General features: G+C 45.4%; 1 protein-coding gene across 2 annotated transcripts; it reads right to left on the minus strand.

Moving 5' to 3' along the window:
- Positions 1 to 12,322: 12,322 nt before the first annotated feature.
- suclg2 (succinate-CoA ligase GDP-forming subunit beta) lies at positions 12,323 to 77,045 on the minus strand. 2 transcript variants are annotated; one of them, XM_084705082.1, is made up of 11 exons: positions 76,906 to 77,045; positions 63,681 to 63,822; positions 49,210 to 49,309; positions 47,888 to 47,978; positions 46,270 to 46,422; positions 44,675 to 44,764; positions 43,553 to 43,649; positions 41,940 to 42,101; positions 40,107 to 40,249; positions 18,048 to 18,168; positions 12,323 to 13,367 (listed from the first exon to the last, which is right to left on the minus strand). In XM_084705082.1, exons 1-11 carry the CDS (start codon positions 76,987 to 76,989, stop codon positions 13,255 to 13,257), a joined length of 1,296 nt encoding a protein of 431 aa, XP_084561208.1. In that variant the 5' UTR covers positions 76,990 to 77,045; the 3' UTR covers positions 12,323 to 13,254. The 2 variants fall into 2 exon arrangements, 1 of the variants encoding a protein (XP_084561208.1); XR_014766582.1 differs by lacking the exon at positions 12,323 to 13,367 and adding an exon at positions 21,354 to 21,570 and having other exon boundaries at positions 18,089 to 18,168.
- Positions 77,046 to 104,093: the final 27,048 nt, after the last annotated feature.

The raw sequence follows: 104,093 nt of genomic DNA on the forward strand, positions 1-104,093 counted from the left end.
TCCACAAAGAGAAACAAATCACTCCACGATAGCAACTCAGCTGGAACTTTGAGGGAAAAAACAAATGCCTTAAAGAAATCCATTTTCCGTGTGTGTCCGCCCTCACCTGCTCCCCTCTGGCCTGAGACAGGCGTCCAAGCAGCCATCCATCAGCCGGGACAGCCTGAGCCCTTCACACCCCTTCAAATCAGCCAGACATTTACCCATGCTCCCCTGTGGGTGGGCGGTAATTGCCCAGCGCCACTTTGAGCTGCCAGGCAGGCTTCCATGGGACGGGGGGAGAGGAGGGGGAGGAGGGGGAGGAGGGAGAGGAGGGGGAGGAGGGGGAGGACCATCGGGAGGAAAGACCGGCAGGACTGGCACAGGCCGTGTGGCACGGCAAATCTGATGACTCTTCGAAAAGCGATGCCTCTAATTTCATCATTAAGGCCTCGTCTCGTGTCTTTTGGCTGGTGGTTGCCCAATAACCCGCCGCACGGTGATGCCAGCGCCCCTCGCCGCCATGCTGACAGCCAATCTGCTGCCTCAGCAGCCTGGCGCCCGCCCTGCGAGAGCGAGCGAGCGCTCCCTCCACCCTGCCGGCACACAGGGCTCCACACGCTTCCCCCACACTGGTGGAGGGGCTCAGGATGAGTGGCTAATTGAACAGGCAGAGCACCAAGCCTGCATGGCGTCCATCTGAGGCCCTCCCCTACAGGGCTGATGCAGTAACATCACCCTTCCACCGGGACCTCATGCTCTCCACAGCCACTTTCATTTCATATGCGGATACTGAGGAATCCTTCTGTTCTCGACTGAAGTATCTGTTTCATTACCCTCTTGTAAGGAGAATATACAAGGTTGTAAAACAAATATTAAACACTGTAAAGTGGCCTACTGTGCATGTGTGTGTTACGTCACAGTAGTTCGTTATGAGTGTATCGTGTTCACAATCACAAGCTCTTGCAGTTTAATAGATCCACTGCTGAAATCAGTTCCTTACGATGTAGCTTCTGTCCAACTGTGACAGTGGGCAGTTCTGTAAGCTGGAGACCTACCAGCCACTGGGCAGAGGCCCAATTCAGATGTCTGCCTGACGATTGGGCCTGTCAGGATGTCAGGTCTGGGGAAATCAGAGGCAAGCTGAGGACTTTTCTCCCAGTCATCAATCACCTGCCTGTAGCTGCCGTGCAAGCCAATCCGCCCGGGTGAGGCCGGAGAATTCATCAGACAGGACATCGTCTGACACAGAGAAAAATGAGCTCACCGCTATAGACGTCAGGCCAGATTGGAGCCCAATGTCACTGAGTTAGTCAACACAAAGGGCTCACAGTATGAGGGGGACATGATTAGATTAAAATGCATCCAAATCTCCGTGTGAATTTCTTGGTGGAGTGAAAGGATTTTAGTGTAAGGCACAGTACATGAAATATAGGCTATTACAGTGACATCATACTAAAAAACCTCGCTTTCTACCATCTTTCTATTTCTATCTTTCTAGCTGTCTGTCTTGCTCTTGCTCTCTCTCTCTCTCTCTCTCTCTCTCTCTCTCTCTCTCTCTCTCACACACACACACACACACACACATCTCTTCCATAGAGACAGGTACATTCTGAAGGGGAGAGTCATCAGGCTGAGAATGATTAATGCTCTGTATGGTCTATCCTGGCATCTGTAGCACATCTGCCCGTAGGGAGCAGACACATGGAGCTCCCGCTTCAGGGATTAAGCTGCCCTTGGCCCCCTCCTGGGGGATCCACATGGGGGACCTTCATCCTGCCCCTCCTACCCTGCAAACCCCCAGGGCTAACAAGTCCAGGCCCACCTTGGAGAGCGGATTAGGCTGGGTTGATATTTATGATGTGGAAATGGCCTGATATTTATTCAAGGCACACAGTATTGGGAACGATTCATCACGACTCCTTGCTCCCCCTCCCCTATCTCACAATACACCCCACAAAAAATCACTGAGCTGATTTTTATGGTAGCCACAACAACGCACTATGCAAAGACCTCAAGAATCTAAAACACACGTTATTTATTAAGCACACAATAGGACTGGGCGATTTATATTAAAAAAATATATATCTCGATATTGTAAGATATTTAATATATATCTCAATATGTTTGCATTTAAATAATAAAAAAACATTTTTTTATTTGAGAAAACAACAAAAACAATTTAGATAGAACAGCTATTGTTAAAAAGTACAAAATGTGTAGTGCACATTTTAAGCAGTTGCCATAACATGGTACTTGAACTTGACAAAAATGGACCTCACATGGAACGATTCATGCAGAGGTCCTTATGTGACAGGACAAAAAGACAGCATTTTCAAATTGTAAATGGTCAAAATTATTACGATATTATCGCCAATATTCAATATATATCGCCCAGCCGTAGCACACAGTTTAATATAAATAACCTACATGCTGTGCATTACCCATCAAAGAGAATGAGATCCCTGTGTGTTATAGAGTAGAAGAGCCCCTATATTAAAGATGAATGCTGAAGCAGTACCCATCCAAACTATGGACGGCATAATTACACAAACACGCATCAAATCAAACCTCAAGATCACATGGAATATACAATTAATACATAAATATATATATATATATGTATAAAAAATAAAGTATATAACTACTTCTCTAATACCACAAATGCATAGAGAAATACACAAACACACAAACACACACACACACAAACAAACACACACACACACACACACTCACACACACACACACTAGATCCCTGCCTCAGGTCCATGGCCGGAGAGGCAGAGTGAAGGCTGAGAGTATGACAGTGGATCAATAGGAGTGTTTGTGGTGGTCTCCCTGAGGCCCAGAAGACTGTATGAAAGCCAGTACTTCTGGCTAAAGGTCCTCTCAGAACATCCCCTCTGTGTTTACTCCAGAGCCAAGGTTAAACCTAGCACAAAGACCGCCTGCTTTTTCCAGGCACCACACTTTCACAGGGAGTACCAGAATGTGTGTGTGTGTGTGTGGTACGTTTGAGTCCACATGGGTGTGGTGTAAGCTTCCCCTGTGTATGTGTGTGTATGTGTGTGGGAGAGTTTGTTTCTTATTCCTAAACAGCATTAGGATATCAGGATTGGTCCTGAAATGTCAGTAATACACCAGTGAAACGCAAACCATGCACAAGCAAACCATGGTCATTTGTCCTTAGGATTAGAGCTCTCTAACATCTGCTAATGGTATTTTGTAAATCTATTATGATAATATTTAAACTATGGTGCAATAATAGTTATTAATTTTACAACAAACTAATGTCAGGGCAGTAAATAAAGAGAAGTGGTTATTTGGCCTCATAGTAATTATCTTCTTTATAACTTCGGTGAGTCACTGAAATATACTTGCCTCCTTAATTATTGTGTTTATTAGCATCGGATATCTCTGCGGAAGCAATTACATTTTACAGCAGGGCCCCATTGCTGTAAAACGTTAATGGCTAGGTACAATATTCCTTGTTTGTGGTGAGGGAGTGCAGGATATATGAGCTTGATATTTTGGTCCTTCTCTGGCTAGCACGATAGAGTAACACCTTTGAAAACATCAGGTTATTTGGTTGTCTTACGGTCTAGTTGTGGATTTGGAGGAAGCTAACCAGGCTGGTATATTAAAGAGCCATCTCATACGACTGTCAGTGTCTGTCGGCATTCCTTCACTCCCTGGTCGGGCCTGCAACATAGTGAGCTGAGCTCTGACAGGCCGTCATCGCCACGGTAGCTGATGGAATACTAATTAGCATGGGATGACTTGAATTATTCATTATTCTTAATTAGGGAGATATTTCCCATCAGGGTTTTCACTGTCACAGAGGACCAGGCTCCACACTCACCACACATCCAGTAGCACACGTGACACATGTAGGCGCATGTGAGGCGCACACAAACACAAACCATTCCGTTTACGGACGCACACAAACATATACACAAACAGTCATCAGTTTTATACGTATGCAAAACTTTATTTCCATTGTAAATGAGGAATGACTTCAGGCATCAAACTTTTATAGGGCGACTGATAAAACATTCCCAAGACATGGTCCAGCACTTCCAGGTTCACCACCCCCCTAATGTACCAGCCAATTACAGCATGCCACAGGTGTCTGAACTAGCATGGTGGCAGCATGGCCATAGCTAGTGGAGTGTGTTATCACTCCCCATCTCCATTCTTCTCCGTTAGTTAGTGCTCTGTGCTAGCACAGCACTACCCATCTGTTCAGAGTTAGCTGGACAATTAGGTACTCAATGTACCATATTTGTTAAAGTAATTGGAAAGTAATTAATAACCTGAAATTCAATAATGTGAAGAGCCATTCTAATTCCACAAGTCATTTAGAGTAAATGGTAGAGGATGTTGTCGTGTGTGTTTGACGTAGATAGGCCTGTCTCTCTCTCCCTCTCGATATCTGACAGTGTATTTTGCTCTTTCCTTTCCCCACTCTCACTCTCTCTCTCTCTCTCTCTCTCTCTCTCTCTCTCTCTCTCTCTCTCTCTCTCTCCCTCTCTCTCTCTCCCTCCAGCACGTTGCACCTCTTGGGCTCTGGTCTCACACTGGAGAAGTATAAACAGCACCTCCAAAAACTCCATCAGTGCATGTTACATGACTAAACCCAGCAGAGTGCTTATTGGTGGAACAGCACCAGTTTGAGTGCAGCACTGCGGCACAGCCTGTGTCATGCACATGGAGGATGAAGGCCAAACAGGAGCCGAAGGATTATACAGACATTAAACCTGCTTCTAATTACGCTGTTCAGAGATTGTTTTTTATAAATATTTTATTAAATGTCATCTGTTGCGCTGAGGTGCAAGTGGTGGGTGGGGAGAGGGGAAACACACACACATACACACACACACACACACACACACACACATACACACACGGGCACCTAAGAGAATGTATCAGCAGCTGCAGAACGAGACTCCTCGGTGTAGTTAGGTGCACAGCTGAGTCGTTCATGGAGTGTTTCAGTCAGCTGAAGGACGTGTCAAGGGCAACACATGCAGGTGGGCTGGCAGGAGGGGCTCACAGGAGAACCTCACCGCTCCACCAACATAGCAAATTGACAGCTGTTTCGTTAGTTGAGTGACCGGTTTAAAAGTTCATATTGTCTTCTCAAACTCTGTTGAACTGGAAAGAATGACGGACACAGTATTGGGATTGTTGAAGGAGCATGTTGTTAATCTACAGTACAGTGCAAATATTGTTCTTTTATGATCTATCAATGCCAAATTAAAGAGATGAGCATGTTCAGTCGTTCAGAATACGCCTTCCAGGTACCATGGTCAAGAAGGAGTAGAAGGTAAATGACGCAACAGATGAGCGAAGCCTAGTTCAGGCATGGCACTCTGGCAGCGCGCGTCATCTCACTCATCAACTACACCTGTGTTACTTCAACCCCATAGGTCCATGTCCAATAAGGCGGCAAGACCAATGCAGCACGGACACACGTACCCTCTCCCCTGGTTGTTCTATGATCCTGTGCTGCTGCCGCCCTCCACCATCCCCATCTCCCCCATGCTGTCTGTATGTTACTGTCCATCAGGTCTAGACTCTATTTGCTCCCTGCCTCATACTGTATGTATGTTGCTCGCTAATGCTAGACGCAGGGAAAACTTCCTCTAGATGAATCCACTGCACCAAGGTCAAACCTATTTCCATGTCTATGGTAATCAATAATTGGTTGAATCAATACACGAGTGTCTTGACTGAACTCGATAAGAACAAAGTGTGAAATGAGAACGTCACTCTGCATGTACAGGAGTCCTGAGTAGTACTCAGACACTGTTCTCACTAACAACCATATAGTAATAAGATATGAATACGGTGTGTGTAATATAAACTCACATGAAATGTCTCCTGGCCTCATTGTCAAAAGGCCCCCGAGGGGGACATCTGAATCGGTGTGAAATACTAATCCTTATTGATCCAGGTAAAGCAATCGACAGGCTGGATGAGATAAACATACGTACCTTATTAAAAGCAATGGCCCTGTGGCGCTGGGGAGGCCACAAGTCCTGGAGGTAGTCGTCTTCAGGTAACTCTAGTTCTTAACAAGAGGAAGTGAGGGGGTTGATGGGAGTTTGTTTTCACTGACCTCATGTCAGTAGTGTGGCTCAATAACATGGTTGGTAGAGGATACACACACACACACATGTTTGACACAGTGTGGCTGAGACACGAGAGCCTGACCTTGAGGAGAAACACTGCTCATTAAAGAGGAAAGTTGCTGTGAAAGCAGTCCGAATGAAAACCATCCACGACCCTGAGACGTTCTGGTCAACATGAAAGGACTGTATCAAATGTGAAAAAACAAGAAGAGCAAGACGATGATGTCTCTCCATAAACTAGAGTGAGAACTGCATTAGGTTGCATAATTTAAGGTTAATGAGGAAACAACCCTGGATGATATCACAGCCACAGTCTACAGCCAGAGCTGCCAGGAAGCCTTCATTAAAAAGGAATCAGACTTTTTAATGATTTGTAACATCATTAAAGTTTCAAGAAATGAATACATCCCAACTCCGTAGTGGTGCACAGTTCTCAGACTTATTGAATGCCATGCAGCCAGTCAAACAACTGATATGCAACTATTAGCCCATCTGTTAATATGAGACACATAAACCTGGATGTATCTAAACTCTTACTATGCTGAAATCACTGCGACCCTGAGTAAGCCGTCATGTGACCCTGAGCAAGCCGTCATGTGACCCTGAGCAAGCCGTCATGTGACCCCGAGCAAGCCGTCATGTGACCCCGAGCAAGCCATCATGTGACCCCGAGCAAGCCGTCATGTGACCCCGAGCAAGCCGTCATGTGACCCTGAGCCTAACACTGTGACAGGGCCTGAAGTATCACAGCAGAGATATCACTGTAAACATCACTGTGTATCCCAAGTGAACACATATCACACATCAGGTATACTTACAAAGTGTAAGTACAATCATACTTACATAAGGTATGTTCAAGTTTCCGTAAATAAGTGAAGATACAAAATCAGGTCTTTTTGAGAACATTTCCAATTAGAAATACACATGTAATGAAAATGTATTAAGCGCTCATTTATTACATTTAAAAATGATTTAAAAACACTCTTTTTACACATGGGATATCACTGTGCATATCACTGCAGTTAAGTTTAAACATGTTTGGACCTCTGAGGGCAGCATATATTACTTGCAGAGTCTTGAATCGTGTGTTTAGGCATGCGCTTGTGTGTGTGTGTGTGTACTGTATGTATGTGTGCATGTGAGAAAGCTTGTCTCTAGCTGATTGGTCCAGGGCTCCTGGGTGTACTGTGAAGCACACAGTGGTAATTGGACAGAGGGACATGGCGTCCTCGGCCTTGCTGCGTCTCACCACGGCAACACCTCGTCTAATCACACCTCCATTTGCATAGAGGGCCACGGAATCAGCCTCAATAAGGCCGCTCCGCTCTGAGAGATGAGTTTTTAATCTCTGGGAGGAGATGAGTTTCTGACCCGCACCTATTTGTTTTCATAGTCTGGGCTTTTTTCCCGTGGTACAAAGGACCTGCGGATAAATGTGCAGAGGCAGGCAGGCAGCCTAGCTCCCAGGGGACTGTCATTGTGAATTCATTAATATCCCAATATCTGACATGGCGGAGAAAATGGCTCCCGTAGAAAAAAGGGTTTCTTGTCACTGCGAATGAGGCTTTCTTAACAGGCAATCAGAGCTCTGACAGACATGTCAGTAAGACAGGAGTACAGGTGGGGCCTGGATCTCCACGAAAGACCGGGGAGTTATTCCTCCCCCATTGCCCTCTACTGACCCATGTAATGGAGAATTTTACTACTGGAAGTGTTTGAACTAACCAGTGAATATAAGTAATGGCCACAGCAAGGAGAAGAGGCCAGACTGCTCCCACTGTGCTCTGACTACTTTTATTATGATGCCACTCTCTGACTGTCCTGATGCTAACAAACACATTCTGGGACCTAAATCCTGTATTTGGTGGTATATAAATGGGACAAAACCAACTGAATCCCAAAATACTATGCTGTGTTATCGAAAAATTCGTTTTTTTTAGTTATTGTATCATTTTCCTGCAATCAGGGCCTCAGAAATGGCAAAAGTCATGCTATTACACATATTTCAGACTTTTTGAGGTGCTTTTCCTGCCGTTCCTCTCAATGAGTGTGTTAAGGATTTTTATGGAGTTCACTCATTGCTTGTTCAGAAATGAACAAACACAAACAGATGAGATGCAGTAGTTGCACCGTACTGATTGAAATCTAACCAATCAGCACACTCTCCAAATTAATAAACACCATTATAATTTCCTCGTCTAAATACAAACATCTGGAACATATTTTCGCAACACAAACATCTCAGGATGTCCTGCAGTTCAAAACAAATACACAGACACACTTTATTGTCTTGCGCACACACTAAACAGAAACACATCTAGGCTGTGATCACAGAGAACGCCTGCAATATCAAGCAAGCAGCATCAGGCCAGATCTCCACAAAAGCCAGGATGCCAAACTCCATCACCTTGTGGAGCGAGGGTATGTGCGTCTGTGAGTGTGTAGCCTTCATCTCCTCATTACTGCCCTGCTTTATCATGTCGCCAAAATCAGCAGTGGCAGCCCACTTTTCCAGGCACTGCGCACACACACTCCTGACGCTGCACGCCGCAGTCAAACTCATTTGACGCCAAATAGTTCTTGACACACACAGGCTTCCTATATTCACCCTGAGTTTGAGGTTGGAGACGGAAAAGAGCCTGTTAAAGCTATTAACTACCAAAGTCACCTTAACACCGGTTTAACCTCCTCCAGGCTCACTACACTATTTACAAGTCATTCCATGTTGGACGTGATTGACATCTGTCTGCTTTCATTTATTATCTTAATACTTCCTAACTAAACAGGTGTACTTAGCTATTACGTTTAGGCCAAATTCTTTCTGAAACTAAATGCAGACATTTTGCTGGATGAAAGCAACACAACACATTGTCAAAGTTGACGGTTAACATTGTCTTGTATTCCTGCTTTGTTTTATCATCATAACAGTACATCCCTTCTAAGCCTTTAGTTTCCTTTGCCAGGTGGCACACAGGGGTGCATTGTGGGACTGTGGAGTGCCGGAGCGTGTCCTAGACACACCTGCTGAGAACTCCACCAGGAAGCTCTGCCGCCTAATTACCCAGCAATCTGAAACAGCATTATGTTGCTTCTGCCTCTGTTTTAATTAGGAAGGCTTTTCAGAGGTCACACCAAATGAGCTTTTAATTAGTGTCAGGTTATCAGTAGATTCCTCCGTTATTGAAGCCTGCTCTCTCGATACCTCTTTGTAGATAATTGGATCAGAGACAGCTCACAAACACACATACAAATCACTGTCAAAAGTTTGCAGAGGAGAAAGTTTATCAAACAAAGGGGAACCAACAATTGTTTGAAAAGGCTGCATGGTTGAATGGTGGGGTGCATTCAGTTCAGACTTCTGCTTTCTCTATCTCTCATTTTTAATTAATAACGGACCATTAAACGCTCATTGACAGTGTGTGACAACTGTTAATACACACAGCTTTGTGTGAAAAGGTACAGTGGACTGAAAGAGAGAGAGAAAAAGAGACATGGAAGAAGAAAATACTATTTGTATTCTGTAGTTTTCTATTATTTTGAGTTTGTTTTTTTCTTTTTTTTTCTGTTCGGTGGGTGGGAAACATGCAGACTTCATAGTTATTGTCTGGTGGTAATGTTATTTGTTTTTTTGTGTGTATATTTTGGATTTACAAAATCTGAAGGATGTTCTACTGTGTGTTCACAATGTTCTGTGGTTTCTCAGTAGAGTAATATATGTTATATACATACATACATGTATACATTGTATATATATATCAAAGTGTACTTTTCTCAACATATGTATTTTAAAGCAGTAATTTAATTTAATTGTTTGTAAAAAGGTGAAAGGGAAAAAAACAGTTATCAGGGAAAAAAAGATTCAAGCAGACAGTCTCATCACAACTTTTAAATCTGCCTCTTCTCAAATCAGTTTTTTGTTAAAAAGGCAGAGGAGGTAATTTAGATCGATTTTTAAGACATTCAATTGCAGAAACACTTCAAGGAGAGGGAAATTGATTTTTCTGCCCATCTGTGATCCAAGGCCAGCGTTTAAACTTGAGCACCAGCCGGTGAGACAAACACACAATCACCAGTCTCAGAACTCCCTCTCTCCCCTGGTGTTAGAACTCAGTCTTAAACCGCTTGTTGTTTTCTGACCATGAAAACTGTCAAAGCCGATTCTATATGGTTTGATTTAGAAGAAAGACGATTAGAGTGCAGGAGTGAAAGGGACTGTTTGTGGAGTGTTTTGGGGCTATACTGTAGGTGCACTAAAGTGTTTGGCCTTGTAATGAGACAATGGGTTAGGAAGTGAAGGACAGGACACAGCCATGAGGAATGTTTGAAGGGACTCACAACATCCAACAGACACACAATAAAGGCAAACACGACATCAACAAAAATAAATAAATAGGACACACACACCAGTCGACACCTTTGCCTTCTTGCAAATCCATTCATCTTGTCAGTAGGCAAGACAACAGAAAATTGTTAATACTGAACAGGTCTTATCCCCTACAGAAGAGGTACAATAGCTGTAGGCAATCAAAAATGTTATTGCTTTTTTATGAACTAATATATTAGCAGTTGTTTCCACCAAATTACTCAATAAATAACCAATGGTTCCTGAGAGGCCAGCTTGACCCTACTGTCTAAAGAATGGGTTTCACAAACGCTGGGCCTCAGCTCCATGTTAAACACAAAAGGCAGCTTCATAAAGTGGCAATTACCGCTTTGACATCAATTCTGAGGGATATAAAAAAATAAATAAAAAAAAATACTGCAAAGCTTTTAGAAACTGAAATGGGACAATTACAGAGACAAATAAAGCGAGTCAAAGGGAGGAATGCACTCCTGGCATAATAATTCAGCTTAATTAAAGAGAGAAACTATGGTAATATCCTCTGTAACAGCTTAGCTGCTTATCTAGTGCAGGGTCTCCAGGAGAGGTGCTCACCAAGTTAAAAGCAGAGGGTAAATGATGGAAGCCAGTGGGTGACCTCCACTGCTTTTCTCCTCATCTATATTTATATGACAGAGCGCCACTAATTTTGGCGAGTAAATCAGCGCACACCTTTCCCACTGACCTCCAGCTCAGTTCTGAATTAAACAATGTCAACGCCAAAGGCCACTTTAACAACCTTAAATTCCACCGTCCAATCCATCAGTGAGGGTATTTCTGACACACCGGAGGAAGAGCATGAAATAAGGCAATTATTGAACCATCCAGCCCATTTGCACGGCTTGGGCTGTCGGCTGGACGTGGGAGAACTTCCACTGTTTGTTGCCAGATGACACCTAGTTGTGAGGACCCAGAGCTTCCTATGCCAGGTGGAGGTCAATTACTGCCTGTGACGGCCAAAACACACCATATATTCCTAAATCTAAAGCCAGATGTTGGGCCTTCCTGATTGGTCTGAAAAATGAATAGAAATGAATCACATAGGACACCCAGCATATATTCACAAGCACAGGGTCTTTTTGTCGTCAACAGGTGTATTGTAGCTCCAGGGCAGTTGATCCATAATATATGCCGTGTCTCAGTGTATCTGCAGAGTAAGTAGTAAATCAGCTTGGGCAATGCAAGTGTGACTGTACATGTGTGTGTGTGTGTGTGTGTGTTTTGTAAAAGTGGCAGTTGATCCAATGGGTCTGGGTGTCCTGTCAGATCCCCTGACAGATAATCTATCAGAGTCAGCCAGTCTGACAGGGATATATTTCAGTGAGATCTCCCTCCCTGACACACACGCCGACTGGCTCCATGAAGGACAGTCCCATTGCTGACCATCTCTCTTGTGACCACACTCCAGGGCTTTATTAAAGGAGTACAGACCTTAACTAAGGCTGTGGGAGGTGTTCACTCATGACGTTGTACATGATGAGGTTTGCTGCTGTATAATCAGGATTATCTATTAAAGCACTTTGAGCTGCAATTCTTGTATGAAAAGTGCTATATAAATAAAGTCTTCCTTACTTACTATCTCTGGCCTGGCTGACAGCCTTTCTCACAAACTTCTGAAAACTTGACTTAAAGGCCAGAGCTTTGAGGACAGATAAGTGCAGAGTGCTTGCTTTCCCCCTCTCACATGATTTATTTTGCAAATGAACTCAACCTCAAAAGAACTGATAGCCTGATTACTTTTTTCTTTCCTTCCTCCTTTACTGATATGCTAGGCACATAAAACAGGGGAAGCTGCAGATAAACAAAAGATCAATCAAAGTCAAGATTCCTGAAAGTCATTTATTTCTCTCTCAAATTATAAACACACACACACACACAGTTAACCAGCAACATCTCAACTGGCAATATACAATCATGATTATAAAAATAGTAATTACAACGACATTTGATAAATGAAGTGTTGGCTAGTTCACCTGTCAACCATTTTTTTTTTTTCATTGAGTAGGCACAGTGTTTATCAAAGTTATATCCTGCTAAATCAACTTTTACTGCAGCACAATCAAATATGGAATTACAAAATAAGAGTGCAATACTGTAAGATTGCCCACTTCATACATCTGGTTTCAAATATAATAATGATAGACATCGAGTGAATAAGATAATTCCAACTGCCGTACAAACAACATGCAATTAAGGCATTGGCTTTATGGCAAACCCTAGAAGTTTCTCCTGAAGCACCAATAACCTATTGACACTGATAACAAACAACATAGAAAACCAGAAGAGATAAGCAAGGCCTTCTGCTCTTTGAGAGTTCTTCCAGGTTGGCTGTCAGGAGACATGTTTGACAAACCGTCCTTTACAGAAATCACAGTGATGGCACACAAAAGGCATCTGCGACATGTGAATAGGATATTTCCTTCCTTTACAAGTATGATTTTTACTTAAATTCTTTGCCTTGTAAAAATGGAATGTACAGTTTAAGTCGGTTGACTTGATTTCCAAAGCTGAGGCCAACACTACAACAACACTGAAACACAACATGAAGACCTGACATGGACGAGGAGGAAGCACCAGGAATGATATCGCTGAATCCTCTTGAATCACCAGAGGTTGATATCAGGGCTAGGGGGCTTCGGGGGGGGGGGGGGGGGGCTAAGCCAGGAGAGGAGAGGAGGGCTGGGTGGGTCTGGGTGATGCTGGGGTGGGGGAGTGGGGCTGGACTGAACGTAGGAGTCTTGGTGTTGAGGTGATCCTCTACTTCCTGATGCTGGCCACAGCTTTTTTGGCCGCGTCATCCAGGTCACTGGCAGACGTGATGGGCAGTCCACTCTCTGACAAGATCCTTTTGGCCTCCTGTACATTGGTTCCTGGTTCACACACACGCACATCAAACATGAGCAACAAAGACCATCAATGACACTGAATCATATATGTCTTCAACTTCCTGTGTTCTGCGTAAAAGAAGCACTGACCATGGCCAACTTGGCACGACATGGCCAAGCCACTGCTGCTATTCTAGTCAGAGCTTTGAGAGCTGCAGGTGTGGAACATGGGCAGAGGTGGAGCAGGTTGGAAGGATGAGGCTCCCCTGCTGCAGCAGGCTCACAGAAAGGCATCTGTTAGGGGGATGAGAGCCCCCTACAGCTGGAACCAAGCAGACACTCAGGGCCCAAAGGTTCTAGTCAGCCATAAAGGGTGATGTACACCAAGCAAACACGTATCACTGATATTCAAGTTTGTGAGGTGAAGTAGAGTGAAAAACAAAGAGGCGAGAGAGAGAGAGAGAGAGAGAGAGAGAGAGAGAGAGAGAGAGAGAGAGAGAGAGAGAGAGAGAGAGAGAGAGAGAGAGAGAGAGAGAGAGAGAGAGAGAGAGAGAGAGAGAGAGAGAGAGAGAGAGAGAGAGAGAGAGAGAGAGAGAGAGAGAGAGAGAGAGAGAGAGAGAGAGAGAGAGAGAGAGAGAGAGAGAGAGAGAGAGAGAGAGAGAGAGAGAGAGAGAGAGAGAGAGAGAGAGAGAGAGAGAGAGAGAGAGAGAGAGAGAGAGAGAGAGAGAGAGAGAGAGAGAGAGAGAGAGAGAGAGAGAGGAGCACTCTGAAATAAGGGAAACAAACAAAAAAACACTGCTTAAACATAACAGAGCACAGCTGTCTGAGTGGTGTTCACTGATTCAGGAATATCACAGGTGAGGAAATGACCGCAGGGACGAGGCAATTTACATAACGCAGGCGTCCCCTTTTGAATCATATCTACAGTGTGTGTGTTGTGTGATGAGTTGAATCCCAGTGTTGTGGGTAGCATCCATATGCTGCAACCCTCTCACTCCTTTACCAAAGGTGTCAGTGGGGTGTGTGCATGTGTGTGTGCATATGTGTGCGTGTGTGTGTGTGTGTGTGTGCCTGGGCTCAGGTCTCCTGGCTGGCGTGTAATTAAGACAAGACATGTGAAATCTCAGGAGTCCTGAATGTTCTAATCAATAGCAGCTTCACGAGGCATTCTATTACTGCCGCCACTTAGCTCCTAATATTTCATCGCTTCTGTCCAGTGAGATAAGTCATTCTAAACACATTGCTGGGGCTGCTGCACCAAACAATCAATTGCATAATCTAATTACAGTAAAATAAGCCGATGGTTAGGTGCACGTGTGGAAGCCAGGTATCAAGAGTCATTTCCTAATCAAACAGCACTGCTGTCCTCGTCCCAATCTATAATCTCAAAGGGCATCGTTTCCCACTCAGACAAAAGAGGAGAACTCTCTGCTCGATACAATGACCTATCAATCTGATCTGGACGGACACATCCCAGATCTCCTGCTCCTCGGCAGTGGCCAGCTCTGTCTGCAGGAATGAACAACTCCCTCTCCAGTGTGCTCTGTAGCCATCTCACTGTGGAGATAACAGCGCTCTTACCGAGGCGGCTGTGAAAAACATAGAAAGCTACGAGGCAAAAACCCCAGATCAATAATCCATAAAGCACTGCAGGACAAATGACCGGCGTAAACACTTTCTAAGAACCCCCTCCACATGAATATTAATGGCATGTGCATGGTGAGTGAACAGAACAGAAGAGTGTGTGCGCGTGTGGTTTATTGTGGAACAGGGTGTTTCTGTTGACGGCGTTCCCCGGTGAGGTGAGCGCTGGACTGGTGTGAGGAGCAGGTACCAGAGGCTGCTAGTCCACCTGCAGCCACTAGGTGCTGCCAGAGACCTACTCTCAGCCCCGACGACAGAAAGCACGGCCCCAAAGAACGGTGTCTTCATGGCCGCACGACACTCACAACGAGAACACATCCTCCTCCCCATGTCTTTACTGGGATGGACTCCTCCGTCCTGGTCCTGATGGTTATGACTGGCTGGGGGCCACATCCTCTAACCTTAGTGTCTGGACGGGGGGCCACATCCTCTAACCTTAGTGTCTGAACGGGGGGACATATCCTCTAACCTTAGTGTCTGGACGGGGGGCCACATCCTCAAACCTTAGTGTCTGGACGGGGGGCCACATCCTCTAACCTTAGTGTCTGGACGGGGGGACATATCCTCTAACCTTAGTGTCTGGATAGGGGGGCACATCCTCTAACCTTAGTGTCTGGACGGCTGGTCACACCCTCTAACCTTAGTGTCTGGACGGGGGGCCACATCCTCTAACCTTAGTGTCTGGACGGGGGGACATATCCTCTAACCTTAGAGTCTGGACTGGGGGTCACATCCTCAAACCTTAGTGTCTGGACGGGGGGTCACATCCTCAAACCTTTGTGTCTGGCACGGGGGGACACATCCTCTAACCTTAGAGTCTGGACGGGGGGCCCCTGAGTCCAGCAGGGGAAGTGCCCAGCAGGGGGAGCCGAGCGAGACCCTGGAGGGGAGGAGCTGCTGTGGAAACCAGAGACGCAAGCCCTCCCTGAGCCTCCATCTGCTTATGATAATGTCTCTAAATCAGGCAGGGCCCTGGGGGGCCGTGGATGATGGGGGTGGGGGCGGGGCTACTGCACCCTGGTACGGGACCTCCTGGAGGAGGGACCTGCCATCAGACACACTCCACATCTACAATTCTAATGACTTCATTGGTGTGCATGTTTAAGCTGTGTGAAAATGTGTGTGACGGTGACGGGAGAGAAAGACAGATGCAAAGAGAAGTTTCTGAGCACAAACATGGTAGGAGTAATTTGTGTGTGTGTGTGTACGTTGTGTGTGTGGGGTACATTGTGTGTGTGGTGTACGTTGTGTGTGTGGTGTACGTTGTGTGTGTGTGTGGCTGGAGAGTGAAGGCCTACTGAAGAGTGTGTGTGTGTGTGTACATTATGAGTGTGTATGCGTGGTGTACGTTGTGTGTGTGGGGTACGTTGTGTGTGTAGTATACATTGTGTGTGTGTGTGTGGCTGGAGAGTGAAGGCCTACTGAAGAGTGTGTGTGTGTGTGTGTGTGTACATTATGAGTGTGTATGCGTGGTGTACGTTGTGTGTGTGGGGTACGTTGTGTTTGTGTTATACATTGTGTGTGTGTGTGTGGCTGGAGAGTGAAGGCCTACTGAAGCAGCATTTTGCTCTATTAGGGTTGTAATGACTCTGTCAATGCCATGTGCTTGCTAGTGTGTGCGATATGTGCCTGTGCATCCAACACGTGTGTGTGTGGGCAGGTGTGTGGGCAGGTGTGTGTAGAGATGGCTCTATTTAAGCTGTAATGATTCTGTCAGGACTGAGGGAACCATCTCTACCACTCTCTCAAGGACTCACGTCCTCTTTTAATTACATTGGAAAAGCAACTACACCCCCCACAAGCCCCACACCCGCCTGCGAGGAAGCTGCAAACAGACTGGCTTCTGAGACAGACCATGGTGGAATGACTGTAAATCAATATGAATGGCTTTAGGGGAATATAATCACCTTATCACTGTACCCTGCGGGGTGTTTAAAGACACTCAGCACACACACTCTTTCTTAAAGTGGCCAAGAGGGGCAGCAGTTCCTCAGTCATCTGCAGTTTGCTGCAGAACACATTCTCGTAACAACTGTGTGTGACTGGAAGAGTGAGTGTTTGAGTGGCAACACTTACTGTACTTCCACATCTACTGTGCGGCATTTAAGGCGGTCCAGTTTCCCTACATTTACGGTGTCATCGTCCCTCAGCCACAAACCTGAGGTCCTGCAGGGTGGAGAATTCCCTGAGCAGTCCCCCAGCCCCCTGTGTATGGACAAGCAAGCCCAAAGAAATTCACAGAAAAGGAGCTGCCAATTAAAAGTGTCAGGGCTAATCCCGGTCGAGCCTGTGAAAGAGTGCTGGGCCATTCTGGAGGCCCGTGGTCAGGCTGGCTGGCGCCGCTGATTGATCCAGACTAATCCCTCAGAGGGCGGCCCCAGAGGTAATGACCACAGCTAAAGCGTGGATAAGACGAGACCAGGACACACAGCCACAGCCAGCCCCGTGGCTGCTCGGTCCTTCTGGGCACTGCCTACAGGACATGGAAGCAGGAAACTGTCTAATGTTCGTATGTAAAAAAAAAAAAAAAAAAAAAAAAAAAAAGAGGGATGTTCCATGGTCCAGATTCCAGGTGTTTCGGAGCGTTCTGGCCCCCTGCTGGGGAGGTTATTTTTAAGAGCCGATACATTCACCTGTCCGTACTGCATCTGTGACCTTGATAACGTCACCGGTGGCTGAATGCACATTTTCTCCTCCTGCACCGTGTCCTAGAAACGGGGCGGCTACCTGACCTAAAAAGCGTGGGGGTGCGTGGGGAGGGAGGAAGGGGCTGAGGGCTAATGGAGAGAGTCTCTCCTGCTTCCTCAGGACACGCCACTCAGCTGTTTCCTGCCAATTATCCTAATGACCAGCTGGCCCCCGCCACCGCGCCCAGGAGTCACCCTGCCGCCCGGCCCCGCACGCCAACAGCGCCTCATTAGCATACGCAGGTGAGAGGGGACGCAATCGGCCAGGAGCCCGCCTGAACGCCTGCACTAACAAACTCTCCCGGCAGAACGTGACGAGGGATGCCTTAGCTTTCTCTCGCCACCAGGGGGAGAAACTTGGAGCGGCTCACAGGGTCAAGCGTGCCGTACCCACCTTCCAGCCTGACCACAAGCGGGACCTTGAGCTCCAGCTCTCGGCAGGCCTTGGTGATGCCGTTGGCGATGATGGCACAGTTGACGATGCCCCCGAAGATGTTCACCAGGATGGCCTCCACCTGGCGGGGGTGAGAGAGGACAGGAGAGGTCAGGAGAGGTAAGGAGGGGACAGGAGAGGTCAGGAGGGGACAGGAGAGGACAGGAGAGGTCAGGAGGGGACAGGAGAGGTCAGGAGAGGTCAGGAGGGGACAGGAGAGGTCAGGAGAGGTCAGGAGGGGACAGGAGAGGACAGGAGAGGTCAGGAGAGGTCAGGAGGGGACAGGAGAGGTCAGGAGAGGTAAGGAGGGGACAGGAGAGGTCAGGAGAGGACAGGAGAGGTCAGGACAGGACGGGAGAGGACAGGAGGGGACAGGAGAGGTCAGGAGAGGTCAGGAGAGGTAAGGAGGGGACAGGAGAGGTCAGGAGGGGACAGGAGAGGTCAGGAGGGGACAGGAGAGGTCAGGAGAGGTCAGGAGAGGTAAGGAGGGGACAGGAGAGGTCAGGAGGGGACAGGAGAGGTCAGGAGGGGACAGGAGAGGTCAGGAGAGGACAGGAGAGGTCAGGAGAGGACAGGAGAGGTCAGGAGGGGACAGGAGAGGTCAGGAGAGGACAGGAGAGGTCAGGACAGGACGGGAGAGGACAGGAGGGGACAGGAGAGGTCAGGAGAGGTCAGGAGAGGTAAGGAGGGGACAGGAGAGGTCAGGAGGGGACAGGAGAGGTCAGGAAGGGACAGGAGAGGTCAGGAGAGGACAGGAGAGGTCAGGACAGGACGGGAGAGGACAGGAGGGGACAGGAGAGGTCAGGAGAGGTCAGGAGAGGTAAGGAGGGGACAGGAGAGGTCAGGAGGGGACAGGAGAGGTCAGGAGAGGTCAGGAGAGGTCAGGAGAGGACAGGAGAGGTCAGGAGAGGTCAGGAGAGGTCAGGAGGGGACAGGAGAGGTCAGGACAGGACGGGAGAGGTCAGGAGGGGACAGGAGAGGTCAGGAGAGGTCAGGAGGGGACAGGAGAGGACAGGACAGGAAAGGAGAGGTCGGGAGAGGTCAGGAGGGGACAGGAGAGGTCAGGACAGGACAGGAGGGGACAGGAGAGGTCAGGAGGGGACAGGAGAGGTCAGGACAGGACAGGAGAGGTCAGGAGAGGTCAGGAGGGGACAGGAGAGGTCAGGAGAGGTCAGGAGGGGACAGGAGAGGACAGGACAGGTCAGGACAGCAGGGGACAGGAGAGTGTCCACCTATGCAGTCAGAGAGTTAGAGCCAGGATACTGTACAGTGGCTAATTCAGGTCTACAAGTTGCTTAAAAAAATAACAAATAAAAAACAGAATAACTACATAGGGAAGGTTCTGGTGGCTTAGCCGCGAGCCAGTCAGTGTGTGATAGGGCCAGGGTGATTCGTCAAACACAGAGTAATTACCCTGGGCACTGCTGTGGAAAGTTGAGTGAGAGCAGACAGGATTAATCCTACTTGTTTGTTTATAATCTCTGCTAATCTGCTGGCGCCACTGTGGATGAACTGTATGTGTGTGTGTGTGTGTGTGTACCAATAGAATGTGGTAATGATGTTTACACACTCAGAGGATGGGCTTAGAGAAACACTGCGTATCTCTGTCCATCTGATCTTGATCATGTTTAATTCAACCTAATGCAATGAATGTAATGCAGTTGAAATGTTCCAATGACAAGTCAGTTATTGAGTTCTCTCGAGAAGTGTCAATTTGGCTTCAAATTGAACACCGTATTGCTAATTTAAATTTGGTACCGCGTGTCCTTGTGATGGGACGATGTAATCGATAGGCTACATTCTGTGCCTGTGTGTGTGTCTGTCCGACTGTGACCGTCAGCCATATTAATGTGGAGCAGCTGTCAGTCTCAGAGGAGACACAGTGCTCAGGTGGCCGTGCACTTCATCACTGTCATGTGTGACTGATGCCACACAATTAGAACTCCCTGCAAACCCACGGCAGCCAGTACCTACAGACACACACACACAGCGCTTCTCCCGCTCAGGCAGTGTGTTCCTGACAGCCACACACACACACACACACACACAAGATGATGTACAGGCAGGATGGGCGGGCGGAGGGAAGAGAGAGAGGATAGGCACCAGGTGAGATGTCACCCAGGCTCGTAGTCCTCCCTGTTTGGCATGGTCTTGTTGGGAGAGGAGCCTGCGAGGTGTGATCTCCAGCAGGACCAGAGGAGGTCTTCCTTAAGGAGGGGGTGTGAAACCCTGCTGGCACCCATGGCCCCCCGCAGACACATGACCCTTCCCCACACAGACTCAGCCTCCAACTCCACCCAATTACGAGTGTGACAAACTGAGAAAATCCCAGAGACAGGAGGGAGGAAAAGGAGATGAAGAAGAGGAGAGAAAAGGGGCGAAGAGAGATGAACGGAGACCAGAGGAGAGAAGCGTGGGGTGATAGAAGAGAGGATAGGAAAGACAGACATCTTTCAATCCTGCAAGTACCTCTGAACACAGCCTTTCCACTGAGCTCTTAGGGTATTCCAAAGCCCTGTAGTGTTGGTACGGTGACCTACCTGACAGCTTCACACCTACCAGCGCAGGAACCAGTACCATAGTGATCTTTACGGTCCAATTACAGCTGGAAGCTGAGAGCCCACCCAACACAAACGTGAGACATTCAATTGGAGGAGAGTGTCAACATCTGCTCATGAACAAGATATACCGACAGGCAGACAGATTCAAAACAGCGTGAGTCTGCCCAGTGATTAGATCTAAGGCAAACCAGTTGATGGACAGACATGCTGGAGACCCTCCACTGGGGGGCAGTAGAGATTTAGAGGCTAGGTTCACAGCAGCACACAAAAGCCCTTTTCTGCCCCTATCAGCAGCACATTTTTCAATCCTGTCTCTATAGAGAGCCCCAATATTTGTTCCATTCATGCGTCTCCTATTGACATCCATGTTTATTAATGATACATAAGTCATGATTTATGTATGCTTGCGCCCAAGCAAACGCAGTTTAAAGAGATATGGATGAGCCAGAGCTGGTTTCACTTCAGTGGAGTTTTGTATTATTCTTAAGAGCTTTTAAGGTTTCAGGGGATTGCACAAATGTTAGACGCATGCAGGCAAAGTCAGTTCAAGCTACTTTTTCCCCACCAGTTGAAATTCAGAGCTCAGGTTACATTTACACTAGTAGTAGGAAAAATGGTTACCAGTTGTAGCAATAAACTACGCTCATGGAAAATGTAGACATTGAACAAATGTGGACATTGAGTGAATAACAGTCATGCTACTAACCCGGGTCTGTGATTACATGTGAGGTGCTATAAACAAAACCACCGATAAGGAGGACCCAGAGGTAGTACTCGGTGGTCTTCCCCTCCTTCCAGTATGTCATGCTTTTGTGTGTTTGTCACAGCTGGGCTCCATGTTGGTGGTGTAAATGGCTGGAAGGCTAAACCTTCGTCTGTTCCTCAGACAAGCCTCTCTGGCTCTGAGTCTTCACGTGTGTCTTCTGAGAGCCAGGGAAGAACAGGAGGTAGAGTCAGGGTCAACCCTGGGCTCAATGTCTGCTCCAATGCATCCAGAGCCAAAGTTCAGCTCAATCTTTAGACAGTTGATTTAATCTATAACTGTCTCAAAATCACATCAAGATCAATCGCAGTGCACGGTGAAACATGTTTTTCCTCAAAACGCTCAATGAGATGTGGTTCAAAATGTTGCCTGTTGTGAACAGAGTGCCTTTTTGAACATACTTATATTTTGAGGCAGGATAAATGTTTGAAAGAGCTGTACCATCTATTGGAGCGGAACAGAAAGGCATAAAGTTTAATGTACTAAGGGCCTTTGAAAATCATTGTGTGTTTTGGCGTGTAAGGAATCGCAGAGTTATACCTGGCCCCTCGTGAATGATTCAAATTTCACATAATAGGATCATAGCAGTCATTGCTTCGAAACCCTGTCAAGCGTCTTTCCCGTCAAACTCAAAGAGGGCCTTCACTGGAGAAAGGCTTTTCTGCCTCCATTATCCACCCCACTAACTGCATTTAAGACACAATGAAATGTAGCCCAGACCATTCCCTATGCAGACATTCACTGGCCCTATCCCCAAAGGATTTTTCCTGCATCTCATTCAACATGTTACCTCGTGCTTTCCAGCAGTGAGGACACATTATTATTACTGTGTGAACACTGACGACCAGGTCAGACGACAATAAATGAACAAGTTACAGCTGAAACGGCCATCTATAAAAACAGATCACCTGTATTAGGCTAGCTCAACGTACATGATTACGTTTAGAAACCCAAATGTTCCACAAGATTTGACCACCTTTAGAGGAAGTGATTTCCACACCATTATCAAAACCCAGGAGGAATCACATTGTTTTTCCTCTCCATCCTGCCAGGCTCCCTGTGGCGCGTCCGATTTATCACCCGTGCACACATTTAGCGTAGCGCTTCATGCTAGTAACGTACACGGTACCTCTGTTGACCAGTGCTTAATCTGTCTGTGGAAAGGCATCTCCTCCTTTGTTGGCGGCTAGCAGATTGTGTGGAAATGGGTGTCTCTCGGCGGCCTATTAGGGCCATTGTTGTGCTTTATCAGGAGGAGGCAGGCTGTCAACGCCTGTCCTGGTTGGACTTGTTTACTCCTACCGCCTCCACAAGGCCCAGCTATCCAGTCCCCACAACCCTGCCCCAGGACCAAAAGGTTAACACGCAGCGTTTCCAAACCCAGACAGGTCTTCTGGCACTAATCATCCATCTTAGATGAGCAGTTTGCTAAACAGAGGCTCCATCTCTGGTACCTGCCTTCACTTCACGTCCCTTCATATGAATCGATGTGAACTCCTGACTGGAGATGGCTAAGAGATTAGCTGGAAGATTTAGCAAGATCCCTGAAGGAGATGAACTTCTCAACACTGCAGACTGCTCGCAGGGCTCGAAATTGGTCCCGTATGATCCGGGACATTTGGTGCGAGTGCAAATTATCGCTATGGTGCGACCTGTTTCTTTACCAAACGCTCGTTAATTAGCCTACAGCACAGTGCCTGCTGTGAGCTGATACAGTGACCGGTCCACCCCCGTTCTGTACAACGGAACTTCATGTTCACGGTTCTAAACTTTAATGCAGATTTTAGATTGACAGGTAATATTAGCCAATCAATCCTTGTCACTGCGCTCCATTATCACGTGACAGGGAGCTAACTCGCGTGCAAAATCTGAAGAGCTGAAAAGACAACATGACATTTTCGGTGGGGGCTCTTACATTTTTGTTGGTGCTTCCAAGTAAAAGGAGTTCATTTCAAGCCCTGCCTCCTCAAGAGTGAACAGAAAAGGAAAGGGCAGAGAAGAAGAAAGTGAGCTGTGGCTAAGGCTCACTCGTTCTGAATACATGGAAGACCGCTTGAGATAAACAGTAATAACGTCTCCAGTCACAAACGTGCTCTGTGGAGAACACTCCAGGTCTGACTTCATGGAAAACCCTCAGAGCACCAACACAGTTTCACGTTTTCCTAGAACCTTTAGAAAGTTGTGAAACTTAAAATTGTATAAGCTTAGAAGGTCAGGGAATGGATAATACGAGTATGGGTAGACATAGGCTACGTGAGAAACCAAGGGAGAGAGTCAGAAAGGCTTTGAGAGAGGAAAGGAGAGGACAGAGAGAGGTGGCGACACACTCCCTGACTGCTATTGAAGACTGGGATTGGGCCTGGTGTAGAGGGATAAGAGGGAAATAATTATCCAGCCTGTTGAAGCATGACAGCTCCTTCGCGGCCAAAGTAAAAGGAGATGAAGCAGTGTGTCAAAGACGTCGAGTCACAAACACAGACCCATCTTGACACCGCCATCTGGAGTTTCACTTCATGTTAAGGAACCTTCCAGACCTGACGGCTGTCTGTCAGCCTGATCGATGTGGCGGGGGTGGGTGGGAGACACAATCCAAAGAACGATAGTCTGATGGCTAACACTGTCCTTCAACGACAGATGGCAATGGAAAAAAATTGGTAGCTATTCTATAGTAGAAAAGTAAAGACTTATGTTAGTCATCAGATGGAAAATATATCAAATTTCTATAATAGCTTAATGCTGCTCTACCAAGTAACATGATTCACCCATATCCTCAGAAGATAATTATAGCGAATCAATGCCAATTCGATAACAACAAAGCTGTTGTTTTGTCCTGCTTCGAGTTTCCACAGTGACCTTCCACAGCCATTGTCCCTCCGCCCACATGGACACCTTTGGCCTCCCAAGCTCTAACTAGGGTTCTCGCATCCCTAAAAGGACCTGACGACGTAACCGTGACGACCGTCTTGTTCCCTGAGTTCTTCAGGTCTCCCGGCCACATAAACGGCCAAGAGGCTGGTCAGTGTGCAGCTAGAACATGCACGCCTCTCTCTCCCGGAAGAAGAATAGAAACCAATCATGAAAAGAGATGGTTTTGCTGCCAGCGAGGAGAGGTGCAGGCGTCGAGGGAGGGGGAGGGGGGGGGAGGACAATGTCCCTATGAATTGATACTGGAGAGGGTCGTTTGTGCCTCAAGGCCTGCCTCTCTTGTGAGCGAGTGACGGGGTCGTGCTCTGTGACAGCTGCCTGGCGATGTTCCTCCCAGTCCATCGCCGCCGTGTCCTTTCACTCGGAGACCGGCGTTCCATTTTCCCCACATCACACCCTTATATCGACAACACAAAAGCATGGCAGGAGATTGCATTTTCCAAGACCACCCACACAGACACACACTTAAACAGGTAAGTTGAAAAACATACTAGAATTGTGGAAACACAGCCTCCAGTACACTCAAATGCACCCATACATAGAACACCAAAAGAGTTGAGGAATGCGAGGTATGCAAAATAACTTTTCATCCTAAGCATCAAGACAATTTCTCCAATTTGTTTGTCAGAACAAAATGGCACACGGCAATATCTGCATAAGCTGAAAGCAAACAACAAATAATACCTGCACAACACAAAGGCCTCAAACATCAGAACGCAGCATGTGTGGGGGGGGATCTGAAACGTTTCAAAAAAAGAAATTGCTTCAGGAGAAACAAATTGGTTCACAGGTGAATGGTAGACTTGTATGGCCCCATCTCACCCATCATGGTGAGACATCCACTCTTTCACACATACACATGAAATCACAACGCCCCCCAGGCCAAGTTGTTAATATTCTTACTACACCACGAACCCCATCAGCAGTCAACAGCATGCACAACGTGTGTGTGTGTGTTTGTGAGTGTTTGAGTCAGAGTGTAGGTAACCAACAGAAGGCCCATAGGGGCCACTAGAGTTTTGAGACTTTGGAACAGGCTGTGTAGTGCACTTTGTTGCAGACTGTGAAGAGCACTTCACCTCTCCCTTTGTCATGGAGATGGTGCTAGCACGGTGTGCTGGCTGGAGGCTTTGTTGTTTGAGTTTGAAGTGGCTATTAGAGCTCAGAGGCGGTGGAAGATACTGTATCTGATAGAACCTCCTGCCTGACTAGCAATCGCCAGGCTTTACATCCCAAGGCTGGGAATCAGACGGAAGTACAGTATAATAACTAATCCTAAAGTCCAGCTCAGAATCACATCTGTGTTGACTCATTATGGGAACAGCACATTCATGCTAGAGGGCCTCAGTACAAAGGAAGAGATGACAGTTATAAAACTGTGTGACCAAGAGACAAAGAGAGACACAGAGAAAGAGAGACAGAGAGAAGAATGGAGAGACAGAGAGAAGGAGAGAGAGAGAAGAAGAGAGAGTCAGAGAGAGTCAGAGAGAGACAGAGAAGAAGAGAGACAAAGAGAAGAAGAGAGAGACAGAGAGAAGAAGAGAGAGACAGAGAAAAAGAGTGTGTGTTCCTGTCACGGACGGAACCACTGGTGTAGCAATAAATAAAGGCCCCTAAAGAATGTAACATCTGTCCCATTTGATCTAAGCTTCGCCATGATGCATTTACTTCAGTCAGCTTTGTGTGGAGGACCTAGCGGAAGGTCGAACAGCAGCAACACCTCACTGACAAACAAACAGAGACCCACCAGGACCTGACAGGGGTTGTGTAAAACAGAGGGCTAGAACTAGGAGTGGGGAGTTGACTGCAGCTATACACAGTGTGCCTCTCCTGATGCTATCAAGAGTGTGCCGTCAGGTGTCAGTCAGGGAGGTAGATCTCATCTCCTTCTGCTCTCCTTGGGTTCTGGTGCATGCTCGCACGCACGCTGCCAGGATAACTGTACATTACAGTTGACAATGGCAGACCGTGTAGCGCTGAGATATTATTCATCCCAGGAGGGTTGTGCGTCACCACTGACAGGCAGACATAAATATTCCTCAACCCCTTCACCAAGGGTTAATGGTTGTCCATCAGTGAGGGATGAGGCAGGACCAACAGAGACAGGCAGGGCCAGAAGAGCCCACGGACGAGCACAGCACTGCACTTCTCACAGGGATATGAGGGGAGAGTGGAAGGATTGCTCACACACACACACACACACACACACACACACACACACGCACACGCACACACCTCATTGGGAAGGAACAAAAAAAGAACACAGGCTACTCAAAGAGGAAAAAATAAAAAAGGAACATTTCTCCCCATAGCCAATCTCAGCCAGTAAACTCTTGTGGTGCTCTGCCTAGTTGTGCTCTGCTCCAAGCAATAATTTCTTTATTAAATTGAAGAAATGCATAACGGTAGGGAATGGCATACATAATCACCTCAGAGACATAGCACAACAAACCGGCAGCTGAATATAAAAGACCCAACATTTCGACTTTGTTCATAATGCAACATGGCCAATCAACATTAATTTATTCTAATGTATTCACACAGAAGGTCAATTATCCAAATGATTCCAGTTCAGATTGCACCTGATCTTGGAAGCCAATGAGCCATCTAAAGGGCAGCTGGTTTTGCAAGGCAAATCTTCTTTTGTCACCCCTGTTTGCATAAACGCACCCTTAGTCTTTAGTAAAGTGTATATTGCTAATGGCTAAACAACTGGGTGTTTTAGCCTGCTTTGGGTCAGACTGGACCGACACGACGACAGGAACTTAAGAAAAATCATTCAAGGCCAAATGAAGCACACAGAATCTGCAAGTAACATACACAAACAACTAAATATCAGCCTGTAATTTTCACCTCCCAAAAGACGATTTCACACAAACAGGAAGTACAGACTTTTACTGCTCTCTGACTGCAGGCGTTCTAATCAGTGAACACCATTCTAAATGTATAAATGCTTGTGTTACGTGCATTTATTTATGTATTTATATATAGTGTGATATCACTTTGGATAAATACACAAGAACTTGACACTACACCACCATCATGAGAGACAGGCAGAGTGTGAAGCAATCCTACACAACGGCCTAGAATCCTAAAATAGTGCGAGACACCTGAGAGACACCTGAGAGACACCTGAGAGTCACCTGAGAGTGACCTGAGAGACACCTGAGAGTGACCTGAGAGACACCTGAGAGACACTTGAGAGACACCTGAGAGACACCTGAGAGACACCTGAGAGTGACCTGAGAGACACCTGAGAGACACCTGAGAGACACCTGAGAGACACCTGAGAGTGACCTGAGAGTGACCTGAGACACCTGAGAGACACCTGAGACACCTGAGAGACACCCGAGAGACACCTGAGAGACACCTGAGAGTGACCTGAGAGACACCTGAGAGTGACCTGAGAGACACCTGAGAGACACCTGAGAGACACCTGAGACACCTGAGACACCTGAGAGACACCTGAGACACCTGAGAGACACCTGAGAGTGACCTGAGAGTGACCTGAGAGACACCTGAGAGTGACCTGAGAGACACCTGAGAGACACCTGAGAGACACCTGAGAGACACCTGAGACACCTGAGAGACACCTGAGAGTGACCTGAGAGACACCTGAGAGACACCTGAGAGACACCTGAGAGACACCTGAGAGACACCTGAGAGACACCTGAGAGACACCTGAGAGACACCTGAGAGTCACCTGAGACACCTGAGACACCTGAGAGACACCTGAGAGACACCTGAGACACCTGAGAGACACCTGAGAGTGACCTGAGAGACACCTGAGAGACACCTGAGAGACACCTGAGAGACACCTGAGAGTCACCTGAGACACCTGAGACACCTGAGAGACACCTGAGAGTGACCTGAGAGACACCTGAGACACCTGAGACACTTGAGAGACACCTGAGAGTGACCTGAGAGACACCTGAGAGACACCTGAGAGACACCTGAGAGACACCCGAGAGTCACCTGAGACACCTGAGAGACACCCGAGAGACACCTGAGAGTGACCTGAGAGTGACCTGAGAGTGACCTGAGAGACACCTGAGAGACACCTGAGAGACACCTGAGAGACACCTGAGAGTGACCTGAGAGTCACCTGAGAGACACCTGAGAGTGACCTGAGAGTGACCTGAGAGTGACCTGAGAGACACCTGAGAGACACCTGAGAGTGACCTGAGAGACACCTGAGAGACACCTGAGAGTCACCTGAGAGACACCTGAGAGACACCTGAGAGTGACCTGAGAGTGACCTGAGAGACACCTGAGAGACACCTGAGAGTGACCTGAGAGACACCTGAGAGTCCCACTGGTCCCCCACAGGCAGCAGCAGAGCAGGAGCCAGGACCTCAGCAGCAGTTTCCCTGGCTCTGTTGAGTGTCACGAGAGGCAATTTAGGCTGTGTGAAATAACCCCTGAAAGCTTTAATCTTGATAGATGGGGGGGGGGGTATTTTGATATGGCATGTTCCCCTTTGCCACGCCCTGCTCTAAATATAGAGGCCCTTTATATATGCCACTAATTGGTTATTTATCCTTATGAATGACTGAATCGCAGCAGTTATTGAAAGGCGATGACTACTTCTATCCTCGACTCGGCTCTGGCTAAATGAGTAATTTAAAAATTGATAGAATAGACATATTGCACTCCCTCTCCCTCCCCTGCTCACCCGGTTCTGTGGGTCTGGGGAGCGGGCGTTAAATGGACAGAAACCAACAAACTAGGGCAAAACAGATGGGCGCAATCAGTGTCTAATTTCCAAAAAGCCAAGCACGGATACATACACTGATTGAATGTTTTAGACTTTTTTTTTCTCCTCGCTAACACAGCCACTCCCCCTCCCTCCCTCCCTCCCTCCCTCCCTCCCTCCCTCCCTCCCTCCCTCCCTCCCTCCCTCCCTCCCTCCCTCCCTCCCTCCCTCCCTCCCTCCCTCCCTCCCTCCCTCCCTCCCTCCCTCCCTCCCTCCCTCCCTCCCTCCCTCCCTCCCTCCCTCCCTCCCTCCCTCCCTCCCTCCCTCCCTCCCTCCCTCCCTCCCTCCCTCCCTCATCAGTCGTAGTATGTCATCTTCCCTTGTCGAGGGTGCATGTGTCATCACATGGAGACAAAAAAGGCTGAGTGGACCTGTACAGATGAGGCTGATCTTTATAAAGCCCCTGAGCTCTTTATTTCTAGGGAGGATGACCAATTGCTCACAAGGTTGACATTTAGACCTCCATGCTTTGATGCAGCTCTGGGGAACTGTGCAGCATATCAATCAGCCATTAAGGGTTTGCTCAGGTATTAGAAGGATCAGAGGAACCAATAAAGCCCAGAGGGGAGAGCGGGAGGCAGGGAAGATCTGCCGTCCTCCAGGGCCTCATTTCCAGCCTGGTGGGGGCCTGGAGGGTTGCTAGGGGCCACATTAATGAACACCATATCCACCTCGACCAGAGACGGCTAACGTTTTCCCTAACTCCATGCAACGTCCTCTCTGCTTCTGTTTGGCTATGTTGCTCCCACAGCGTCAGCTGCAGCTGTGTAAGCACCCCCACCCACCCATCCACCCCCACCAACCGCCACCCACCCACCCACCCACCCCCACCAACCCCAGTCCTTCAAAACATTCAAAACTCAGTTTTGCTAGGCTAAACACATGGACCCCACCTCCATTATTCTACAACTCACTCTCCTTTACAGCACTCCGATGTGGACCGCTACGAATGAAGTGGGAAAGTGTGTGTTTATGTGTGTGTTTACAGTACTACGTTTGTGTGCACATGAGTGTGTGTGTGTGTGTGTTGGGGGTGGGAAGTGTGGTAGGGGAGTTGGCAAATGGAAGCTTTTCCCACCCAAAGATGAGCTCCAGTGATTACAACTTGAGACAGTTTTCTAATTATTCTGTCAAACATCAATCCTCTGGGCTGGAGCAGGTCGTCCTGGTGGCTGATGGACAGTGTAATCACTACTGGGCTTCAAATGGAGCACTTCCTCCCTCCCTCCGCCTGGCAGACAGGGTAGTGACAGAAAGTCTGAAAAATGAAAAATGTGAAAAGCACCTATGAACGGATCTAGTCAGGCCTGTGCTGGGCTGGAGGGCAGAGATGCCAACACTGAAATAACTCTCTGTTCACTGTGTTTCATCCAGGGTTGGCTAAATAGGGAGATGGAGGGGGGAGAGGGGGGAGAGAGAGGAGGAGGATGGAGAGAAAGGGGATGGATCGAGGGAGAGTGGATAAGGCATAAATCCCAGACACTAGCTGCATCCAGATCTTCTTAAAGAAAGATTAACAAGTTCATTATTTGCAAGTGCTTATTACACATCCGATAGCTTATAGATTTTGGGGTGATTTAAATGTGTTCCACACCAGTCGGGTTGGACCCTAAATCAAGCGATCTCTTCAGTGGAGGATGTGGACGTTCATTCAACAGCCAATAGAAAAGACTGTTTAAATAAGGCTAGCTGGACACACATGAGCCTGCTGTCCTGATGTGAGCAGGTGATAGGCCAGGCAGCTATCTCCTGGTCACTGCTGCTATCATCTGATCAGAACAGACCAGATGCTGGTGAGGTGAGAGGATATGTAGTGTTCCTCCTCTCCACATGGAAGATAAAAGGCACCAACAGTATATTTACTTGTGGGGAAGGGCATGTGACACTAGATAAGATAGTATATTACTGTCTGACAGCTTGCAGATAGAAACCAGGGTGGAACAAAATGCATTATCAATAATATCTCATGTGTATAACAAGTGTCAGAGCAGCAATGAAAGACTCGTGCAGGGAACACGAAAGGTTTGTGTTTAAATATTGAAATTTGTACAGTACTGGCTACATAGATGAACTGAAACTTTTGCACACAAAAAATAAATAACATCAATTTACTGAACTTTCCTCAGTTGCAAGACATGTATCACAGCAGTGCACATGAACACTAAACAGTATTATGGCTCCACCAACATTCACTCCCCCACATTTATTTTCTCTCCCGGGCAAGCTGCTCTGGTAGAAATAATGCAATAACAGCAGCACATGCTCTGTGTTTTCGAACTCGACCCTGACCAGGGAAATGCGAGACGGACCGTTTCTACCGGAGATGTGATGAGGCGAACATTTCATGTGGCCCTCGTCGTCTTTCTATTACCACGGTAAAGAGGTGGAGGGATCAGACAAGAGGCTCCTATCAAATCAGGCCTAGAAAAGCCAATTACAGTGACAATAATCTCTCTGAACCGCCGCCAGCCCGTCTCAGAATACATAGCTGCAGATCCCTCAGCAGGGGAGACAAGAGGAGGAGAGATACAGGTAACGGGGAGAGATACCCTGCATGGAGATACGGCAAGCCTTAGCAAACAACCTCTTTCTCATGTGGAATGAGCCTTATTTCGAGGTTTTGGCACGATCGTTTAATACCAGTTGTGAACCGATTTCCTTTTCAGCTGCAGGTCCTGAAACTGTTCTGGCCGGTATTCAGCTAGCTGGTTAGTCCAAGTTCCAGAGAGCATGTTGCCGAACACTGATAAGTGGATTGGTCAGGGAAGAGCCGTTTCCAAGCAGGCCCCGGGGTCTCGGTTACAACAGTGCTGGGCCCAGATGTGCTTCTCCATTGGAGAGATCTTCTCCTCTGAGCCGGGCCCCTGCAGAAGACAAACCTGACGTGACACTGAGGAGCGACCAGGCAGGGAGGGCCACCTCCTCTCTCATCAGACAGGCATTAGCTCATCACAGTAATTACAGCATGGACCCTGCCCGCAGACGTAGGGGTTGAGGACCGAGTCTGGGTGCCTCTGTCCTGACGTCACGCCCAGAACCAGAGGCCCTGCTAGGGGCAGTGTGGGATCTAGATGACAAATGATAGTGCGAGTGTTGTATGTCATGTCCAACACAAACAGCCTCACCACCAAAGGACTGAGAATACTAACTGACATTAGCATGGAGGGGGAGAGTACACACACACACACACACACACACACACACACACACACACACACACACACACACACACACACACACACACACACACACACACACACACACACACACACACACACACACACACACACACACACACACACACACACACACACACACACACACACACACACACACACACACACACACACACACACACACACACACACACACACACCATCTTCTGCTCACCTTGGTAGTGTCGGGTAAATTAGCTTCCATGTTTTCCTCAATCTTTCCAACAAAGGGATGCCCGCTTATTGAATTACCAGAGTCCCCATTCGTCTCCCGTGGATAGTGTGCCTAGGGATGACTCATATAGCGGCTAATGATAAACAGCATCCACCGATTCCCCCTTAGAAGAAAATCTCTCAAGGCTTTAGAGACACAGTTCCAGTAGGCTTTAATGATTAGCAGTACATGCAAAAGCTACTTGTGCATGGCTCCGTGTCGCAATGAACCTGGGCTTCTATCATGATGACGTTGGCATCGACTGCCACCGTGGGTGGACACACAGACGGAGCTATCCGTGGCCCTGCAGCCATCCACAAAAAAACATGACCTACAGGAGAGTGGAGGCAGAGCTAGGCTATGCCTCATAGAGCCGGCGCTGATCTCATCAACTCCGCCCCAGTGTCTGGGTGGCCTCAGATGAGCCCCCAGCATGTGTACATGGGAAGCAGAACGCGTGAAATGAGAGGCGTTCAGCAACCCCACCATCAGCTCCATGTTTCACAACACGCAACGCCCAGAGCCCCTCCTCCTCCTCCTCACGCCTCTTACTGACGAACAGGCCGGGGGAGGGGCATGACGGGATGGAGGGCACGGCTGGGTGAACCCCTGATGCCTGTCCAGATGGAGGAAATCTTCTTCCATTAAATTGAGCTGTGTTGTGAAGGGGCATGAATCTCTCGGGCATGGCACAGCCAGAAGTTGACCAGAGTAGCGGTCCTTTCACCCAGGGGCTGTTTGCTCTCACCATGCCAGGGCTACTGGTCTCTCACCATGCCAGGGCTCCTAGTCTCTCACCATGCCAGGACTACTGGTCTCACCATGCCAGGGCTCCTGGTCTCTCACCATGCCAGGGCTACTGGTCTTCTTTTCCACTTAAACGTTTTTAAGAACCAGAAAAACATCACCTTTCCCTGAGCACCATGTAGGTTAGGGAGAAACGACCCCACAGTCTCAAGCAGTACAGGAAAACAGATGGCACTTTTGTTTCCTCTGGACGAGTGACCACTGCCTGAACTCCTGAAGGTCAGTCAAGCAGAGGCCGCTGCCTTTGAAGGGCTTCTGTGGCTGCTGTAAAGGGCCCTGCGCAGGCTTGGCTTGGCAATGACGGAACGCTTCTCACTGCAATATGTGTGAGGAGGGCTCAATTAGCTCCAGATCCAATCCCAGTTCCTCTATTGATCTCCCTTCGATGAGAAATGGCAGACAGGAGACTGTTCAATCAGACCCTCCCAGGGGAGGGGGAGAGGAGACGGGGGGGGGGGGGCAGGGGGGCAGGGGGGATGAATGGTGTTAAGACCAGGTGAATACATTACCAATCCATACTAATACATACATGAGTGTTAAGTAATAGCTCGTCTATTGATGGTCTTGGTGAGTAAGACAAGGGCCAAGAGGTCATGTGATGAGAGCCACAGGGATCAGACAGAGGGGCAGACGCCTGGCCCCAGAAGGAAACATCAATATGACACATGGTCAGGTCCACTGAGGAGAGAGGGGCCCGGACCATTCTACACCTCTTCAAATTAACCTTCAACAGACTCCGGGGAAAATGTATGTAGGCTGACAATTCATTTCTCATTCTGGATAGCTTTTTTGGCATGGTGCGTGCACGTGTGAAATGTTGGCTATGGATGGTTGTTCATACTGTATGTCCCCTGTCCAGGAGAGTGTGTGTCTGTCCAGGAGAGTGTGTGTCTGTCCAGGAGAGTGTGTGTCTGTCCAGGAGGATGTGTGTCTGTCCAGGAGGATGTGTGTCTGTCCAGGAGGGTGTGTGTCTGTCCAGGAGGATGTGTGTCTGTCCAGGAGAGTGTGTCTGTCCAGCAGTGTGTGTGTCTGTCCAGGAGGATGTGTGTCTGTCCAGGAGAGTGTGTGTCTGTCCAGGAGAGTGTGTGTCTGTCCAGGAGAGTGTGTGTCTGTCCAGGAGGATGTGTGTCTGTCCAGGAGAGTGTGTGTCTGTCCAGGAGGATGTGTGTCTGTCCAGGAGGATGTGTGTCTGTCCAGGAGGGTGTGTGTCTGTCCAGGAGAGTGTGTGTCTGTCCAGGAGAGTGTGTCTGTCCAGCAGTGTGTGTGTCTGTCCAGGAGGATGTGTGTCTGTCCAGGAGAGTGTGTGTCTGTCCAGGAGAGTGTGTCTGTCCAGGAGAGTGTGTGTCTGTCCAGGAGGATGTGTGTCTGTCCAGGAGAGTGTGTCTGTCCAGGAGTGTGTGTGTCTGTCCAGGAGGATGTGTGTCTGTCCAGGAGAGTGTGTGTCTGTCCAGGAGAGTGTGTGTCTGTCCAGGAGGATGTGTGTCTGTCCAGGAGAGTGTGTGTCTGTCCAGGAGAGTGTGTGTCTGTCCAGGAGGATGTGTGTCTGTCCAGGAGAGTGTGTCTGTCCAGGAGAGTGTGTGTCTGTCCAGGAGAGTGTGTGTCTGTCCAGGAGAGTGTGTGTCTGTCCAGGAGGATGTGTGTCTGTCCAGGAGGATGTGTGTCTGTCCAGGAGAGAGCTGGTTCCCCTGCTGTGCAGAAAGCCTCTGCTGGCATCTCAGCCTCATGAGTTGGACCTGATCCAGATTCAGACTCAGTTCAAGACAGAAATGAGAAAAGTTTGTGTGTGTCTGATAGGGGAGAGGACGGGAGGGGAAAGAGAAAAAGAGCGAGAAAACCAGAACAAACCCCTCCTGCTGCAGCATGTTGCTAAGGGCTACAGTAAGCAGCCGCCTGTCAGAGGAACATATTGTGACTGCTTAAGACATGCTCAGTTTCAAGCTCCATTCTCTAAAACTTGCTCAAGGATATGTTAAACAATGTGACAAAATTGCCAGCGTCTACTTAGTGTTTGTAAACCTGTCTGTCATTCAGTAGTGTAATTATGCATCCCGCTAGTGCAAACAGTAAGCAAATACCAAGTTATATTTAGTGTCATACAAAAACGGGAATTATTTTTTTCTTACAGTTTAGTACTATTTTTCATCTCGTGAAAACATTCTGGTCCAACTAATTAGAGTCAAGCAGCAATATGAGCAGACAAACATTCCACAATTCCTATGAAATAATCTCCAGCTACAGAGGACTGTTGAATGGCTCGCAAAACCTGACGCTAACTTTGCACCAGATCCTCTCCCTGCTTCCACATTAGCTTGTAAAACCACTTTTATATTCTGTTCTCAACTACTGCTCTGCTTCCATTAGACTGCTGGCTTTAAAATCTCAGCACACATGTGCCACGCGCACTTTTTAATTTTCATGATACATGTCAAGGCCTTGCGTGAGGGCAGTGCAGCTTGAAAAAAAAACTAAAAAACGCTCTGGCAGTAAAAATGGCCATAATGGCTGCAATGATCTCTTAGGCATTGGAGTGGAACAGTCACCACAATATCTGGCAATCTGAGCCTGGCTTTATCTTTGCTGTGTAGGAATATGCTGCAGTGCAAGCAAATCCTCTGACAGGACTATTCTGTACCAAGGGCCTTGGTCTTATAATGAGAAACACACACACCAGACCAGGGTGCAAATGAGGTACCAACAATCCCCAAGAGCCACAGTATGAGAATCCATCTGAACTTATCCAAAGACAAACACGAGTGTTAGCACAGGCAGTCCTCACAGCTGCCATTACCGTGTTCCTTCTCCTTCTCCGCCTGTCCTCTGGTTCCCGGTCCCACTGCGCTGGTCTCAGGTGCCAGTTCCTCAAGCGCCCACCCTCTTTAATACCCAGCTTAATACAGGGCGCTGAGGGGGATGAACTCCATTAAGGCGCAAGATCCAGGCTCTGGGCTCGCTGGCTTGCGTTGCTTTTGTTTACGACGCTGGGGACAGGCAGCTACCTCGACGGGGGGCGGCAGGGGAGGGACTTTCATTCCAGCAGCGAGCCAAGGTGTGACGTTACAGGCGCCTTGATGATCACAGGTCGTTTGAGTCCCTTGGGGACCAGGCCCTCGAGACCTCGGTATGAGGTTATGGGTGTTTGTTTTATGTGAATGGGTTTCATATTTGTGTGTACTGCTTGTGTGTGTGTGTGTGTATAAGAGCATGTGTGTTCACACATATATACCCCAGTGTTGAGAGGTGCGTGATTGCTTTCAGACGTGCGATGGCGGAGGCGAGGATGAAAACAGCTCCAAGGACACGCAGGAAACACGGCCGCGGGGCCCGGCCCCTCCGAGCGGCCGACGAGACGAGACGATCCGTCCGTCACCGCCAATCACCTTCCACCGTCCCCGAGTCCACCGACCGGTCACAATGTGGCCTGTCCCTGGGCAGCGACTCGGCATGTCTAAACAGGCAGCGGTGACATTCGCCATGGGCTCAGACATCTCCATATGCCAACAACAGGCTGAGTGGCTGGACCCCGCTCCTGAGGGACTGGGTGGATGAGGCGTGAAGCTAAAGGGGAGCTCCTCTCCTTGGCCTTAACAGGATTTTGGAGATCAAAGTCACAGGGAAGGGAAGTGTGAGAGCTGGCATGCACTGAGCTGTATCTATCCGTCCATGGTAGGTAGTGGACAATAACACCTTTCATCAGTACTCAGAGGTAATGGAGGTGATTTGGTGGGGGGAGCGTGGCAGGCCTGGGAGAGGGAGGGAGGGTTCCTGTAATGCTACCAGCAAGGTGCTCTCACTTTGCCCACAAGACACACACATTTGCTGGATGTGTATGGAAGGTGAGGATGGATGTTTTGAGTAGATGTTTATGCCTTCCGAGGAGCTACTGTCCAGTGCACACACGTGCCTTGATCATACAGGCCAGGGGGGGAAGCATGAGCAGAGAGAGAGAGATGGTAAACGACTACCTTGCAAAATATCTGATCAATCTCAGTGTTCAAACAGCTGAGTAAGCCTATGCTACTGTGCCCATCTTCTTTAGGATCACAACTATAGTTCAGACAGCAATTACTGCCCATGTTTCTTATAATTCCAGGCTTACTTTACCTTGTGTTACTGTGACCCTTCAGTCATTGTGACCCCCATACGTGTTGCGACAACTTTACCTCATACAAAAATAAAGTGAAGCATTCAATTTGTTTTTGTATGGGGTAAAGTTGTCGCAGCACAACGATAGGTTGTTGTGAACCTTCGGGTCATTGTGACCAGAAGGCAGCACAAGGGTTTTAAACAACACTTTTTTACAGTGTTGCTAATCAGATAAACATGTCCCTGGTGCCATTTCCACGCAGACACACAAACACAGTCGTCACAGGCTGAGCCTCGCAGCACTGCACTTTCTAAGAAATGTCCATGATTCACCTGGAAAATACAGCCTTCGGTACCAAATGTATGAACAAATAAGGCACTACCTCCATCCACCATTTCCTCTGAGGCTTAAGTAGAAGGCAATTTGGTTGTTGGTTTGAGCACAGCCTTGCACTCACAGGTTATATGGGGTAAACAAAAAGAGAAATAATACAACTATTCTGTCAAAGTTAGCTGTCATTTTTGTGACCATGAAAAGGCAGGTTAGTACATTTTAGCATGTCAACAAAGCCTGCAATCCTGCCGAATTGCCCAAGGATACTGTAGAATGTGTGTGTGTGTGTGTGTGTGGGGGGGGGGGGGGTGGGGGGGGGGGGATTCATGGTTTAAAATATCAGAAGTTATGCTCCGTCTTATACTGAATGGCAGTCACTGTACATAAAGGGTTCAACATGTTTTTCTCCCTCCCACTGTCCTTTGCTTTCCTTTTCATCATTTTCCTTTCATGCTTTTCATCTTCCTTGTGCCAATTTCATGTGCCTTTTTCTATTTCATCTTCTATCTTCTGTCTACCCAACCAATTTACCTAATGAATGCTGCTCTCCAATTCTACATGTTAAGGTGGGGACAAGGTAACAAAACAGGAGGAAAACGTAACAGCGAAAGAGAGGGAGAAAGACAAAATACTGGACAGAAACTAAGAATTTCAAGGGAGAAACTCAATCTTGTTGATAATTTGTCGTAACTTTCTGAGTGCTTAGTATGGTATGACAGCAATCAATTTGAGCATAACTATTCATAATTAACCATCCAAGTATTTCATATATATTATGTCCAGCACTTATGCTTGTTTGCTCCTAAACCAAAGCTAGCATAAACTAAAACCCATTAAATCTTTCGGTTTAAAAAAAAAGTTTTAGAATTCATAAAAACCAGCCAATGCAAATGAGCGACATTTTAGCCAATAAACTAATAATTAACATTCCCCTCACAGACGTGGGGAGTCTCTAGATCCCTGTATGAAATGCAAATGATGGTACACAGCAGTTTAATGTCAACCCCCCCCTACTCCTACCAATCATGTAGGTCTCCCCATCCCTTCCCCCACTGCTAGAGGGGGAGAGGAACAGGTATGCTGCATCCAGCCCTGCTTTCTGCACCAGAGCCAGAGCACACTGAGCCTCATTCTCCAGAGCAAGAAATCATCCAGGTAGTTCCAGCTAATGCAGCCTTTAAAAACGGTTCCCTTTACATCTCTATTAGAACCCTGTTAAACATAATGGACGGATTTTATTGAATAAGTCGGCCACTAAGAGATGAGGAATATTTACGTCACGCTTGTTTACAGGTCACCGTGACAATGTCGAGTGGAGAAACTGGAGTGCTAGACTTCAAACTTTTTTAACTGTATCCCTTTCAGGGGTTTCCTTACTGCTTCCTTAAGGAGGTTAAACACATCTGGAAGAAACTTTTTTAACTGTATCCCTTTCAGGGGTTTCCTTACTGCTTCCTTAAGGAGGTTAAACACATCTGGAAGAAACTGTGACTCATCCCACTGAATTATCTGGTCAACACACTGCTAATCATCATTATGACCAGGAAAACAGGTCCTTTGATATATCTGTGTCACACCCTCCCTGACTTTGATGGAGGTTGTCATTAGCCCGTACATACGACAGTCTCCATCCACACATGGGATTCAAATTCACCCCTTTCTATACATAATACATAAAACCACAAATACTGCCAGAAAGAATGTAATCATGTAACTCCTTGGATATGGAAGTGGCAGTGGAGGGGGAATTAGCTGTGTGTTTGTCAGCATGTAAGCAGCACTGCAGCACCGTCACCAGCTTCAGAGTGTTTACAGTTGAGTCACTGCCAGTCTGATCACACAACTCCACACTTGTAAAAAGACCCAAAGTGCCACATCCTGTGACGCTCCAGGACTTTAAATACACCAGGGGACGAGAACTAACGAGTGTGTGTGTGTGTGTGTGTGTGTGTGCGCACACATGGGGGAGACCGACTGCGGATACAAGTCATTAAAAGGGTGATTTCATTGTGGTTGCTGAGCTGCGATTCATCATGCCCCTGTCAATAAGAAGACTGCGTATAATCATATTCTTCAAGACCCCATGTCTCTGTGCAACAAGACTGGATCCTACAGCTACCGGTCTAATGAGTGCTGGCACTGAGACTGTCGCAGAGAGATTCTTAAGCTTTGACATGAATCTGTGTAAGGATAACGAGACCAGAGATGCTTTCGAGATTTCAGGGAATGTGTGTACATTGTGTAACTGCTAGAGTAGTGTCTGATTACGACTAATACTTGACTGTTATTCAATAAAACGATCCTTTTCTGTCGAGCCGAAAGAGGCCGTTCTGGGGTTGCGTTCAGTTCTGTGCTGAGGTACCTTGGGGTCTGCTGTGAGCAGTTTGAAGGCCTGGTACACCTGGTTCTCCTTGACGCCCCCTCCCAGGTCCAGGAAGTTTGCTGGCTTCCCTCCATGGAGGTCGATGATGTCACAAGTGGCCATGGCCAGGCCGGCCCCATTCACTATATTAATGGGGGAAAGGTCAGGCACAGTCAGAAAACCAGGAAGCTTCCCCCAACACAGTGACTTCATTACAAGTTTCTCTCTCTCATCCCAGAGTTTGATGACAATTAATGATTGTGGTGCTCCACTAATGGTTTCCTGCCTGTGTAATAATGAAGCTGGATTTTCCCATTAGAATCCAAATTGAAACAGAAATCCCTAAAAGAAAAGACTTGAGATAAAAAAAAATCATATATATATAGTTAGTCTGGAGTTAATTAAAATGAACATTACCAGTATCAAGGGAAAAAAATACATCTAATATAAAAGTGCACACAGTCAAATCAATGAGTAAATTATCTTCTAAGGAAGGAACAAACATCCCAAAGCGTGGAGGATTTACAGCTTTAAGAGGCACACGCCGCGCTAAACGCCTCCAAATCATCTTATCTGGATATTTAACACTTGGAAGTTGAGCAGCATGGGAAAATATAATTATGAATGCATTCCTGACTTCAGAAAGGGAATGCTGATTAAAGAAAGTCTCTGGTAGCTGTTCATCTGATCAACCAGTACAGCGATAGCGACTGTTACCCCGCTGTGTGCTGAGGCAGCCAAAATATTGAGCTTGTTTTCCTGCAGCCAACGCGCCTCCCTCTACACGCCTTACCTCGTTTGGCGTGGCGGAGCTGAGGGTGGGTTCTGGCAAGTTACCCACCAGAAGTCTCAATAAAAGGAAACACACTTTATCAGCTGTCACTTCAATGGGTCACAAAGCTTCGACTGAAGCTGAGCCGTTGTTGTGAGAGGAGGAGTGGGTCTGGGAGGACTGGGTCTGAGAGGAGTGGGTCTGGGAGGACTGGGTCTGAGAGGAGTGGGTCTGGGAGGACTGGGTCTGGGAAGACTGGGTCTGGGAGGACTGGGTTTGGGAGGACTGGGTCTAGGAGGACTGGGTCTGGGAGGACTGGGTCTGGGAGGACTGGGTCTGGGAGGACTGGGTGTGGGAGGACTGGGTCTGGGAGGACTGGGTCTGAGAGGACTGGGTGTGGGAGGACTGGGTGTGGGAGGACTGGGTCTGAGAGGACTGGGTGTGGGAGGACTGGGTGTGGGAGGACTGGGTGTGGGAGGACTGGGTCTGGGAAGACTGGGTCTGGGAGGACTGGGTGTGGGAGGACTGGGTGTGGGAGGACTGGGTCTGAGAGGAGTGGGTCTGGGAGGACTGGGTCTGGGAGGACTGGGTCTGAGAAGACTGGGTCTGAGAGGACTGGGTGTGGGAGGACTGGGTGTGGGAGGACTGGGTGTGGGAGGACTGGGTGTGGGAGGTTCTAGAGTGGTAGTGTCCTCTAGCTTCACCAGGCGACAGGGTAGCTAGTTTAGTGTAGCAGGTTCCCCTGCTTCTCACTGTAAAGCTGTGATTTATGACGAGAGGGGGTTTTAATGAGAATGCTAACAATCCAGCTCACTGGAGACTTTTTTGGCGGATTATGACTAATTAGAAAGCATTGGTTACGGCTTCACTCCTCCTGGAGCAGTTAGAAAGCTGGTTGGAATTTGTCCTGGACAGAAGCCCAGTCTGCCTTAGTTTGACAAAGTTAGGATTTTGTCAACATTGCAGTTATCCTATTACTGGAGGTAAACACTTGAGCCCAACTTCAGCGAGGGTGTGCTAACATGATGTAGATTCTTTCCATTACTACATGCACCACTGACCAAAGCAGGCAATGTTTCCATCCAGTCCAATGTATTTAAGGTCCCACTTGGCTGCTTCCGTCTCAGTGGGGTCGCTCTCCGACATGTCATCCATCGCAAAGACGGCTTTCTGACGGAACTCTGCATTGTCGTCAAAGTTGATCTTGGCATCGAAACACACCACTGGAGGAGAGGAAGAGGAGAGAGAGATGGAGTGAGGAGCGGAGAGAGGAGAGAGAAAGAGCAAGCACAAGAACGATGCAGAAAGAGGAAAGAGAAGACAGGGCGAGAGAAAGTGAACAAGAGGAGACATGAGAACTTTAAAAGGGATATGGCAATGGAAAGTAATTAACATCTCTAACACCTTAAATAAATGAAATGAAGGATGTAACCTCACCCTATTAGTCTTAATTCTTTCAACGTTTGGAATATTGATGCTCATGTATATGTATTGGACTATGCCTCAGAGGCAGAAGCTGCTATGCATAATGGACACATCCTTTGCTCTGCACAAGTGCATGCGTTTCAAAGAGACTAATCAGAGCACTACCTGCACAGCAAGTTAAGTGCATCAGTATTTACTTTGGTATTTACTGAGATCACTCTACATTAACTACATGTCCTATGAAAGCGGTCACAAACGCCAATGCCAGGCTGCTTAAATCCTTCAACTAATATTCTCTGAAAAAGACCTGTAAGGAAGACATACAAAAAGAAAGCTACAGGCAACTAATTAATCCAATATTTGGCCTTATAATGTATCTTATCACAAAGTCGGTACAGTTTCCAAGAATAAATGACAGCGAGAAGAATAACCACAATGTCAAATATGTTAATTCACCTGTTTCCCTGTGATCCTCAGACTATGTGATGCTGGTCCCACTGTGTGTGTGTGTGTGTGTGTGTGTGTGTGTGTGTGTTTGTATGCTAGTCTCACCATGGCCATGTCTCACCCATGACAAGGAAACATGCATTCCTCACTACAGATCTCTCAAATGGCTTCCTCATTAATATTCATAAGCAATTATCAGACTACAAAAAACTTTCTTCTCTTGTCAATCTTTCGTAAACCAAACCAAGAGCCAGAGTTTGTACATCAAACAAGCTGTGTTCTTGTCCGGGAGGCAATTTCATCTCACAACACCAGACAACACAGAATGAATTCCATGAAATCAAAACTACAGTTTAAAAGACCGTTTCAAAATTTGCTTTCAGGATTTAGGTTCACCAGCCAAAGTAAGGGACAGTAAAACAAGTATATTTAAATAGTTCTCCATTTTGTTTACATTTAGTCATTTAGCAGACGCTCTTATCCAGAGCGACTTACAGTTAGATTCCCCCCAAGCAAGTAGGGTGAAGTGCCCTGCCCGAGGACACAACGTCATTTGGCACGGCCGGGAATCAAACCAGCAACTTTCTGATTACTAACCCGATTCCCTAATCACTCAGCCACCTGACTCCCCTATATTGTGTTCAAATATGAGGGGGCATGATTAGGGGGCCCTTTTTGATGGAAGAACATGTAAGCATTACCCATACTGAACACACGCACACAAAAGAAAGACAAACACACACGCAAGCAAACATTGTATTCTCTACAATGGAATTATCAAAAGAGCAGAGAGCAACAGTACCTTGTCCCTCTGGAGTCTCTCCAAGAGGATTGACTTCAACTTGAGTCGCGTCGACTTTCAGGAAGAGATCATAGAGCCTCTTAATCTGATCTGCTGCCTGTGAGATCCACAGAGGGCAGCCATTATCAGACAATACAGCTCTGAGCAGCCGGCCAGCCACTCAGATGAGTTCTTACACTAAATAAAACATGGCAAATTACACAGACAGAATGTGTGCACAGGTGTTGGAATAAAATAATCGAATAAAAATTCGGGAAAATGTGTCCAAACTTTTGACTGGTACTGTATATATGTATGCACAAGACGCTCAGATGTTATGTATCATTATACAGGAAGACAGACAGTTGTTTTTTTTTTTTTTCTAGATGAATGTTTTGAAAATACGCATTACATCTAAACACAACTTCTTTTTTTTTTTTTTTTGTGCCATATATTACAAATATAGATGACTTATCAAAGCAGGCATGGTGCCTTTCTGTCTAGGTCAGAGCGGCAGGGCTAATAGAAACCCCTCTTTTAAAAGAACAAGGTCACTTAATTGATTGGTTTTTTTTGCCTGCAACCAAGCCACTTGTTTTATAATACAATTCGTCTGACAGAAAACATTACACAAACTGCTCCTCACAAAGAATCCACACTCAGGCACTTTTTGTAATCTTCAGGTCTGAAAAAATACTCAGAGGGAAACCTTTCAGCAAATCTTTATCCTTTCCTCCAGGCTGTTTAAATGTCCAATCAATATCCGGGAAGGCTCACATTCCAGGCAAAGTATGTTTCGTTTCAGTTTTCAAAAGAACATTCATTAAGTTGATTTATACTTTTTCCGCGTGTTAACATTCGGAACTAATAAAATGATTTATGGTCTCTGCTCATGGAGAGGAATTCTAATTAAAGATATGATGCTACCAGACAATCGTCTCTAAAGTTGACCCTAAAATCTGATAAAAATCAAAATTGCAAAATGAAGTGTGTGTTTGTCTATGCCGTGTCCCCGACCTAGTTAACTAGTCGGTACAGCCCCAGACAGCCGGCTGTGGAGGGCCCATCCAGACTGGTCTGGGTTGTGTCTGCAGTGCTGCTCCTCTGCCCTGCACATCTGACAACTTCTCAAGGCCCCATTACCTGGCGCTCCAGAGGTCCTTTGAAACCCAAATTGCCAGCCATGCGCAGCGCCTGGTCATCTCGAACTCCCTCCCAAATATCTATGGCTTCCTGTGATTGGAGAGAAGTGAAAACAGGAGACTTTAACGCCAGACGGTAATGTGACAAAGTGGAGGTTCATTAAATCACCATCGCTGAGATTAAGAAGTGGCATGCTGCCAGACGCACGGCTATGAGAGGGAGAGAAGGGGAGAGAGATATAAAGCAGAGACAGATCCTAACCAAGTAGAGACTCAGTGACCACCATCTGGCAATTGAAACAGGACGTCACAAAAAATCATGGCAACCAAAAGAAAACAGAATATGTGGTCACTATTCGACAGGTGAGGTTGAGACAGAGATGCAATTCTTCCTACAATGTGAAACATTCAGTGATATAAGAAATGGTTACTGTAACAAATTCCACTCTGTAATCTCAGATTTCAAAGGTCTTAGTGACCTCTCAAAGGTAAAAATCCTCCTAGGAGAAGGAGACAGGGCAGGCCTTGCTGCCCAGTATGTATCAGTGTGCCATAACCTGAGACAGTGAGTGACCTAGACACACAATGCACACAAACAAAGCACACAAACAACATATACCGTGTGTGTGACTGACGTGTATGTGTATATATATATGCATATATAATAACCAATCTTAAGGTTATGTTAAAGTTTCCTTTAATCTTTCAACTGAATTTGCCATGTTTGGTTGATATTGTATTATCTGCTAACATTAATAGTATACCGACGTCCATAGCAATGATATGAATATTGTTTCTGTGTTCTGTGGTTCCGCCGTTGCTTTGGCAATATGAACATTTGTTTCTTAATGCCAATAAAGCCAATTGAATTGAATTGAATTGAGAACTGAAACTGTCCTTCTAATAACGATCCCTCAAGTAAAAAAAAACCTCTCCCTCTTTCCTTATCTCCATCATAAGAGCACCAGAAGGACCTAACGGCCACTCGGGTGATTCGGTGTTGCCACACTGACAGATGTGTCTGTGTAGAATGAGTCTGGTGGGAGCTGTAGGACTATACAGAAAATGAGATAAACAAGGATCAAATGATGTGTAAACACCTATCAACTACCATCAGGAAATAGAGGGCCATGTGCAGCTCCAACATCTGTAGTCACAAGTGACTAAATCACCAGCCAGTTACTGGGCAGGATCCTCCAGTATGCTACTGTGCACAATTGATGGAGCAGCCACCGGTGAGTGGAGAGAAACATCTGTACCGTTTAATAATGGAATAACATCTGCAAACAGCAGACAGGGAGATTGTGAGCAGCCCAAAGTTTGGAGAAGTAGATGCAGGCTGAGACAGAGACCGCATTCCTAATGTTCTGGATCCTGCACTACACCGCAGACATTGACCCGTGAGCAGCACAAACTGTGCAAGCTCGGACTGCCTTAGTGTGTGTGAGTGTGTAGTGTGTAGTGTGTGTGTAATGTGTGTGTGTAGTGTGTATATAATTTAGACGCAGGTTTTACTACGGCCCCTCTTACCATAATAAGAGTCATAACAAAATGCATACATGGAAGTCGCTTATATATAAGGAGCTTGGCGCAAACCTTGAAGATGAGCTCAGGAGTGGTGGCAGCCACCTCCTCGATGTCCACGCCTCCCTGAGGACTGCCCACCATGACGGGCCCGTTACAGGCGCGGTCCATCAGGATGGCGAAGTAGGTCTCTCTGCTGATGTCCAAAGCCTCCGCCACCATCACCTGGAACAGCACAGACCCAATCAGAGTGGACCAACACCTTCGCTCCCCTGACGACCAGCCACAGACCTCAACACTGACAGGAATGTACTGCATTACAACCCACAGAATAACTTGACTGTTCTACTCTACAGCTAGAATTAGCACTGGGGATGAAGCGATGCGTGCGGAGCCAGCAGGGTGAATGTGTCTTAAACCCGTCTCTCATTCCTTTTCGATCCATACAACTGTCCTCCCTGGCAGCCGACAGCGTAGCTGCTATGACAGAACTCAGGGAGGAAGGCTTCAGTACGACAGGAAGACAGCTCACCTGGGGGGTTCTCGTCTAGGAGAACAGAACTTGACAATATATTCAAGCTGCTGCAGAGTGGCTGGCTCCTGTTCACTCTCTACCATCACCATTGACATCACTCTGCTCTTCTCACCTCAGACCAGACCTGGTCTCACTGTCATGTGCTGTGTTCAGGTGTGAAAGTTGTGTGCATGTCTGGAAGTCTAACCATATCACTGAGTCAATCAAGTTAGAGAAGACAATAGGTCTTCATAGGTTGAAGTTTCAATTGGTTATGATGCATGTCTTCCAAACAATCACACTTTTTCGTGTCATTTTGTGTTTATTTTTATCTTGTAAACTACATTTTGTGTGTGTATGTTTGTGCTTTCCCCTGAGTGACTACGTTTTGATCATACAGCTGTGAACTTCCTTTTCCAGGAGCGCTTAAAAAAAAAAAAGAAGGCAAATATGACATTCATTTGATTCTTTCCCTAAACTTTGTGGCTGTCTGGCAGGAACGAAAGCAAGCGTTAATGGGGAGCTCAAGGCAATATATCACTAAGAGGGAAAGAGAGGGAGGGCAGATAGAGAGGAAGAAGGAAACAGTGAAAGAAAGATACACAAGCCACAGGCCAACATGGCTTCATTACCTGGAAATGAGTTTTGTCGGAATGTGTTTTTTTTTTTTTTTTTTTTTTTTGGAGGGGTCTGCCGTGTGAGTGAAAGAAATATTCCATCTTAACAATGACACACAAATAGTTGTTTACTAACACTTTGGACTAAACACCCTGACAAAACTAATATTTTTTACAATGAAAATGAATAAAACTAAGATAAAGGGAGCCTTCATAAATGAAGTCGCATACCACCCAGCACAGAAATAAGACTACACATAACCTATTGCAAAAATACTGTTTAACGGAACTACAATACACGATTAAAATGACCTTGAAATAAGACAAAAAGGCTAAACAGATCTGCTGGGAATCAGGTGGCTGAGCAGTTAGGGAATCGGGCTAGTAATCAAAGGTTGCCAGTTTGATTCCCGGCTGTGCAAAATGATATTGTGTCCTTGGGCAAGGCACTTCACCCTATTTGCCTCGGAGGGGAATGTCCCTGTACTTACTGTAAGTCGCTCTGGATAAGAGCGTCTGCTAAATGACTAAATGTAAATGTAAACTAGAGGTGACTCACCGTTTTCACCTTCACTCCTTCTTTTGGTGTCTGCTTGGTTGTCAGACTAAAGCCAAGCATCTTATTGGCCAGCTCACCCACCACTAAAGGACTACAGGAGAGAGGGGATTGGTTCAGTCCAATACATTCTTATAAAGCATCTGTAAACAGAGACTATGCACAGTGGGGAAGAGAAAAAATTAGAATATCATCACAAATTGTGTGGGAAGGTACAAAGAGATTCATTATTTCCAGCTTTTGTAACCATTTTCGTTTAAATAAAAAGGTGCTTCAGCACATTTCTTGCCAGGTTCTAACATTCAGACAAAGGAGTTGTTTGGTGCAAATCGTCAATGTCTGCACTTCTCTTTGAATGAGTCTGCCCTTCTTTCCAAAGTTAAAAGCATTAACGTCTCTTCATCCTCCTCTCATCTCGCTCTCCTTTTAACAGAATACAAATGAAGCCTTGGGTTGTGTTACTCCCGTGATAGATGAGAGGAGGATGAACTGTGTGCACATGTCACTGTCTGGGGAGGCCAAACTTCTGACATCTCACTTTCACCAAGTTACCCGTTATTCCGAATATTCCAAAGTAGGGTGACAATGATGCATGTCGTGGCTGTTTGTCCTAAATCAAGTACAAACCTTTCTGTTGCTCTCTCTTTTGTAAAGTAGATTTGACACAATATATCTTGGTGGATCTTACTAACTAATGTACTTTCTCAATATACCTAGTGTCAGTACAGGGATAAGCCTTTATAGGTGGTAAGAATTGGATTGGTTAAATTAAACGAGGCGCTAACTAACATAAATGCTGCAAAACTGACAGCAGACTTCACCTTACAAACCATGCATCAAATAGAATGGACTCCCCTTCAGTAATAATGCAACATTTCAGAGTGTTTAAACTAGATGAGCTACATTAGGAAAGCAAGGAGCATCCCAAGAGAAAACAGAATTGACCAAAAAAGGTACACTACGCTTCCGATTGTAGAAAAAGATAAATATAATAAAAAGTTATTAAGCCCTTAAGTGTACTCTTTTTTTGGACAATCGTCTCAAGCAAGTATCCATATTCTTGCACTTTGATTTGGAGAGATGAGGTTGCTCCATCTCGTCTTTCAATTAAAGCGGGCAATATAGTTGTTCACTGTTAAAACGTGTTTCACGTAAAAAAAACAACTAAATTATCCTCCTTTTTTTGTTCAGGATAAGACAAGTCTGCCATCTAGTCATTTTATCTGCAGCTCCAGCTGAAGAGGGGGAAAGCATAGTCATCTGCCTCAGACGCCATTTCCTGGTCCCAGCCCTGTGACAGCCAACCACGAACCAGGGATACTCACTCTTTAGTCAAGTGCACTCCACCTTTAAGGCCACTATCGAACAGGCCCTTCCCTCGCCCCCCTGCCAGTATCTGGGCCTTGAGAACTATCTCCTTTGCTTCTGAAAGAGAGACAGGGAAAGAGAAGGATAAGTGCAAGAGAGGACAGAATAGCATGTAGTTGGGGGTAGACAGCCAGGTTAAGGGAGAGCATCGAGAGCTCTCCAATCAGAACGTCACATCATCATGGAGGCCTATTCTGTTCCCCAGCGTCCGGCTGAGAGCAGTGTGCTCTCTGAAACCTTGGATCCCCGTCGTGGCCCTTAGGTAAAGTGGTGGGAAGGCCAAGTAACAGGAGGACAGGATGAACATCCGGCTCTTCACAGTAGCATCTTAAATTATACAGCGATCATACCACAGGATGGTTGCAATGTGAATCATGCCTCATCCTCCCCATCTGTCACAAACACAAGGACGTGCGCCTGATGAGCCCATGTAGACAACGTCAACAAAGGGACGTCCATCCTGTCCTCCTTCCCACACCACCGCTCAGACAGGAGGAGAGAACAGCCTCCGCTCAGACAGGAGGAGAGAACAGCCTCCGCTCAGACAGGAGGAGAGAACAGCCTCCGCTCAGACAGGAGAACAGCCTCCGCTCAGACAGGAGGAGAGAACAGCCTCCGCTCAGACAGGAGGAGAGAACAGCCTCCGCTCAGACAGGAGGAGAGAACAGCCTCCGCTCAGACAGGAGGAGAGAACAGCCTCCGCTCAGACAGGAGAAAACAACTCAAATGCAGCGTCAGGGGCACTGGGCAGGGGTCGGAAGTACGTTCCAAATATTTTTATTCAGATGGGGAATTCAACCATTCACAATCGAGGGGTATTTTGATGTGTACAGATGGGGATGTGTGTGTGTGTGTGTAGTGTGTGTGTTGTGAAGGACATTCGTAGGGATTCCTCTGAAGACGTGTGGAAAGACATCTCGACCTTGAGACTGAGAGGAGATCAGACTGGTGTGTCTAGACATGAGGTTGCTAGACATGGTTAAAGCTCTAGACCCCAGCTGGCTGATGATACGAGTAGTGGAACCCAAAGAAAATAGGTTCTGACAAGGTGGCAGAGATTAAACTAATAGTGTATTCTTAAGGGCGAGCACAGCTTTGTCTGGAGAAAAGGATAGAGGAGGATAAAGAAAGAGAGTGAAGGGAGAGGGTAAAGAGGAGAGAGAATGAGAGGGCAGAGCCATAAATGAATAAATATGTTAATACAAAAAAAAACTGCTATTGCACAAAATTAAAAATGAGTTCAAAGCAAGATGAAGTAGAGTGTCCTGTGGGCATGTGCGTGAGGGAGGGGGGGGACAGAACTGAACAGAGGAAATTACTTCCGTTAAAGAACTGGTTGAGGAAGGTGGGGAGTGCTGAAGAAGGGGCAGTGGCAGATGCAGTCATGCGAGGTGTGATGCCAGCCAGGGATAGCTGAGACACTGGGGATAGGGCAGTAGATGAAGAGGAGGCAGACAGGAGGAGGTACAGGGAGGTTACATTAGGAGATGTAGGGAGGGACCGATAAGGAAGACTATGGACTGACATAGGGAGGCCTACACTTGTAGCTGGCAGAAGCTATTGTTCATTCCAGGGTATCAGGCAGAAGCATGCACAGCATAGTCTTGAACACACACTAGACACACTGGCTGCAGGGACTGCACTCCAACAGCCCTTGAGAGGAGGGATGCAGCCCAGTCTTCATAATGCATGGCTAATGGATAGGTATACATTCCTATTGCACGACAATGGTGATCAAGTAGGCCTAACCAGAGCTGATAACACACTCAAAATGCAAATACTTAACCCAGATTTATGACAGCGGGGAACTAATACCTTGACAGACTTAGGTTCCTGAACATAGGCTGGAACATATTAGGCACATTTATCAGCATAGGGAGATAAGCCTAAGCCTGTTCACGAATGAACAGTTATCCAATAAAAGCACTCTCTTGGAAAATAGCCTGTAATTATACACACACACCTGACCTTTGCCATAGCATAGCTTCTTAGAAAATATTTTTTCCTTTATTTCCATCTCTCCACTCGTAGGCCAGTCATCCACAGAGATCTTACAACAGATAATGATGCATGGTAATGCGTAGACTCCGAGTTCACAGGAGCGAGCGAGCGAGCGGAGCTGATAGACAACAGTGTTGCTTGGGGTATGACACACACCCCCACACACAGAGGGTCTGGTCACTAATGAGGGAGACAGCACCAGGGGCCTCATGTATAAACGTTGCGTACGCACAAAAAGCTTGCGTACGCTGGTTTTCACACACATCTCGTGATGTATAAAGATTCACTTCTAGTGAAAATGTATGGGACGTCACGGAAACTTTTGAGCAGACGTGAGAATGTGCGGACTGTCCGTAAAAGTCTTGTCTGGCTCTGTAACGTGGCAAATTTGAACTGAAAAGTGCAGAATCTCACCAAATATTACAGAATAAAATTTCCTCTTCTAAGTTTATGACGTTCACCATTCAAAAAACTTAAAAATAAAAGTTTGATCATTAATGTGGATGATCACATCAAAATGCCAAAACGGGAAATGCTATATAGCCTTCTGTTTAATCCGCCACCGCTTAACGTCTGCTAAACTTGAGGATGTCAAACAAACAACAAAATCACTCAGGAAATGCATGTCACGCTAACCCTATAGCTGCCATGCTGTTACGATGCGCCACCACTCATTTCTTCATTTAAAGTTTTACATAATTTCTTCTTAATTTCTGCCATGGTCCGGTTCACTGAACCCACAGCCTCTATGGCCCTATAATAATTATATTTGTATTTGTAATGCACTTTACATTTAGCAAAATCTCAAAGTGATTTTGCGTTAAAAACAAGAAAGGGCGCAAATAGGGACAGTTTTCCACACCGCCGACTTTCTTTTGTCGCCAATACCTGATGACAGGCCGCCAAACAGGACACGTTTTCTCGCCTCCACACTAGGTTGTCAGAACCTCGATCTCACAGTCACCGTATTTCTTCGAATAAACGCAGCGGAGTTTAACGTTCACTTTTGGTGCGGCGTTTATTTGAGGGCTGCGTTTATTTGAAGAAATGCGGTAATTCAGACAAAGAAATGACCTCAGGAGTGCATTTACAGTCCATCTGCATATACATTTATGGGAGGAGGCAAAGCGGGGTCAGTGGCTCGTTCACGTGCGGTCAATCTCACGTTGATTATGATCTATAAAGGAAATGTGCGCAGGACCTGGCGTACGACCGGTTTTATACATATGAATATTTCTGTGCGTTGGTACTTTTCGAGTTTTGGCCATACGCCATCTTCTGGTATGAAAGCTGCACAATCCTTCATACATGAGGCTCCAGGAGTGGTAGGAGGACTTTGTACCCAGGCACCGCTCCATGTAAGGGAGAGCTTCCTACATGAAATGAGGTGAGTCTTCAGCGCGAGTACCTCCCTGGAGGACATGCCTTCAACCGCCTTGGAAACTGATAACTAAAAGATATTTCTTAGATTTAAAAGGAGGCAGGGAGGTGCAACTGATATTGTTTTAGAAGCCTGACAACAATTTGATACAAACAGTGAGATATGGTTATGGAAAGCAAAGCATGGTCTATGGTTGAGTTCCCAAGCAACCGGATAGCGTTTGATGTTTTGTGTGCTGAGCAGCCGGTAGCATTGACAGTTCTCACTGTCACTTGTGGAGCATTGACGCAGTGTTGAAAGTTACCAGTGTTCGATTTGAGGAGATAAAAAGTGATATAGTGCTCACAACGGGTACTCCAAACTTAAAGGAGATCCGAGGTACCATGTTGTTGACCATCCTCCATTGCATTTTGACAGCTCTCTACCAGAGCTAGTCGGTGACTTGTAAACTAGTACAAGAACCTGCTTAAAGGGAGCATGCATACAGTATATTAGCCTCACAGAACACTCCTACTGAAGGGGAAATGGGGTTGTTATTGCATAACCAGCTATCCATATCCATTTATAACTAAATCATGCCTTTGTGAAAAGGCAAGATGAGAATTTATTTTTCTCCATTTCTGTTCGTACTAGGGGACACAGGGGAGGAAATGAACATTGTACAACATCTTCCATCGCATCAACTGTAATGTGAGTAACATGGCCATCCCCGGGCTAACTCATTTCCCCTTAATGAGCCCAAATGAACTGGAAGCGTATTTACCAATGACGGCAGTCAGCATCACAGCTGTTACTTCTGCCTCAGTCTCTCCCTCTGTCCCCTTTCCAAACCTTCCTCCTCCTCCTCCATGTCATCGTCTGTCCCCCTTTCTAAACAGTCCTCCTCCTCTCCTCCTCCTCATGGACAGCCGCCGCCCAGGGCTCAATGGCAGCAGTGCTAGCGTTCGTCAGAGATCTAATGATGGGAAAGGTTCTGCATGGAGCGCCATGGAAGATCGAGGCTCTCTTTCTGCACGGAAAAACCTGACCAGGCCCGACTCCCGGTGGGCCTGATGTAATTCAAGTAATGTGGCGGCTAAACGTGGCAAACTAAACGGCTCTCGGGAGGCAGAAAACAAACACAGAGCTGCTGTGGAAAAGGGGAAGGTAGCCTGGTCCTCTGAGTGCTGTGAAACGCAGATGGAAGATAAAGGACTTTCTAAAACCCATGCATCGGTGTTCATCTTTAAAAGCTCTCAGCGGATGCTGTGGAGGATGACACAGAACGGGGAATGAACGGGAAGCACCAGAAGGCCTTAAAACATGTGGGGATTGATGTACACAGAGAAACAACGGGTTCATTGTTAGAAGGGTCGGCTTAGTTAGAACAAACCCTAGAACTTGGCTGCATATTAATGACATTACAACTCACATCATAGCATGTAGATGATGTCAATTGAGCCCCTATCTGTCCATCCAATAGACTAAATGAATAAAAAGCCTGTAGGCTATATTGCATGAATTAAGCTTGGAGAGGTTAGTCAGCTCATCTCAGTACGCAATTGGACCAGGTCTGGCCTTCTGCTTACCTCCACACTAATCTGTTGCCACTAGGTGCTGGGTTAGGTTCTGGAGAGACACACAACCCTGTCAAAAAGAACGGCAAGGCGACATATCGCATTACCCAACTGTCATTTACAAATGAAAATGTATTAACCCATCTTACAGTGTTTGATAATGTGAAAATAAGGTAAAACCGTAATGCCTGTAAAAGGTACTGCAATTCATGTAACAAAATGTGTAATGGCCTAATCTTTACTAGTCATCCATTCTACTCTGGTCATAGTCTTAATGCCTGACACAAACAAACAAACAAAAAACATTCAACCATTTGCTGTCACTTCTCTGTGCAGGTTGTAGGCTTGTTATAATGAAGTAGAGAACATGACATACTGTACTGTGTGCAGGAACACAGGTCACCAACTCTCTCAGCCACTGGAGCCCCTGGACATTCCAGAACTTCTAATGATAAACATATACCAAGGAACAGACCTGGCCCAAAACGCGTCTGACTCGTTTCATCTTGACGGCTGAGCTCTCCCTCGCTGTGTTCTACCCACCTCCTCTGTGTGTCTTCAGCCTGTCTTTGTGGCCGGGCCTAATGATGTTGCCTTTGTGAAGCTCGGTTGGGGGTTGGGGGGAGGGGGTTGACCACTGTGTCACATCCGTCGACCCGTCACGGTCCGCATGACAGTTGATTCCTCGTTAGACAGGCATGTCGACCTGGAGCCAGACACAGGCCCACTAATGACATCCTGGGTCACCGGGGCTGAGACTGCCAGAGGGCCCTGCCCTGCCAGGGTCAGCGGTCACCTGTTTACTCCAGGCAGAGGGTCATGATAATGGCGCAGCTCTGGGAGGGATGGATGGTCATCTAAGTAAATATGGTTTATTTTTCCATAACAATTTTTTAATCTCTAAAGGGCACCGTTATTGAACAATGGTAGGACTTCTGGGAGATTCACATTACAAAAGCAACTGAATGGAGGATTTTTATCTGATTGATTTTAAATACTAAGCCTACACTGAATTCCATACAACAAAACATCTTTGTCCAAAACATGTGTACATCCATGCCATGCACGAGGAAGCACCAATGAGCAACGGCATACCCTGGATGTGTACAAGCCTCCCTAACACACTGGAGGAACGACGTGATGTTTACTGGAGGGCTTCATTTCCTTTCAACCATTTGACCTACTGTACACAAGAGTGTCCTAGTGTCTCCAAGCATTTTCTATTCCAGTGAAGTTTGAGGATCACAATACACATTATTCCAAGCAGCCTATTAGCGTGCTGATACAATGGCGAATAGTGGAGTCATAATACCGCGTATCACCCCACAACATGAATAGGTTAAGCAGTGTAATGAGGAGGTGGAAATACTATAAGCTGCTTAGAGAAATCAGCTCTTTGAGAGACAGTCTTTCGCCACGAAAGCCTATTTACAGCTGTTCAGACTCATTTTAGCATCAGCTTTCCTCATTCTGGTGTGACCCAAGAAGCTCAACTATGATGGCGGCAAACTGAAGGCTTAGAGAGAGCGAAAGCGGCAAGTGAGAGTGAGAACGAGAGAGAGAGCGAGAGAGGATGCCTAGCATTGCTAGACAAAAATACAGCTAGAGAGATCCAGTCATGTTGCCCGTGTTTGTATGCATACCCAGAGACACCGCTATCCAAAAGATGCATGCCAGTGTGAGATAACTCTGCATATTTATTCCTGTGGCCATCATACCCCATCCTGTCTGTGTTAATGACCTTGTGCTTAAATGAGTCCCTTTCCGGCCCCGTCCTCAGTTTGTTCTCCCCGGGAGCATGTCTTCTTGGCAGGTAACGGTGCCAAGAAAACTCCTCACACCATCCGTCTTTCTGTGTGACAGGTCGGTCCTCTGGGGGGCCAGAGTCAGCCTGCCCATCACCCAGAGGCATGCTGGGAGAAGGGCAGCGTGGCAGAGATACCTGCCGCTCTCCACACAAACTGGCTGCTCTCATTTATTCACCTTCTGTCTGATGGAGACGCAAAAAAAAAAGGGACACTGATATACTCTGTATGATAGAGAGACATAGACAGGTAAGGAGACGGAGAGAGAGAGGACGGGACGGGACAGGGGGGGGGGGGGTGTTGGGGATAAACCTCTGTAGGACACTGATGGTTCCAGTAAGGCATCCCTAAACATGTCAACAACAACACCACGGTTCTAAGGGACAGAACACGTTTTTTACTTGTTCTAGGTCATTATAGAGAGACAGAAGGAGTTCCTCAACTTCCATGTCACATTCTTACTGACAAAATATAACAATATCTGTCAACGTAGTAAAGGAATCCCACACGCACACATTTCCCCGCGCAGGAAAGTCCCATCAGAGTCTCAGGACAGTTGGTACGTTGGGTGCACGCTGTCTGTGACCCAAAACCAAGACTGTCACTGTATACCCTGAGGAGAGAGTACTTTGCCAGCTGTCAACATCCATGTCAATCAAAACACCCCTCTCACTCTCCCACCTGCCTGCACGCCTGCCTTACTCCCTCCTTTGCTCTCCCTCCTTTTCTCTCCCTCTCTCTCTTGGTTTCCATCAATTTTTCTTGGAGCAATAAACATCTCAGAAGTTTCTCAACTTGTTTAGACAGAACTGGATGCACACAGAAGTTCAGGAATATCTCAACTGTTCTGTTATACAAGTCCCCCAGGATAGCCAATTATGTAGGCAAAAACATCACATGGCTCCAACATCAGAGTGTATTTTCTTCTAAAGACATTGAGACAAACCAAACAATTCAATAGAAATGATCTGTATACAGAATTGCCCTTTTGTCAGTCATGTTCTACACAGAAAAATGCAGAGGACATGGGGAAAGTATCCTTGAAGATCAAGGATCCATTTAATTTCCGCCATTGTGACAGCAGCTGGTGCACCGCCCCACTCCTGCCTACTCCCAGCAACTATGAGAGGCAGCCTTTGCTCCAGCTGAGCCCCACATGGCTTCAGGAGCTCCTCTTATCCCCTCCGCATCTCTGGCTCAGGCAGACGAGGAGTGGTCCTGAGTGAGCCAACACTCGGGCGGCTCTCAGAGCTAACTGCCACTGTCAGCACTTCTCAGAGGCGGCCTTGGCTTGTTTTCTGGATGGGGAGATGAAAGTGGGCTTATCAACGCTTGAAGTGTTGAGAAGCATGAGGCAGTGTTGGCGGAGAGAGGGTACCTCGGGAGGAGGGTGGCGTTGGAAGGAGAACTTGGCCCACCCTGAAGAGCGAGAGGCAGGTCTTCCTGCCCTCGTTTTCAAACTTATCCTGAATCGGACGGTTGAAAAACTGTTCTGACACTTCAGTCAACATGGCGGCTTCGCGGTGCTAGAAATGCACGCAAGATGGGCTCAACTACTTCAGTTCTTCCTCTGTGTTTCTAGTGTTGTAGGAAACGATCCAGGCATGGTTCCTAATCAGCATGTGTTATACCCAGGAGAAGGCCCCAATAGAAGAGATACAGAATGGGGCTGGGCCTCACTGGGCGCATCAGGCCAGATGTTGGGACTTAAAAACAAGGACAAAATGCACTGCAGAGAGAACGAGATGAAACACTGTATTCCTCCTTACAAATTTACTACTCAATGGAGCATAGAATAGCTCTAATAAAAACATGCAATTTTGCGCCAACATTACCCAAATAATGGTGCCATATCTTCTGGCTGAACAAGTGCTGCAACGACAAAGCAGTGGACAAAAAGTGTGAATGACGGTAAAGTGCCACCCGCGATATCAATACCATCCAGACGTCAGCAGACTGAAATTACATTTTGATTTGTGAGGTCCCTGAAACTCAACTCACACTCCACTGAATGGATTTACACAATCATTTGAGAGACATTCCAATTGTTCTACCACAGAAACAACAAGTCAGAGCTGGTAATTAGGCTCTGTTATGATCCATAAAGTCACAGATTTTTGTATTAGCGGTGGGATGTTGTTTTGCCTTTCCCTCAAACACATGCTATTAAGATTCAGAGGCCTGGGTGTGTTTGGTTACTGTAGCTGGCCGCAGCTGCAAGCTTTATGAAAGATTGTGCGTGTTAGGCCAAACAAAAACATAGATACACAAACACACAAGCTGGGAACAAATGGAATATTCATTGGCAAACAGAAAATGAAGACAAACACACTGGCAAACACATCGGGACTCACACAAACATACACAGTTGGACTGCCAAGTTAAGCCTAACAGCACATGCTCTACTGTCGCTGAAAACGGGAGAAGTTATCAGATCCGAAAGTCTTTTATCTCTCCACAGAGCAAACAAGAGGGACCAACCAGCTGACAGCAGACAACATCTACATGGCAGCTAGATGCCTTCAAAAGACTTTGCCTTCCTCCACGAAGGAGAAGTGATTTCAAAACAAGGGTGTAAATAAATATACAATGCAGGGAGAGCATGGTGGTGGTTTGTACAGACGTGTTGAACATGGACCAACAGGGATGTGATTACGCGAGAGTCACGCATGACTGAGGAGGGTCTGTGAGTGCAGGGTGGCATGGAAGTTGTGGTGGTGCTAGAGGGACGTGACAGATGGTGCAGGCTCCACAGAGTGGTGGGTCGAAAGAGAAGCATATGGTCCACTCCAGCTGATGTCACACGGCAGCCCCAGCCTGGCCCAGGGTGGAAACCAAACTCTACGCCCAATCAGCCAACCAGCCTACCAGCCAGCCAACCCGCATTTTGTTTTGCACCATACCACAGACTCTTCCAAGAAATATTATCACTGCCCCCAAGGCACTAGGATCCCAACAAACCATTCGTCATCTTTAATAGTTACCAAGATGGCTCAGTAATATTGACTGATGCATTGTGCATCCAAGGTTCAAACACTACCTTAAAAATAGGTACTTGAAGGTATTTCAAGACAGGCAAGCTGAATCATCAACCTCAGAAAATAGACAGGCTTCCAGAAAACTGGGAACTAACCCGAGGTTAGTCAGAACCGTTTCATTCTTTAAACATGGAAGTTGTATCAGTATAAAAACAGAGGAACGGTGTATCTGGACCTAGCCAATCATGTAAGGACTGATGCAAACCTCGCTGTGTAACTTCCTGAATCTTTCCCCTTAAGTAGGAACACAAGATGTTTCGTGCCACGTGACGACAGAAGTGTCAAGTAACCACACCAGACAACTGGATCACCACATCAATGGCTGAGTGGGTTGAAGTATGTACACACACTATACCTGCCTCATCAAAGAATTGAGCTAATGTCAAGCCGCCTTTCTCGTAGGCTACACACAGAAAAATCGCACTGAGCACCCTTCTAATAAGCACACATGAGATTTACCTGTCATGCATAAACTTAAGTGTGTTTACACTGCATATTCATAGACCTGCAAAAATGAATTAATAGATTCCTATCTCTGTTAATTTTACCCCTCTGCCTGTTTAGAATAATCAAGAAAGTGAAACTGTTAGGAGTAGTGGGGAGCGGTGAGACGAAAGACAGAGAAAGATAAGTACATTGACAGAAAGAGAGACAGAGAGAGAGAGTGAAAGCAGAAAGACGGAGAGAAAGCAAGAGAGAGATGCAGAGACGGTGCTGGAGAGCTCTTACAGGTGTCAGGATCTAGAGTGGAAGGAATGACGTTAGTGGAGACAGATGGCTGTATTCTGATATAATCTGGGGCGTTCCTGACAGAACAGGATGTGTGGGGAATCCTACCAGAAATCCAGACCCTAGACCTTTTGATAAAGACCAAACTACGTAGACCCTATGCACATGGCAGACAAAGGACAATACAATCTATCAATGAGGAGTCACCCCACACCTCACATACACATCGTATTTATGATGAATACAGATGTAGATAAAATGTCAAGAATTATTTATGCAGTGCTGAATTAAGATGTATAGTTTATGCTGTGTTCACACCGAAAGTGAAGCAAATTATTCGTACGAATGAAGAAATGTTTTGCTTGCTTGATTGCGTTGATTTATGTTTATTTGCGCGAATTGCTAGGAGCCAACAGTTTTATTTTCATTGTTAACCCAGGGCTCGCAACTAACTTTTTCCCCCTCACTGCCTCAGGACAGTCCCAAAGTGCAAAATTAACTGTCCCAAACTGTACTTGACCTGTCCCAAAATTTAAATTCTTGTGTTTTTGCATTGACATTCTGACATGGGTCCAAGTTATTTCCAAAACTCTAAGTAATCCAGACAGTCGTGGGGCTCAAATCAATGCAGGAATTTCAATGTGAATACATACACAATAGAATACACAATTTTCCAGGTTGATTCATGATGGGGCTAACACAATTCTTGGTGTGGCTGTCGTCAAAAAGTTTACAGGTTTGAAAAAAAAAAAAAACTTTCTTACGGTTGAAAATATGTGAGATTATTCTTCAAAAATAGGTTTGCATCATTAATGAGTACTTGATGATGACTCTACTATACTCTATTGTGCTCTGCTCTGCTTCTACACTTTTTTTAGGATTCTCAGACCTCCTCTCCCCTCTCCATTCACTGTGTTTTTTTTTTAATATTGTTATGGTCTATTGTCTTGCAGTCGTCCCTAAGTCTGTGTTGAACTGTCCCACACATCTGTTTATCGTCACCAGGACAACGGGACGCCCTGCGTCAACCATGTCCGAAATGACTACCATAAACAAATACAAAGTAGTGTCGTTTGACAGAGGATGTCCACAGACAACTACAATAATCTTGCCCTCTATTTCTTCTAAAACGTCAGTGACATCTGTTCATTGATCAACTTAAGCAACACAGTGTCACACACACATTTTTCGCTCGAGTTGAAAACGTACAATTGCGCAAATTTGTGTGTTTGCATTGATTGATCGTCGTGCAAATAATTTTCTTTGCGTTCGGTGTGAAGACAGCATTAGGCTGCACTTCTCCCAACAATGAAACCGAGCTGGAATTTGTGATTGGTGTTAAAAGTAATACTGTATGTTGGTGTGCGTAAACATACATGTCTCATTCATTAAACAATGTGGTGGAGATATAAATCACACCATGTTCTACTTCAATCTCTGGTTTGTTGATCATTGCTCTGGGGACAGGAGCCAAGCAGCCCATGAGGTGTCTAAACTAGGCGTCTAGTTTTATTTACAATTCTGAAGGAAAATCCATCAAGATTTACTCAATGACGCATCTGTCAACAGGGTGGAGATATATAAAGTGGCCTGTTTAATCACATGCTCATTGGCTGTCAGAAACAGATGTGTGTGTGTGTGTGTGTGTGTGTAGATCAAGAAAAGGAGGTATACAAACAAATCTATATTTATTGCGTGACGTACGATCATATCTAAAAAATGGCAAGATATCAAATCCTGCACAGCTTTTGAATATAGCCTGTTGGAAAACACATTTCCATTTGCGGGAAATGATAGCTCAGCCTTCCATAGAGTGGCACTGTATATCATTATCGATAAGGCATTTCGTCTATTGAAGCTGCCAAAAGATGACACTCTTTCATATTCATATGACGACATGAGCCAAACAGGCTTTCAAATGACAAACATCACCAGGTGATGCATTGCTTATGCTGAATGAGGTGCCATATTTACCACACCATGAAGACCCTTCTGTCTGATTCATTGAGACGGTTAACAGAATCTGTGAAAGTTTGCACTGTATTTTCCCAATCAGGAGGTTTCTCCTGAATGACTTGAAGCCACTCAAACTCTAAATGGCAAAACAGCGAGTTAAAGCCTCGAAAGACATGAGGCTTAAAAGGTTTGAGAGAAAGAGAGACACGGAGACAGAAAGAGTGAGACACACTGTCAGTGGGACAGTAAGAGTTACATACTCTGGTTCAGCAGGGGGTGTTGGGAAGCCTCTGTTCTCCCTGCACACACAGACAGGTGTCACTGGGTCATTAGCTCGGCGCAGGCGAAAAGCTGTCTGTCCGTCACACACACAAACAAACAGGCCTTTTAAGCGCCTGGCACTCAACACTCCCTGTATGGGGGCCATTAAGTGGCTCCACTTTATATGAGAGATTGGCTAGTTAGGAATCGGCCATCTGTGATGATATTACTCTCTACCGCAGTTGAATCTAGCAAAAAAAACAAAAGGCCGTGGGATTGATTGAAGCCAGTTGATGCTTCAGATAAAAAAAAGCCCCTCAAAGTTACTTCTCCCGAGTGTTAATGGTCTAATCAATCAGGCTCTACTTGGAGACTCTGCTCAGCTGTGCTGGTGTGTAGAATGAACCTGTAGAACCCCCAGCACCAATTGAGCTGTCAGCTTCACTGCTTCATGGTTAACTGAGCCCAGCAGAGGAAGTATGTGTGCGAACGTGTGTGTGTGTGTGTGGAAGGGACGGAGGGATCGCAGTGGTATATCAGCATCACACATAAATCCATTTGAGTCCCGCTTGGTCACCTCCACCCCCCTGTGGAGCGGCAGCAGCCCTGGTTCTCTCCAGAGGCGTTCCTGACGAAGCGCTTATCCTCAGCCAGCCTGCCCCTCTCCCTGCCCCACTCCTGCCTCTCTCCTGCCCCACTCCCTGCCCCACTCCCGCCCCTCTGCTGCCTCTCTGCTGCCTCTCTGCTGCCTCTCTCCTGCCCCTACAGGGAGCTACAGGGCAACTCGGTGTTGGCTCCGGATGACATCTTAAAAGCGACAATCCTTTTCTCCCTCTCTCTCTCTCTCTCTCGCCCCATCTCTCTACGGCATTACTGTACAGAGAGAGCCAAACACAGGCATAGACAAATAAGGCATAATCAGGGCCTCTCGCTATCATACTGAGCAATCACTAGTTTCATATTGAGCAATCAGCAGTACAGAACTTTGCCACACACAGATATTTCCACAACAGGACAGCAAGTCCCGTTTTGTGAACTTGTGCGGATAAGCGGATATAAGAGCAACCACAGGCTGAGGGTAGAGGGGGGGGTCTGTGGAGGACTGGAAGTGGGGCCTGAGCCGTGGCCAGCCTTCTGTCACAAGCAGGACTGTCACCGAGCGATCCTCCTCAGTTTATCTTGGCCAGCATCAGGGCCTGGGCACCAAGTGCATCACCCAGCCAGCAGCCCCTCCCTCAGAGCCCAGCATCTCATTGGGCAACAAGATGGATTCCACCAGGCAGAGTTGGTTGTTGTGAGAGCACTGAATAAAATATAAGGCTGAGGTACGAGTTGGTACACGAGGATCACTGTGTGTGTGTGTGTACTGCGTACGTGCACGCACGAGCATGGCTACAATTACATCACAGGGGGAAACAGAAGCAGAGAGGGAAAGTGAAATGGAAAGAGTGTGAAACATAGTCATGTGGTTGAGTGGAGTAATGAGAAATGAGACAGGCATGGTCACAAGACCCCCCCCCCAAACAAACCATATAAACACTTGATTACACTTGATAACATTTCAGCCAGGATTAGGCCCAGCCACAGCTGTTATGTGGGGGTGGAGCATTGCTACGATCACAAAACTGGGGACAGCAAATGAGCTATAAACATTGACATATATCTACTGAGCGCGCTCACATGGCGGTGTCCGGTACTCACCCAGCCTCTTGGCAGCCTCCAGGGCCTCGGAGGCTGTGTCTGCCACGTAGAAGCGCTGGACAGTCACCCCGCTCTCCTGCATCAGCTTCTTGCTCTGGTACTCCTGCAGGTTGAGCCATCGTCTGGAGCTCAGCCTCGCACACTGGAGGGGGGGGGGGGGAATAGGTTATACAAAGACCAAAGAAGAAGAAAAAATAAAAGAACTTGTTCCTAAAGAATTTGGGGACAAAGAAATGCATGTGGTAGGACCAGGACCTAAATAAAAGCTGTCAGGACAGCTCTATTTCAGCTTGTCGTTCTCCAGCTTCATTTCCTCTCCCTCGTTCTCTCCTCCACACTTTGCTTCGGCAGTAATGAGCTCCAGTCAGACAGGCCTACAGCAGGCTGCTTTAAAGCCGTTTGCTCAGTCAGCGGACACAGTGGCTGTCAGCTCCAGCTGTTGCCACTATTAAAAAGACATTTGGTTTTAATGTGCAGTGCCTGTGTTAAGGTTAGACTCTCCCTGTGCAGTCAGGTGGGCCTATTACCTCCAGTGTGAGCGTTCACAGTGCATACTGACATCGTTAAGGAAAACAAAGCCATCACCATAAAGGAAGCAGGGAATGCAAAGTAAATAGCAGGGTTCAAGGTTGGTTTTCCCCTCAGCTATCGCTCGAGATGAAGGAAAAAAAAAAGAAGTGGGTCTGTGTTGAGCTCATCTGTCCAAAGATTAGAAAGCCTTTGAGGTGGAATACTGAAACACTGATGTAGGAGCACAATGCCGATCCAGACAGGGGAACAGTCTGAACAGGAATTAATACAAAATAATTAGGCCAACAGTCCTCATGTATTCTCATCTCCTGGGGTGCTGTCCTTCTTAATTGTGTCTCACTTCAATAGGCTGGAGATTTCTTGGCTGGACTGTTACTCTGTGTCTCGGTGACGTGTCCTCATAAGAAGATTAAGTCAGCTTCAGTGCTGTACAACATATAGCGGGGTGAGTCTGTGTAAACAATCGGTTTTCTTACGACTTAAAAAGGTAAGTTGTGTCAATTAAAAGACGTTCTAGTTACTTACGACAACACCACATAAAAGTGCTTGTGTGACACCAGCAACTTTAATCCCACTCAGATCCCCTCCCCCCCTCCACTCCCCCCCCCCCCCCCTCCACTCCCCCCCCCCCTCCCCTCACCATGAATAATGAAGGCAAACGTCTTCAAGTGCAACTAAGACTGAGGAGCTGTTCCAACAAGTCCTGTTGCAGACGTCCCCTTTTTAAATATGAATGTTGACATGAGAAGGGGGGCTAGGGGAAGGGAGGGAGGGCAGATAGGGAGCTTCAGTCTGACTTGGGGGTGCCAGGGTCTTGACAAGGCCACAACGTGCTTTTCAAACGAAGCAGGGAGGCTCTCCATCATTCATGAGGAGGAGAGAAGAGAGGGAGGATGAGGAAATGTAGCGCAGCTCATTGTCATCAAGGACTGGGAACTCTGACCCTGTTTAACCCCCCCCGGCTCTGAGGAGAGGCCAACATATAAAAAACCTTCCTAATAAATGCATGCGTGGCAGTTATCCATGAATGAGTAATAATCAGTGATATGGTGTGCCTACATCCAGGCCAATCCTCCATTGGTGTAGTCCTTCTTAGAAGGAAATATTCCTCGTAATCCAGAATGCTTGCGCGTCTCTGATGGTTCAACACACAGTGGGATGCATTGAGTGGTAATCCACTCATGTTGAAAACAGTCTGTCAGCCTGTTTAGCATGCTTTCCCCATAACAGGCACCTCTAACTCACTCAGCACTAGAGACTTCATTAGAACCTAAATGCCCTGCTTTCTCAGAAAGGGGAGACACTGCTTGTACAGATCGGACCCCTCTTTCTCTCTCTCTCTCTTGCACTAGTGAATACAGTCATGAAGGCCATCAGTGAGTCATGTTGTTTGGCCTGAGTTTGGCCTACGGATAGACCATGTTTTGATGAACATGTTCAGTTTTCGGAGGTTTCCCAGCGCATGACTGGAGCTTTCCTAAACAGCGTCCCACGCCAGGCAACGTTTAGAACCTGCATGTCTCTTGGGAGTCTGGAGGAGTTCAATGGCAGGGCAGAAATTAAAATAGCCCCACATTAAGCATTTAAAATGAATTTCTTCAGCATGGCTTCCACTGAAATAGCGTCTGCTCTCCTCCTGAGCACAGTATTAAGACGTTCAAGCTATTCAGAGGAAAAGACAAAGAGACTTGACCTCGTTGTGAGTTGGGCAAGAAACACAAAAAACCTGAATTTCCCATTGAGGATTGTAAATTGGTGTGTTGAGGGTGAGGGGGCATTCTCCCTTTCAGAGGAGTGCTCCTGGGTCCTAATGTCCACCTGGTGCAGATGGCTTCTACCAGACGAGGGGTCATTCTATGGGTTGAGCTGTGTGTCTGTGTGTGTGTCCGTGTGTGTGTGTTTGTGTGTCTGTGTGTGTGTGATTGACAGTTATTGTGTGTGTGCATCATTCTCTTCTCCTTGAACTGCACCACAGACTATCCTCCCCTCCCTCCTTCCTGAACCCACTTGTCCACTTCACTTTAGCGGAACATATCCTACAGCTCCAAGGCCAGCAGGAACAAGTTCCCCTGTTCTGTGTGCCTATTGGACCAGCCAGGGGTTATCTCTGGGCTACTCTGCAAGTCCCTGTTCACTCTACGCCTCAATCACCTTGTAGACTGAACACTGCTGGTTGTGTTGTGAGGGGAGGTGAGGTGAGGTGAGGGGAGGGGAGGGGAGGGGAGGGGAGGGGAGGGGAGGGGAGGGGAGGGCAGGGGAGGGGAGGGGAGGGCAGGGGAGGGGAGGGGAGGGGAGGTGAGGGGAGGGCAGGGGAGCCCCATGATGTGGCACTTGACTGACAGGTAGAATGCCACCAGCCCAGGCCACAAGAAAGGGTCCGACCCCACCTTTTTCAAAGGCAATCCTGAAACACTACCACCACCAATGTCGAGATATTTGGGCTAAATGGAGCATTCTTTGGAAAGCAATTAGTCAGTCCCTGGTGCAGGGCAGTGAGTCCACATGAATCAGAACTGACAGCACTGCCTCGGTGTGGGAGAAACGGGAAGTTAACGCTCCTTAACGTTGAAGCACCAGACTGGATTCCACAGCCGCACCTACTAAACAGTTGGAGAAGAGGTGGCAGGTTACACTTAGTTCAGGCCCATCAAAAATTGCTATTCTGTCAAAGAGCATGCAGAAGGATGGAAAGGGGAGGAGAGATAAGAAAAAGCTGGGAAAATAACAGCTTCTGAATGTGAAATTGGGCTACAGGCCTTCCTTCAGGCACTGACAGTTACCTTGGGCCAAACCATAGAGGAGTAAGACACCCACAGCACTTTAGAACACAGTGCAGAGACCCGGATACAGCACTTCCAACTGTCACACACTCCCAGATAGCATTTGGATTAGCCTGCCTTTTCACCACGGGACCACTGCTCAGCCGGCCTTTTGTATCACTGCGGCCACATGCAGACAGGTATGGTTAAAGGCACTCTGCTTGCACTAAGCTGAAAATACATTCTGGGCTTACTGAAGTGACAGTGAAGTCTCATGCACTGTTAGACTAAAACAGGCCGTCACAGGCAGCACATCTCTATTTGGCATAGCAACGCTGGTTTTCCTATAGCCCTATGTCATAAGTTTGTCTTCTTTTGACATTGTCACAATGCAATTGAGTTGAACGAAGACAGCAGACGGATGTGAATGCAGGAGGTTGTGGTTTTAATGGATGTCCATCGGCAAAAACAAGACAGCCAACAAACTTAGGTGTTCTTAGAAAAGAACAAAAAAACGGACACAAATCACGCTTGTATCCAGTGGAGCTCTAAGAGACAATCCTGATGCCCTACATATTATGAAACATAAAAACGTGACAATACCCGACAAATGACAAACACAAACTCACACCTTAAATACATAAACAGAATTGGCTCCAGCCGAGGACTAAACACGTGCGCGTTGTTACGCATCCCTCGCTCCCGGAGACGGAGGTGATCGAGGAACCCTAATATTTGGAGATAGAGAGCGTTGTGGCCTATATCTCCCAGTAGGCGTAACAGACATTCAAAACAGATGCAGATTGTTCACACTATAGACCAACTGCATAAGATATTGACGATTTTCATGCTCATCTCAGCTCACAAATGCAAGTCGAGACTTTGACAAGACAATGCAAAAGGCAGCATGGATGCAGAGCATCACCTGCATGATGGAGACATTCATCTTATATTTATTTGGGGAATAAAAATAACCTGCGAGCTTGTCCTCGCGCCAAAATCTCTTAAGAAAGCATACAGAGTCCCAGGATGGTAGCTAGCGGTAGTCGGCCTTGGTAGTGCTGAAGTTGTGTAAGTCATAAGTTCTGTGAGGCAGTGGCAGCGGAGGGATATGCTGCAGGCGTGCCCCAGGAGACAGTAGTAAGTGGTGGCAGGCAGGCAGGCAGCTGCTGTCCCCTGGGACTTTCACTCTACAGTAATTATCTTCATCAGCGCTCAGGAGGCAACCTAGCCAGAAACGTTAAATACCAGTCTGCAGCCGGCTTGCTGCCATACACAGGATCCTCACACAGGGACAGCCATAAACACACACAGGCAATTCAGGGAGGGGAGGGAGGGAGGGAGGGAGGGAGGGAGGGAGGGAGGGAGGGAGGGAGGGAGGGAGGGAGGGAGGGAGGGAGGGAGGGAGGGAGGGAGGGAGGGAGGGAGGGAGGGAGGGAGGGAGGGAGGGAGGGAGGGAGGGAGGGAGGGAGGGAGGGAGGGAGGGAGGGAGGGAGGGAGGGAGGGAGGGAGGGAGGGAGGGAGGGAGGGAGGGAGGGAGGGAGGGGAGGGAGGACTGAGCTAGATTCTTCATTAAGTGGCGTGACAAAAGGGAGAGCACGGGGAGCAGGTCTCATTCATTCTGAGAATGTTCCTCTGCGGCAGAGTCATAAAACATAAAAGGCAATAACTCTGCTCCTGGAAATTACAACTGGAAGACTTAACCTCTGAGGATATGCATCAGTGAACCCATCTCCCCTCTCACTACAGAACTTTGAAATGAGCTTCATTACAAATGAGAACACACAACAACAACACACATTTAATGACGATTTGTGCACCCAAACCGGGCTGCCAAGTCCAGGCATATCACTGGACTAGAGAAGGAAACCCCCTGGTCTTCAGCCTTGCCACACAACCAGACAGGATCCTCCGTGTGGGGCAGTCCCCATCACAAACCCCCACAGTGAGGTTTGATTAGAATTCAATTCTAAATGTTTAGTGGAAGGTTTTAGCATTCAGTCTTGTGTATCTGTAAAGATGTTGTCACTGGGTTCCAGATAGGGTGTGAAGATGCTGAAGCATTTCATAATTCCTGTTTTCATGGGAGTGAGCTGAATGATTTGAATGTCAAGTTTGTCATCACAGAATGTTAAGAGTGTGTAATGGCAAACACCTTTTTTATTTTTTACTTTAAAAACAAGGCTGCATCACCTGGGCCACTAATACACTTTTCTCATCCAATTGACAAAGCTTGTTGGGTTTAAGAAGGGCCTTCATCATCAACAAGCCCAATGTTGAGGAAAGCATAGATGGGGAAGGGGGGCCTCTCTCTCTTTCATCCGTCTGTGAATAGCTCCCTCTCTCCATGCTCTGAATCAATGCACTGGACGAACAGCTTTTTCCCTCAGAAAAAAGACAGTCAGAGAATCACCACGGATTTTACGAACGGTTAGGCCCAATCCCAATGTCCACCCTCACAGACTTGACTTATAAGCAGTACCAGTCCTACCACATTTTGTGCCTTAGGCAAGATTCATTACTAGCACCCCCCTAGGTTAGGGCTAAGCCTGTTTACTACATCTGGCTCCGCCCCTGCCTACCACCACAAACAATCTAATTCTGTGGGAAACAGTATAAATTACATTAATCTAGGAAACGTCTATTTTAGCGTCAACTACTCAGTATTTTAACAAAAGCTAGCCTCTTCAGTCATGTTCTTACCTTCAAAAGTGACTCAAAAAAGTAGTCGTAGTCAACTATTGTTGAAGCAGTTGAAAGCGCTGAGTAAGGCTCGTCTTTTCGCATGGCCCATACGGCCACAGAACGCTCAGAGTGTCGTACACAAAGACATGGAGAGGACAGTCAGTGCTGTGGCAGCAGCTACATCACATTGCACCGTCAGTGTCACTGATGCACCGGGTGAAGAACGCTCCCCCCGCCCCCATCTCTTAGATTTCTCTCCTCCATATGGCTTTCAGCAAAGTCAGGGTAAAAAGCACCATCAGGTCTACTCTCAAGAGGCTCAGACTAGAGCTTACCATGCGCAGTATGTTTCTGTTTTGGAGAAATAGGGTCACACAATGTCAATGAGTAGTCCAAGTGTTTGCCTACTGACACACCCAGATGGAAGTGCAGTACAAAGTGACCATCAGAAAAAGACCCACCTTTTCACAGTTTGTCCCTTTCAAGGTTTATGGAGTCAAATTATAGTCTGGAGGAGCTTGATTTATTATTAAAAGGAAGGCTCAATGTCAGAATGTCCCCCGTTTTATTTAACTCTGATAGGCTTCTCTGATTCCCAGGGACGTTTATTAGAGTCATAAGCCTTCATTTACTGAACAAGCTTACAAAGCAGCCCATCACCTTCACCGATCGGCCTTAGAACTTTAGGGCATTGCTGCTTTGCTACTCAGGCAGTGACATTAGCACAAAACAAAGGATTGACACAGCAAGAAAGTTGTGTTCAGCTCGCAGAAAGACAGAAGCTACTGCCATGGTCTGGAGTGCTACCACTAATCAACAAACAGCCTAGTAAGCATCTTATCAGGAGTCAGGTGGCTGAGCAGTGAGGGAATCGGGCTAGTAATCAGAAGGTTGCCAGTTCGATTCCCGGCTATGCCAAATGACGTTGTGTCCTTGGGCAAGGCACTTCACCCTACTTGCCTCGGGGGGAATGTCCCTGTTCTTACTGTAAGTCACTCTGGATAAGAGCGTCTGCTAAATGACTAAATGTAAATGTATCAATGTCAAATAATGATACCCCTACATAAAGCCTGATACCCCTACATAAAGCCTGATACCCCTACATAAAGCCATGGTTTGATTGAGGAAAGGTCATTCCTAATAAACCTATGGAGGATAGAGCTTACAGTTACACTGACCTATTTAACACCGAGCATTGATAGATGAAGTAAAGGAACCATGCAAAACGGCAGAGGAGGAAAATCAATACCCCGTAGAAGACCGAGACAGAGGCCAACTTCATCGCTCATTCACCCCTCACATGCAGAATTGATTCGTCAGTCATAGCAAATAACATGAAAATACAGATGCTCTCCAACAACAGGGAAACTCCCTGTAAACAGGCGTAGAACTCGGCCTTGCTTTGGGAGGAGGAAGAGAAGCTTATTGGACAACAATCAATGTATTTTGTTAAAAAGTAGTATTTTGAAAAGATACTCTACTCTCTCAATATCTCCAGTGACTTTTCGATTGGGAATGATGCTAAAAGCTAGGCAAGTTGTGCAGTGATTCTCCACATAGCCTAGAAGGAGCACATTCAGTCATTTTATATATTTACCAAACACCTTTACAGATAAATTGTCTGTAGGTCTGAACTTAACCCCAATTACATAAAAACCCATCAGCTTCCAGAGAAGTCTGAATAGCTCTTAATAGTGTATCGTCCCCATGTGTCTCACAGGGTTAAAATCCTCATTACTAGTCATAGCCAGGCCCTAACCCCTTTGAAATGACTCCACCTAATTAGCACCGACGAACAGCCTCAGAGTTAATTAAGCGGGTTGCTCCTTAAGGGGTATTATCAAATGTTTAAGAAATTAACACATTGCCAGTTCACCGATTGTACCTAATTGATTTGTTCCCATTCAGGTTCTGAACTCATGCCTCTTTCTCCCTCCATTTAGCTAACCATCCGGGCAGAGTTTAAAGAGGACCTTAATCCGTGTCCACTTAGTCCTACACAAGCTGAGCCAGAATCATAGACTGGCACACTCGGAGATAAAAATCACTGCCGTCCTGACTGCAGTAAAATGTTTTCCACTAATGAGGAGGCCGTTTGCTACTTGGTCTTGACTCATAAAGATAGGCTGCATTGTAATTAGACAGCTGCTGCATAGTTAGCAGTGATAGAGGTGACACACACACTTAAGGATATGGGAAGCAAAAAGGCAGAATTGATTTAAATTTGCAACACAAACAGGCCAATGTGAATCATCTGTAAATCTCCACAGGCATATAACATCCAAAGTAGCACTAGTATGCACCATGAAACATTTAGGTTGTAATGAAAATTAAAGTTCCAGTAATTCTGGACAAAACCAGACATTCTGCTTCTTTCAATTAATGAAGTATTTGGAAGTTGTTAACAGAACTTGCGTTCAACACTTCTTCACATGTCTGATACCCTTATGCGCCTCCTTCATCTGAACGGTTTCATCTGATGGCTTCATTTAAAACTTTAAGTTCAATTTGCTAATGGCACTTGCCCAGTATGGCGTATCTCCTTCTCTAGCTGTCGACTGCCTTTCTGACTGTAACCCATGGTCATAGCCAGGACCCACATCATGACCTGGTGGGCCAAACCAACCAAATCAAGGCAGGTGGACCACCACACAAAACTCACACCACACAAACTAACCCAGCCAAACAAGAGTCCGCAAACACAATCGCCATGCACTGAAAGAAATTACAACCCTACAGGCAGTCCGTGTATTTGGATATTTCCATATTTCTTGAGGACGGATTGCCACCGAGTGATGAATTAACTCACTTCTTGCACCTCCCATCCAATAAATGAAAGGCCCGACCCTCACCACATTTCTGGTTGGTTATGAGCAGAAGCCAAGGTCATGCCTGAGCTCTTTCCATGACAGAGGGGGAAGCTAAGAGGCTCCATTAGAGCATGGAGGAGGGAGGGGTGACGTCTGCCTGTGGGTGCATGGCTGTGGTCAACTTAAAGGGGAGGCAGGAGCAGTGGAGCATGGAACAAGGATTAAGATCACTGTGATTCGCATCGTCGGCAAGTCTTCGGCTGGGTGGGGCCTAATCTCAAGCAGACAGGCTTACGAGAAAAACAAACCCTGGCTGAGGCACTGACAGATAGTACCTTAGCAATTAGCATAGCTAATAGGAAACAATCGTAGGAATCCCCATATACAGGTGCCAAGTCTAGAAGAAAGATAACAGTTGGAGGAGACGAGGTGAGGTGAGAAGGCTCATTGCTAAACACATATGATGGTAGTCCTAATCTCCAACGAGCTAAATTCCAGAACTAAATAGCATTTTTACCTTTCTCTTTTAACTCAACACATTTCGAATCAGCCATTTATTTGAGTAATTGCAGCATAACTCAATACTTCACACATCAGAAAAATGAACAGGATTGCCAAGGTTGATGTCACTGCTTCTGCACTTTCGAAGCTGCCAAATATTCCAAATGATTATAGCCGGTCTAAATGATTGAAAAACGGCTAAACATCTCTTACGAGCTACAGAAATGACTATTAACCTTGGCGAAACGATATTCAAATCCAGTTAGGAGCTAACTTGGTCTACTGTATCCCTTGCGGGGAGGAAATGGAAATGTGTTCTTGCTGTAGACAGATGGGGATGCTGCCCGCCGTTTGAAGTTCCAGCAGCAGTTGTCGCAGCGCGCAGGCCCTCCACCCCCTCAGTAAAATATTCAGGACAGAGTCTCATTGAGCAGACCTCCGTTCCCGTTCACCCCCCCCCCTCCACAACGCAGGGCTGCAGCACTATGGGGCCACAGAGCTGTGACACCTTCAAAAACGCAGCAAACATTCACAAATTCAGTACCGTGTGAGACGAAAAACAGCCCTGAGGATTATCTCGCTGTGCAGGCAAGAACTCTACAGATTTGACTTTAGGAAGAAATAAAGCAGCACATTCCATTATATGATGCACCTCATACAGCATTCAGTTTCCATCTGGAATATTTGTCACGTTGCTATTGACAAAATCGTAGTAAAAGTAATACCCTGTTGAGCAAACCTGTGACAATAGGTGTCTGTCAACCAAACTAGGCTATGATAATGTGCCACAGACAAATAATATAGTCCTAACTGTCTGAAGCAGCCACATCCACAAATACGGGAGGGCGGGCGGTATCAGAAGAAGCACATGCTTTGTCCAGAGAAGATACCATTTTAACGATTTGAGGTTTTGTAACAGTTCACACCTTGGGCAAAGCGGTGGCGTAAAAGTCAAGGCGTTCGGTCACTGAGTAAGGCAATGAATTGTTTGGAGCACTGGCAGACAGCCAGGTTTCTGCAGATTGCACTGAGGATGGTATGTAGATGAAACCCATAAGCAGACATAAAACATACGGTAATTCAAAAGAAAGAGCAGTGCTAAGTTACAACACTAAACTTGCAAAAATTCAACGCTACACCATGTGTTTTATATCAAGAAGTGAACCCTTAGGCTGACCAAAAGGCTACTTCTGTAACACTTTAATCTCATATGCATCCATCATCTTTAGATACAAATGTCAACAACAAAACTCCAGAGAAGATATTTTAAATAAAGATGTGTGCTGCCTAATATAACTTGGCACTGTGTGCTTTCTCATTATCTGAACTCTCTAAAAGCTAGTCCCTAGCAACTACAGTCTCATTATACCATCCAGATGAAAAAATGTGCTTTGTAAGCACTCTGGACTAACTACTATACTAGGGGGTCTATGCAGACCGCAGGTGATTGTGTTACGCAAGGGATCATAGTGCAACCCATTAATTATGTAGAATTTTAAAAACTTGCTTAGTGGGCGGTCCTTATTTGAGAACTGATTCTGAGAAGTAACACGGCAAGTTTTTTTTTTTAAGTAAGTTGTTACAACCAGCATACCTGTCAACATTGGAGTACCAAAATCCGGGAGATGCGGCTTGCTGATAAGACATTAAATTCCTCCGTCCATGTAGCCTACTGTCAGGGACGGACTGGGAGTAAAAAATAGGCCCTGGACTTTGATCCAGACCGGCCCACCAGAACCGGTCCCGTATACGCCACCACAGCGAGCGCCCTGCTAATGCATGCAACTTCTGTGCCTGATGCTAGTTATAGGGACTTCAACGCTTAATGCGAGCGCGAGCGAATTTTTTGTGGCTGATTTGAGCGAAAAAGTTTTTGAGGCTTTATGTAAAACAAACAAACATAGCCGCCTTTTGAATTGGTAAAACATTGTCCAGTGAAGGTAATTACGTTTACGTTTCTTGGCCTGGTTTTCCATCTTTATATTGTCTCTACTAGCTACCTTTCTATATGTCTGTGTAACTGTTGTGTGCATAGACGTTCATTTGGAATAGACCAACTGTCCTGGGGGAAAGGGGGGCCGGCCAACCGTGTTGCTGGCCAACCGTGTCGCTCAATCTTCTGACGAAATTTGTATTAGTTGTAAAAAAATATATAAGGCTAGCGACTTATAAGGCAACCAGAAGTGCTTCGGCCCATTGGGAATTCTCCAGGTGCTCCCAATGGTCAGTCCGCGACTGTGTAGCCTACTGTTAATTTGCAGCTATATATATATATATATGTATGTATGTATGTATGTATGTATGTATGTATGTATGTATGTATGTATGTATGTATGTATATATATGTATATATATGTATATATATGTATATATATATGTGTGTATATATATATATATATATGTGTATATATATATGTGTATATATATGTATATGTATATATATATATATATATATATATATATATGTTTCATACAAGATCTGGCAACTGGACAACATTGAAATAATATATTGATGTGAATATTTATATAATGAGGTTTGGCCATACAAATTACGGGAGTTTCACGGGAGAAATTACAAAACGGGAAGGGGGCGGGAGATGGGTGTGAAATACGGGAGACTCCCGGCGAAAACGGGAGTGTTGACAGGTATGACAACCAGGAACATTTAACTTTTGCCTAAACTGTGCAGATCATTTTGCACAAGAACAATACCACACAGTAGTCTCACAAACTAAAGTCCAACCACACACAGATATTTTGTATCCCTTCAAAACAAGGTATATGTTTTGACTATCAACAGATAGCCAGCCCTTGATTCTATTGATATTTTCTGCTGCCAATGATTTATTTAGTCAGTTCAACAACATCAAGTAGTACTGCCGGAATGTTTGCCATGTTGTATAAGTGAAATTGTAGTCTATGATTATAAAAAATATGTTTCTTTAGAGAAATTAACTTGAAAACCTTTCAATGCAACTGAATAATAAAAAAAAATGCTATAAAATAGTGCATGGGAGGATAGTTTCAGCTGCTGCAGTGAGCTTGTGACCTTTACTCAGTTGTTCAGTGAGTTGGGTTTCGTCCTCGGGGCCATTATCAGCAAGCTAAAATCCAACTACTCAGTTGGGTTCAAGGGTTTCATGTCTGCATGTAACAGGAAAAAGTATATGATTTACCTACTTGAATAACATTTTAACATTGGATCTCCCTTGCTTGTCACTAAGTATGTCAGTGAACCTTCATTTTTTTTTAAGACAACAGAGGTTGTCCTAAAAACAGCGGAGGAAATTATAGCCAAACTTCACTATTGGCCTTGCCAAGACTTTTGAGCCTCTGCAACCCATTGTCCTTGACACGATTAACACAATATCTAGAGATGGAAACGCAAGGCAGAACAAGGCCAAAGTCCATAGCTTCCAGATTTCTGTGCAAAGGTATCTATCTACCAATCATGCAAAGAAGCACTGAGTACAGTCATTTTCAACTGTCACCACACTATACAGCACTGACTGGTGGTAGTTTACTAGCTGAAGCAGCACTCTAGTTAGACTCACAGATTGCATAGACAGAAATCAGTCAATCCAATAGATTACAAATAAACTTTAAGTAAGCAGCTAGCAAGGTAGCTACAATACTTTTGTACTCAGCTCGCTAAACTTGACCAAGAGGACAATATTAATGGATATTGTATTACAACGCTAGCATAAAAACAAACAAGACAACGGTACAGTATGGGTGTTCACGAATTGTAACTGTTAGCTAACGTCCACGTTAGACATAGTTGCGTCACAGTTTTAACTTTGATATGTAACTAAGTGTCAAACGAAAGCAGATGGTGCTAGTTAGCTAGCTTGCTACAATGACAGCCAACGCAAACCAAATAAACAAGCACATGTGACATGCGAATCGAAACATGTATATTTAAAAAATAAGTTGTACCTTAAATTTGTCAAATAGTCTGTGTTTGGAGGATGTTTCACGCAGTGCTCTCACTACAGCCTGGGATGCCATGGATGCTGCCATATTAATACCGACGAAAGCAGTGGAGAAACATGTGCTATCAATTCAAAGAGCTCATAGGTCGGCTAACGGAAGTGGGTGTTTTGATGGAATTGCTCACATCCTGTAACAGTTTTTGCTCCCGTTCCAGGCGTGTTCCAGGTGTATACCACACAATAAAACGTTTTTATTGTTTACGGACCTAGCGGTGGCAAATAACTCCCCACAGAGTATGAGGATTTCGCTAAAGACACTTTTTCTCAATGTAGGCTAAATAAATACAAATACAAAATTATGATGTAGGCTAAAATTACAAATATGATATTACTGTAGATCAAACTTTGATCATTGCCATCATTTTGATGGTCAAAAGTAATTTTTATCAGCAGCCATGCGACAGAAAAACCTGGAGTTTGAGTATTGGTAAATTAAACATCTGCTCACATTTATCCAACTCAATCCCCACAGTGACCTTGTGAGGCAGACAGACACTGATCAGTAGATGTAAGGAGTCTGGGGGTATGAGTGAATGCGTAGGATGTGTGAACTTGACTGAATAGACAAATAACCCACTCACACAGTTCTCCAGAGCCCTCATTACACATGGCATCTTTAAAGGGCAAAGAGGGCAAAGTGATCATAAAGATCAGTGATTATGACACACTGAGAGGGAGAGAAGTGAGACACTCGCACTAGAAATCATCAGTATCAGCAGATGATGCAGGAAGAGCAAAGGTGGGAGGAGGGAATGATAAAAGTACAAGATAAATGTGTTTTCTGCAACCCTGTTTCGGTCAAATAAACAAATCTGCTGAATTGAAATCTATTCTGCATTTGACGTGTCAGTTTGCACCATTCTACAGTGGCAAACAAGGAAGAGTTTGCCTCATGTTTATTTAATGTTTATGCTCTCTTTGTGAGGCAGAGCTTTGATAGTCAGTGATCCATTATACCAAATTAAATCTTTTTGGGTGTAAGACTTTTTCTACCACTTAATGATGTTATGAGTCACACTAAAGTAAAGATGACAGTCTGACAATATTTGAGACCATCAACAAATGGTGCTTAATGTATTATAATGCCTTTGCTTTGGCATATTGTTGTGATAAATTGGGATCTTAACTCATGGAAATTCAACAGACGATCCCAACTAGAGTGATTGACAGGTGATTCACTTGAACATTTCAGGCTTTAGGTTTTTACTTTTCACTCGGTTGGACCTGCCTGTCAGAATACCAATGCCCCTGACTGATGCAATTCAACATTTCTCATTTAGATGTTGTTCTCTCCTACAGAACAAGTCTGTGTTTCGTCCCTGGAGGGCAAAACGACATGCTTCTCCTGACATGCTATGTTACTCACATGATGAAAATACTTTCTCATTAACAAACTAACAGTTTCCATCTATATCCTACCAGGTCAATGCTTGTTATCAGTCAGAGCTGTGAAGTTTGTGAAAACGATCGGAAATTCTGTAACTTGTGCTGTCACTTGTACCAATGTTCAAGTGACATGTACAGTCAATTTGACTCTCTAATGGAATATCCAATTTAGAATAATGTGGTACTTTTTATACTGGAACCTATATGTACTATTATAATGTTGTACGTATAAGGACACATTTCACAATTACTGTATCAAAAGAAAATAAAGCAAGAAGAAAGTTACCAGTGACCGTGGAAATGAAAGAGTGCAAGGAAAAAGGGAAAATGGAATAGGGTATAGGGTTGGAGAGCATATGGGCAGTGGCCACAGAGGAACTAAATTGATGTATGTCAACTATAGTAAACCTGTCAGCTATATTGAAGAGCATACAAGGCCATGTTTCCATTCAGTTCCTTAGGAGCACACACTTCAACAAGTTACAGTTGGTGTACAGTTAACAGCTTTTCTCACCATGTCTTTTGAGAGCATGCTACAAACTCCTACTTTCCCTGTTCCACCTGTGTTCCTTCCAACAGCGAGAGAGTGATAATGATGTTGCACATCCCACCTCTCCCACTCCTCATGTTCCTTCCCATGAGGAGAGTGTGAATGTGGGGGCAGCTGAAGTGCTTTGTGGTTTCCCTCAATAATCCATAGTCAGTTTCCACTCTGCAAGCTTTAAGCACTGAGAGTGCTGCAGACTGTGAGCCACAGCTCCCAGAGGACAGAGCGGTGTGCTCTCACCCCTCCCTCACACTTACGGACCAGTGGGGGGCTTCACTAACAACCCACAGGGCTCGCTGCGTGGGGTTGACACTCGGGGCCTGCCCAGTGGAGTCCGCTGTCTCTCCCTTTATCTCGCTCTTAGTTTCTCTCTCTCTCTCTCTCTCTCTCTCGTCTCGTTCTCTTTCTCTCTCTCTCTCTCTCTCTCTCTCTCTCTCTCTCTCTCTCTCTCTCTCTCTCTCTCTCTCTCTCTCTCTCTCTCACTCATCCCTATATCTATCACTTTTTAAACTTGTTCTCTCTTACTGTCAATTTGATATGTCTGTTAACCCCATTTTCTGACCCCAGGTTAAAAAAAGAGTTTCTAAAACTGGTTGTTCCCATCCTTGATTGTGATTGGCTATATCGGGTTCCATGCCATTGTAAAATCCAGCATAACCTCACAGGTTGTCCTCATAACATTCTTTAACATTCCATATTACTGCGCATCGAATATTTCAAATTGAAAAAGACGGCAAAGATGTCCATCTGGCTGTTGCGTGGCAACGATTTATGTAGGAACTATACTTTGTAGTAGCGGAAGAATGACGGTTTATTATTAAACTATTTTGTTTCTAATTATTTTTATTGATGAAACCATATCAAATATTTGTAGGAACAGTTTTAGAAAAGCAATAATTATTGCTTTTCTAAAACTAAACGTAAACCGTGGTTTACGCTGATTTTAGAACAGGTAAGGGGGTTTTTGGTACTCCGCTTTGCGTCGTGCCTTACAACTCCCCTTACCTGTTCTAAAATCAGCGTAAACCACGGCCTCTTGGGGCTTATTGCTTAAACATAATCTTGGGTCCCCCATTTTGCACTCAATGATACATTGACAACCTAACTCATTACCTCAGCAAGGTTCAAGAAAGAGAGAAAGGGCCTACCAAAAATCCTCTTTGCTCCTTTCTGCGGCTGGACACTATGAACCCCTCTGATCATGGCCCCTCTGCTTGTACAAAGCCTGTCTTTCCAGGGAAAGAGACTCTGCTCTCGAACTCTCACTCACCCAGTCTACAGGAAAGCGCTCAGTCTCCTCTCACTCGATGCAAATAGGTACATTTTATTTGATTAATTCCACACTCCTGTGCCCATTCTCTGTCTCTGTGAAGAAGAGAAAAGATTCAGCTTGCCAGTTGCTCTCAGTGACTTGGCTGTGCCATGATGCTTTCATGAATATATGTATATGCTCTCCAAGCACTTCATAAGAGTTTCAAAATGGCTGCCAGAGTTGTTATGGAGCTGTTAAAGCTACAGTTTCACACTATGTTTTATAATGTGTTTGCTTACAGATTTATGTGGCATTAGGCAGCCAGAGGAAAGCCTTGTTTTCTGTCCGCCTGAATACCAAATGAGTCAGGAAGACGAGGAATTAATGCACTTAACTGCTGAGTCAACAGGCAGAGAATCTAGAAGCTTAGTCACAGGGAAAGTAAACCTGCTGCCTGAAGGAAAAATTAAAATGGGAGAGCGATACCATTAAGACCTGTGATAAAGATCAGAACAGCAAAGCACATGGTCATCCTGCTTAGCACATATTCTGATATTCTATGACAGAAGGCATACATAATTAGTCAACGTTTTTTAGGAATACTTTCTAGTGATCACAATGTCACAGTCATGCATGTGTATGCGCTCCAGCCCTCCTCATTAGCTCCCAACTGTGGGACCAGTTCCCCAAAGATTATGTCAAACGTTGAATTCCTTCTTTAACATTATTGTACCTATTGTCACTATTGTGCTTAGAACAGGAAGAACATGCATTGGTAAAATGTGGGAGCGCTTTGTGAACTTCTGAGGGAAGGGTGAATCAATACCGCAGTGGTGCGTGCATGTCCCAGAGATGTGCTTCCCAGACCCTCATGGCTCCCACAGCTCCATACTCTTTCAGCTGGGACCCCTCTGTTCACCTGTAGAATAGGATCATTTCCATGGATGGAGACTCTCGTAGTCACAGTTCTTTGTGTAAGTTGAAATCTGGCTTTGCTTAGTAATACCCTTGAATAGAGTAGGGTCAAAAATAGGGCAGACAAAAGAGTGAATAAATAAAGATGTCATTTTGGGCATTGTTGGATAGATTAGCTATGGAGGTGGATGCTAACAAGTGGGCAATACTGGAACCATTTCCTGACTGCTGCCAAAACCTTAGAAGCAGACTGATGTTGAAATGGAGTTTATGTGACAGTAGATGTGCCAAGTGTGCTTTCTTGTCACTAGCAAAAACACCTGACAAAACCAACATTACAAGTATAAATGTGACATCTGAAGTGTTGCTTCAAGAGTTGGCTCCAGTATACCACACACGTTGATACAGCATGGCCTACTGCGGTGTGGAGCATGACATTCATGAACCAATGCCAAGCATGATACCTTGACACACAAACATTTACACACACACACACACACACACACACACACACACACACACACACACACACACACTGCTGTGCAAACAAGCACACAGAGACACACACCAGGCCAACCGAGGCAGAGAAACTGCTTAGAAGTGCATGTGAGAAAGTCAGAAAGCCAAATTCTCTCTCAAGCTTCTCAGTGCATGCTGTGCCACCTTCATCACCAAAGGGGGACCCGGTCATACTTAAGACTCTTAGCCGCTCCTCCTCTGCTTTTCATTCCCTCACAAACCTGCAGCACACCAGCTTCAGTCCTGCCTGTGACCTCAGCAGAGCAGCAGGATCTCTCTTATCCCTTTCTCTCGGCTGGGAATAACACCACATGTACCAGGAGCCACCAAAGAAGAGAAGGGGGAGAGAGAGAGAACGCAAGAGAAAGAAAGAGAGAGAGAGTGTGACAGGTTGGCTTCTGTGCTAAGTGACAAAATGATAAACATGATACCGGCACGTCAAACTTGAAGCAAATGCTTTTTACTTGTCGTACCATCTGGATTATCGCGATCCATGTTGCATCCATCCCGCAATGTAAAATGCAGACGGTTTACTATATAATTAAAATACATATAAGGAAATGTCAACATATCAAAGCAGTTAGGAGGGTGCTATGGGGGATATTGGTGTACTTAACCATGCTAATGCCTACCAAGATCCCAGTGGTGGTGGTGGTGATGTGCAGTCCTGTGATCCTGCAGGACTCAGCTCCTTAGAGAGCAAGCAGACACACTTTATTCAAGGGGGAGACTTCAAGTGGGACATTGAATGCAAAGTCATTTGTGACATGACGACCTCTGATATTTCTCAGCACATTTCTCAGTGTGTCATTTCTTTGATTCCACTTTGGCTGCCGTTCCTGGCTGAGGAATATTTGGGAAATACACCAGCCAGTTTGAAACAAAGCAGAAGAATGTGCGCACTGATCATTACGAGAAAAAAGCTGTTTCCCTGTAATAACTCTGATATTCCTATTTGTAATTAAGCTAGTAAACAAGGTCCGGTTTCCTAAAAAACATCACAGTTGAAGGACTTTGACAGCTGAGAATGTCCCCCTCATAGCTACTGTCTACGTTAAGAATCCCCTGAGACATAACCTTTACACCTCAATAGCAGATGCAGGAACAGTAGGCAACACATTGTACGGTGAGGGAAATAAAGAGTTATTGGTGGGCCGATTAACCTTGTTTGCCAGTGTTGTGTAGAGGCACCTCCTCCACTATCTTAAGCCCACATCACTTGGGGAACCTCGGGGGACACTCTACTAATTAACCTTGTGGAGACACACTCTGTAGCAGGAGACTGGGGGAGAATATTAAGGAGCCCTTCACAAGGCCATTAGCAAGAAGATTAACACATCCAACTTTCAAGTGGCTTTTTGACACAAAACCAATATTTGCCTGAACTGGCTCTAGTCCTGGATGCGGAGGCGGCAGAATTCTAAGCGACATGCGTGTTTCCCCTCTGAAACCTCACCCATCTTACAAGCTCTGTCCTGGCAGATCCATTAGAAGGATGTATGGTGTTTATTGAATATCTGTATAGGGACTCTGTATTACAAAGATATATGGTGTTTATTGAGAATCTGCAGAGAAATTGAAACCCTTTGCACACTTGTTTTGGCAGGTGCTGTTTTATAGCAAGGTGGATAAGGTGGATGGTGCCCCTGTGCTCTTTCTTCATGTTCAAGAATAAATAACCTGGAAGTTTACATAGTAAGACAATCAACTGTCCTGTGGTACTGAAGACTGTCATGTCAAACATGGTATGAACAGAGATTCATTCAGCAATGAGCTAGTCAGGGAACTTGGATAATTGATACTATAAGCATTGTAAAATACTGTTCAGGTTGAAAAGATGTCTATTGAATCAGAGAAAGGTGTAGGAAAACAGGCAAACAAACTCAAATTGCACGGTCTCGATCTCTGCTTTGAAAATGTTCAGACTACTTTGTGTCTGTCGCCTTTTCACTAGTTTTTATCCACTCATCAGAGTCTGTTCACAACCGGCTTTGACTACAGCTGTAATAATATTTCCTAAAGTGACAACAAAGCTTTACCTTTCCATATACATACCTCCAGGAACATTCACCGGGAGAAGGTTGAGCTTGAGACTGCTGTAGTCTAAGAAATGTGACAAAAGCACTTTCCTCAAACTTCAAAAGGAAACGACACATCACACCCTGTCTCCTTTTTAAACTCTCTGCATAGTTTGAATCCTAAAAAGAGAGAGAGAGAGCGAGGACCCTGTCATACCTCAGAGGTGACTGGCTCTAATCACACTTCAATGACTGCTAGGAAGACGAAGGAGATTATCACCTCTTAACCCCTCATTGATCCACGTTTTCTTGTGCTATGCAGTACCTTGTGGCAGAAAGGATGGCTGGGTGACATTGTGTTGTAGAGTAGGGTGACAGCCAGAGTGCGTGCTCACAGACCCTATGTGCTTCATGCATAATGCTCTTTGTGTTCCCTGGAAGGATGGTCGAGTGGTGGAGAGGGCTGAGACCCTTTCAGAATCCCAAACGGATCTCCCTCACTCTTTCCCTGTATTTTTTTTTCTTCATATATTTATTCTGGAAACAGTCAACTTCATTGATGTGGCCTTTTTCTGTGTGGCACAAGAACAAGGGAATATTCTCCCTATTCCCCAGGGTGCTGTTGCTTCTCTCACTCTCTCTCTTTCTCTTTCTTTTCCCTCCATCTTTCACATGTATGTTTCTGTCTCTCCCCACAAATTTGGCAAATGTAGTGGATACAAGTCTTGTCTTACCCAAAAAAGCAGCACATTGTAATTTTAGTTTCTTGATTTTTTATCTCTCTGGCTATTGAGGAAGAGGGCTTATGCATAACGATATAATGACATCAACTTGCTATGTATAGCAATTCATTCTAAATTCATTAGAACATCTTGGCTTCTATTAGAGGGCGATAAAATATTCCTAAATATCATTATTCTGTATTTTATTACATAACACCACATAGCCTGTGTGCCTACATTTACAACCCTATGAATTATGAATCCCATTCCTTTCATCACAGCTGGAGATTTATTCCTGACTGTTTTCCTGGTGCAAATTACATACAAGAAAACAAGAAACCTCGACCCGAAACACTGCCAGGCAACATTAAACGGTGATTGTTTAACCAAAATGTTCCTGAGCCACTGCAACACAATCAGGCTACCTCTACAATCTGAATTAACCAATGGTAAATAACCAGCCTATGATGTGTATTGGTGGTATTAAATGATACCTGATTCAATGTGGTCTACCATGTGGATCAGAACAACCAGGCCCCACCACTGAACAGGACCACAAATATTTTATATTTGTTTTATTCTACATACCTGTCCCCTTATTATCAGTTAGTATTAGTTAATATAGTATTACAGTATTAGTTACTTCGCACCTTTTGTATAGTATAGTTAGTTATACTTGTACAAACTTACTGCATTTATTTAAGATTTACTCCTGTATGTTGAATGTATGCACCCTCAATTTCGTGTCTGTGCAAACTTTCATGGCAATTAAAACCCTTTCTGATACCAGCACTGTCTTGAAACAAACCAGCCTTCAAACACACTGTGAATGGGAGTCATTCAAACCAACGATGTGAGGAATATAATGGACCCCACCTGAGAGTGCTCCCCAGGACAGAGGAGCAGCAGGTGGGGAGACACCCCCCCCACACACACACACACACACACACACCCCTAGGAGAAGCTCATCTGCAGTGTTTCATAACAGGACACTTTGGTATCCTGGTCATGTACTACACTACAAGTTATAGGAGCAGCTTCTGTGGAGATTAGTAAAGCATAAATCAGGACAGCAAGAGAGAAATGGCCCCTGGTGTAATACAGAGGTGATGATGAACTTAAATGTGCACTATTTCCAATATGAGCATGATGTATGAGCCCTCTTGGGGACAGTGGAGACACTACTAGTGACTCTGTGAGTGGGCTATTGAGAGAACGATGAGGACAAGGGTGCTGTTGGATGACCTGATTCACCTGATTCACCTTAGCAACAAGCAACAGAGCCATGTTTAACATGATCCCAAGTCAGTTTTTATCAGTTTTTTATCATGATACCACAATATATTGTTACTGAGAAAACAGACATAAATGATCAAACAATCTAATAAAACATGGAACACTTCATGGTCACTTGTCATTGAATAACACCCACGCCACCAAGAAGATGATTTGTGTGAAAAGTAATCCCTGATTCATACCAATGAGTTTTTTGTGGTAAATAACCACATAAGATCGTCCATTTTGTGATCCACAAAATCCAAACCGGAGCAAACAATCTCAATCTTCTCCACAGAACGGCTAGAATGGTTGTGATGTGTGCACACGGAATCTTATCACACATGCCGTTTCACTTCACCTCTGATCCTCTGTACTTTAGCACAGCGCTGATTAGCTTTAAATTGGATTCCATTTTGGTTCCATCATTTTGATGTTGGTGTGTATTTGTGCACACTCTCCTTCTATCTCTTTCACTCAAGGTTTTCAGTTTCCCTTCGTGCAAGCTCTGCATGTGTGCCATAGAGTGCTGACATTTCGCTCAAACTAGGCTAATTAGTTTAATGTGACATGACAGACAGTAAAAGATATAGATATGTATGAGTTTGTTTGCGGTGTAAATTGTGCTGTTCAATGCTGAGTGAAAACTAGCTCTACATGTAGCCTGCAGTATGTGTATGCTAAGATGTGCACATATTATTGTTGCCAAAAGAAAAGAAAAAAAATACTGTAAACAAGTAGTGCAATCCATTTTCACAAAGAGAGAGAGTAGAACATGTATTTCCACAGCGTCTGCAGCCTGGCAAGACAAAATGGCCTATTGTTTTTGAGGAAAGAGCCTGGAGGTAGATGGTGTGTGGGCAGAGCGTGGGTACTCCGAGGTCACCAGTGGAACAGGCCATGCGTGCTGTCATCGTGCCCTCGCCTCCGTCTCTGATGTGGAACAGCATATGTTTCCCATGCCCTGGCGCCATCCCAAACAGACACGTGCAAGCCAGCTGCAAAAAAAAAACACTCAGGGTGGGGCCAACAAAGGAGAGTGAGGAGGATACCGTCACACGGTTATGGATAATGTGGCCGTTGATCAAGTTACTTCTCCAAAACCTGACTGGTTAATCAGTGAATGGGATCCAGTCGGTTCTGAGGCAGAGGGGCCTGTCTGAGAGGTCTTTAAGTGACGGACATGAAAGCCTGAAGGAGAGTATGATGAGAATGATAAAGATGCGCAATTACAAATCCCATTTGTGAGATTTATGGCGGCTCTCTATAATACAACCTGAGATTCTTTAAAAACAGCTCCTCCATCATTATGATTCTTTGGGAGTCAACACACATTTAATCTGTGTTTTAATGATGTTCACTGATTGGTGAAGAGTTCTCCAGGTGTGTAATTGGCATTCTTTTCCCCTCAAAAAACCTGAAGGGAGTTTGACTCAAAAGAGAATCCATTTTACATTAAAAAAAATTGCTAGATATTTTCTGTGTTTAATCATGTTTAATTAAAATCATTTAGGCTATGCCTGCCGTTTTTCAATTCTTTTCTTTGGGAAACAAACATGCCAGTTGCATTGCAGGATGCACTTTTCTATCTATTTATTTTACAAGAAATAAAACTGCTCCTCAGGACCTTCAGCAACACAGCACAGGGCACTCTTCCTGTCTATGACAGATTCTCCCAGGAGAACAAAACTCATTTTAGTGTGGTGGAAAGAGGAGGCTGCTGCCCACTCATTCTACCCTCACGGTAAACCACACACCAGGGCCGCAGTGGCAAGTACCTCACCTCCAAATGACCTCTGCTTGACTGAGGCGCTCTGGGTAGTCAATGCCTCTGAATAGCACTGGAGGGAATCCTAAGTGATCGCTAGCACAGGGTGGATGTCCGAAGTAGCTAACAGGTTATTTTGCTGCTACTCAACAACAAAAACGGAGATAACCAGAGTCGCGGAAAGTCGCTAGTTAAGATTTGTTTTGTCGCTAGGGAAGGTGAAAAATTGCTACATCTAGCGACAAATATGCTTAATTGGCAACATTGGTAGGCATCACAGATTAAGGGTGTGACGGAGGAAGAGTCTTTGTTCCATGGATCTCTCAGTCAGAAGAGCTTGCGAACGGCCAAAGCTATGCAATTATTCCACCACGTAGTCAAGTCTGAAAAAAACTGAAAAAAAATTGTGTGAGCAAGATAATGGTGCCTCTGTGGACAGTTCAAACATTTCGGCCATTGTCTGTTATTAGCTTGATAAGAAGCCAGAACGTCCCACTACTAAGGTCTGAGGGCTGTTAACCCGAGGCATTCATTTTCTCTCTCAGATAATGATTCTCTTAGAATCTCCTGAGCCAAACCTAGTAAGAGAGTGTTTAATTAATTGACTGAATATACTGTTCCTTGCTCAAGAATTTATAATGGAGCAAAGGGCTGTCCCACAGGACTTTGTCAAGGCAATGTTCCAAAGTAAATCCACCAAAGCTATTTATCAAATGAGCCAAGCCCTGATTTACAGTGTCAATCTGCTACTTTCATAGCCTGGTCCTAACCAGACCCTCGTACATTTCATTTGTACAGAGGGTCTGGGATCTCTCCATTGACAAACGTTAACTTCCTTGAAGGTGGGTCCTCTGTTGAAGTTTAAAACTATTGGATCCGCCCAGAGCCACTCTGATTTGCCATAACCAATCGCAAGCGTTCGCCTTAGCCAGCTCCTTCACCACTACTGTAACGGAGCTAGCTGCTGTAGCTGGAAAATCAAACTTTTCCCGAACCCTGTGGGGAGGAGGGCCACAACATCATGGCCACCAACAAAACTCAGCAAGGAATGTTCTTGCTCCGGCTTTAACCTATGGATATTTGGCAGCGTTGCCACAACCTCAGAATAGTTTCACTTGCATCTTTCTCCGCCGCCATTACTGAACTACTCAAACTAGTGCACAACATTAACGTCATCGTTCTCAGCCACTCCCTCTGTTCGCTAATTGGACCTACAAAAAAATTGTTTCTGGAAACCAACTTCAAAGTCAAGCTCCCAGACCTAGTACAGAAGCAAAATCCAAATTGAGCGGAAGAACGTAGGAGGGCAGAGCCAGACTACTACTTTCAGTCTCCAGTTTGGAAATGCTGACTGACTGTTGTATCCCAGATGTGGACCTTGATCACTGAGCTGATTCATGTATGATCCCTGTACCACATAGTAAGACATACTTCTCTTATGCTGGGAAATCTCTGTAGCATAAAATCAATGATGGCCTTTTCCTATACATGTATTCACTTATACACAATGTGTTATGCATTGTAACATAGCAAAAACATTTTAACTGTTGTGCATTAAATTATATATATATATATATAAAAACTTTAAAAAATGCCAAACAGGAAAACGAAATGATGAGAGGTTAAAAATAGATAATTGAAAGATGTTACCCACAAGTTGGAGGAGTGGAAAAGGACATTTCCATGTGTGATGTGTATGCAACAGATGTGGTCTTGCAAGTTCCGTCAGAGTTTTCCGGACCGAGATCATCCTTCACCGAGGATCGGACACGCCATCTCTGACTTCCCAAGCCACCACTACTACCAGCTACGCAAAGAAAAGCTAGCTGTACAATGACGCGGGTGGCCTGTTACATACTTGAGGTGTGAGTTTCAACGATTCACACTGGCAACACATGCTTTGTTATATTACATTTACATTTAGTCATTTAACCGACGCTCTTATCCAGAGCGACTTACAGTAAGTACAGGGACATTCCCCCGAGGCGAGTAGGGTGAAATGCCTTGCCCAAGGACACAAAGTAATTTGGCACAGCCAGGAATCGAACCGGCAACCTTCTGATTACTAGCCCGATTCCCTAACCGCTCAGCCTCCTGACTCCCCTGTAAGTAGACCTTTGAGGTGTATTCAGTAGGGACAGTGTGCAGGTGTAGATGAACTCTTCCGTCTAACCGTCTTTAATTCCATAGGCAGGCCGTCTCCCTGGGATCTCCTGGTGTCTGCTCCAGTGGGCAGGGAGCAGCGTGAGAGAGCAGCATAGCTGTTGGGAAGCCACAGCATGCAAAGAACATTAGTGGAAGAACCTGGAAGGCTTAGTGTCGCAGATGTGTCTCTCAAGTACCGTGATACAGTATGCCCCACACCACTGTATCCCTGGGTTGGGATTATCTTGGGAGGACATGGAAGACAAATAGGAAATGGTAACTTTATTATAGAAATTGTATAGAAATTGTATATGAATGAACAAATGCATGAGGGTGGATAACTATACTGGACATTTAAATACAAGACTCTCAAGTTTGCTGTGCTCTGTAAATACAAAAGTTGGCCTTGTGTATATGTGACAGAATCTTTGGGAAGGTTTTTTATTATTGTGCGCATTGAAATAATAGAATCTAATACAAATCTTGTAAGAGAGCAATCATTTTGGTAAAGGCATTGGCTGCGTTTCCCAGATTCGTTAAGAAGCTCTTAACACTCAGAACTTCTTAGGAACATTCTAAGAGCACTCTAGAATGCTCTTAGAACGTTCCTAAGAAGCTCTTAGTGTCAAGAGCTTCTGAATTAATCTGGGAAACGCGGCCATAAGCATTAGCTTGATGTATCCATTGCTCAAGGGAAATGGAGCAAAGAAGCTAAAGTTTTACAACAAATATATCGTTTTGTCTCTGTGATCAGAGAGTTTTCTGTGGATGTTCCATAGTGAACTCTTCTTGACTCTCTGGCCTCCTTGTAGCCATGCCTTGATGCACGCAAATGAGTGAGATCCATAACTAATTCATACCTGTGTGTTCATGATGTATGATTACACTCCATTGTGTTGTTGAATGACAAACGCAAGCTTATGACAGACGTCAATAATTGATATCTAATTCCGCCGAGACAAGAGCAAAATGAAAAATGTGTTGTATGTGAATTTGTGCATTTTGACTGTTGGGAACCTGTGAAGTAGGTTAATCTGTAATGCTCTGTGTGCCTCCTCTCTCAGATTCACTTCTCTCTCTCTCTCTCTCTCTCTCTCTCTCTCTCTCTCTCTCTCTCTCTCTCTCTCTCTCTCTCTCTCTCTCTCTCTCTCTCTCTGTCTCTCTCTCTCTCTCTCTCTCTCTCTCTCTCTCTCCCGTGGGTGTTCATGTCAGTGACAGTGTGTGGATACTAGTCTTGTACTTTGTTAGTGTGATTTTCCTAATAGGCGGCGTTGCTGGCGGTAAGTATGCTCTGTGGGTTGTTTCAGAAGGCTTATAACCCAGACTGCCAGTAGTGACAGGGACTCTGGGAACCATAACTGAATTTTAGAGTCAATGGCAGATGCTCCTCTGTCTCTGCCAAACTGGCTTTAGAGGAGATGGGGCTGAGCTCAGATTAGGGTAGCATGTCATTTGACTGCTATTAGAGTCATTCAGCTACTGTAGCTACTCTGCTCTCCTCAAAGGCCTTTCTCATCCTACATCCACATCTCCCCCTAGCCCCATTCGTAGCCCAGTCCTTTCCCTGTCCCCAGTCCCAGCCAGTTCAATCAGGCTGTCAGACTGACTCAAGGATAAGTGGACCTGAGTGTCTACAATGGTTGTAATTTCATGAAGAGAGAAGAGTTGTGTCTCTTATTAAGCTAACCTGATTACCGGCATTTTCCCTGCTTGTGTGAGCACACAGTGTAATCTGAAAGCTACACCTGGGCCGCTCTGTGATGCAAGTAGACACAGTGCCAAAGCACTGGCACACCATCAAGATGAATTAAGGAGGGATATTCAGGGCTTCTTTGACCTTGGGGAGGTTCCATCTCCCTTCTCTGACAGTCAACTGAATATTGCTCCACGTTACACAATCACTGTGAAATGTGTAATGTAGTTAATCCAGGAGGGATTTTGAGGTAAGAGTCAGATACTGTGCAGTGTGGACAAAATGGGATTGTTGGAAAAGAATGAAAAACGCCAATGTTATGGATACAATTAGGAGATTGTAAAAAGAAAATAGAAGGAGTGAAGGGAGGTTTTGAAACCAAGGGACGGACGTACTAAGTACAGGTAAATGGACAGATAACCGCCAGACAAACAGAGGTCTGGTCATGTGCTCTCTTCTCCTGTCTGCTTGTATCGAGTGAGAGAAGGAGAGGCGCCTTGTCTTCACCAGAAGCTGTGGGATCAGGTGTCTACAGCCCGGCCGGGCCATCCGATCCTGCCACCTCCTCCTCTTCTACACCAACGGCTCCACCTGACCATGTACGCCGTTAGACTGTAAAGACGTGCCGGCGAGAGAAATCTATGTCTGCTATGATGACATTGAGGAGTGCAGTCGTTACCTCCTCCCACCCTCCATTCCCACTGTCCCGGCCGTAATCCAGGAGCTGTCTGCACTGAGAGTTATGCCTTGACCAGGGAGAGCGCACTCAGTCATACAGATGAAAAGAGAAGAAAAGGACTGTGGGCAGGAGTGCACCATAAACTTGTTTTATGACGTGGCAGAGAGGCACTTCTACAGAGCACATGCTTTTAATTAATGATCCCCCCCACTCTGAGCTGTGCTGTGGCCTGCAGTACACTAGCATTCAGTAGACCTGAGCTGGAACCGGTTCTACTCATGCTTACACAATTATCTATGTTATGCTTACATCTCAATCCTACATGGACATATACAATTATTCGTTTATGTTTTTAATATTATTCTTTTTCACATTAAAAAGTAAAGGCATGTTAAGGCATTCGTGTCTCCCAGGATAAGGTGGAGCTTTTGTGTCATCATCATAAGTCTGTAATGTAAAGTATTCCAAGAGTCCACAACATATAACCATTTCTATCATGTAAAAAGATCCCATATTACCATTTACTGTATCCTTATATTTCACAATACAACGGTAATGTAGATGTTCTTAGGAATAACTGGTTTCAGAGAATATAAAAAATACATGATGTTCAGGTAGTGGATACGCAGGCAGGCATCTAAGCCATCACACAAAGACAGGAGGACAGTCACATTAAACATTGATGAGGCACTTAAAACTTAGATTAAAAAAGTATGGGGAAAACAAAAAGAATCCTTTAGTTGGGATAACTCGTGATACAGAACAGAGGACCGAGCTTTGGGTAGAAAACGTAGAAAACTGAAATATAGATGACCAGATTATGACCTGAAACGACCGCCCAGTAAGGTCCACGCTTTCTCCAGTGTCACTCCTAGAAAGTGGACCATGTATTATGGATGACAAAACACAAGTGTGGGAAAGCACCCTTCCTGTAATTTTTTTAAATACATTTTCCAACATTTGGTCGATCGTTTATGACTGGAGTTTTATTTGCAGACTGCTCTGAGAGGCTAAGTAGTATGTGGGTTGATATATGACGCTGCACTGTCAAATGCAATAGATCTGCACATGGAAGTGAACAATTAGGCCTGAGAGCCATTGATTGGGGAGCACGGATGCCTCTGCAGAGTCTTAATTGCTGCAAAGGTTTTTTTCTTGGAGCATTCAGACAGTTTGGTGCCAGGATTGGAAAGTTATACTGTAGTTATCAATGCTGGATCTTAAGTGTCAGAGGCCCTGAACACAGTCATAGACTTGTTCATAGTTTCATTTAGCTAAGTACATTTGTTTAATTAACTCTTTATATAATATATATACATAACATATTTTTTTCTGAAGTTTGTTTTCCTATTTTACAGTAAAAAAAATCCTGAAATAACTGTAACTTATTTGTGTCATTTAGTTTGTTCACTGTGTGCAGTTTACAGTATGCATTCATCTGGTTTGAGTGAAGTTTAGTTATAGTTATAAGGAGACTTCTTTACTCCCTCAACATTGAGGAGAGGGAAACGGTTACCCAAGAGTCCATAGCCTGGAATGGGATCATACATTTTTAATGAAACAAGGATAGAGCTAAACATCTGTGGGATATTTTGTTTCCCTGAAAGCCACAAATGAAATGAACAAATGTTTGTGTGTGTGTGTGTGTGTGTGTACAGAAGATTTAGCATGCCATGTCTCAGTCTACCCCCCCCCAAACACACACACACACACTCACACATACACGCTAATCATTGTATGTACAAGGACGAGATTGTCCAATTAGTGACATCCATTAGATTTTCCCTATGTGCAATTCATTTGATTAAATAAATGCAAATGCAATATAAATCGAGAAAGTTAATCAATAATTAACTATTTTGTGTCAGTTGCATATTTTTGAGTGAATCTAATTTGATGAAATTACTTGATAAGTTTTTATGTTGTGTTAGTGTATAGTGTCAGTGTGTGTGTGTGGGGGGGGGGAGGGTTTAAGTGTGGACGCATGCTAGATTGATTGAATGAATGACTCAATCAATCCTTCATAAATCATTAAATGTGTCACAAACCGCAAAACTGGGAAAACAAAACATCGGGACAAAACATTAAACACAGCAGACATTATTAATGTGAATCTCACATCAGAGTCAAAAAGCAAACAACTGAACAAGCATGGGAATAAGATATACTCAACACAGAGGATTCTCATGGCAGCAAGCAGGAAATAATGAAGAGCCATTAGACAGGACCAGGTGACTGCTGTAGATAGTCTTGAGGACTTGATTGCATGGATCTGTTCATGATGTGTGTGCATACATAAATAAATGTATTGTGTGAGCCGGTATGCCTGCTGACTGTATTGTGTAGGTGCCCTCGCATGAAAATAACTGAAAATGGTGCTTATGGTGTAATGTGTTGCTGGCTGCTTCTCCCACACATCTGAGGCTGCTTTTAGAAAGGCAGGGATGGCTAGTTGCAGGCCCTTAAACCAGAGATGGGGAGATTGGATTAGAAAGAGAGAGAAAAAGAGACCTCTAGGATCTGTTTGTTCATTCCAGTCTTTCATACTTCTAAAGAGCGCTACACTGAGCTTTGTGCTATTTGTGTTCGCCGGCGTTTCATGCATGGGCGTTATTAAAAAGTATATGTCTCTTGAGATTTATCCCCATTCAGACTGGACTGAACTTATTGTCCTTCTGGCCATGGACTGGATAAGATAGAGCCAACAAGATTGTCTTGCAAATCTTTATCCCATGAGAGGTTGTCCTGAATATTGGTCATCGTAGAATGTCTTTAAAGAAGATCCGCATAGGTTTATTGTTTGCACCTTCTGGGCACGGTAAATTCTGTGTTTGTATAAACCTACATGGCGAATAAAAACAAATTCTGATTCTGATTTTGATTCTTTAAAGGCCTGATGCTCATCAGGCCAGTGGAGAGCGATGCTCCTCATCTGGCTACCCATCAACGCCCGTATCAGATTCAAGACCCTGGTACTGACCTTCCGAGCAGTGAACGGGACTGTACCCGACTACATCAAGTCTCTCCTGCAGCCTTACACCCCCACCCGTCACCTACGGTCTTCTTCAGACAACCTCCTGGTGGTCCCAACACAAGTTCTTCTCCAGCCTGGCCCCCCAATGGTGGAACCAGCTCCCCATGTCCATCAGGGACACTGACTGTCTCCCCACCTTCAAGAAAAGGCTCAAGACGCACTTGTTCCGGGAGTACAATGGCATGTAGGAATGCTTGCTTGTTTGGACCTGATGTTAGTTTCCTGCAGGATCACAATGACTCTTATTGAGAGACTTGTTGCTCTTGTAGGTTAGTTATGCGAACTAACTAATTAACTCTTGTACTTGCTGTGAAATATTTTACTGTTGATTATTCTTCTACAGGTACAGTTTTGCACTTTTTGGGGTTCATGTTGTTTTAATTTGTAACTTGAATAATTGCATGCTCTTAAGGGTCTTCCCTTTGGCACTTGTTTGGTTTTTCACAATGTATGCTTCATGTTTTGGCTGCTTGCAATGTTTGGGACTACCTCGTTGTTATGATCGGTGACCTATGCTCTTTTGTAAAGCTCTCTCTTGGAAGTTGCTTTGGATAAAAGCGTCTGCTAAATGCATAAATGTAAATGTAAATGCTAAAATGACCAATAGGAACAACACCACTACAACTGGAACTAGTTGTATTTTCTTACTCTTGGACAGAATCGGCATCCTGGGAGTTACTTTGTGAGCCACTGGTCATGGTAATAACTGACGTACGTCATTTTGTTAGGTTACATTTAAAGAGGTTGCTACGATGCATGCCGTTCTGCTTACAAAAAACATGCGTGCTCAAGCATAACCTTTGAAACAAAGACACACTAGTAATGCCTTAGGCAGAACCTGCATGTTAGTCTTTTTGTAAACAAAACAAAAAAGAAGACATTCAGTCAGGCGAGGAGCCAGAAGTAAAAAAGTCAATATTTGACAGACAGCTGTTGGGGGCTGATCTCCTCCTCTCCACATTTACACTTCAAACATTCCTGTGTTTGTCTAGAACATACAAATGCCACTGTGTTTATCTCAGAACATAACAAAAAAGGATCATATCAAATCAGATGTTCATGAGTGAACTGTCCAATAACATGCAGATTTCTCAACAGTCAAGAAAGAAACTGCTCACAAGTCAGGCAGAAAATGACATTTTCTGTTGCCCTTCAGGTGGCATAAGCTGCTAAATCCCATAGAAAGAGGTTGTAGATGCTGTGAGCTCTCAGATAACAGGGAAATAGCCACTCTGTGTGCCTACCTGGCATGTATAGAGACCATCCATTCATGACTAGTGATTATAGCTATGCCCCCGTAGACAGATATGGCCCCACACTCAGAATTGATCTGTCCCTTCAGGGCTGTTACAGTATGTCTGAAAGCAGTCTGCATCAGCCCCCTCTCTGTCTCTGACCACGCTGGGACCAGGATACTAGCAACACGAGGCTCTAGATCATATCCTACTTGTGACCCACTTAAAGGGGTCATATAATGATTTTATAGGGTATTTCACACTGTTCCTTAAAGTCTCCAAATAGGATATGTAACATTGGTTGTGCTGAAAATGTCCCGGGTGCTGTTTATGCGCCCTAATGCAACCCTGTGAAACAGCTCTATAATTAAATGAGAGGTTTTCTCCCTTTTATGGTATGCTCATGAATATTTAGATGAGGTGCACGCTGATTTGTTGGTTTACAACGAGCGAAGCTGTGAAGCACAGACGCAACATAGCTAAACATGCATCGTGAACTGTAGATTTACATAACAACACAGGTTATTTATTTGAATGAAACAGTCAGGAAAATGAAATAACGTCAGCCCTATTGCCAATAAACTAAATCATCACACATTCTACCTATGCTAGATACAAGATATGTAAGCATTGCTAATAACTGTTAGCAACAAAATCATGCTTACAGCTTGAGGTTGTGATAAACGTACGGTCGGATGTGAATGTACATTTTGGGGCGTGGTACAGGTACAGACTAGAGCCAAATAAAGTGGAGCTGGCTTTTTGGAAACCGATCGTTTTACAGCGGCAGTTTCAAATTGTTAGATTTGCATAGGAAAGAGGTGTCAATGGACTTTGAGGTCCATTTAACCCACAAACTGTCGTTATTTAACTACGACAAGGTAAACTCGGTTTTGCAGTCAATGACCCCTTTAATAGAGTAACACTAAGATCTCTCAGGGTTGATCATTTGAAGTGATTATTTGAAGTCAATTCGTCAAAGTCATGACTGCTTTTTCCTCGCAGGGCTTTAATAATTCCAGTCAAGCATGTGTCCAGTTCACATCCATCAACATCAGCTCCAGAGAAAGGGATTCAGTAAATCCTTACTGTAACTAACTGAGGAGCAGCAGTTTGCACCAAGTGACCTATTTTTCTGCTCCGTCATACAATCCATACTTAAGGTGGAGGCACTATGCACTGTTCTGTGCTGAAGTGTTCTGTACCAAACCCCTCTCCAATTAAGTGATACTTAAGTTCCAATCATGTCGATTTTTGGTTGCTGTTTCGAAGATAGAAAGTCACCTTCCCAATTATAACGATCTTCCAGTTATCATGTAGCACTGGTCTGGGACAATGGCGTGGGAAAAAAGTGCTTCCAGTTTGAATAGATTATTGACTGTTGCTGTTTTCTTGACCATGAGCAGGATGCAGCATAGGAACTCAATGAGCTTGAGTGACACTGCACAGCCCCTCAGCAGGCCACAGTCCTGCCATGTGGCATTCCGACTAGACATACCTGTGGTCTCGGGAGAAGTGGGATTCCTGCCCTGAACTTTCTAAAGTGACATCTCAGCGGTCGATTACTTAGCCTTGCCTCGTGGGTATAAAGTCTTTATGATGAACCACTCATGTCATTATTGTATGAACATTACAGGAAAACATGCCTGAAAAGCATTGATCCATCCTTCCGGAGACAGAAATGTCTTTATTGTATTTCTGCTAAGCAGCTCCTTCATCTTATTTACTGTATTGGCAGGAGACAAGCAGGTATCAGAGAGAGAAGGAGAGAGCGAGAGAGAGACCACTGAAATACTGTAGAACTTTGCCCTTCTGATCCTTGATCTTCTGCTGTGCTTTCCATATGCACTATTTGCATGTCGCTTTGGATGAAGCATCAGCTAAATGAACAAAATGTCAAATGTAATGAGAGAGAGAGAGATACAGACGGGGAGTGAAAGAGAGAGAGAGAGAGAATGAGAGAGCTTTTTCCATTGTGGCTGCTGACCCATAAATCACATGTTTAAACACTTCTACTGTACTCCAGTCCTTCCTCAGACAGAGCTTAAGAGAGCGTTTGTGTGTCCCTGTGAAGGCTACAGTGAGAAACCTGGCGCTTATGCCCACTGTGTTTCTTTGCATGAGGAGAGAAAATCACTTGGCAGCTGTTGACAAAGACATTGAAGAAGAAGAAGAAGAAGAAAGAGAGAGAGAGTGAGGAATGGAGGGAGGGAAATAGAGAGAGATAAAGATAGAGAGACCAAATAGATGTTTTATTGCACCACATCCAAACATATCTGAGCGATGCTTTGCCAAATATGTGGGACCTATTTATGTCAGTGAGCATTAGTGCACTCCCCTTCTTGGCTGAAAGAGCAGCATGAACCTCTGTGTTTGGAGACAGTGATACAACGCTCACAGCATACCCACTAAGACAGGCCGGGTATGGAATAGGGGGTGTCGGCGGGGATATAGTCGTTGATATCTTCAACAATGGGACCTGACTGAGAGAGACCTATTTAGCTCACCAAACCCAGATGAAAGCAAAGAGATTGGCTAGTGGAGGGATAGAAAAATCCCAAAGAAAAATTGGAATATTGTGTAAATTGTATTGAGAATTTACCGTGAATTTACCATGAACCTTGAACATTGAATCAAAGGTTTGTCAAGAAACTTGGTATAGTATAGTTTTAGCTAATGTTCTCCCGAGCATAGAAAGAATGTACACATTGTACCTTCTGCATTCTAGCTCACAGGAATGCCCTGAGGGCTGGAACAAAGGCAGGCTAGGAACACAGAGATGTCTGTGACAGTAGATGTTAATCACTGTTGTCAAGGTTGGTGACTGACTCCTCCCACCCCATGAATCTGGTGCTCCACCCCTCTGGAGAGGAAATGTGATTGAAATGTAAATGGAGGAAGTGAGAAAGGGAGACGATTCTATTTGTCCCTACCTCTGCTCCGCAGGTCTGTCAGTCTGTCTTCCTGCCGTCCCTCTGTCTGTGCATCCGTCTGGGTGCCCATCTGTCTTTTTAGCTGTCTTCCTATCTTTCTGTGTTTATCCCATGGCAAGCCATTAACACCACATTCCTTTCAGATTAGTCAGCATCATGTGACGGTACAACGTAATCAATCATAGCCTCTCTCACAACATGAGCTGGGCACAGCTCCCAGATTTAATTGATATCACTCTAAATAGGATTTCTCCTATCTCCTGTTTGCTGTGGAAATGTTTGTGTTTACATCTACACTTTCATGGGTTGTTTAATATAGTGAAACGTTACTGATCAATAGAAACAGCAGCAGTGTGTAGCACATGGTCAATGTTACAGTGTGGAACACATGGTCAATGTTACAGTGTGGAACACATGGTCAATGTTACAGTGTGGAACACATGGTCAATGTTACAGTGTGTATACGTATTTTATGTAGAGGTGGAGATTGGGGGATGACAAAGTGAGTGAATACATACTGGTTGTAATACGATTCTCATCCACAGTTCAAGACTAGCTAATTACGTCCTGGTTTGTTGTGCTTCTGTTTTGGTCACGTATCACCATAGCCCTAACCCCAACCACACAAGTGTGTGCGTTCACAAGAGCTCACCCAAACTATTTATTTGTCCTATGCTGACCATCTTATATGTCATCTACAGCATTGACACAATTAGAATAGTTTGTCTTTATTAGTACAGAAACTATGCATTTATTAGCACGCACTAGTTAACAGTTTTATTGTATTTGCAATGGCTCAGAGGATTTGGCCTCAGTAGTCACTACTAGTTTATGCCAAGTGCACAACCACAAGATTATCTTGCCTATGTCAGTCCCTTAAGAAATCCCATAAATGTTTATTACATGCTAAATCATTTATACACTGTCTGCACCAGTTTTATTTACAGTGAAAAGCAATACAACTAGTGGGTCATTGCTGCCTCTTATCATGAGCACAGATATTTCAGATCTTCATCATCATATTATAATTTCCTCATATGATCATCTGAATATTTTCCCTCTAACTTCCGGTTGTGCCTAGTTGTTCTTCCTTCTTGCTTGTTTTCGATCTGTTCGTTTCAGTCCTCCTTTCAGTTGAGATTTCTACAATACAGTCCCCGTTTGAAAAGGTCATTAATGGTGGGCGCAGCATCTCCACATCCAAATATGTCTTGATCTAGACTTGGGGTTGGGGGAGGGAGGGCCTGAGCAATCTGCTTCCAGCCTCTGCTGTGTCTCTCTGTCGGCCCTGTTTGCATCACTTTGCACGCAAGAACAAACAAGCCCAGGACTGTCATCTCTCATCCAGAGTCTCCCTGTGTCCAAACACCAAAAACTTGTTCCCCCTCCAGAAGAACAGCATGCAAGCAAACTGAATAAACGACTGTAGACGAGCGAGGATAGAGAGACGTGAAAGTGAAGAAAAGAGTGAAATAATTGATATAACTTGTGGCCTTGTGGTTGTCTCCTGACCGCATCGTTCTGAGGGAGGCTCTTTAGCACCTACTCTGCGTTGGTGTATCCTGAGAGAGACCATGGCAGGATCTGAGGAGGTGTAGGAGGAAGGCAAGGAGGAAGGCAGTTGTGATTTTTCTGTAACAGTAACAGTGGATGGGAGAAGAGAGGGGGATCAGGTACCTTGCTAACTGGAAAATGTAGGGAACAACTAGGATGTGTGTAAGAAAGAGACAGAGAGAGAGAGAGAGAGGGGGGGGGCGGGTAAGAGGGGGGAGAGAGAGTGTGCTTGACCGATAGCCTCGACTCTGGCTCCTGAGTGTTTTGTGTTTACGGCCTCATCAATAACAAGCTCATTAAGTGTGTATGTGCATCTGTACACAGTATTTTGGGGTGTGTGTTATTGGATAACACAGAGCCTTGAACAGTATATTCAAATGCATCCTCCCGTCCCAGATAAAGATGGTCAAATTTATGTTGATAATGTTGATGATAGGTGGAGGGGAAAAGGAAAATTAGGAGGAGGATGATGAGAAAGAGCATAGTGATGAGGAAGAGGAGAAGAGGGTGGAGGGAAAGAAGGGAGGGGAGGAGGATCATTATTCAATGCTAGAGAAAAGGGAGCTCACCTTTTTTGACTATAGAAAAACATACAAAATAACCCACCTGGAAACCGGCTGTGCCAGAAGTCAGTGAACCACCTAGGTGTTGCTCATCATCTCTGTGTGTAAATTAATGAACAGAGGATCACGGAAACGATAGGCTGAAGAAGAGCATGGGAAATGACACAACTGACAGAAAAAAGTGAGAACGGAAGAGAGAGATCAGAGAGTGGGATCTGGTAAGTGGAGAGATGAAAAAAACAGCATTTCAATTACATTATAGCAATTGTTTTTCTTATCTTTGAGACAGGTTAATGAAACTAATTAGTCTTCAGAGCATAAGCCCTTCCAGCTCATGTAATAATTGCCGCAAGCTCCAATAGTGCCAGTCAATTGCTACCTAAAGCAGTGGAGGGGGACAACAAACACTGGTGTTCATCAGTCCTCTGGACATTACAGCAAAGGTTAAACACCAACCTCGAGTTCTCTCTTCCTGCCCAGCAGACACTGCAGGCACCCCATTCAAATCGACATCCACGATGCTGCTGCCTCTCATTCTGTTCCAATCACAGGGCCCACTTGAGATCAAGGATAGTACTGGAGAAACTGCTTTGGTAAATGAGGGTTTTTCTGTTTATGTTCAGAACAGGAAATTAGGAAATGTGTTATTCATAGATAGAGCCATGAAGTGTTGTGAGGGGGAATTGGTGCATGATCTCTAAGAGGATATTGATAATTTGAGTCAACTCAAATTGGTTTTCCTTCCCTAATGCCATGACATACAGGAATACAATGTCCTCAAGTAGCTGACACAAGCTTAGAGCTGTCCAAGGTCTTGAAGCGGCTGACTGAACTGTCCATGGTTCTAAAGTATCTGACAGAGGCTACATGCTATCCATGGTCCTGTAGTATCATTCACTGAACTGAGCACTCCATGGGCCTCCAGCATTAGAGTTGTCCATGGTGCTGACCTGTTTGCAACATGGTGAAAAGTTCTCAATGGGCCCATCGACAATCCCAGCTGTTGAATGAAGATGAACAGTAAACAACTGAGCTACCTTTCTGATTAAATTTATTGAAGCTTTACTTGTATTGTTTTAGCTGTATCAAACGTTGTCAAGATATGTCATTTAAGTAAGTTTTTCAAGTCTCAATTGAATTTATTCAAACCTTTAAATATAACTGTAATGGTGCAAAAGCCTGCTTATTATCCTTGGACAGCAACATTTGCGAAATTTGTTTTAAACAAAGAGAAGGTTTAAAAGCTGAGTGTAAAGGTCAAAACTTGAGTTTCAGGTCTAGATTGTTAGCACATCGATTTTACAAAGCATCACCTTGTGTTGGTTGTTTTAATACTGCAGATCGATTGCGAGTTGACCTTCATCTATATAAATGGAGAAAGCCCTCAATGGGGCATACATGGATTTTATGCACTACTATCTGTTTGTCAGAGCTTTCAGAACCCCGAGTCTGTCAATCAATACACAGAACTGCTGCTGAGGGCCTTCCATTCACATCAAAACATTATGAACAACAATACGGCAAGCTTGCATGCTTTTCAACCTAAATTTGGTGCATAAGAGAAAACCATTTACACATGTTTGAATGAAATACAGGCTTTAGGTAATTTCTTTGAAACTGTCCCACAAAGGTCTGCCATTATCAATCATTTGCTTATATAGGCACCTTGGGCTACACAGTTCTTTCTATCTAAGATGAATGAATCACAATGGTTTACTGTGACTCAACTTACTTTCGGGACACAGTCTGTGAAAAATGAGAGCTTGTTAGAGATGACAGGAAGATTTACGGTGTAAAGTTGGTAGGCGTGCTTAGCTCCACCATCTTTGGCATCAGAACCCTGAATCTAGAATGAGATAGAAGTTGATGGCGGACTGCAGAGCTCCAACTAGGTCAGAACTATTTCTGGTCTCCCGCCATATGCTAAGAGGTTCTCCAACACACTTGCAGAGGCTGGTGGCAGAATATCAATCTAGCTGCAAATGAACCAGCTGGCACTGTGGATAAACAAAACTCCTGGCGCTGGACTCGTGGTCAGATCAGCCAGGTTCTGGAGCCCTCGCTGACCAGCCAGATCTCAGACCGGGCCTGGGTCACATGAAACAGCGTCACACAGCCTGGAGAAAGAACCGTTAGAGTGTTATATATCCTTCACAATGTAAGGATTGCTTTCTAACCCCAGAGAGGGGTGGGGGTGGGGGGGGGAATGCAAAGCAGCTCCCATCATTCAAAACCTCCCATGTACAGCATGTAGTATGCAATTTGGATTCAACAGTCTGAAAGTTATGTGACAAGGCCTCCGGCTACAGTAACACGAGTAGATAAAACACACATTGACCTTCCATCCAAACTCTAGTATGTCTGCTGTGCCACTGCTTGCCTGTGGTGTTGGAAACTTGACTTCAGCTGTGTGAGAGGCAAACACTGTGCAGCATTAGTCACCTACGGTAAAGTGAAAATTAGAAAATAGAAATCTAATAACCTGGAAGCAAACAGAGTTGAGTGTGCCTATCGAGGAGATGGAGGCGCTTTGTGCCTCTGGTGCACTGAAGAGTGCGGAGCAGGCATGACGAGGAGGAACCTCCATAGAGGCTTCCATCAGCAGGGAGCTGCTTTGATTAGTTTGGAAATCTTGACTCGAATATCTCATGACAGAGAAATGTGACTATGAGATATTATTTCTCTCCGCAGTACTGTGTGCATATGATTTCCATGCCACTTGTTAGATTGAAATGCAGCTGGCACCGCATGTTCTATGTTTTATTGGACATATACTCCGACACAGTCTGTACTGTGTTGGAAAGGGGTTGTCCACAGCACATCATTAGTTTGACAACTGACACACTCTCTGCATTACACAGCATTTGCCTTCTTTAATAACTTTGCATTATCAT

Source organism: Hypomesus nipponensis, chromosome 9, assembly GCF_054491055.1.
Source record: "Hypomesus nipponensis isolate SF chromosome 9, ASM5449105v1, whole genome shotgun sequence".
In the NCBI taxonomy this organism is placed as follows: domain Eukaryota; kingdom Metazoa; phylum Chordata; class Actinopteri; order Osmeriformes; family Osmeridae; genus Hypomesus; species Hypomesus nipponensis.

Coding starts and splice junctions, on each gene's coding strand:
- suclg2 (XM_084705082.1), bottom strand. CDS start 76,989: ATGGCAGCATCCATGGCATCCCAGGCTGTAGTGAGAGCACTGCGTGAA. Junction 47,979..49,209: donor GGAGTGCACTTGACTAAAGA/GTGAGTATCCCT, acceptor TCTCTCCTGTAG/TCCTTTAGTGGTGGGTGAGC. Junction 13,368..18,047: donor GCTTGTGGTCAGGCTGGAAG/GTGGGTACGGCA, acceptor TGTGTGAACCAG/GAACCAATGTACAGGAGGCC.